General features: G+C 43.2%; 7 protein-coding genes across 8 annotated transcripts; 4 read left to right on the top strand and 3 right to left on the bottom strand.

The window, feature by feature from the left end:
* Positions 1-13,197: 13,197 nt before the first annotated feature.
* Positions 13,198-26,747, top strand: ing4 (inhibitor of growth family, member 4). The gene is made up of 8 exons (XM_063185874.1): positions 13,198-13,256; positions 13,709-13,780; positions 13,885-14,051; positions 19,641-19,758; positions 21,158-21,281; positions 21,688-21,835; positions 24,476-24,537; positions 24,771-26,747. The coding sequence occupies exons 1-8, from the start codon at positions 13,220-13,222 to the stop codon at positions 24,808-24,810; spliced, it is 768 nt and encodes a 255-aa protein (XP_063041944.1). The 5' UTR covers positions 13,198-13,219; the 3' UTR covers positions 24,811-26,747.
* Positions 26,748-28,378: 1,631 nt separating this feature from the next.
* On the top strand, positions 28,379-37,557 carry LOC134436581 (glyceraldehyde-3-phosphate dehydrogenase-like). Its single transcript, XM_063185861.1, has 12 exons — positions 28,379-28,440; positions 28,877-28,923; positions 31,844-31,943; positions 32,452-32,558; positions 32,701-32,791; positions 33,445-33,560; positions 33,733-33,814; positions 34,531-34,682; positions 35,725-35,803; positions 36,144-36,227; positions 36,601-36,698; positions 37,270-37,557. The coding sequence occupies exons 2-12, from the start codon at positions 28,901-28,903 to the stop codon at positions 37,337-37,339; spliced, it is 1,002 nt and encodes a 333-aa protein (XP_063041931.1). The 5' UTR covers positions 28,379-28,440; positions 28,877-28,900; the 3' UTR covers positions 37,340-37,557.
* A 1,997-nt stretch (positions 37,558-39,554) lies between these two features.
* iffo1a (intermediate filament family orphan 1a) lies at positions 39,555-59,742 on the top strand. The gene is made up of 9 exons (XM_063185847.1): positions 39,555-40,576; positions 46,112-46,172; positions 49,832-49,927; positions 53,081-53,221; positions 54,304-54,482; positions 55,999-56,116; positions 56,927-57,019; positions 58,172-58,302; positions 59,197-59,742. Exons 1-9 carry the CDS (start codon positions 39,555-39,557, stop codon positions 59,339-59,341), a joined length of 1,986 nt encoding a protein of 661 aa, XP_063041917.1. The 3' UTR covers positions 59,342-59,742.
* Positions 59,743-66,385: 6,643 nt separating this feature from the next.
* vamp1a (vesicle associated membrane protein 1a) lies at positions 66,386-78,482 on the top strand. The gene is made up of 5 exons (XM_063184933.1): positions 66,386-66,777; positions 68,061-68,172; positions 68,618-68,776; positions 73,441-73,492; positions 76,559-78,482. Coding segments are annotated over exons 1-5 (342 nt in total). The 5' UTR covers positions 66,386-66,775; the 3' UTR covers positions 76,576-78,482.
* Positions 78,483-82,290: 3,808 nt separating this feature from the next.
* LOC134436018 (MAP7 domain-containing protein 1-like) lies at positions 82,291-101,622 on the bottom strand. Its single transcript, XM_063185047.1, has 3 exons — positions 101,471-101,622; positions 97,135-98,281; positions 82,291-84,552 (listed from the first exon to the last, which is right to left on the bottom strand). The coding sequence occupies exons 2-3, from the start codon at positions 98,235-98,237 to the stop codon at positions 83,460-83,462; spliced, it is 2,196 nt and encodes a 731-aa protein (XP_063041117.1). The 5' UTR covers positions 98,238-98,281; positions 101,471-101,622; the 3' UTR covers positions 82,291-83,459.
* Positions 101,623-103,590: 1,968 nt separating this feature from the next.
* Positions 103,591-111,927, bottom strand: LOC134436577 (basic salivary proline-rich protein 3-like). 2 transcript variants are annotated; one of them, XM_063185856.1, is made up of 3 exons: positions 111,833-111,927; positions 104,609-105,570; positions 103,591-104,548 (listed from the first exon to the last, which is right to left on the bottom strand). In XM_063185856.1, exons 2-3 carry the CDS (start codon positions 105,524-105,526, stop codon positions 104,369-104,371), a joined length of 1,098 nt encoding a protein of 365 aa, XP_063041926.1. In that variant the 5' UTR covers positions 105,527-105,570; positions 111,833-111,927; the 3' UTR covers positions 103,591-104,368. The 2 variants fall into 2 exon arrangements, with proteins under 2 accessions (XP_063041926.1, XP_063041925.1); XM_063185855.1 differs by having other exon boundaries at positions 103,591-105,570.
* A 1,618-nt stretch (positions 111,928-113,545) lies between these two features.
* LOC134436578 (basic salivary proline-rich protein 1-like) lies at positions 113,546-118,500 on the bottom strand. The gene is made up of 2 exons (XM_063185857.1): positions 118,413-118,500; positions 113,546-115,511 (listed from the first exon to the last, which is right to left on the bottom strand). Exon 2 carries the CDS (start codon positions 115,465-115,467, stop codon positions 114,328-114,330), a length of 1,140 nt encoding a protein of 379 aa, XP_063041927.1. The 5' UTR covers positions 115,468-115,511; positions 118,413-118,500; the 3' UTR covers positions 113,546-114,327.
* Between the last annotated feature and the right edge of the window lie 10,064 nt (positions 118,501-128,564).

Below are 128,564 nucleotides of genomic sequence, written 5' to 3'. Positions count from 1 at the left end.
GAGAGAGAGAGAGAGAGAGAGAGAGAGAGAGAGAGAGAGAGAGAGGGAGAGGTTGCGTCTGCATACTGTGCAGTGGTATTAGCGGATGGCTGTCTAAACTCACAATTGCCTTGGTTTGACAGAAACCAACTGAAGGCGCATGCTGCTATTTATAGCACCGTGTGTGTGTGTGTGTGTGTGTGTGTGTGCGTGCGTGCGTGTGTGTGTGTGTGTGTGTGTGTGTGTGTGTGTGTGTGTGTGTGTGTGTGTGTGTGTGTGTGTGTGTGTGTGTGTGTGTGTCTGCTTCCATGTGTGAGGGAGAATGGAGGAGACAGATAAAGAATAAGGGGAGGGGAGAGGGAAGAAGAGAGAGGGAGGAGAGAGAGGGAGGAGAGAGGGAGAGAGAGGGAGGGAGAGAGAGAGAGCGAGGTAAACGGTAAATCAGAGCGAGGTTATCACAGGGAGGATGGATGAAGGAAAAGGGAATTGAGGGGCTATCGTATTCTGTCAGAAGAAAGGACGTGTTAAATTGGGTTATCAGAACTCAGCACACTTCCCAACAGTAACACTTGCCTAAGCAGTCTACTCTTAGATACTTCTCCGCTACTGGGCCCAGGTCTTTCGCGTAGTTCTCAAATTTCACTGCATGTTATAGTTTTACGGAACTTTTTCTATCCATGCGACAAATAAAATATACAGGGTGTCCTAAAATGTTTTTAAAAAGCTCATTATTTTAGTTTATTAAAGTCCATTGAATTTTAAATTTAAACGAAAGTGCAATAGAATTTACAGATATCATAGTATGGTTTTGTACCAGCCTGTTCTCGAACTGATGTATAAAGTCAATGCTATAAGAGAATGAACAGAAATGCCAAGAGAATTGTGTGTGACTGGCCTTGTCAACAGTGTCCGGACCAGAGAGTGCATGCCAAGGTTTAGGTCCCCCATACTCAAATAGCGGCCCGCGGGCCATTTGTGGCCCGCGGGGCATCTATTTTTGGCTATTTTTATCATTTTGAAAAAAAATATATATATTTTTTTTTTATTTTTTTTTTGGTCCGAAGGCGCTGTCGGCTCTTATTTTGAAATCGCGCCACAGACGCAATGAAGAAGTGTGCCGTGCTCCGCCCCCTCAGGCAGTTTCTCTCCCTGTTTCTCAGTCACTGCAGGCTCCGGACAGAAGCACCTACGACGGTGGCATTAGAGGTTGTGAGGTAGACTACAAGGGAAGGACTGTTTCAGAGCATGTAAATACATTATTCACAAAGTTCTCTATGCCCCGTTTTTGAAAATAATTGTCCACATTTGATTGCAAACAGTGTGTTAGGACTTCGAATTGGTTTTGCAGTAGCTGTAGCTAGTTGCTAACACAAATGAAGGCAAACTGTTTGAGCTCTGCTGGCAGCTAACTATTGGTAGCCTATTAAAAACGAATTGCTTAATAAACTTTTCACACTTTTAAACAGTCCCCAAATAGTTCGTTTGGAATGCTAAGACCCTGATAAGACTGCAAACAAAGTTATGAGCAACTTGACAATTTATTATTGGCTTTTGCATTCAATCAACATTGCATCAAATGTGCCATTTTCTTGTTGGCAAAACCTGGTGTTCTCCTATCTATGTGTCCTCTTTGTTGGGTCCATCTGATTCTCATTATGCATGTGAGAGCTGCATAAACAAAGTCATAATAAGCAACATTTGTTTGAAAAGTGTTATCTTCAGGCTTATTGGTTTTGTCACTAAGAAGTAAATCTTTATGAATGTAGTCTGCAAATATAGGCTAGCAGATAGTTATGTCATTTTAAACAAAATACTAAAGGGTGGGTGGCAATGAGAGCAAGGCAGGCACCTCACCCCATATCCTGTCACTGGAAACTAAATATCTGCTGTGGGTGTTAGTGCGTGTGTATTGTGCTGACAAAGGACTTAGGCCTATCATTTTTTATTTTTATGTTATTTAATTTTTATTTTATTTTTTTTTATTTAATTTTTTTTTTTGGGGGGGGGGGTCGTGTCGGCCCGGCCCGGCCCTTTATTGGGAGGAATTTTGAAAAACTGGCCCTCTGGGACTTTTAATTGAGTACCCCTGGTTTGGGTGATACCGAACAGGTGGCACCAAAACAATAACAGGATGTCAGTAAACTCTATTACACTTTCAAAATTGCATGAATTTCACCAAATTTAAAGCGATATGACGTGTCTGGTATTTTTTAAAGTCTGTGTAACGCTGTATGACAAAATGTATCATTGGCTAAGTTTACTTGAGACATTTAATTCAGAATGAACTCACTTTAATTCTGAATAAAGTGCAATTCCGCTTTAAAAACATCATATATTGTAAACACGTAACAATTCGGAATTACATGAAACTAACTGGACGGAACTATTTAATTCTAAATTATTAATTCGGAATCAAAAATGTCATGTAAACGTAGCAACTGTGTCCTTCGTCTTCTTTTAACACAGCTACAGGCTATGTGAATGCTAAACAATGATATAAAGGACTTAGATTGTCTTCCTGCCACAGAGTCGGGTGAGGCAGCAGGACAGAAGGGATGCAGGGACAGATCGTGAGTCCACGGGCCCCTGGGCCAGACAACAAGAAAGGCCCCCCTCAATGGTGCCGCTATTCAAAACGACTCAAGGTTTTAGGCCAGGTGTGAGAGTCTATGTTTTCGGGAGTTTGGGGGATTTTCCCCCTGAGCCAATTTGAAAATACAGTTGTTAAAAGTGTGATTTTAATGCAATATGAGAATGCAAATATAGAGGCTAAAGCTTCAGGGCCCCCTTGACTCTTGGGCCCCTGGGCCTGGGCCCAGTAGGCCTGTGCAGCAATCTGTCCCTGAGGGGATGTGATGTCACTCAGTCGTGATGCAGCCTTCAGCATCGATCAGTGCTGCTGTCACTCCCCGTGTCACTCTTATTGTTGCTGAAGTCACGTCAGTCATGAGCGCCTTGGCTCGGAGATACAGTACCTGACTTATGTCCTGTTGTTGCTTGGCTTTGTTTGGTGAAAGGGACAGACAGATACGGCTTGTGTCTGTGTTATGTTCACTGTGGTCAGAAAGAAACAATATTGTGACTAGTAAAAGTATTTTGTATTTCTTTTAGCGCAGAGCCTATGTTATAACCTTACTGTCACCAACTTTGTAATAGCTGTCTTAATCTGTTACTTAAGGCTCTCGGTACTGTCATAGCAATGTTGTTATGTTGTACTTGAGTATTTTCAGCAAATAGTGAATAGGCACGCCGCCGACCCCCAAGAGGCTACAATCTGTACAAACAATATTATAAACGATAAAGACCATCTCTCAAAGGAGCCTCGGATAGGCCTATTTCATTCTATTATGTGGTAGAAGTTTGCATTTGAGTATACAGTATGTTGACTGCATACTAGTATAACAAGAATTCCCTCAACAGGCTTTGAGTAGCATCTACTATACTTGCACGCCTATGAAACAGCAAACATGCTGTATGCTGACATAAACATAAACATAAACACACAGACACACAGAGACACACACAGACACACACACACAAACACACACGCACACCCAATCCCCTGATACTTTCCCAAGGCTATTGAGGGAAACAAACAGCACTCCCTCTCGTCGATGAGAGCGAGAATCGATGCGCTGGCCGCCTCTGTTGCATGCCGCCATGTCTGCCTGTCACAGAGGTGAGAGGATTTGTAAAGAGATCTCGGGAACGCTGCCTCTATACCACCACCTTCCCTCCCCAATTACTACTATCAACATCCCCACCATCAGGGAAGAAGACAGGAAGGTGGACAAATGGGTCAGTTGTCCCGGGCCCACAGAGACAGAGGGAAGGCAAAATTAGGTCCCGATTACATTAAATGCATTCAGAAGGGGCGAACCTTTCAGATGATTTTGTCCAAGGCCCGGTCAAACCTCTCAGCGGCCTCGCCACCATCACCGCCACATTACACTACACTTCAGCAGATGCTTTTATCCAAAGCCACTTAGCACTGTGTAGCCGGGGACATAATGAGCCACATACAATGCGTGAGGAGTACACATGCAAACCAAGGGCAGTGTAGATCGGTAGGGTTATTTTTTTTCTTATTCCTCTACTGCATGGGGTTGCCAAATGGCAACCGTTAACTTTTTCCAGTTTTTCTAGTAGATGGTACACTATAACCTTTTTATTTATACTTATTTGTGATAAGACAGCCTTTTACTTTGAAACCAAAAAAACTTTTCAGGTCACACGATAAAGAAATAAACACAGGAAGTCCTTTTTCATCACCTGGGCCGTGTCTCAAATGCCGTGCACTTGTGCATTTCGGGCACTGTTTTTCAGTGCCTAGGGCCCTCACGCTGAAAATTTCAGTTGAGCCAGTGCACTGAAAGTGCCAGGATGATCCCCTAACAATGGTGGAAAAGGCAGTGCTTGAATGGTGGACACTGCACGCACTAAACGTCGGCCATGTTGACAATGACACAGAGAAAATGTGGCATTCAGTTCAGTAGTAGGGCTGCACGATTATGGAAAAAATCATAATGATTATTTTGTTCAAAATCGTAATCACGATTATTAATCACGATTATTGATTTTTTGCCATTTTTTTTTGAAAATTATATCAAGATGAAATATAACCAAGAAAGAATTATATACGGGATGAGCTAAATGAAATTAATTGTAATAATTATGTAAAGGCAATAGCATGAAACTTAGGTGGACAGATTTCTGTCCAGAAACACCAGCCTGTCAGTATGTTCTGGCTTCAAGGACGCTCTCAAAGGTAGGTCACTATTGCCACGATTAAATCACGAATAAAATCACGACTTCGATTTCCCCATTTTATCATGATGTTCAATTATTTTCGATTAATTGTGCAGCCCTATTCAATAGAAAAGTTTGGCCAACAGTCTCCTAATTATATCCCCGAAACGCGGAGCGTCGGGGATGTAATGGTTTTGCGTGCGCCGCCGCCGCGTCCGCGTCCGCGTCCGCGTCCGCCGCCGTCGCGTAAGGTCTTTCGTGTTAACGCGATAACTTTTGAACGGATGTTTGGATTTGTCCCAGATTTTTTGGGTGAATGCTCTAGGGCAGGTTCATGAACTGATTCGAGTTTGGAGGTCAACACTTTCAAGATGGCTGAATTCAAGATGGCCGAACTTTTGTTTGGTCCATAACTTCTGACCGGGTGGATGGATTTGTCCCAGATTTGGTGTGTGAATGCTCTAGGGTAGGTTCATGAACTGCTTCGAGTTGGGAGGTCAACACTTTCAAGATGGCTGAATTCAAGATGGCCGAATTTTTGTTTGGTCCATAACGTCTGACCGGGTGGATGGATTTGTCCCAGATTTGGTGTGTGAATGCTCTAGTGTAGGTTCATGAACTGATTCGAGTTTGGAGGTCAACACTTTCAAGATGGCTGAATTCAAGATGGCCGAATTATTGTTTGGCCCATAACTACTGACCGGGTGGATGGATTTGTCCCATATTTTGTGTGTGAATGCTCTAGGGTAGGTTCATGAACTGATTCGAGTTTGGAAGACAACACTTTCAAAATGGCGGAATTTTCATTTGGCCCATAACTTCTGACTGGGTGGATTGATTTGCCCGGTAACACCTTATTTTAATGGTTCACCATTTCAGTGAATCTACCATATTAGGTACAGTGTAATAACCAATGTAACAATATTTAATATCATGTAATAGTAGTGTAATACCAGTGTAACAATATGCAATATCAGGTACAGTGTAATAACGAGTGTAATAGTATGCAATACCATATAATATAGTGTAATATCAGTGTAACAATATGCAATACCATGTAATACCACTTACGCACAAACACATGATGTAAGTTAAAAAAATGGCGGTGTAAACTGGTATTACATTGTATTAAATATTGTTACACTGGTTATTACACTGTACCTAATGTGGTATATCCACTGAACCATTAAAACAGTATTACCATTTGCCCCATTTTTTACTTCATTTTCACAATAGTCGTTTGGTTTTAAGCCTATGCACGTCATGTCACGTCTGTATGTATCATATACGTTTACAAAATGGTGGACGGGAGTGGTAGGAATGATGGGGGACTGGAAGCGTCGCGTTTCGGGGATATACCTTAAGCAGTCGAAGGCGACTGCACAGGCAGTCTAGTTCTGTAAGTAATGTTGATGGGACACCAACCTTTTCATGCCAACCAAAGTATTGTATGTGTGATTGTTGTCATTTGGGGTGAAGGACATAGAAATAGAAGCACCAGACGCTGTGCATTGTAAACAGTAGCCAACTCATATTTTGGTGAGCTAATGCCATGCTCAGCCGTCACTTCCAGCGAGGGCACAGTGCATAGCGCTCAATTTTTCCCACAACACTGTGTGCACTGACTGTCAATGCACTGACAAAAGTGCGTAATTTGAGACATAGCCCTACTTTGGCGTGTGGAGGTCATCGCTCAAGGTCTCCATAAACCACGGTATTACCAACATTTCTGCCCAAAATATAAAAACACTATCTGTAATATGTAAACTGTTATTTTTCATCATTAAAACAACTTTAGATGTTAAGATTTTTTTTTGTAAAATGCTAAAATGTTATGGTTGCCATATGGCAACTTCATGCAGTTATGGAACAGCATTTTGGCCATTCACCCCAATCAACCCCTTGCCTGGTTAACACCAGACCTAATCACAAGTGAGATTGTCTTTCAGATCGAAACGATTGTGTAGAACTAAAGGCAGTGTGGGAGTTCCCAGGCTAATCAACCCCATTGGAATGACTTAGAATTAGAGAAGTATGAGGCTATTTTTACAGATATTTCTTATAATTTTTAATTAATCATTTGCACTAATATTTGTAATTTTAGACATGTTTCATTTTTTAAAAAGCATTGTACATGTTTGCAAATAAGGGTAAACAACTTTTTCTGAAGCTTTTATGAAGATGTGTGTACATATCTATGGGCCGAATTGTAGACCATATTTTGCTATTTTACCAAAAATAATTTCACTAAATATTAAAAATATATAAATTAATTTATGTAATTTAATGAGTTTTAACATTTGGAAAGTAATATATTGAAGATTTATCAAGGAAAAGATTTACACAAGATTCCACGACTGCATGAAGTTGCCATATGGCAACCATAAGCTAAAAACTTAAAAATTTAAAAAAAAAATATTAAAAAAAAAATAATATATATATATATATATATATATATATATATATATATATATATATATATATATATATATATATATATATTAAATCTATTATTTAACTCATTTTAACACTAATAAAGCAATGAAACTTTTTTTACATTGTAAATATAATAATTCATGCAGTAGAGGGTGCCTCAGAAGGACCCCCCCCCCCCAAAAAAAAAAAAAAAAAGTTGTGTTATGTGCCAAGTCCATTATCCAAACTCCTGTCCTCCCTTGTGTTTGTGACGTCATGATGACGTCGTAAGACGTCATTGACAAGAGAAATAAAGTTCTCGCACAAGCGCAATTCAAAATTGCTCATTTGCTATTGGGATGTTGAATGGGGAAATGCTTCCCAATAGTTGTCGTGCCTAGATAAAAACGATTGTTTTTCAAGTTCACAAGCGCAAGTGAAGGACAGGAGTTAGATAATGGACTGTACCCCGTGTCCTAGCATTTGAGCACACTTTTATTCAAACTGAGTAAAACACTATAGCCCTGGCCCATCCACAATGCCGGTGGGTCACAAGATGAGGTGACATACTACTACCTTAATCTGAGTCTGGCCAGATGAATAGTTTCCACCTTGCTCCACAAACATTCATCTGGAGCTACGTCATATGGCCTAGTAAACCAGCGCCACCCGCTGGATGCCAATTTTTTTTGCCTGTGAGTGGGTCTGGCCTCGGACGGCCTAACATTTTGAACACATTGCCCTGAATCTGGCAAACCAATCACACTGCAGAGATTTGTTTTGAATCAAAGCAGGCGGGGTTTTGAGGGAGTGACGACGAAGCTCGCAAAGCTGGGAGAGCACATCAACGCGAAAGATATCGCACTGATTGGTCAGAGCGTTGGCCTATAAGCCGAGGCACGGTTTGAAAGACAACGGGTTGTACTCATCAACAATCTTCGAATGTACTATTCGACGGGGCCAGACTAAATTACACATACAATCTCGCATTTAGGCTGGTTTATCAGGCTATACGTCATATGCATAGGTCTGCAAAGGCGTGGTTATATTTTATTTTTTTAAAATTTGTATGTGATTGGGGAAACACTTGTCTGACATTTTAAGGAGGTGCTACTTTAACTACTCAAGGATACGAAAATACAGTTAAAAAATTACACAATCAATGCCAATGACTACGACATTTAAACTTTGACTATGTCTCATCTCTGTAAAATCCCACAATCCTTATTGGTTCTACTGCATTTTGGTTTGGGAGCGGGGCAAATCCAAAGTTTCCTTCAGACCCTCATGTGACTACACTTAGCTGACGCTTTCATCCAAAGCAACAGGGTATTGGCTACAGTCCCTGGGGCAGTGAGAGGGTAGGTGCCTTTCTCAAGGGCACCTCAGCCATGGAGTGTGGTGGTGAGTGGAAGGGTGGGATTCGAACCTGCAACCCTCTGATCTAAAGCCTTTCTCCTTACATGTAACTAGGCCACGGGTGCCCATATCATTATCAGTAACAACCTCAATCTCTCCACTCACCCACACCCAGACACAGACACAGACACAGACACAGACAGACAGACAGACAGACAGACAGACAGACAGACAGACAGACAGACAGACAGACAGACAGACACACACACACACACACAGACACACACACACACACACACACACACACACACACACACACACACACACACACACACACACACACACACACACACACACACACACAGGCATCTTTTTGGCCCCAGAGTCACCACCCAAATCACTGCCACCTTCTGTCTCAGCACCACCCTCCCTCCTCAGCCATTGCTCCTCCTCGTTTTGGAGTAGAGAGAAGGCCAATAAATACATCCTCCTCCATGGCCGTCCTTGTTGCTGCCTCCTCCTCAGTTTCTCCCTACCCCTTCCCCACATCCTGACCCTCTGACTCATCCTGTATTTGTACATGATTCATCGCTGAGGCTTTATGCAGCCATCGCTCCTCATGAGATTCTTTAAGGAGGAGAGCATGAGGGGAATTGGTCTATCTTTCTTAGAGACACACGCTCTCTTTTTTTCACTGTTTCTCTCAGTCTCAGTCTCTCTCTCTCTCACTCTCTCTCTCTCTCACCGTTTCTCTATTCACTCTCTCTGCCTCTCACTGTGCCTTACACCTTCTCTCTCGCTCTCCATCCCTCTTCCTTTCCTTTTCTCATTCTCTTTCTGCCTCTCACTCTCTTTCAGTTATTCACTACCCCCCCCCCCCCCCCACCCCCCCCCCCCCCCCCCCCCCCAATCTCTCTCTCCCCCTCCCTCCCTGCCTCCCTCTCCCGGTTATTCACCCTTTCGATATTGAAGCTTTTGACATTTAAGTTCCCTGAAGCTGTTCTTAACCCTCCTGCAATTTCTGTGGGAAATGTGAAATGTGCTCTCGCCCTTGAACTGTGGCTCTGTGGTATGGAGACAAACTGTTCGTTTACACAAAGCTATGGGAAAATCATTCCACCTCATGTAGAGTCCTGAAGAAGCCAAATAATCACGACATTAGAACCGCTAGTTCATGACGCAAAATGACTGAACATGCTACTCATTTCTTAGACGTATACATAGGTTCTAAAACATTTTTTCCCCTGACTGCGCGAAAATAGCTGCACACAACTCAACCTCTGAAAAAAAATTAGCTCACGTGGTTGGCTGCCAGTGTCTTGCCCCTCCTCACAATACCGTGTTGATAAACACGGTGAACCCATGTATACGTTGGCTATCGTGACTGCAAAGCTCTGTAAGCAATGACTTGGATGCAGAATTTTGTGCAGAGTCACAGGAGGTATTGGTATAACTAGCATGCAATGTACTGCAGGCTAAATGAAGGCAAGCAGGGCTCTTAATTAACACTAGCCAACCGGCCAAATGCTGGTGCGATTTCAGTTTGGCTGGTAGAAAAGACCAACTTACTAGCCACTTTGACCCATTTCGGAGTATGTGTTTGCCCAGTATGTGTTTTGCCTGAGTATGTGTTTCTGAGTATGTGTTTGATCAATATCTACTAGCCATTTTGGCAGGTGATGAAAAAGGTTAATCTAGAGCCCTGAAGGCAAGTATCAAACACAAATGACAACTAAACATAGAGGACAACGGGTGCATTCATCTTCATCTTTTCTTTGGGTGCAGGTAAAAAGAACACCAATACAAACCCAACAGGTGCATTCATCTTCCAGGAATTAAAATGCCTTTTCTTCTTTTAATTTCATCGTGCAAGTAAGAAGGCAAATAAACAGGTAATGAACGTAATAATAAGACTGCGCTCTCTCTGTGTTTGTTGGGTTATTGGAACATGTCCAACCAATTAACGCATTTAGCACTAAGTCATCACCGGTGCACCCCCATAAATTGTCTTCACAGAGCACACAAGAGTGTGCAAGAGTCTGGATGGGACAATTTGAGTGTAACGTAACTAAGCAACTAACAATGCATATCGAAGCACATTCAAAGGCAAGAGGCTTGAACAGCCTGCATCGCCGCACAGGGCAAGAACACAGCAGGGTGCAGGGAGGGAGGTTCATGCAGGCGGGAAATAACAGCTTTTGTTGGAAAGTGGCAGAGGGGGCTTTGACCAGGGCCGGATTAACCCACAGGCTAGATGTGGCTACAGCCTAGGGGGCCCCCACCTGCCAAGGGCCCCCCTGACTGGCAAAAAGTCAAACATGTACAATTACAGAATATGGGATATTTAGAAATGTATCTGTCAAATCTTTCTTATACTCCTCTTCACAGCTGGCAGACATGTTATCCTTAATTCCTAGCTTGTAATTATGAGAATGCCTTTATAATTTTGTCCGGAAATTTGGCCTTCAAGGGGGGCTACAGCAACCTGTAGCCTAGGGGCCCCGGGTCATCTTAACACGGCCCTGGCTGTGGCCTTGAGAAAGCCAGCCGAGCCAGCACTCTAATTTAGACGGAGCGCCCTCTGAACACGGTGAGCTTAAATCAGTCCCGTGTTTGTTGCCCTTGGCTACAATCAATAGTGCGAATGAAGTGAGGTAATTTAGCTGCTTTTTATTTACTTTGTTGATCGTTTACACTATAAAAGACACAACACGGTGGGTCTCCTGAAGGCTGGCCAAAACACATTGTTGTCCAGATGGACTTGGAAATGTATTGGGGGTTAAAGGTTCTCCCTTGAGGATGCGGTTGAACCTTCTGGGGTGAAATGAGCTCTAAATGCATCCACTCATAGATTGCAACAGCGATCTATTGGAGTCTATTGGAGTATATTGGAGTGTGTATGAAAATATGTGTGTATTGTATGTGGATGTCTGGGGATGTTTATGAGTCTATGTGTAAAAATTGTATCTATACTGTATAGCAAATGAGATGTGTACTACAAGATCTAACCTGTTGGAACTGAACAGTCTGATGTGAAAACAAATATCCCTATAGGACAATAAAGAATCTATTCTAATCTATCCACAATACAGAAGGCCCGTCATAGTTTGAGACCCAGCTGTATTTGAATCAATACTTTTTTTGATTCCAGGTTGCCTATCAGTGTGTATCACATTGATCTCTGCTATCCTACACTGCACTTCATGTAGTAGCACTATCATGCAGACTTAATTAAAGACTAAGCAGATAATTATACCGTCTTGGCATGAGGCTCACATCGAGTCTGTGGGTGGAAACTGGAGCAGGAAAAAAGGCTAAACTCTGCCCTCTCTCGTCTTTCACTGGCCAAGGAGATTCAACAGTAGCTAGGGTAGACTTGAAGGAATATAGGCTATTGGGCCACGGACTGTGTGGCAGAGGAGAAAAATGAGCTGCTAAATAAAATACAGAGGCCTACCTGACAGTGCCAACATACCAGAAGCTGTGGAGGGTTGGAGACAGTGGAGGATTTGTGTGGAGCATTTCAGACAAGGGTCAAACATATTGATTTGATTGTAATTCATGAAGTAGTTTGAGCTTTGAAGGAAGTAGAGACACCTCACACATACAAATAAGAGAAATACTTTTAGATTTTGCCAGATTTGGTGACTGTTGGGAGAGTCTATTGTGAGCTATTTTTCTGTGATATGGCATATTAAAAAAATATTATTAAAATGTAATTCATTCATAAATTATAATGATAGTTACCACTGTCTACCACACTTGTAAAATTATGTATACAATAGAAGATTATGTAATGGAGGACTATGTGCTTTCATTTTGAATTCAGTGTAGAAAAAAACAAGTTGATTCCCGCATCTACAAAGAAAGAATGATTAAATACATTCAAATGTATGTTTTAATCTGCCCGTGCAGCTAAAACGCACTCCTTCCCTTAACTTACTGTATAAAATGAAGTAAAACCTCTTACCTCACCAATGCTGTTATGATAAAGCTTGAGTCTCTGGTCTGGTGAGAGGTGCCATCTAAAATTACCATGGAGGCAGATAAGAGGCCATCCAGGCCACCGGTCTGCATTAAGTGGGACAGCCAGGCAGCCAAGCTGGGCAGCAGTTACAGATAGGCCATGCTGCTTCTGAAGGACAAACACAAGCACACAGGTAGCACAAAATAATAATAGCCTAGGCCTACTCGCTCAAACCCAGCAAACATTAGCAACATCCAAAAATGTTATCTCACTGATATTATTCCTGTAGGCTGTGTACATGTACTACAAGTGTACTACAATAGGCCTATAGCATGTTATCTTGAAAGACGGCAGGTGCATTTCTTGACCAATTTATGAGTAGCCTAAGTATGTTTAATTTTAAAAGAGATATTCTGAATCTATGTACAAACAGGGGCCTATAAGGTAATAGTCTATAGTTAGATATGGTCATCTTAAAATGTTACATAGGACAACTCACACTGAAATGTCCACCCTAAAGTTCCTCTGGTGACTCCAGTGTTTTACAAATGTATGAACATGTCGAAAACAGCGTAGCTGAACAAAACCCCTATTTGAATAGAGAACAATTAGGCCCAATATGAAATCAAGCTAGAGCCATTTGACAGAATTGGATTTGGTCAAGCACTAAACTGCACAAAACTTGCTCACCACTGCCCTCTAGTTGAATTTCCGGGTATACCGGAAAAGCCTTTGTTTGTGCTTGTCAAGATGGCGGCGGGAATGTATCTTGAGCACTATCTGGACAGTAAGTATATTGCTGTAACCGGGGTTCAATTACAATAAATTTGCTTCCAAACGTGGTTTACAATGTGTAAAGTACATGGAAGGATAATATTCAGAGGTTTCACTGTTCTAGTTACCTTTTAAATCGTCCCGAAATCAACCAGCTAACACAACAACATTAGCCTGTGTTAGCAGGCCAAAGATGCTTTCATTCTTTGAAGTTGTTTAGATAGGATGGTGATTTAACCAGCGTTTTATAATAATAAGAAACCAGATGCCCTTTCAATAACATTGCTGTAGAGAATACATGAATACAGAGAATACATGTGTTGTAACGTTAGCTTGGCCTGCTGTTCAGACAACAGCGCTAGGTAACGTCAGAGGCTCAGGCTGCAAAAGGCTGGTTATCCAGTTAGAAGCTGGAATGTACCCCATATTTACCAATACCGATACCTATTTTGATTGTGTTTTAAGGCATAGAAAATCTGCCGTTCGAACTGCAAAGGAATTTTCAGCTTATGCGAGATCTGGACCAGCGTACTGAAGGTGAGCTTGCTTTGGTCGTAGATGGTATTATTACATCTACCTTGCCCTTGAATTACAATGTTGCATCTTTGTCATTTTGGTTTAATGTCTTCAATGTTTTCCAGACCTGAAAGGGCAGATTGATTCCTTGGCGAGAGAGTACACTACCAATGCTCGCACACTGTCCCCGGAACAGAAACTATCTCTGCTGCGCCAGATTCAGCAGTCCTATGGCAAATGTAAAGAATTTGGAGATGATAAAGTGCAGCTGGCAATGCAGACCTATGAGATGGTGAGTCTGGAGAAGAAGCTACATCTTACACTGAGTGGTACACCACTTAACTCAGGGGTGGGGAACCATTTTCATTCGAGAGCCGCTTCAAATTTGATTAAGTCCTCCAAGGGCCGTAAGCGGCCCTCGAAACATAGGTTTGCCACCCCTGACTTAACTGAATAGCTGATTGTTCGCAAAATGATGTAGACAGGCATACAGTAACCTATGCTGAGCCAAAACATAAAAAGCCTTTCACTGGTAAACGGCTTCTTCCGCAGACCAGTTGTTCCATCTGACTAACACACACACACACACACACACCAGGGCTCCAGACTAACTTTTTTCACTGGTTGCACTGGTGCGCCTAAACATTTTTTTTAGGTGCACCAGCACAAAATTTAGGTGCACCCAAATGTTTTCACCACCCCATACACACACGCACCTCAGCTTTAAAAAAATAATAATAATTAAAAATAATGACAATAGCAACAATAATAGCAACAATAATAGAATAATACTAATTAGAGGTGCACCGAAAATTCGGCCGCCGAAAATATTCGGCCGAAAACGCAAAAAAAGACACTTTCGGTTTTCGGCCGAAAGCCAATTGAGCGGCCGAATCGGAGGCCGAATAGAAAATGAATTGAAAATGGGCATTAATTAAACTAATTTCAGTTCTACTCTAACATTTGAAGACATCAAATACACATTTATTTTCTTTCCAAAACATGTCAAAACATTTGGATGTGCATTTCTGCCAAAAACACTATTCGAAATTCGATGGCCACTATTGGAATGTTATTCAAAAATCGGGGAAAAAAAAGATGTGCGTTTGCTAACTGAGGGACTCCCACTGTCATCCCTTGAGACGTGTAGCCTAAATTCCGCCGACGTATCATAAAGAGTTCAATACTTATTTACAGTGGCCTTCCATCTACAGCACCAGGGGGGAGCAATAGCTAGAAAATGCTGTCGAGTGTACACCTCTGAACGTCCAGCAGCACGTTCACTGGAAGAGGAGTCTGTGCGTCCGTGACAAGAAATATTTATCATTCCCTCTTACCCTCCTTCCATTCTCGTGGCACGGCAAAGTAAACCCCACTGAACAGCTGTTCGCTAGTTGGGCTGCATTAGAACTAGTTAGCAATTGACATTGTTGACAGAGAGTATCCCGATTCGCACGGCTACAGGGGGTGGCTTTTACAAAGTTTGTTTTACAAATCCGAAGCAACGCCATATGAAACGACCCCCAAATAGTTGCAGATTATAGTGTAGTAAGCCAGATAAAATCGCCTCAGCTAAGAGTGCTCAGCTAGTTTACTTCGCTTGTTAGCTTATCAGTATTAGCGTTAGAGATATTGAAATAACCTGCCATTGTTGACACTGACTGACAGCTACAAGTAGCTTACCTTGCAGAAGTTTACGCTGGCCAAATCAGACGCAAATTGATGTGACATTATTCCCGAACAGTTACAGATGACAGTCCATGTTTACAAAACCATCACCAATTGCAGATTTACAGTGTCAACGATTTATTTATGAATGCCCAATGCCCATTCCCGAAATGCACGAGATGCGTGGCTTCTCCCTGGCTGTGTGTGTGTCGTGTCGGCGGGGGGCGGGACGCTTTCAGACACACTCGCCTTACGAGTTGGAAATGAAAGATGAGCATCGTATCTAGACCTACCAGAGAAATTAGAATACAGGGGAGCTACTGGGTTAATTTAATGTAACCCTGCAGTACTTTTCATTTGTCACTTAACACTGCTAGGGAGGCCAACACAGATTTTTTTTTTACTGGCTGGATTTTTTTTATTCGACAGGACTATTCTAAATTCGAAAGGAAAACGAATACTTGAACATTCGAATATTCGTGCACATCCAATAAACAATTATTTCAGCAATATTCAAAAATAGTGAAAAACCTAGCTTTTGATCACTTTTGACTGAACTGTAATATTCGGTTTCGGTTTCGGTATTCGGCCAAGTGATTAATTATTTTTCGGTTTCGGTTTCGGCCACAAATTTTCATTTCGGTGCACCTCTAATAATAATAATACAATTATTTTTTATTATAAATAATAATAATTATTATTATTATTATTATTATTATTATTATTATTATTATTATTATTCTTTTATTGTTGCTATATTTTAAAAGACCTGGAGCATTTCATGTGCTATAGACTAGTCTTCCAAATGTGCTCCTTATAAAAGACATGACAGTAGGCTACCTAACTAACACATCTTGGCTACAAGCAGTTTGGCTGGTAGAAAAGACCAAATTAGTAGCCTTTTAGTCAGTATGTGTTTGACTAGTAAGATCAACATACCAGCCTTTTCTGCAATAAGGCTACGCACACGGCACAAGCACAGAGTTACAATATGAAGATAGATAGAGGGATGGATGGATGAAACAAACCCTGCTAAAAAATGTCATGATTTTTAAAATCATTAGACACAAATAGCCTAGCTTATGTGTACAGTGGAATCTGAGGTGGGTTTTGTCTATTTCCCCGTTTTGAGCGCTCTCCCTCTGCATAATGATTGTGGTAGGGTATCTTAGCAAGTGCTACGAACAGACACGACAGCACTAGTGCGCTCGCTCGCTCACTCTCTCTCTCTCTCTCTCTCTCTCTCTCTCTCCCTCTCGTGCTGTCTCGAGGTGCATGAACGATGCCTTGCCGACTGATAGGCAGTATGTGGCCTGCCCTAGTCGCTATCAAAAAACTCTCACAGAAGTCCCGACAGACTAGCGCGTCACCTGTTGTTTGGCCAACTCTGCACGCGGCTCAAACGGGCAATTATCCGCAGCCGTCTGCGTTTTTGTGTGGCAATGTTTAATATCCACTCAAGCCATTTCGTTTTTCCCCGTGATTGTGACTCTCGTGTTTAAAATATCCTCACGTCATTTTGCTGTTTTTGCCGTGCTTGTAGCTCTCTCGTCCGTTGCAAAACTCGCCTGGTTGAGAACACAAAACTCGCTGGCACATGTGAACTCGGATAGTTGAGCGAAGTCGAACATTCTATTCTGAAACGTCGGGCTGCCTGTGAGCGAGGAAGGGGGAGAAAGCTACGATAGTTCAGCGGAGTTGAAGGAATGACCGCATCGACACGTTTTATTGTGTGATGATGGGCCACTACTGTAGAATGACTATTCATTTTATGTCCATTAAAACGGTTGTTTGGTAATTGATTTTGTTCTACTGATGGCTGGTCGCACCGGTGCGCCTAAAAATATTTTTTAGGCGCACCATTGAAAAAAATGGGCGCATATGCGACCAAATTGGTCGCACTCTGGAGCCCTGCACACACACACACACACACACTCAGTGTAGTGTGCTAGTAGAGCAATACGGTGTATATATTTGTATTTTTCATTGCTTAGAGCACCCTGTGTGTGCCACCACTCTAGGCATGACCGTAAAAATACAGGGTTCAAGTTACAGCTATTGGTTTAACACGTCATGACAGTTGTCATGTCAGATCGACATGCCACTTGTATAAAATGCCATCTTCGTACGGTAACACATGATGGCACATAATTATTCCATTTATTCTTTGGTGTATCTACATCAGTGTGTAACATTGTGTACTTACACTGTGCAGTTAAACCTATGTCACAGTGTGCATATACATAATGTTGCATCTGGTCACATACAGTTAGGGCCAGAAATATTTGGACAGCAACACAATTATCATCCTTTTCCACCCTATACCCCACCACAATGGATTTGAAATAAAACAAACAAGCTGTGCATTAACTGTAGACTCTCAGCGTTAATGTGAGGGTGTTAAAAACCATATCGCATAAACAGGAATGAAATAGCAACGTTTTTTGTGTATGTTGCCCACTTTTCAAGGGATCAAAAGTAATTGGACAGTAGGCTTCTCAGCTATTTTCCAGTCAGATGTGTGTTACTCCCTTACTATCCCATCATCAAGATGTCAATACAAGGTCTTAGAGTTCATTTGAAGTGTTCAATTTGCATTTCCATATATTTTTACGGAATATCCATGAGATCCAAAGTCCACCTGTCACCATCAGTGATGCAAGCCCTCATAAGGTTGAAAAAAATAAAAACAAACCCATTTGAGAGATGGGGAAACATTGAATATGACTAATTCAAGAGTTCAGAATGTTGGAAAAAAATAAATACCAGAGCAACACTAAATTACCTAGCAGACATGGAAGACAAATGCTTTGGATAACAGACAATATTCTGTATCTGGTGAACAAAACCCCATCTCCCAACAGTTGGCCAGATGTAGAACAGTGTCCAGGTGAACGGTGGATACATGTCCAAGGCAACAATCAAAAAAAAGATCAAGAACATTGAGGAACACTTCACCATAGGAAATACAGAGGGTTTACTAAAAGATGTAAATTATTGATTGCATCAGAAATAGCAATACCAGATTTGGCTTTGCCAAACAACGTCTTAAAAAGACTTTCCAGGTCTTGAGATGCATCCTATGGATAGTGAAGACAAAAATCATCTTGTACAAAGGTAATGGGAAGAAAGGAGTATAGAGGGGGGAAGGAACTGCTCATGATTCAAAGCATACCACCCAATCAGTGAATCATGGTGGTGGTAGTGTCATGGTGTAGGCATGCATATCTGTCAATACAATTATCCCCTTGTATTTATTGATGATGAAGACTACTGACAAAAGCCACAGGATGAATTCTGAAGATTTTCAGGCTATATTATCATGTCATATTAAACCTAATGGTTCTGAACTCATTGGACAATGCTTCACAGTGCAGATGGACAATGACCCAAAGCTTCATCTGAAAGCCACTAAGCCATTTCTACCCCAGAAAAGTGGAATATTATTCAATGGCCCAGTCAATCACCTCACATGAGTACGTTTGAGCAAGCATTTCACTTGCTGGAGGCAAAACTGAAGGGAAAATACCCTAAGAATAAGCAGGAACTGAAGACTGTTGCAATAGAGAGCTCACCATAGCATCACCAGAGATAAAACCCAGTGTCTTTTGATGTCTATGGATTGCAAATTACAGGCTGTAACTGACTGGAAAGTATTTGTAACCAAATAATTAAACATTGAAAGTTTGATGTATAAATACTAAACTGTCCAAATACTTTTGGTCCCTTAAAAATGGGGTGGCACTGATAGAAAATGTCATAATTCCTTCAGAGTTCACTCGATTTGGACGCAAACACCCCCATATTAAAGCTGAAAGTCTGCTGTTAATGTACATCTCGTTTGTTTCATTTCAAATCCATTGGGATGGTGTACAGCACCAAAAAGATGAAAATTGTGCAGATGTCCAAATATTTAAGCTTATGGCCCTAACTGTACTTTGGTGAACTGTAAAAAAATAATAATAATAAGAGAAAGAGAGATTGAAAGCCCAGTTGGGAAACTCCCACTGTCATTGTGGCACAGCACACAGTGTTCACTGCACACAATTAAATTGCATTTATGCCCACCCGTGCAAGGGGGCACCCCCAAATGCCATCACCAAGGGAGCAAAAAGTGTGATGCATTTGACTTTGATGTGTTGTGAATTATAATGTGTTTGTGAGAATGTATCATGAGCTGTGCCATAGGATCTTAATGTATAATTGATAACAGGTGGACAAGCATATTCGCCGCCTGGACACAGACCTGGCCCGCTTCGAGGCCGACCTGAAGGAGAAACAGATTGAGAGCACAGACTACGACTCTACCACCTCCAGCAAAGGAAACAAGAGTGAGTTCCAGTGCATCCATAGTGAATAGCATGTATTAAAGTACAATATTAATAGCAGCGTCTATAGGGCTCTGTATGTTCTAGCGGCAGACTGTTGCAAAGATTTCTATGCAGATGTATTTGATTTTTGCTCCGACGGGATCAACAGGTCTGCGCTATGTTATTCTTTTCAACAACGGTTGGGGCAACAAGAGGATTGTTCAAACTGCCTTCAGTACAAGGAGTAGACTAACGTGTCTTTTACTTTGTCGACGACAGTGAAAGTGTAACATATTCAAGAAATGCTAACCTGTATTTTTGTTTGCACAAGCAGCCACCGGGGTTGTTTGGAACAAGGAAGTGTCTCATTGTCGAGAGCAGATTGCATAAAGTGGAATGTGTCTTTGGAGACACTGTTCAGCTGTCCCAATATAACTTCAGTGTCGTAGCTTGCAAGTACACATGTTGTCTTTGGGTTTATGTAAATACATGGAGCTACAAAGCATGGGAAACTTATTTAATGAATATTACCCAGCATTTTCCTCTGACAAACCGTCGTCCTGGTGAAGGTTAGAACAAGGGAGTAGTTGCTTGTTGTCAAGGGCCAAGTGTCTCTGGTCGAGAGGACCAATCACTGCGGCTGTTGCCACAGTCATCTGCTAAGCTCATCTGTGAACAGTCACATTTTTGGAGGTGCATACCAAGTGTCTGCGAAGTGGGTCGAAATCTCTGCGAGGCTGTCTGCAACACTGCAATTTGGTTTGACAATTTTGTTTCTGAGTATAAACTGGGCTTAATGGAAACAAAGCCACTGAGCATCTGGAATTTGGGATTTATATTGTCAGCAATTATTGGACGGGCATATATACACACGCAGCGTTGAGGCTCAATTTGCGTTTGACATTGAGATGACGGACAGTATTTTTAAAAGCCAGGCAAGCGTGTTTGAATATTTCTTAACCATTACTCGCCAAGTGTGACCTTAGGTACATTCCATTATCCAAACTCCTGTTTGCAACTTGCGCTTTTGGACTCACGCTTCGCTGACCCACCACTTCTGTGGAGAAATGAATAGCACAGCAAATTTTGGGGGAATATTTTTATTATTATTATTGTAATAAAGTGACTATTGACGTAAACTTCTATCATCAATGACGTCTTGCAGCGTCATCAGAAGGCCACAAGCACAATACAAAGAAGGATGGGAGTTTCGTTAATGGAATTTAGACTTTGTCGCCCCCTAGTGTCTTCCAGGGGTCGAAGATAAACATTGTCTTTCAAATGCATGTTCAATGTAATGCTGCAATGTTCAATTGTCAAGACTTTGTGATGCCTATAATAATAACAATAATTAGAACAATAATTATGTAATTACAGCAATAATATTTATCACAACAACACAATTATTTGTAATCCTAAGGTGAGATCCGAGGGCCGAAAGAGAAGAAAGTGGCACGTGGTAGCACCAGGTCGAAGGCGAAGAACTCAGATGATGACTCCAGCCCAAGGAGCGCCCAGAAGAAAGTCAAACTCATGCAGCAGACGTAAGTACAATAACATTATGTAATATATGTAATTTAGCCAATAACAAATTCTATTTGAAACATTCTTAGTTTCCACTTTTTATTAATTTATTTGGTTCTAAGTTAAGTTTGCAACTAAACTAAAGTGTTGGATATTGCAGCCATATTTCAGCTCAGCCTATAACATTGTGAGGAATTGTGAGGGTTTGAACAATTTTAAAGGCAGTGCACTCTCTTGCAGTCTTAGTATTTTGTAGTGTTTCGCTTGTTTTTATTCCTCCTCATCTATGGTATAGTCGATTCTAAAACGACTGTTTTCCACCCACACAGAAATGAATAAATATATATAATCTTCTCTCTCTCTCCCTCTCTCTCTCTCTCTCTCTCTCTCTCTCTCTCTCTCTCTCTCTCTCTCTCTCTCTCTCAGGACGGAGTTTAGCTCTGTGCCCACAGGGACCTTTGGTAACGTGCACCCCTCAGACGTGCTGGACATGCCAGTGGACCCCAACGAGCCCACGTACTGCCTGTGCCACCAGGTGTCTTATGGGGAGATGATCGGCTGTGACAACACCGACGTGAGTTCCAGAGCTCCTGGCTTCATCGTGTCACATTGTGTGCATTCCAATATGCAACCTTGCGTCCTCCACTTGTGCTTGTGGCCTCACCCTGCCTCCTGGCCCCTACTCCGTGGAGAAAACAAATAAGTTTTCCCGCTCTCAGCCTAGCCAAAACTATTTTTGGGGGACTATTCTTCATTCACCATCCAGTTTGCAAATGAGAAAATGACTTACAATTGAGTTTTTGCGAGATATTGAAATATAATGCTGTTGTCGGTGATGTCATCATGACATATTACTTCCTGGTATGAGGCCACAAGCACAGGTGGAGGACGCAAGGTCGCATATTGGAACGCACTGCTTGCTTCATCGTGTGACATTGTGACATCATAATTCGCTTGGAATTAGCTGTGGGCCTGTAGGTAGGGAGTTGGTGTGGGGATTCAAGGGCCGCTGGTTTGAATTTAGGGCTAGGTTTCCGTTTTGTTTAGACCCCTAGTCCATACCATTGCAAAAGAATGTGAGTGGTCTTTTACAATCCATGGCTGAAGTGGCCACCTAACCCCCACATTGCTCAAGGGAATGCACCTGGTGTCTAAAATATCTCCCTTTTGAGAAATTTCATCTTCATTAAAGGGATGTGAAAAGTGTAAAGTAAAAACAGTATTATTACAATAGTAATCATTCATATTTGTGTAATAATATTAACATAAAAGTAGCAACAATAATCGTAATCATTTTAAGCCAGTAAGCTAGCCTACCTTTATTGTCCCTTGCAGTATGTTTGTTTTGACCAAACCGTCAGAAAGGAAACCCAACTTGCGTATAAATATAAAACGGGTACAAAACATCAGAGAGAGAGAGAGACAGAGAGACAGAGAGACATTCTAACACTGGAAAAAAATATGAATACACATTACACACGGGTTAGCACAAAAGGCCACCAGACAACCACACACAAGCACTTACACCGTCAGACGACCAGACCCTTGTGACGGCTACAGGAGGGCTGAGAATTATATCGTGACTAGGGGGGCGCTAGATGTCATCAGATATTGCTTGTGTGTGAGGCCGGCGTATGACTGCTTTCGAGGTGTTGAGGTCATTGAGGTTGGATGTCGGACGGGTAGATCATTTTAGATGCTATGAGTGTATGTGTGTGATTTTTCTTGTTTCTGTCAGGTCCTTTCTGTTGGACTTGGAAACCATGTTGTAGAAGGCAGGGAATGATGGCAGTAATAATAATAATAAAGATAATGACAATAGTCATTTTTAATCAAGCTTATAAAACTGTAGCCTCAGCCTGTCCATACTGCTTGTACAACAGAGTTTTGCATTCAAGCCAGTATGTTCAACCTCTCATTACTTTCCTTGAGAAATTGGGAACCATTTAAAAAAAAAACATGCCCTTGACAGAATCAGAATCAGCCAGTTTTTTGTGTGTCTGCATTTGGCTGGTGTCAGGGGTAAATGTCCACCTCCTAACTTTGTGTATGTATTTATGCTGCTGTAAGGACAGGCCGGGTCATGTACTGGCAGGCAGGGTGTAGTGTCAGGTTTCCTGGGAGCCTATACCAGTCTCTCCCGCAGCCCTGGATCACCCCATCTAGTCACCCATAACCTTACATGCACCAACCTTACATGCACCTTTAGATCCAGATTCTTAATATGGCTGCAAGCCTGCACTTGCCTCCAAAGATGTAACAGCTCCACAATTAGTTCTGGTACTTCCTTTATCATATTTCTGTAAGTCATTGATGCCGGATGCTGTGTAGTGCAACATTGACCTGACCCTAGTGCCTGGAGGCTCATGAAATTAGTTTTTTTTATTAATTTTTTTGTTAGAGCTGAATGAACATGTGAAGAGCTCTTTTCCAAAATGAGATATATCATTTTATAGAATGTTGGGAAAGTGACATTTTTGTATTGGGCATTCCATTGAAATGCATTGCAAAATGCATTTTTATAGAGGTTTTAAAGTATGTTCTCAAAACATTTGGATGGGGAGAATTCACATATAGATGATAGGACCTCTTAGCAGTCAATTCCAATATTAAAATGCAAAAAGTCAAAAATGGTGGATATAGCGTTTTGGAAAAGAACTCTTCATGTGCAAATGCAACATGACGTTCATAACAATTAATTTCACGTTTTTGTGTGCTTCATAGGCTGAGATATTTAGGGTTTTATAGACAGACAGTGCCATCTCCCCAAAAATGGCTTGGGCATGTAGCAGAGGTTTTGGCAGGTGTTTAAGGCATACCGGTAAATGGATTAAGCCCTAAAAGGCCTTTTTTAAAGAATGTAACATAATTTTCAACGCTGTGAAAGGTAAATGTACATAGATGCTTCAGTCGGTCTTCAAGGTAAATACCCACAGATGTGTTTCCAGATCTTAATAGCTTAATGTACAGAACACACTCAAGTTTTCACAAAGCTAGACCTGGTTCTGCTTTGTCACTATGATGAACCAAACAAAACTCCTAGCATTGCTTGATTGACAAACTTTAGTTAATTAATTCCGTTTTTCTGTTCCTAATTTCTTTATTTTCATTTGCTATTGATATGCTGTATGGACCAAAGAGATATTTCAGAAGTAATATGTAATTGGTTAACTCTGAGGTTAACCGTGTGTCTCTTCTCTTCTTGTCTACCCAGTGTTCAATTGAGTGGTTCCACTTTGCTTGTGTGGGACTCACCACCAAACCTCGTGGAAAATGGTAAGTTCAAAGTCATCTTTGTCAATTCCTTCACATGTATTGGTCATACAAAGAAATTGAAATTGGGTTTTTCATTCCATGCATAGACAGTATCGTTTCAGTGCAAAACAAGGCAACAGAGTAGATAGATACTCTAGTATATTAGTAAAGCTGTTTTCTAGTATATTAGTAAAGCTGAATTGTCAGACATTCTCTGATTTATTTATTTATTTAAAAACTTGTCTCCATTCCAGGTACTGTCCACGGTGTTCACAAGAGAGAAAGAAGAAGTGAGCAAGCGAGTGAGTGGCATGGAAGTGAAGGAAGAGATGCGGATAGAGAAGAAAATCAGCAAAATGATGGGGGAGCAAACTTTTTTGTATCTCCTCAAGACACACACACACACACACACACACACACACACACACACACACACACACACACACACACACACACACACACACACACTAAGCATCGAGCTGCTCTCTGCATTGTTTTGGTGCTTTGTCTCCATGTTCCTCTGCTCTCTCCGCTCCCGCTAGAGAAGGGCAGACAGATGTGTAGTTAACGGTTACACGTAGCTTAATTTATATTCCTGGTGTCAGCCATTTTGTTTTAAGGTTTCAAGGGGATTCTTTTTCTCTTTTTTTAGATATTTACTATTATAGATTTTTTTTTGGGTTGGATTTGACAGTTTTATTTTATTAATATTTAGTTTGGTTGAAACTAGACTAATGAGGGGTGCTAGTGACGTCACATCCACCGTATGAAACGGTTTCCATGGGATCCTCGGTGTCCTTATTTTGGATATGCGGTTATTTGGAATCGGGACACTACTGGACTGCTCTGTGATGGTGATCTCCTGTGGGGAGTAGTCCGCACATATACTACACAGGTCCCCAAGTCAAACACGTACACACTTTAAATCGCCGTATCCATTAACATTCATGTAATTTTCAAAGATTAATAGACGCCACTTTTTAATGTCACTTATTCTCAAATTGATGATGGGCATGTCTATGGTATTACGCCTGGAAAAAGTCACAGAAATTAAAGGCAACCATTTGAAATTGAATGCGTAAAAAATACAAGAGAATCGTCTCAGCCGTGACTGGACCAGAATGGATGTCCATTTGAGAGCAGGTGGTCAAAAAACCATAAAATGATGTCTCTAATTTCTATTACACTTTGAAATTGTGGGATTTAAAAAAAAAATCACCTGCAATGGATGTACAATGATCTAACGTGTGTATAACATTTTTGGAAGGCCCTGTATACCACCGCAACCTCTGTAAGTGTATTTATGACTTGACTCAACATGACACAAACATTGTCCGTCAGACCTCTCATCCTGCTCTCCCAGCTGGAGTGAAGAAAAGGGTGTTTACAGAAAGGGCCTTGAACAACTCAAGCTTTACAATTCCTGCTTGTGTAAGCACACAATGATATTCTTTTTATTATTATTATTTCACATTTCATTTTTGTGCTCAATGTGAGAGACACCACATCATCCCATGCACTAACACGGCAAGCATTATATATCTATAGTATTTATGAAGTATATGTTTCGAAAAGAAGTATTTCAAAACCCGTTTGCAAGTAATGAGCGGACAATGGATTCTGTGTGCAAACACACAAGATGAGTGTAGATTTCAGATTGTACAACATAATTTCCAAATGTTTTAATGTTTTCTTATTATTTCACCATTTTGATGTTTACAAAGAAAGGTCAGTAGCGGACATATTTGCATTCGCTTTATAACAAGAGGATAGATGTCTTATGCTAAAATTTCATAGTCAACAGTAGTCCATACTTAGCCTGACTCTCGCTAGACCCTTGTGTGTTTCCGCTCTTGTTCGTGAAGCAAGGCTGAAACCACTCATATTGGCGACTCGGGTTAGTCCATACTGACTAATTCCACTGACCTTAATTTTTTTTTACCAAGTCAAGCCTCTGTTATTGAGAAAAAAAGCTTGCCTTTACCTCTTCTCATGGTATTCTTTTTTTGGAGGAAGGTGCTCCACACTTCTAAGAAGTTCCCTTTTACATGACATGGTGCTTTGATGGACAACAAACGTGTTGTTGAACTAGCAGAATCTGCGTGGAAGTGCTTCATTTTTTCTGTTTAAACTAATGTGTAAAGAGGACTGTACTGATGTTATTGTTTGTTTGTTTTTTGTTTTTTGCTTTTTATGTCTTCCATTACAGTAAACTGAACGATGGAAATGAATCACCAGACTTGAGTTTGAGTGTTTTATTTGTGTTACTAAGTCTATTTTGTGTTGGGTCCACACATCCAATGGCACATGTTGCAGGTGCCAGACAGAAGTGTCAGACAGTTTAAGGGGGTGGGATCTGCACACTGCAAAATAAGCTGAATTTAAGTTAAACAGCAATGTTTCAATCACCCTGGAGCTTCATCAGGCCTGACAAAGATCCAGGGTGATCAAAATGTGGCTGTTTTAATTTAATAAAGAGCCTTTTTCCTTTTGGGGGGCTTATTTCGCTGTATGCAGACCTTATCTGTTTCTAAGTCTATATCCACAGTCAAGTTTTTGGTTGCAAGGAGACTAGGGCTTTAGACTGGGGTAACATCAGCTCAGCCTGGGGTAGGCAGGCAAAAATTGTTCATCTTATTTATCTCATTTTATATCTATTGGTTCATCTGTAAAATTAAACCTAATACAGACAGGCTAAGCACAGTTTGCCCTTTGAGACTAGCTTTGGGTTACAAGGTGGTGTTGGGCGGCAGGCCTACCTGCTTAGCCTATGAATTCCTTTCACACTGTACAGTACAGTGGCTACAGTAGGTCCAGGTCATCTGGTTTAATATCACCAGGCCCACAGATGTTGTGAACATAAAAAGAAGCCTAGTCTTAAAAACATATGTCAGTGTTCAGTTACCACAGCCTTTCTTTATGTAGGCCAATCCTTGATATAAAATGTTAATGTCCAGGTGCAATGAAGATATTTTAATTCCATTCCAAATAACTCAGGAGTTGTTCATTGTGCGCATCATTCAATTGGTTAGTAGTAGTTCCTAACCTGTGTGCACAACTCCGGGCCAATAGTGAAACATGTGACTGACCATAACACACATGTCCAAGTTATTCTAGAAAGTGAACATACTTAACTGCTGGAAAATGTCACAGCCTTTGGCATTATAATGAACCTTCGAAGATGAACGTGCGGTGCATCCTGGCACTGCTGCCGCTGAGGGGTCTGAACTAGGACTGAGAAGGTTATCTGATTTATATTTAGGTTGACCTTTACGTAACCCATGTTGGGGACCTTACTGAATATACAGTACCATAGCACACGACTTCTAAGAGAAGCAGGATGGTGTTGCGATGTCTAGGGAACCGTAGGCCTACTGTCCTCTCCCCTGATTCACATACTCAAGGCCTGTACTTTTGCTGCCTATTCAGTGTTCAGTGCCACACCCCAAAAATATTTATATTTGCACAGTAGATGAACATCACCAACTGAACAAGTTGGCTGATGTCCTGGCGAGGAAACATTGTTTACAGTTTCCAAACAAGGCCTCACGTGCCCTCAAACAACATTCCTAAATGCCTGAGACTTAAGTTTTAATAAACAATTTAAGGCAATCTAGAGATGTACCACTCAGGCAAATAATTCATGAATGCTCACTGTTTTAAACTGGTTTAGAAAAAAAAGCACATTATAACTTGACAACCTGCACTTGTTAAGAATGGTAGCTGCAAAGATGCAAAGAAAAAATGGCAAAGGTTAAAACCGCTGGAGACATTTAGAGGTGTGCGAGTCAATTGCGTCAAGTTTCCCCGACCTTGACATTCTGAAGGGGGCGTGTCTCCCATTGGGACAGGGTATAAATTGGCAGCGGCCCTTCACTAAGTCGCTCTCACTGCACCCAACGGGACAGAGACCCTCTACAGACGGTAAAGCTCAGCTGCCTTCAGAACTAACTTGCCTCTAAAGGAAAATGATTTAGTCTTTTTCATGCGATTGGAATTGAAAAGCCATTGGAATTGTTTTGATTTCAGAATTACTGCAATGCTTGTTCTGCATGCTTAGCTGTAAAACTGAACTGCAACTTTTTTAAAGATATTGAAAATAAAAGTTCTTGCATGAACTTGAACATGATAAATGTAGTCTATTCTGTTAGCTAGCAATGAATTTACTTTGAACTGGAGTTAGTTGGACATTGACTTTCATGAAGAGTTGTTCATACAAAGCAGTAGGCTATGTTTATTTTTTAAAACATTTTTAACTGTGCACATTTGCTGCTCTATCACGTTAAGCCTCATGCTGCAATATTTCATTCAGTGGATGCCATGCAACTAACAAAATTTCTGCTTTCTGTATGGTTTTCAGAAGTCTTGAACTCAACCTGACAACATGGTGAAATTCGGAGTCAATGGGTGAGTGGCATCAAGTTCTTAGAGTATGCTAAATGACTTACTGTAATGGTGGAACCTGTTCCCTTGGCACATGTAGGAGTTGCCTTGGATCTGCAAAGGTCAGGGGTTCAAAGGTCACAAAGGACAGAGCAGAAGGGTGAATTACATAACATTATGCCTAGTACCATAGAAACAGAGGGTCGTGGTGCCTACGTGTGTAACATCACACACATAGTCTCCTCTGTTCTATTCTATGCTCAGAATAGTTACGAGGCCATACCATGAGCACACAGACTCTCTTCAGCTCTTTCTCTCTTATCTTCCTCTCTCTCTCTCTCTTTCTCTTGTGCTTACCTCTCTCTCTCTATGTCACTCTCTCTCTCTCTTACTCATATCTCTCTTCCCCTGCTCTCTCTCTCTCTCTCTCTCTCTCTCTCTCTCTCTCTCTCTCTCTCTCTCTCTCTCTCTCTCTCTCTCTCTCTCTCTCTCTCTCTCTCTCGCACTTGCCTCCTACCTCTCTCCTTCTCTTTCCTACTGCTTTTGTCTCTCACTCTATCCTGTCCCTCAGCTCCCTCTCTCCCCTACTCAGCTGTCGCATTCCTTTATGCCTTCTAACTAATTTTAGAGCGGCAACCTTTCCAGTGAGCGCTTGGGGATCATGAGGTTGTTGCTTGGGCTTTTGTGAACCTGATAGAGAGACAGAGTATCATGCAATGAACTCACCCACACCATCACCACCACCACCACCCCACTTACTACTTGACCTATTGCAATCACATTCATATGAAGGAAAGAAACACAGAAGAGGCAAATGTGTGCTATATCATGCACCACTAGACTTGTTTCATTGTAGGGGAGCTGAATTGGCCAAGAGTAGAAAAACTTTAGCCGTAACATGTCAGCTCACTGCCTCACCAAGGCGTCTGGTTACCCTACATCTTGGTGCAGGAGTGTTTTTTAAAGGAGGGCGGTATCGCCCATAAAATACTACAAATACTATCTAATCCTCCAAATTTTGCTAAGAAGCACTTTTCACACTTGCAACAAGCAGCTGAACCACTAAAATTGATTTGGAGACAGTTGTTTCTTAAAGTCATTCTCTAGTCTGCATTGGCCCTCAGTGCCTTTTTTATCCTGGTAATTTATTCGCAGTCAGTGGTGCTGCCAAGGGGGTGAAAGTTGTAATGATTCTAAGGGTCTGAAACTGATATCAGACCCATAAAAGTTTATTTATTAGATATTTTCATATTTTTTTCTTGCTAAATCTGCTGACCTGGGCCCAAGATTTCTGGTGATGCAGCACTTCACCATATGGTTCCGTCTGGTTGGCAATGCCAACTTGGCATCAGAGCTTTCAGAGCTATAGCATTTGCTCCCCTCCACATAATGGCGTTATTCACGCCTTCTACAGAACACCAGCTGTCTGTCTTCAAGTGTGCGGCTGCAGTTGTTGTCTGATGTACCCGCCATTGGGAGGGGAACAGTTGAACCTCCTGTAATACAGATTGGATGGATGGTGTTTTGCATGCCAAGCAGTTGTTACAGAGTCTGGACAGCGCTGGCATCCAAACCTTGTCCGTTTCCATTATACAGTAATCTTGAGTTGATTTGAAATAGCCTGTATTGAGACAGTCAGAGATCCTAAACTTGCAACTTTGGAAGTTGTATTTCCCCCCACAAATATCCAGGACGACACCCCTTTAGTTTGCCAACTCAATATTATATTTCACTATGCATCCAGTGAGTATTGCAACACTTCTAAGACCCTAGTTTGCCTCTGCACTGTTAGATACAAATGCACTAATTTGGAGGGTAGACAGATTCTGCAAAACAGAAAAGCTGGTCTGCTCTACCACACTATCAAAGAGACTGCTCAACTGAAGCACCAGAGCTGGCAGCGGACATTCACAACTGTTTTATCAGCTGCTGTGTGTGTCAGACACTGCCGTTGGCCTGGCATCGTAGGCCAGAGCCACTTTTGTTCGCCCACGCGCCTGTCACCTGCTGGCACAAGTGGCACAAGAATTAGACAGGCTTGGCCTGGCCCATAGACTTTGGCGTTTAGATGTGGTATGTAGTTATCAGCAGGGTCAGCTGATCATGCAAAGGGTTGGGGGGTGAGGATGACTGGTTGTGGCAAGAGGGCCTGGCATGGGAGGACAGAGGAGACAGAGGGTTCTTTCCATTCACCTAAATCCCATCCTCCCTTGTACTTGTGGCCTCATAGTGACATTGATGACAGAGTTTTTTTATTCAATATCTCACAGTAGTGCAATTCAAAGGTCATTTTTATAAATGCCTGAGCAGACCTGGTGACGCACAGAGGCGAAACGCGCTGTTCGCTCTGAAATTTTTTTTTTTTTAAAAAGTCAAAAAAGTGTGCGGTAAACGTATTGTAAAAGTAGTGTAAAGTACTGAACACTCCTGCGTTTACCAGCACCTAGAAGATGTGCACGGTGAATGTGGAAAAGTCCCCCAAAGGTTATTGTGGCTAGGCTGACAGCAGGAAAACTTAATTGTGTTTTCCATGGAGGCAGGGCGTTAGCGAAGTGCAAGGCCACAAGCACAGATCAAGGAAAGGAGTTAAGATAAATACGGAGCCAAGTTCCTACTGCCTTGTGTGCATTATGTGTGTTCCTCTGCACATTCTCCTGTCCATTTGTTACTTTATGCTGCCCCCTGCTGGCATAAATGGGCAGAGCAGCAATCCGAGAAAAAGCACCTACTCAAAGTACCAATTCTCCAATTCACCATGGCACAAGCAGTACACAGAGGATTGTGGTTGTGTTTGACCAGACATCAAATGCACAATTTGATTGCGCACACTCCTATAGTTGTTCATTGTGTTTGTGTGTAGCATTCCTACAGCCATACTATCTTCACGTGCATGTATCTAACAGGGCGACAACCTTTTTTCAAATGACTCTTTTGTCCCTCTCAGATTTGGCCGTATCGGTCGCCTGGTGACCCGCGTCGCCGTCCTCAGTGGCAAGGCTGAGATCGTGGCCATCAACGACCCATTCGTCGATGTCGAATACATGGTACAGTTGACCTCTTCTTCTTGTCTTCATACCCATTAGCAACATCTATTATTACATTACATTACATTACACTTAGCTGACGCTTTTTCTCCAAAGCGACTTACAGTTATTTACAAGTTATTGGTTATAGTCCCTGGAGCAATGTGTGGTTAGGTGCCTTGCTCGAGGGCGCCTCAGTCGTGGAGTGAGGTTGGGAGTGGAAGGGTGCGGGATACGAACCTGCAAGCCTCAGATTTAAAGCCCAACTCCTTAACTATTAGGCCACAGCTGTCGACTTTTTGCAGATGAAACAAATACCACAGACACTAGTAGCCTACACAGCCTATTTGTCTAAAATGCAAAACGTTGACTGATGGGCCAGTAACATTTGTTTGGTAATGATAGAAATACCTAACATGTGGGTAAGATCAGACTGACCCCATACCATGGTGTTGTATGTGATTCATGTACCATTAACCAAGAACTATCAATAGATAAATAAAAACATTTGTAACCCTCTGTTGGACAGGCTTACATGTTCAAGTATGACTCCACCCATGGCCGTTTCCACGGTGAAGTCAAGGTTGAGGGTGGCAAGCTCGTTATCAACGGCAAAGCCATCTCCGTCTTCGCTGAGTAAGTAACACAGTCTCATCCCCTCATTTACCCGTAACTTTCAGCGATAACAATAAGTGACTAAGGACTAATGACATAAATGACTTTGCTGTTGACAGACTGCTTACTGATTCCTTGTGTGTGTGTGTGTGTGTGCCTGCAGGAGGGACCCAGCCAACATTAAGTGGGGCGATGCTGGTGCCCACTACGTCGTGGAGTCCACCGGTGTTTTCACCACTATTGAGAAGGCATCTGTAAGTGGCACACTCAAACTCACACGCACACACACACACACACACACACACACACACGCACACACACACTCAAACACACACACAGACACACACACCTTTTTTGTGCATGTCATACAAAACCATTTGGACCTTGAAGTAATAGGCATGTACAATCAGGGCGGGATTAAGATTGCCCTCGGCCCCTATGCTACAGGTTGCAATAGGCCCCCCTGCAGAAAAAAGAACAAACAGTGTCATAATTCCGAGCTGTAAATGAAGTCTGCCAGCTATAGGGGGGAGAGTTAAGAGATGATTTGTTTCAATACTGCATCTGAAATTCAGTAAAATTGTTTCACCCCCCCGGCTGGTGGGGGCCCCTAGGCTGTAGCCATATCGAGCCTGGGAAACTCCTACTCCCATTGTCATTGTGACACAGCAATCCACAGCACACAAGTGCACACTTCACACAACAAAATTGCATTCATGTCTCACCCGTGCAAGGGGGCAGCCACCAATGGCGCGCTAAGTGAGCAGTGCGGCGGGATGGTACCATGCTCAGGGCAGATGGGGGAGAGCACTGGTTAATTACTTCCCCCACCAACTTGGTGGATCAGGATTCGAACCGGCAACCTTTGGGCTTCATCCGCTCTCTGCTGTGTCCTTTTTGTTTCTAGTTGCACTTGAAGGGCGGTGCCAAGAGGGTTGTCATCTCTGCTCCCAGTGCCGATGCCCCCATGTTCGTCATGGGCGTCAACCACGAGAAGTTCAACAAGGACATGAAAGTTGTCAGGTAGGTCGCCTTTGACCATTGAGAACAACGCGTTCACAGTGGGTCACACTATTTTCTGACATGGCAAGTGATACTACCATTTTGACATTCCTTTTTGCCTATTTACTGGGAGAAATTCCTTGTCCAATAGCACTTCTGACATTCTGATTTTTGTTTTGTTTTTGTTTTCCAGCAATGCTTCCTGCACCACCAACTGCCTGGCACCCGTTGCCAAGATTCTCCATGACAACTATGGCATCATTGAGGGTCTCATGGTATGCAGATGACTTTCTGTCACACATATTTACAGACTTTCAACTGATAGTGAAACAGATACTGCATCTTACACTGAAGAAGACGTATGTAAAAAAAACCATAGTAGATTCATTTGAAAAGCCAACATGATTCAGCAATATAGAGAGATAGAGAGAGAATAAGTTGCATCTGTTGGGCTATGGAAATCTTCAGGTGCTCATCGGTATCCAAAATGGCAAACTTGAGGTAAAGAGGGAGGGTCCCAGGCACTCTGAAGTCCATGAAAGGTCCTTTATTTAGACATGTACATCAAGTCGCTTGATCTCCATGTCTAAATAAAGGACTTTTAACGGACTTCAGAGTGTCTCGGACCCTCTCTCTTTACCTCAAGTTTCAGCAATAGTTTGGCTTTCATAAGAGAAGAGTCAATCCATAAAGAAGTACATGAACTGGACCTTTTTCATACTGTATAATCACAACCCTCAAGAGTCATCTTTCCTAGGCCACCGATACTCACTGTAGGCACCCTGTCGTTTGTTTGCTGGCCTGGGGTGCATTTCTTGAAACCAAAATTGCTTACTACATTAGCTACTTTGTTGTTTTCAATGCATTTTTCCATTGACAACTACCGAAGTTGCTAACAGGCTAACAACTTCTCTTTTGAGAAATGCACCTACCCCTGTATTATTATTTTACTGACGCTCTGCTTGTCTGCCTTGGTGACCGACCTCCACAGAGCACAGTGCACGCTGTCACCGCCACCCAGAAGACCGTGGACTCTCCCTCTGGCAAGCTGTGGAGGGACGGCCGTGGTGCCAGCCAGAACATCATTCCCGCCTCCACTGGCGCTGCCAAGGCTGTGGGCAAGGTCATCCCCGAGCTGAACGGGTACGTGCCACTGTACCAGATATTCTTTAAGTATATAGAGATATGCCATTGCAATAGGTTGCTATGGGCACCTAACATGACCAGGTTCCGGTCTGCCTAAAGGGACGTGTCATAATACTCCTAGCATTGAATAGAACAGTCCTTAGGTCTGCCTAAAGGGGGATTTCACCCCCTCCCCCTTGCAATAATAGAACCCGGAAACAATGGGCCAATGGAACCTCTCTCTCTCTACTCTCTCTGACTGTACTGCCCAGAACACAAGCACCTGGCTGTACAGGGCTCCTCAAACCATTTTAGCCTGATGACTCATATGTTTACCCTTTGATGCCTGGAGACACACATATACGCTGCATTCAGGCTATTGAAATGTTAGCTTTTTAAATAAAAATATAGATATGTGACAGCTGAATGAACACATTCTAATGCAAGATGAGGGTCTTAGCGTTTAAATGCCACTTAGTGCATATTTTTATGTGCTTCAGAAGCTGAGATATTTAGGTTTTTATAGACTGAGGGCAACTTTCCCAACAAGGGCTTAGGCATTCAGCAGGCGTTTTTTGCAGATGCTTCAGGCATCAATGGGTTAAGAGCAGAACACAGTCGATTTTGCAGTGCTAATTCAACACTTGAACCGTAGACCCAACTGGAAGAGTGTGGAATTAACACTGGGAAATGTATTGTGCACACACTCTCGAGCTTGTGACGCATGCAGGAGCAACAAAAAAAGTTCATTGTTCCAGGCTGACAGCTTAACAAGTGATGTGGACTGTTGTTTTCCTCAAGATTAAGCACTACCATCTTACACAGTGCACCTTTATTTGTTATTATTATTATTATTATTATTATTATTATGCAATGACATGAAGAGACTGATAGGGCAAAGTATTCTTGTTTACATATTTGTCCTTGTCCCACAATAAATCATGAAGAAATAATAATTCAGCAAATGTTGTAGCAAATGTATCCAACATTTGGATGCAATGGAAGGGAATGGAATAGAATAGGCTTATTTATTGTTTTCTTTTTTCTCTCCACATTTTAGAAAGCTCACCGGCATGGCCTTCCGTGTCCCCACTCCCAATGTCTCTGTTGTGGATCTGACAGTCCGTCTTGAGAAGCCCGTAAGTGTACCTTCTCATTCTCTCTCTCTCTCTCTCTCTCTCTCTCTCTCTCTCTCTCTCTCTCTCTCTCTCTCTCTCTCTCTCTCTCTCTCTCTCTCTCTCTTCTCTACACTCTCCTCCATCTCTCTCTTGCTTCTCCCTCCTGAAATGTTTTGATCTTCTCATTCTTGTTCTCTCTCTCTCGTTCTCGTTCTCTCTCTCTCTCTCTCTCTCTCTCTCTCTCTCAACCCACTCACTGCGGTGTATCCTTCACCGTCTTTATTTATTTATTCATTCATTCCATCCCTATATCCATCCATCCATCACCTCATAATCTCTGTCTTCTTACGCTTGAACGCAGGCCAAGTACGATGACATCAAGGCCAAGATGAAGGCAGCTGCTCACGGCCCAATGAAGGGAATCCTTGGATACACAGAGGACCAGGTAACGCTTCACACCACACCCATCATATTGCCCTACCAACCAAGGCAAAGTGCAGTAACGGCATGTTTTGCCAAAATTGAGTTTAGACTGAAAATGGTCTTCATTACATCTCCTTTGTCTTGTGGCAAAGCCTTATGGTCTGAATGTGTCCCGTTTTAGAGATACTGCGATGTAAAATTTCCAGTAACTGCAATATCAAGCCTAATACCAAGGCTTCGAAGGCATATTTCGCAGTTTCAGTCTTGGCGCAGTTACTTCACTTTGCCTTTGTAGGTCATTGTTAGCCACCCGTGAATCCACCTCCCTAACCAGCCACCACGGCTGCCCCTGTTCAACAGCATAGTGTGTAATCTCTCCTGTCCCCTCCCCACAGGTGGTGTCCAGCGACTTCAACAGCGACTACCACTCCTCATACTTTGATGCTGGCGCTGGTATTGCCATCTCTGACCACTTTGTCAAGGTGGTGTCCTGGTAAGTCTACATAAGTACTACATCTTACATTTTAACACACAGCCACACCCGTCACTACCTCGTCACCCAAAAAAATAACTATAATGTGTAGTAGTGTTTTAATTGGGTTTTTACAGCCCTTTCGATGGCCCAACTGTGGTATTTAGTTGTGCTACTTTGCTACTGAGGAGGCTACTTATTTGTGCCTGGTAAAATACATTATAGCTACCTGCTGACTATACTGACTTCTTTCTTGTGAAACGTTATTGATTTTGTGGCAAATTTCAAATTTCTCAAATTTCTCTAAAATCTCAAATTTCCAGAGAGGTAGAAAAGTATCATGACTTTACTTCTACCGCTAAATACTAGGCCCTACTAATAGGCCCTACTTGTTACTAAATAGTTGTTACACAAGTTATCAAACTTATATATTTTTTTACTTCAATTTGTTATTTATTCTTGACTAAATACTTATCTCTGCTCAATTTGTAAAGAATAGGCCTACTTCACCAGAACCACACACTACAGTGCTGCAATATCATTATTGTTTTAATGAATGGCTTACATATTGTTTCTCTGATGTCTTCACCAGGTACGACAATGAGTACGGCTACAGCAACCGTGTTGTGGATCTGATGGTTCACATCCACGCCCACGAGTAAACTGCACCAGCGCCATGACGATAACAAAAGATGATGATGACGATGAAGCTGTTTTCCTGTTGAGAAAGTCTACCGCCTGCTCGTGTGACGCTCTTACTGTGCTACAGTTTGACCTCACATGATGATTCTGTCCTTATCCCGCCTTCTCCGGTTGGCGAGGCGTTCCATCACATGCAATCACATGTTTTTTTTAATAAAACGTTGAATACTCAAAATAATCAGAATGTGTATTGTTTTTTATATTTGTAATAGGGGTTTTCCCCAATGCGATGGTAGTATCAGAATCAAGGAGATTAATCTCCTATGTTGGCTCTCTATTTCTTCTCTGATTTTATTTCATTTTCTAGCAGCATTTACTGAACCTTTAAGTTTGAGGAGACTTTTTTTGTTAAAAAAAGTTTAAGTTTTAGTTTCAAGTGTTAAATGTATGAAGTTATATTTGCTTCTAAATGTAGTCCCAATATAAGGCTCCTAAATCCTAAATGAACTTCTTATTTGTGCAATATTTTGTACAACATAAAGAAAAAAATCTTGGAGGATCCTATTCATCCCAATCATTAACTGATTTATATATTACCATCTGGGAAACTGTATAGAATCCTGAAATCTCACACTACCAGACTCCAAAGTAGTTTCTTCCACCAAGCAGTTAGATTGCTGAACTCATGCTGAAGACATCAACAAGGCACTTTCTTGCACCTTTTCCACCCCCCCCCTCTCTCTCTCTTTTTTCTCTTTTAAATCTTTTTGAGGACACAAAAATACAAAAATTTTTACTCTTTATATACTTCAAACCTATAACAAGACGTAATAAACAAATCTTGAATCTTAAAGGGATCAGTGAATAACCACAGTGAAGTCATGACATTGGATAGGCCTAATTTTAAAAAGTTGCTCTCTTTTTTGTACCACAGTTTGATATGAGCTGTTCCCACACTGACATGCTGTCATTATTTGACATTCAAAGACAACACAATCCTTAATCATCAATAGGTAATGTAGCGCGCATGGCTTTAATAATTACTTATTAGCAGAGGTGGAAAGAGTACAGAAAATGTGTACTCAAGTAAAAGTATCTTTACTTTGCCTAAATTCTACTAAGTACAAGTAAAAGTACCCATCTAAAAATCTACTCAAGTAAAAGTAAAAAGTACTTCACTTAAAATGTAATTTGAGTAAAAAGTACTTAGTTACTTTTAATTAGCTTTCCTCTTGAGAATGTCATGTTTATTTTTCTTGAATATCGTCCTCCATAACCTCTATCTCTTGCTTGGCACCAGCCATCATCCAATACATTGATACAAGATAGTAAAATAGTGGAAATGCTGTGTGCCATCCTGCACAATCTTTCATTTCTGGCGGATTGTGGCATTATTGTGCATGGTATTTTGTCTCTCAGTCATTTTCTTTTTACTCAGTACTCAGGCCAGGTTCCAGTGTAACTGAGTAAAGTACTTGGGTCAAAATGTACTCAAATACAAGTAAAAGTATTAATTTTAAAAAATACTTAAAAAGTACAAAGTATTCATAAAAGCTACTCAAGTACAATATTGAGTAAAAGTAAAAAGTTACTTTTCCACCCCTGATTATTAGTGTATAAGGGTGTCGTCATGATTATTTTACTTCTTGGCGCATCTCTTTCACGGCCGGACTGACGTCAGGCTGATGCCAGGGCTACCGTAACGCTCTGAAAACCTGCGGAAGACATTGCTCATAGCTTTTGGTGTCTTTTTCTTGGCTTTGATTTCACAAAAGTTGTCCGATTATAACACAAATACGGAAGGATAACTGCTTATAGAATGACGACGAACGCGGCACTGCATGCACATTTGCATTTTTGCACTGTCCTAAATTTCTTGGGTGAGTAATACCAGTGAGCTACAGCTGAGCGCCGCAGTCACCTGTCCCGTGTTTATTTGTGCATGTGAGGAACTGTGGCAACACCGCTGTGATCCAAGACCTATATATCGTGCTTTCGGACAGTGGATAAAAAGGTACTTTGCATTTGTATACAGCTCTTTTGTAACGCGCATCTTTTGCCGTATAATTAATCATTGGTGAGGACAGAGGAGGACTGTGCCTGTTGTTGACACCGCTGCTGCTCCAACGGGTGTCACTTTCCAAAGCTAACCAAGTAACGTTAGCTTATTTTGACCTCAGTTACAGATTTAATTTTGTTAGCTTGTTGACAAGCTACACAGATAAATCGGCGTTCATGCCGGATTTCGAGCATTTCAGATTTTCCCACAGAAGAATGAATCCTTTGCTCGGGGAGAGCGTTTATTCGCTCCAGCATCAGCAGCCGAGTCCGTTATCGGGTCTAGAGTCATCGACTCCAGGCATGATGCCCGAGTCATTTTACAGCGCTCATGACTCCAATATCTTCCTGGGCGAGCACCCTGGGATGGCACCGGACAGTCTGCCGACCACAGGGCTCGCGTACTTGCATCTCAACAACAGTCTCCACCGCGCGCCACCACCTGCACCTGCCGCCATGGCTTTGCGTAACGACCTGGGGTCTAACATCAGCGTCTTGAAGACCCTTAACTTGCGCTTCCGCTGCTTTTTGGCTAAAGTTCATGAGCTGGAGCGTCGAAACAAGGCTTTGGAGAAACAGCTCCAACAAGCCCTTGACTCGCAGAACGATGGTCTGGGAAGAAGGCCCTTGACCAGGGATGTCGGCATTCAGACCGGGTTTGTTGGGCCTATTATGAGGCCAGACTTCATCCCTCTTCATAATACAATCAACACCCCCTACTTGTCAGGGAGCTTGCTGTCCCCTTCGCTGAACACAGCAGATGTTTTGGAACCAAACCTCAAACCGAGCTTGGTGGTGTCAAATCCCCCCATCACAGCTACAGACTTAAACTTCAACACCAGCAACACCACCGCCACCACTACCACCACCAATATCACAATCAGCCCACCTACTCCAACTGATCTAGGACCACCCAGGACCATCACCAACACCAATGAGAGGTTCATGAGCACTGGAACCAGCACAACATGCCACAACCCTCCACCACGGTTCCTACCTGGAACCATCTGGTCCTACAATCACGCCCGCAGGCTGTGCCCAGTGACTGGCAAAGAGACTCGAATGGTGGGGCCTGGGATGTCCTGGGGGGCCCATCCTGACGGCGTCGGGGTGCAGGTCGACACAATCTCACCAGAGATCCGTGCACTCTACAACGTGCTGGGCAAAGTCAAGCGGGAGAGAGATGAGTATAAACACAGGTAAAGCGCTGCCTTCTGATAACACTCAAGTGTAATGTTTTTCAACCCCGGGGGCTCTAGAGCTCTAGTCTCTCCAACACCCCCTTAGGGGGTCATTGAGAAGGCTACAGCTGAGAGGGGGAGTGCCCAGTTGCAATTGGGACCCCTTAGTCTGTTTTATTTTTTAATACGTAGCCCCTTAATGTACGCTGCACCTCCAGTGGCACGCTGTAATAAACATTGAAAAGTTAACTACCATAGTACTACAATACTATGACATAGCACAGGGCCTTTAGTATTGCACTACGACTTGGTCATTGCCATTCTGGTAACAGCAGATTTATAATACCATGTCTTAACGGGATAAGAGGCACATTGGCAGGCTTATGATGAGGTCATGGGGGCATTGGGAGGCTTATGATGAGGTCAAGTGGGTGTTAATTAAAAAAAGATTGAGAGCCGCTGCTCTAGTGTAACTCTAGTGTAAACATACCATTTGAAAGACGTTTGTGCACTGCAGACTATTTGGTTGAAGTTGATGGGTTGGTCTTCATTACTGCACTATTGTGCAATAGACTATCGACATCAGAAATCAATAAGTTACAAATCAGATATTAATGTTACAGTACAGGATCGGTCCGTACTGTTTGGCAAGTGTATGGTCAGTTATCACAGTAAAAAAACTAGTGTTAATTCAACACTTACAGAGTACTCTGGGAGAAAATACATACCAGAATGTGTTAAATTGACTCTTTGAGTGTTGAATTAACACTGCATTTCTTATAGATGATGGCATGATCAGCATGATGGCCTGGTATCACTTTCAGTAGGTGACCACAGTTTGTGTAATGAATCCTCAGAAACATTTTTCTACACCACTGTTTACATAGGAAACAGTATGATGATGACCCGAATGCTTGTGGTAAGACGGAGACCATTGAAGAGTCTGGTGTTGGATTTTGTTGTGACAGAGATTTTTTGGGGGATGGTATTTCCTTTTACTTCACCTATTACTTTTGATGGGTTTAGTGGCCTTTTGGTGCAGATGGGCTCATCAGCGATCCAAAAATATGTAAACCTACATTATTGGAACATTCACTATGTTTACATGATGTTTTTAATTCAGAATTAATCATTCAGAATTAAATAGTTCCATCAAGTTTACTTTAATCTTTCCTTTATTTCCGAATTAAGACGTGTTAACATGACGTTTTCAAAGCGAAATTAAGCTTTATTCAGAATTAAATGTCTCATGTAAACGTAGCCATTGACTAGTTGTTATAACAGCTATGACATTTCTGAGTTTTAAGTAACAGATTAAGACTTGGTCATTACCATTTTGGTAACAACAGTTAAAACAGATTCTGGCTCATCAGTGATGCCAAAAGACTCAACTACATCTTCACAACATTGCTGTGATGACATTGCAGAGAGTCTTAAGTACTACATGACATAACATTGCATTACATTTAGCTGACACTTTGATCCAAACAAGCTTCCGAATTCCAAATTTACAGGGTATTTGGTTACAGTCCCTGGGGCAATGTAGGGGTTGTTAGGTGCGTTGATCAAAGGCACCTTAGCCATGAATGGACGTGTAGGGACTAGGGAGAGGTAAGGGTGGGATTCGAACCTGCAACCCTCTGGTCATACGCCCACCTCTGTACAGTCTAGCTACAATATTAGGCCACAGCTGCAACACATTAAGACTTGATTGTTATGGTAACAACAGGCTTATATTAGTAGAAAAGGCTCAGCATGAAAGTGTTAAGCTCAGTGGTTTGTGTTGTAACACCTATGCACAGGCATACAGGAGGCTGCACAGACTATGCCAACAAGCAAGAGTTTCCAACTAGCAAGCACAGCTGCACCGTCCTAAATGTCCAAATCGATGCTGTCTTCTGGATGAGATAAATTATCTCGGGAGTGCGAGAAGTGGCACGGCAAGGCCTCTCTTCCTCTACCCCCTGTCCGTTCACTCCTCCTCACTCCTTTGGCCTCACATGCTCTTCCCCTCATCCGTCCTCTCCTCCTCCGCCCTCCTTTTGTTTTTCTCACATGCTCACATCTTCCACTCCCCTGCCTCTCCTGCCCTGCATCCCTCCCTTCAGCCCTTCCCTCCTCAAGTTCTCCCTCCCTTCTCTCCACCACTCCACTCCTCCTTCCCTCTCTCTCTCCATCCCTCCCTCCTCGTGTTCTCCATCCGTTCCTCATTCCCTCCCCATCCCCTCCCCTTTCCCCATCCCTCTGCTCCCTCCCTCGGCTCCTCTTTTCCTCTCCTCCTTCGTCCCCTCCCTCCTCCTGTTCTTCCTGCTCTCTGCCTCCGGCCCCCTCCCCTCTGTGTTGAGCCTCTGCAATGCAGCACTACTCTGCTCTGCTCTGCTCTGCTCTGCTCTGATGAGAGTTTCTTCGTCTCTTCTCTGTTCCTCCCTGCTCCCCGCCCCCACTACCTCCCCAAGCACACACACAAACACACCTTCTCCATCTCCTACACTTGTTTCACTTGTACACTTATTTCTCCATGTATGCCACCTTCTCTCTCTCTCTCTCTCTCTCTCTCTTTCCTGCTTTGTCTCTGTCTGTCTATCCTGCTTTATACACACATTCTCTCTCTCTCTCTCTCTCTCTCTCTCTCTCTCTCTCTCTGTCTCTCTCTCTCTCTCTCTCTCTCTCTCTCTCTCTCTCTCTCTCTCTCTCTCTCTCTCTCTCTCTCTCTCTCTCCGTCTCCACACGTCTCTCCGCAGTACCAGTCATCACTTTGATTAATGTCTTTGCCCTGATGGGCTGCAGCGGGGATGCACTGTGCTGCTTGTTATGAAGACCTTCATCTCTTCCCTCCCTGACACACTCACACTCTCCGGCTGCTCAGGGGAGATTAAATGTAGTTCACGCTGTTCCCCCAGTTTGTTTGCTAGCCTCACCCACTGGGGAGCTAATGTTAAAAAACAAATTAGACGTTTTATTGCATCCACTGTGTATCTCTGCTGGTGTGTAAATGGGGCTTGTTTTTGTTCATGGCAGGGATGCTGCTACTACTACTACGTACGTACTGGGCCTCTCCTCTCAGTGGCCATTTTGATTAGCAGAGCCTGGACGTTTTTTCGCAGTGCTCTGACTGTCGCGTGTAATTGTGGTGCGTCTCTCAGTACAGGTTTGGGGCAGTTTTGGGCGCTTGCTTACGTAACATTTCTCCTCTTCCCTTCCCATCCCATCCCATCCTCAACCCATCGCTTCGCTGCATCCCTGCAGAGCTTGCGTGCATGTGTAGAGTAGAGTGTGTGAGAGAGGGTGTACATGTGCGCATGCGTGTTTGTGCATAACATGTAGTGTGTGTGTGTGTGTGTGTGTGTGTGTGTGTGTGTGTGTGTGTGTGTGTGTGTGTGTGTGTGTGTGTGTGTGTGTGCGTGTGCGTGTGCGTGTACGCGCGCACGTGTCGTTTTTGGGTTAGATGGAGCTTGTGCAGCACACACGAGAGAACATATCGCAGCACGGGGAGAGAGAACAGAACAGGCATGCAACTCATATGACTTCTGTGCTCTTGAGCTGAAGTTCTTCTCAGTTGTCATGGCAACTGCCTCCTGGCTGCCTTACGAGTATTGTAGAATGGCAGCATCAGTTTCAGGTTTCCGATGTGGTGTTTTTATAATAAAATATTAATAAATGTAAAGCATACACACACATGTACAACAAAATGACAACAAACTGCAAAGATGACCACAGCACAGTTGGCTGAAAACACTGACGTTGCTCTATAAAGCATGCAAGTACCAATTCAGACATCCTTCTAATTTTCATAAATACTGACAGACACCTTAATTTCCTTCTGGATTACAAGTAAAATAAAGAATAATAATGAAAAAAATACTCTGTATGAAGTGAGTAAGAAGTACGTCGTAAGCGGTTGTGGTTCAGATTTAGACATCACACTTCAACTATCCTAGTAATATCAATAAATAATTTCAAAAAAGCACAAACACCTGCAATAAAATAGCAACAAACAAACAAAAGGAATGACCACAGCACACTAGATTGAAAACAAGTGGACGTGGCTCAGAATTTGACATATCCCAATTCCTTATTAATAAATAAAAAGCACAAACATCTACAATAAAATGAGAACAAAGTAAAGAAAGGAATGACCACAGCACGGTAGGTAGGTAGGTTGTGAAACACTTCAGCACTGGGCTGTGTGAAATGTGTTACAGTAGCTGGGCCTACAGTGTGTATGTCGTAAGTGGCTGTGGCTCAGATCTTGACATATCCCAATTCGGACGTCCTTGCAAGACCCACTTATTTCTCCCATGCGGGACAAGCCCATCTAATGGCCTGCACTACAGCACTACAGCAGGGACGGATTATATGATTTCATGGGCCCCTGAGCCAGACAACAAGAAAGCCCACACCACACACCACACACCGCCACCCCCCACCCCCCTCAATGGGTGCTGATAGTTTACAAAACAATTCCGGGTTTTAGGCCAGGTGTTCATAGGAGTCCATGTTGTTGGATATTTTGGGGTTGTACCCTGAGAGAATTTGAGAATACAGTTGTGAAAAGTGTGATTTTCATACAATATGAGAATGAAAATATAGAGGCTAGGCTAGAGCTTCAGGGCCCCCTTGATTCTTGGGGCCCTGGGCCTGGACCCAGTAGGTCCATGCATTTATCTGTCCCTGCGCTTCAGGCTTCAGCAGAGCATCAATAAGAGATTACTGCTTGCCAAGGGAGACGTGGAGGGAAACATATACAGTAGGGGCAAATTATGGCCTGCACGACCGGCTGAAAGGATGCTAGGAGAGTTTGAAAACATTTCCTCTCTGAGTGCTGCTGCGGGTGGTGTGGTGGGCAGGTGCCACAGATACACACTCAGGCCCCAGATGGCAAATCATGATCCCATACACTACAGCATCTTAACCCAGCAGGCCCGAGACACATCCCCTGTTATAAATGAACCATTACCAGAATGTTTAGTTTAGTTTAGTTTATTTGGTTTATTCGACAGGGACCATGTGCAAAGTACATTAATTACAAAAGTAAAGAGATGACCTGCACCCGATTATATTTTAGAAGCTTATTTCCATCCGCAGTCCCTGGGCAGGTGAAGAAACATAAAATGGCAATGACCATTTCTTCATGTATTAGGAAAGGCCCTGTGCACTGTGTGTCATAGTTGTGTAGTACTGCTGTGTTTTCAATGACAATTACAGCGTTCCATTGGTGCTTTTAAGAGGCCATGCTTCATTTGTATTACTGATGCCATACTCAGCACATAGAGAGGGCAAAAGGATGTTGTTCTGTCACACGATAGCAGTAACATTAACAAGTGGATAGACGTCATTTTAGTATATATGTTCATTTGTAATTTCATGTGTCTTGTACGTGAAGGACATTATTCTAATAACAAGAATTTAGAACTCCACTTGCTGTACTGCATATCTGCAAAATTCTCTACATGTTTTCACTTGTGATAGTGATAGTAATTTGTCAGAGTTTTATGTATTGATTTACCATCCTAATTCCTGAAATAGGTGAAGAATGATGCACTTTGTTTGCAGGTGGGAGGAAGAGTACTCTGCGAGAGTGGATCTCCAGGAAAAGGTTGCCGACCTGGAGGAGGTGAGTGTCTTATTGTCTCCAAGGCCAGGGACGTTATTGCTGTGTGCCTGAAATGGCGCATGCAGTCACGTGCGACTGAGTGCACACACTCGCTTCAGGACAATGGGGCACTTTACACGATATTGGAGGTATCATCTAGTGGTTCCCAACCTATGGGTCGGGACCCAACCTATGAGTCGCCAAAGATCCACAGAGGGTCGCGAAGCCTTCTTGATTTTAAAGGGTTTCATTTTAAATACCATAGCACATGTTGAATAAATGGCAAAGCATTTATTTAACTAATATATGCGGAGAAGCAACGAAATGTAAGTGCTTAAACATTTATTCTATATTTGACCATAGGCGAATTGAGGAATAAAATAACTAAAATGAGTTTTCGCAGGAAACAGAGGGTATCATGTGACTCCCTCTTGTGCGGGCGCTCGCGCTCACTTATCTAGGGGGCAGATAGCCAACAGGGCTCTCTCATTAATGTTTTCTACCATTGTTTGACTACCGCAACCTCAACATGAAAGTTCGGAAGATCACCCCTCGTGGTTTTGTCAATATTGCACCGTCCGCACGCGCCTGCGTACCTTGTGTCAGGTGGTCTCCCGCACATGAAATTGGCAGACACATTAATGCGTGAAATTTGCCCGTGCACGTGTATCTATCCTGCATCAAGCATGTCCCAGGCCTAACTTAACTCTGCAGCACATGCAGGGCTTTACGATTTCCACCCATCTGTAGCCTGAAAATGAATACTATTCGATGCAGTGCTTTAGGATTCTTAAACATGCTTTTCGATTTTGTATGACATTGGTTTATGTAAATAAATAGAAATTAAGAAATTCTTAATTATACAGTTCTTACTATACAGTAACATCCGTCAACTAGAGTCTAGTGACATTTAAAGCTGAGTATTTTTTGCGCTGGAAGAGAACATCAAGGGCACTAAAGATCTGCCAGTTTTTAAAGGGACACTGTGAGATTTTTAGTTGTTTATTTCCAGAATTTATGCTGCCCATTCACTAATGTTAACTTTTTCATGAATAATTACCACCACCATCAAATTTTGTATATTCATTATGACTGGAAAATGTGCACTTTTATATACATGAAAAGGGGGATCTTCTCCATGGTCAGCCATTTTGAATTTCCAAAAATAGCTGTTTTTAGCTGCAAAAATGACTCTACTTGGACCATACTAGAAAATATTTCTTTATTACTTAGTAAACTTTCATGTAAAGATCAAATTTGGCAATAGGCAGCCCAGTTTCAATGAGCAGCATAGTTGCAGTACCTTTTTTGAAAATCTCCTGCACAGTGCAGGGTTCCCACACGTCCTGGAAAACCTGGAAATTTAGAGATGTGTTTTCAAGTCCTTGAAAGTCCTGGAAATTCACCAAATATCCTGGAAAAAAAATATTTGTCCTGGATTTTTTTCCCTTCAACTTTTTCCCGATTTTGTTTGTGGTATAATTATTACTCTTCTCCGAGTCTAGACGTGACGATTCAATTTATATCCACCTATTGAATGCATTATTGTCCACACACACACACACACACAGTTTGGTCAGGTTGCCATCTTTGATTGCACTTATACACATTCATATTCTTTGACTCAGTGTTGCCAAAAGTTGCTAGAAGTCGCTAGTTGGCTTGCTGAAAAGTCGCTAGCTGATATCATGGCGTTATATATCTCTCGAAAACCTGCTTACGGTCATAATAGGCCTACAAATAGGCAGTGCTAGCACTTCCTTACAAAAAATTGTACTGCTATCTTTTTTGGAGAGCAGAGCTTTCAGTCTCGCTAGCCACTTTGAAACCTACCGTAGTTTGATCTTTGGTGTGACAAATCACAGTAGTCGCATCACATAGTTGCATGTTTGTATGCAAGAATATTCCAGGGAAAAAGAAACTGGCAACAAAACTGGCTTGCAGAAAGACAGAAACCACTGCCCACAATGGTTGGTGAGCAAAAAAGTCAAAGTCAAGTCTTGTGGAGAATGCATTTAAATCCAAGTACACTAATTTTTGCGATAAGAGAGAGACTATTAAGGTATTAATTTCTGAGATAATGTGACATTAATGTGAGTTTACATTGCACTTTCATTTAATTCCGAATAAACGTTTTGTGGATCAGAAAGCATTTCAATTGAACAGAGGCTGCACGTGCTGGGCTTGCGAAATTTGACATAGGGGTGTGGTCGCCAAGCTCCAGCAGATTCCTACTAGCGGGACAGCTGGTGATCTTCAACCGCAACCCAGGACAAAGAACATAGAATGGATAAGAACGCTTATTCGCAGGAAATTGCATTGGCCACGGTGTAGTACGGGGGCGTAGCCCGGGGACACCATGCGCAGTGGATGCAAGGCCATGATCGATAAAAATTGTGACCCTGGAAACTCCGCAATTTGAATTGCATTGTGGGTGCGAGGAGCTGCTGCTAGTTCCGGCTCGGTCAAAATAGGATGTCCTGTCGTCAATGTTCAGTTTGTGGTTAAATTACAACTGTCATTTAGCCTTAATTACAGATGACACAAATTCACTATGTCCTATGACCTGTTCCACACTCCAGCCCTGGCGGTAGTGGCTTTGCATTTTACCTTGCCGCCAGTACTAAGCAAATAATGTACATTGGATAAGAAGTATCACTTAATAGTAACTGCATTGGGTTAGGTGTAGTCCGAGGACATTGCTTAAAGACACTGTGCTCATGGTCAGTGGGTGCAACGCCATAATGGATAAAATCTGAACTCTGTAACTTCGCAAAATTGGTCAAGAGAGGAGATCCAGTTGTCAGTGTTTAATGTAATCCCTCCTATCACTAGTCTCCTTAGTACTAACTGCAGAAGAAGAAAGTGACTCCCCTTGCGGCCATGCCATACTATGCTCTTATGACGTCTTTGGACGTACCCTCTTCCCTAACACACTGTACTCATTCATTACTGTACAACTCATTTCAACCTTAAAGTCACATTGTCTCTAAAATGCATTGTGTGTCGTTGTGTATGTCCAAATTGTGGGTCCGACGGATTAAATATCCGTCCTGAATTATCCAAAAATAGTCCTGGAAATGTCCTGGAAATATCCTGGAAAATGATTTTTGAAAAAGAGTGGGAACCCTGACAGTGTACCTTTAACAAATATTTTCATATGTAAATAGGAAAATAGTGACATTCAGTCACGTACGTAATTGCATCCTTTCTTAGTTGAAAAAAAGCTATGTTTTCATTTTAGAGCAAGTTAGGTGCTTATTACAATGTACTTAATATAATTTCCCGTGGCTTGTGTGTTTATCCTTGTGTGTGTAGCATCTTATCCTAGTTAACCAGAGTAGAATGCAGAGTGATTGTGCTTGCTACCATGTAGTTAATTAGCATAACTCTCTGTGGCGTGCCATGTACCTTCATCCCTCCCCTGTCCCCTCTGTGTCCCCGTAGGACCAGAGATTCTTTAAGTATATAGAGATATGGTTGCTATGGGCACCTAACATGACCAGGTTCCGGTCTGCCTAAAGGGGCGTGTCATAATACTCCTAGCATTGAATAGAACAGTCCTTGGGTCTGCCTAGGTCTGCCAAAAGGGGATTCCCCCCCCCCCCCTCCCCCTTGAAATAATATAACCCGGAAACAATGGGCCAATGGAACCTCTCTCTCTCTACTCTCTCTGGTAGGACCTGCAGGAGAGCGAGGTGTGTCAAGATGAACTGGCCCTGAGAGTCAAACAGCTGAAGGCTGAGCTGGTGCTCTTCAAAGGCCTGATGAGTAACGTGAGTATATTATTGACCCCTCCGGATTGCCGTAGTGTTAGTCACAGGGTGCGTTCCAATATGTGACCTTGTGTCCTCCACTTGGGCTTGTGGCCTCGCGTTTTGCAGATGGCCCGCCTCCGTGGAGAAAATAATTAAGTTTCCCCGCTGTCAGCCTAGCCAAAGCAATTGTTGGGGGACCATTCTTCATTTACCGTCTTGTTTGAAAATGAGAAAATGACTTTACAATTGAGCTTTTGCGAGATATTGAAATATAATGCTGTTGTCAGTGATGTCATCACAATGTATTACTTCCTGGGACGAGGCCACAAACACAAGTGGAGGACGCAAGGTTGCATATAGGAACGCACCCACAGAGACCTGTGTGTGTCTGTGTCACAAATAGTTGCGGTCTCCTAAACAACAACGGAGCAGAGCAGCCCAGTGATTACAATGTATAGCCACCCCCCACGGTAATCCTCCGGGACTAAAAACAACCGAGCAGGTCATGGCCTGCCAGCTAGGTCAACACGAGAGGCCGGGGGCAGAGGCAGAGCAGTACCACCAGGCAAATTTAGCTCCGCAGCCAGGGCCGGGTTAAGATGTGCCTGGGGCCCCCTAGGCTGCAAGTTGCAAGTTACAAGTTTGCGACAAATTTACATAGACAGGATCATAATTATGAGCTGGGAATTAAGGGTAACATGTCTACCAACTGTACTCAACACGACAGATGAATTCTTCAATATTGCAACTTGTCACAATCCTGCAATTTTTCACTGTTGGCCCACCAGTGGCCCCCGGGCAGGTGGGGACCCCTTGGCTGCAGCCATATCTAGCCTGTGTCTAGCCTGTGTAATCCGGCCCTGTCCTCAGCAGTAGTGCTGGTCTCTTTACAATAGTGTTCCTTAACAGGGGACGCTACAGAAACCGAGGGGGCGTTATGGAAGGAAAGATACAGCTGTGAGGAGGATGGGATGGGGCTGCTCTATTGACATTGGGGGGCATTAGTCCATTTTATTTTTTAATACCAAGGGGGGTATTGGTAGGTGCGTTTGTTCATAAAAGGTTGAGAGCCACTGATCTACAACAAACCAGCTGACTGAGGCTGGATACTGATCTCGTTTGGCGGGCATTCAGGACCTCTGAGACCTTAATAAAGTGGTGTAATAGGATGGCTCACATTTTGGACCTTTAACTTCGAGGCCCAGGCGGATAACAGCATGGGGTGCTATGAGGTGTTCATTACAAAAAAAAAACTTTCACAAGTCTGTCCTTTTTCAGTAATATTTCCTGATGGTAAATTGTGAATAAAATACTTTCATTCTTATTGTGGTAAGATACTACAGGATAGGACACATTTTTTCCTTGGTGTAGTGGGCAGTATTACTACTGTATATTATTATTCACTTTCACAAGCTTGTCTGTGCGATACCAACCGGGGGGGGTGAATGAGACCAGTCATCCATGTGGATGCAGTTGTTGTTGCCTGTGTTGTGTCATTTTTTTCTTCTTTTTAAAAATGTGGACCATGACTCTGGAATGATGATGATGATGATGATGATGATGATGATGATGATGACGACGATGACAATGACAATGACAATGGCAATAACAGTAATGATTTACGGATATCAAGTATCCTTACACTATGTTGCCTAATCAGACCCCTTAGTTCCCAAAGATGACATTATAAAATGACTCACAACAGCTGTTCCACTCTCATCTCCCTATCCTGCCAAGTGTAAGAACAGGAAGGACAACCTTAACCATTGGACCTCTATAATGCAGTGGCAGGACAGGACAGGGCAGGCCAGGCCGTGCCCTCCTAGTGACGCAACACCTTCAGCTTTGCTATTGCTACTAATCAGGCCAAGAGCAAAACAAGTACTTTCTGAGCTCCTGAAAAATCGGGAACTCCTCCCACTTTGTCAGGAAGCTAACAACCATAAAGAAACCAAGGGAGGCTTGTCAACCATGCCGTTTGAGAAATGTTAGTTGTTATGCTCTTGGTCAGACCAAGTCTCGAAGAGATTTGACAGTTTATGATTATCAGGCTAGGACAGGGCAGGATGGGGATGGGATTTTATGTGGCACAGTTTGGCTTTAGCCTAAAGAAGGAGGACCTCAGGGAAATATTGTGCCAGGCAACAGTTGCTTGACTCAGATTCACAATGTGGATCCGGGCAGTGATGGCGAACCTGGATTCATAAAATGCAGTCCAGTACCACATATTTCAAATGACCTGATTTTACCTGTTTACCTGAATACTTCATAAATTGTTAATATGATTGTGAATACGTATATCTATATACTGTGTATGAAAACACTTAGACCTACAATTATTTTACCAACTTATTGAGTACTCCATATATTCCTACAGCACTTCTTCACAGTACATTGTGTAGTGTTAATTCAACACATAGAGAGTATGAATAACTCGTATTTGTTGCATGGAACTCTAAAGAACAGTCTGGAGAGACGGCCAAAAGTTATTCTTCTGTTAGTCCAAAAAAATGGAGGAAAGAGCACATCTTGCTCATCTCTCTACAGATTTGCCATGCTATATTAAAGGTTTTTAATGTTTTTCTCATGGAACTCCAAAGCACATTTGGGAGAGAAGGCCAAAAGTTATTCTTCTACTTGTCCCACAATAGTGTTGACCCTCATTGTAGTCACGTAGCACACTGTTCAACCAGTGGAACGGAGTAATAGTCACTGGAAAAAACTGTACTAATACTACCATAGTACTACTACACCACTATGACAGTGCACAGGGCCTTAATCCATTGATGCCTAAGGCAACTGCAAAAAAGGGTGCTGAATGTCCAAGCCCTTTTTTAAGAAAAGTTGCCCTCTGCCTATAAAAACCCTCAGCCTCTGAAGCACATAAAACATGCATTTAAACGCTAAGACCCTCACCTTGCATTAGAATGTGTTAATTCAGCTCTAACATACCAAGATTTTTAATAAAATTGTCTCAAATCTCATGAGCCTGAATGTTACGTCATGCATCTCCAGGCACCAGGCGCCAGGGCAAATGTTGCGCAACGCAACATCCAGCATCAATGGGTTAAGTAATACTTAATGACTTGGCCATTGCCATTCTGTTAACACAGCAAATTTATAACAGCGTTCCTGTCTTACTGGGTTAACTGAATTTCATGGCTTTCTCAGGACCTGTCTGACTTGGACAGTAAGATCCAGGAGAAGGCCATGAAGGTGGACATGGACATCTGCCGCCGCATCGACATCACAGCGCGCCTGTGTGACGTGGCCCAGCAGAGGAACTGCGAGGACATGATCCAGATCTTCCAGGTAAACACACATACTGACACTTGAGAAGTAGTGGTGGAGACGCGCACTATCACACTGTCGCCTAATGATGCTCTCGGAATCGCCAGAACACGCTGAAGAAGGGCTCTGCCTGAAACGTTTGTGGGCGAATAAACTGAAGAGCGCCGTCCTTCGCTTCCTTCAAACACACATACTGTACATAATAGATCAGAGCTAAATGAACACCTGCCAACCGGCCAAATGTCGGTGAAAAAGAATTCAGTTGAGCTAGTAGAAAAGAAAGCTTCACCAGCCATTTTGATCCATTAGTGAGTGTGTGTTTGACTAGTAATATTAACATCTATTAGCTATGTTGGCTTGTGATGCTCTGTCTTTGATGCTCTTACAGAAAAATGTTTTAACCAGGACATGTCTTGGGTTAAAGCATCACCTAAGTGTTATGTAATGTAATGTGATCTGTGTGTGCACCCCTCATAAAGCATTTGTCAGGGCACAGCTAACAAGTGCATTCACATGAAGTCATTTATCTTAATCCAAAGCTTGTTGTCCATCTCTGTATACGTTTTTGTCTTTGAACACATGCAACACCCTCTAAGTGTGTCTCTTCTTTTTCTCTCACTTGATACACACACACACAATAATGGAGAAAAGGAGGCGCACACAAGGCTTGTGTGAAAAAGTATATTGTATTTGTATTTTGTTTTTATATGTATTTGTATATTGTATTTAACAACAGGAGTCTAAGGTTAACTGGAGACACAGACGAAAGGAGCTAGTCCAGCAGTTGGACTAGTCCGAAATGTCTGTTTCTCCAGTTAACCTCAGACTTCTGTTGTTAAATTTCGTCTACAATACACTTTTTCACACGCGCCTCCTTTTTTCATTATCTCGAGTGATTACTACTTTTTGGGAGTGCACGCACCAAGCAATACACGGGTGTTAAGTGCAGGCACAGACGCCGACCTTTGTTGGTCTTTTGTCATACACACACGCACACACACACACACACACACACACACACACACACACACACACACACACACACACACACACACACACACACACACGTCATGTCATGTCATGTCCTATCCTGTCCTGTGCAGCAGGCGGCCACTCCTCCCTCCACCCTCCGCCGGCCCAGGAAGCAGACGCCGGTCCGAGGCAACGAGGGCGACGAGCCAATCAGCCTCTCCGAGAGCGAGGAGGGCGGGAACAAGGAAGTGGAATCCTGCAGTTCAGCCAATCAGATCAATGAGGAGATGCAGAGGATGCTCAATCAGCTGTAAGCGCTAGTTTATTACAGTGCCGGTTCCGATAACAGTTGCTAAGTCATCAGGCAGCAACCAATTAGGTAAAACGGTTCACCGTTTTTGTCTCTGCAACGAGAACGTAGCCTCTTACTGCAGATGGGGTCGCCGGTGGGCCTATTCATTAGAATAGAATAGAATAGAATATACTTTATTTGTCATGCAAGCATTAAAATTTATCTTTCGTCTCACCATAAAAATATACATGTACATTCACTCCATTAAATCACTCATACTCTAAAAAAAAACATAAATACACATAAAAAAATTGCACATATCCCCTCCCTCCAACCACCCCTCCCAGCACACATACCACATACAGTACAGGTCAGGTACCAGATCCAGTCCCTTGTTGTTGTTATACCAGCCTAGCTTTTCCATTGCTTATTAACCATGGAGATTGCGTTGGGTATGAATGAATGCTTGTAGATGTTTTTCCTTGTAATGTGTGCTCTGTAGCACCCCCCCTGAGGGGAGCAGCTCAAATTCAGGGTTAAGGGGGTGGGTGTTGTCATCCAAAATGTTTTATTTATTTTTTGCTGAAAATACTCAACTACATCATAACAACATTGCTGCTATGACAGTGCCGAGAGCCTTAAGTAACAGATTAAGACATAGCCATTGCAATTTTGGTGACAGTAAGGTTATGACATGGGCTCTGCGCTAAGGGGTTAATTCAATTCTACACATATATTGTATATCAGTAAATAATGGGAGTGAGCAAAAGCATGTTTAAAAAATATTTAAATGCTGTATGCAATGTATGAAATACGTATACTGTAGTTCTAATATTGTAATGTATGAAATGTCTCATATGTATCAAATTATAATATTATAATGGTAGGTTATGCAGCCCTATTTTTAGTGTCTTTAGTGTGTTTTTTTCTATGATGATGGTGCTGGAACTGACTATTGAAGCCCCAAAGGCAAACAGCTGTCGTTTCTTCCTGTGAAAAAAAAGTTTCACACAAAATGGAGCCAGGCCTACTGCAGAGAGGGTTGGCAGCATAATTTGTAGTTTTCCGTTGAAGTCAAGGGTTGTTGTGTGTATGTGTGTGTGTGCGTTTGCGTGTGTGTGTGTGTGTGTGCGCACGCTCAAATATGTGCGTATGTGTGCATATGCGTGCGTATTTTTAATGTGTACTTTATCTGTCTGTGTGTGTTATCTGTTTGTGTGTGTGTGTGTGTGTGTGTGTGTGCGTATGTGCGCACGTGTGTATGTGTGTGTGTGCGTGTGTGCGTATGTGCACGTGTGTGCATGTTTTGTGTGTGTATGTGTGTGTGTATGTAAGCATGATTGATGTGTGTGTGTGTGTGTGTGTGTGTATGTGTACATATTTTGTGTGTGTGTGTGTGTGTGTGTGTGTGTGTGTGTGTGTGTGTGTGTGTGTGTACATATTTTTGTGTGTGTGTGTGTGTGTGTGTGTGTGTGTGTGTGTGTGTGTGTGTGTGTGTGTGTGTGTGTGTGTGTGTGTGTGTGTGTGTCCACAGGAGGGAGTGTGAGTTTGAGGATGACTGCGACAGCCTGGCCTGGGAGGAGACGGAGGAGACCCTGCTCCTGTGGGAAGACTTCCCAGGATGCACTCTGGCCATGGACCCCCAGGGAGAAGTCGTGCCCGCTGTAAGTCATCCCCACCTGCTAACCCCCTTTGCCTTACCATCCGTAAACGTCCTCTCAATTATCATTCCCTACAGCAGTGGTCTTTTCCAACCAGGGGTGCGTGTACCACTAGGGGTATGCAAGCACGCTGCAGGGGGTACGCGGGAAAATGTAGTAATAACAAATGAATGCAATATATTGTCAAATTGGGCTAGATGAAGGGATATAGAGCATGAGTTAGAGGGTACTCCTGAAATGAAAAGGGCATACGAGGCTCTGCCGTGGCCAACCGGTAGGGCACTCGCCTGCCATGCGGCTGACCAGGGTTCGATTCCTGGCCCGGGTCCTTTGCCGACCCCTCCCCGTCTCTCTCCCAATTCGCTTCCTGTCTACCTCTCACACTGTCCTATCAAATAAAGTCGAAAAAGACCAAAAAAATCTTTAAAAAAATAAAGGGGCATATGGGTCGTACGCAACAGAAAAAAGGTTGTGAAACGCTGCCCTACCGTACACTAGTACGAGGGTATGGTAAAAATCTGGCTACCCCTCTTTTGCCATCTTTGCTGGGCATTTGATACCACTCCTGCTGCTCAGTGCTATACTGTACCTACTATTTCATGTTGTATAAATAATGTAATTGTGTAGCTTTATTTTGGCTCTATTTTGCAGCATTTCTCATTTGATTGTACCTCTCCCTTCTCTTGGATTTACTTTTTGTTTTTCACACACATGCAACCATACACACACTCTCTCTCTCTCTCTCCCTCTCACACATCAACACACATACACTGCAACACACACACACACACACACACACAGCAAGAGGAGTCCATTGAGAAGGTGATCACGGATACAGAGTGCCTCTTCAAATCCCGTGAGAAGGAGTACCAGGACACCATCGGCCAGATTGAGGTGTGTTTGTGTGCGCGTGCGTTTGTGCGCTATATTTGTGTTTGTGTGTATGTGCGTGTGTGCATGTATGGGTGTGTGTATGTGTGCGCGCGCGTACATGTACATGTGCTTGTATGTGCGCGTGCATGCCTTAGCAAATGAAATCGAAATAGTGTTGTCATGTGTGTAAGCCAGCATGGCTGGCTACTGTCTTCTCTAGCAAGCTAAATAGAGTGGGCTGTGTAAATATATCAAATTACATTAGATTGAACTTTATTGTCGTTAAACTTGCAATGACTTGTGGTTTAGCAACTAATCAGAAGTGCATGAAGCAGCAAATACAATGTGTACAACACGGCCCTGCCGAGGCCAACCGGTTGGGCACTCGCCTGCCATGCGGCTGATCTGGGTTCAATTCCCGGCCCGGGTCCTTTGTCGACCCCTCCCAATTCGCTTCCTGTCCACCTCACACTTTCCTATCAAATAAACTCGAAAAAGACTAAATTAAACAAAAAAAAGCAAATACAACATGTACAGCACATTAGTATAATGTAGCAGCATATAGCTGGGGACTAGGGGTCTAGGGCTCTTCATCATGAAAGCGATACAATACGCATCTCGATACACATGCCAACGATTCAGTACATTCACGATTCATGAAATTACCAGTGATACAATACAATATGATTATCCTACCTACTGCAATGCAGTGCAATATGGTACGATTCAGTTATAACACCATGCGGTATGATTCGATATGATGCGATGCGATACAGAACAGATTAAAATATGAAATTGGCGTGTGCCTATTACTCTTTAAATACTGGTCCACTGGTAATATTTATTCCATGCGAAGCGGCCTTAAGTGTAATGTAATGTAATGTAATGTAATGTAATGGGAATTTATGCTGCGCTAGCCTTTTTATTGTGATCCTTTTATTATGATCATTTCATGCTGTTACCATACCATTATCAACTACGCAGCTACCATTCTCCTTCCAGGAAGTAATATTGTGACTCCCTCTCTCTGTCTGTCTCTGTCTGTCTTTCTGTCTCTCTCTCTCTCTCGCTCTCTCTGTCTGTCTCTCTCTCTCTCTCTCTCTCTCTCTCTCTCTCTCTCTCTCTCTCTCTCTCTCTCTCTCTCTCTCTCTCTCTCTCTCTCTCTCTGTACAGTTGGAGTTGGCCACTGCTAAGTCAGACATGAATCGTCACCTGCATGAGTACATGGAGATGTGCAGCATGAAGCGCGGCCTGGACGTGCAGATGGAGACCTGCCGCAGGCTCATCTCCCAGAGTGGAGACAGGTACACACACACACGCACGCACACACACACACACACACCTAAGCGCACACGCACACACATACACACACACATACACAAACCTAAACACGCGCACACACACACATGTGTGCGCGCACACACACACAAATATACATACTACTTTAAATACTTTAAATTCTGAATTCTTAACATTTTTCGTAGACATTGGGTACTGTTTAAGTACTACTATCGGTATGCACACACATGCATAAAAAAATCTTACTACTGGCCCTGCCATGGCCTAACGGTAGGGCACTGAGTTACTACACCGGCGACCTGGGTTCAATTCCTGCCCGGGTCATTTGCCATTTGCCACTTCCCCATCTCTCTCTCCCCATTCGTTTCCTGTCCCTCTCTCACTATCCTATCCTAAACAAAGGCATAAAAATCCCTACAAAAATTAAAATCTTAATACTATTGGTATGCATACACACATTATAACACACAGAAGAAATGTCCTCACAGCCAAATGTTCTTAAATGACTTGGATAATTTAAGGTTTTATTGTCATTGTTAAATACAAGATGCTTAGGCAGTGCGCCCTCTATTTCTTTTTTTCTCCCAAATGAAATGAGTCATGCTGATCAGCATCATCGTGGTCGGCAGAGCTTAACGTGCTTCATCGCTCCAAATGGATTTTTTTGATGTAATCATCCCAGCATGAAAGGGAATGTTGGAGGCTTCACTGCCTTTTTTTTTAACAGAATAGAATCCTTGAAACAGTAGGCTGATACCGATTCGCTAGTTCTTCTGTCCTCATCCCCTACTCCAGGAAGTCTTCTCCTACTGGTATTATGTATTTTTGAACAGAACTCCAGGATATCTGCTATGCTGATGCTGATTGGCTGGTTCTTCTGTTATTTTACCCCTCTGCAGGAAGTCGCCACTGCTGATATCAGTAGCAGTGGAAGAGGTGGACGAAGGTGACAAGGACAAACAGAAGCCCGCGCTTCCGGCAGATTGCAGCAGCGACGAGCAGGTGGTCAAAGCTGTGTCTGACGATACCTCTAAGGAGCCCTAACTAACCTTCCTCCTCTTACATTAACCTCATATCAACCCCCAAAACCTCCACGCGTGTTTACAATGACGACCAAAGATCAGAGGTGTCCATCGCGGGTTCAGAAAGTTTAAAGTCTAAAGAGCTAATTGTTTTGACGCACAGGACCTGAATAAAGAATCTTCACATGCATTTAGGAAATGAAAACTCTGCCATGTCTTCCTGCTAACACAGTGGACTTCATTGGAGCTGTTTTCAGGCCAACCAGGGGTGCATTTCTCGAAAGTGTAGTTGCAACTTGGGTAGTTGTCAATGGGAAATTACATTGCAAACAACAAAGTAGCTAATGTATTTAGCAACTATTAGCACCACAGAGTTGTTCTGGTGCCAGTTCCCGCACCAATTGTTCTAGGAACTAAATTGCTTATTATGGGTGAATGGCTCATGATTATTATCATTACCACGAGTGAACTGGAGGAAACCACTGACGTCTACATTGCCGTCATGGTTCGCTAAGAAAAAACAAGTTGCAATTGGTTGTTTAGATTGTGCCATTTCAGATCCTGAATGCTCTGTTTTTGGCATAAACATGCCAGAATAAGTTTGAGATTGGGTGCAGAAGATTGCACCTGCGTGATTCTATGACTGCCTGAAAAAGATATGAGTAAGCTGATTTGACTGGTCTTGAGTGCTCATTACATGGTCACCTAATTAAGAACTGGTTGGATCACGGTTTTGTCAGAGTTTTTACTTCCTGAAGTGATTCTGATATACTGTACCTTGGCTGCATGGTCTCTGTTCCAATCTTGTACTGGGGTACACCCATATCAATATTCAACCTCGATCCCTCTTGCCTTGGACACAGGCCTCCATCTTTGTCCTTGCCCTCATCCTCGTTTCCTTCTAGGAAGCAAGAGACAAAGACAGAGGAAAGGATGGACCTGAGAAATTCAGGCTCTGTTTTTTTTAATTGATACAGTGTCCCTACTCATTAGGATCAGCACATGCAGAACTGGTCGGGTGCATTTATGATTTAACCCCCCAAAAAAATCTAACAAAAGGTTTCTCAATGGTTTATAGAAGTATCAGATGTAGGTATAGGCTGCCATCTTGAAAACTAGTGAAATTTTGGTGAACTTGTAGTATGGTATTAAGCACATCTGATACTTGTGCAAACCACTGAAACTCCCTTTGTTAAAAAATGTTTGGGTTGGTGTATTATATATATAAATGCATAAATGCACTCGACTAAACTGGTTGTATCAAAGTTGTGGCAGGGCTTTTACTTCCTGAAAGGAGATGATAAAGATCCGAAACACTGCTCCCAACAAAGTTAAACGGCACGCCGAGGACTGAGCGTCCGGAAAGTCGTCGTACCATTAAACTTTGTTGGGAGCATAGAACAGTGTTGCGTACCTTCATCACGTCCTTCCAGTTATCTATGTGGTCCAGTACCTGTGTTTCTGATGTGCGCGCATTCTCTGACTTTTTTGCTTTTACTTCCTGAACCCTTTCTGATTGACACCTCTGATTGACGCCTGATTGAGTACATATCAATAGTCCTCCTTCAGCTGCTTCCTCCGACCTTCCTTTCAAAGCCACAAAAAGGTGAGAGGACAAGGATGAGGAAGGGAGGTGAGATACCATCGAGGCGGTTTTGCACGTATCGCTTCATTCCTCCATCCACTTTTGATTCCTTCTCTTTTTCCCCAAAAAAGGAGGAAGGGGGAGAATAGAGGAAAATAGGAATCAAGGACAGAGGACAGAGGAATATGTATTGATAGGTACCCATTGCTTCAGTGGTAAACTGCACCACTGAGTGGCGTCCCGTGTCTCATTATTATCAATGCTTCCCTCTGCTGGAGGAGTGTCGTACTGCCAATACTGAAAAGAGGAAGGAAAAAACATTGATGACACAGTGGCACTTTTGAAAACAACACAAAACAAAAAATAGGGGCTATTTGTACTACTAATAAATAATTACCAAAATGCCAGACATTAAAAAAAGTGTTCAGGGGAACAAAATAATAACTTTTAAATCAGAAGTTATGTAAGCTTATTTTTGTGCACGGTTGATTTTGGAGTCACTCGTAACTGAGAAACATTTTAATGCCAGCAATCGCCTTCATTCAATGAATCTTTAAATTGTCAGTTTGTTGCACAATTACTTATTTAGAAAGGGCAAATGCCAAATGGTCAACACTCTCTCTTATATCCCAACACTGGCTTCATCAGAATCAATATCATAAAAATATCAATAGAAATTGTAGAAAATTAAGTCTCTAAAAACCTATCAACCAAGCCCAAACCTCATGGCGCTATACAAAGGAGAAGATTATACCTGTCACTAGTGTACGTAGGTGTCTTACATATGCATTTCCTTCAACTTAGGGAGATCCAATGATGAGGCCTTACTGAACAGGTGCACATGACATTGCCCCAGCCATTGTAGGATTCCAATAATATCCATTAGTAGGTCTTGGTGTAGGTGGTGTAGATACAAAAAATAGGAGTACTGGTATGTTCTTGCAAGAGCCCTTACCTCAACTCCATCTTTTAGTAGTAAAAGAGGTAGAGATAAATAACAGTATAGCGCAGGTCAGATCTAAGCAGTAGCCTAAGGGCTTCCGCACACTGGCTCCGATAAAGTGCTGAGCACTGCTCAGCTAAAATTCGATTCCATTGTTTTCAATAGAACCACGCACACTGGCGCTGATGTCCGCGGACATTCGCAGATGTCGGATAGCAATTAGAGACAAGTTCTATTTTGTCGGCGCCGCCCATTGACTATCAGTGCAATGTTCGTGTGAAATTGGGTTTGGGGGTCCGAATTCTGTCGGAAAGCAAAAGTGCGCCGCACTTTGTCGGAGCCGGTGTGCAGAAGCCCTAACTCTACTGATACTGTAGAACAGGGGTGGGGAACTTGTGTCTCGAGGGCCGTTGAGACCGTCTTATCTGATTTGAAGTGGCCCCTGAAATGAAGAGGGTTCCCCACCCCTGCAGTAGAATGGTGCTGTTTTCCATTCGCTTTCGGTTTACCAGTACCTTAAATACCGGTAATCAGTCTTCTGTCAAATGCATATTCAGATGTTTTCAGACATATTGCAGTGTTATTCAGACATATACATTGGTATAGGCTTTTCCTTAATGTCTTTGCTACCTTTTTGCTGAAATAAAAAAATGGAGCTTGTGTTGATTCTGATTTTAAAAAATGTTTACAAACTTGCATATCTGGAATCGCACGCACACACACACACACACACACACACACACACACTGCATTTATGCAGGCAAACACGCACACACACACACACGCACGCACGCACGCACGCACGCACGCACACACACACACACACACACACACACACACACACACACACACACACACAGTTCATATCCAGATCTTCAGTGTGTATTGGGTCCAATTGTATAGGTTTGACTCCATTATTGAGTCTAGTAGTTATGCCATCTTATTCTGCATTAATTTAGCTAACAGTATGCTCATTATCAAAACCTTCGTAGACCAATACTCTGCATTTTCTAGTACGCATTTTTTTGTTTTTGATAATGACTCCAAATGTAGTACGCTTATTTTGCCTCTAAGAGGAGATGATGTGTGTACATAATAATATAAAACAAATCTATTAATTTAGCTTACAATAGAATATATAACACGTGTGCATTGTGTGCAAATGAGTGTGAAAAGAAAAAAAAAGATTGAGACAATAAATACATACAATAAAATGTAAATATATAAGACAAGAAGGGCATTTGAATGAGAAGGGAAAGGGGTATGTGCTTCAAAAAAATTGACTACTGTAAAATAGAAATGAAACAGGAAACATTAAGATGAAACTTTTGTAAGAATTCGGTGGGATTTATTTAAACTTTCCAAATGAGTTAAGGTTCCCTCTGACTAACAGTGTAATTTAATCTCAAAAGTGAAATAAGATTATTCTTTTTTCGATGTGTTTATAAATATTGTACTTGTGGCTTAGCTTGGGCACAATCCCTAGTGCTGAACAAAAAAGTAAGGTTTTTTTTTTTTGCACACTCCTTTAGATTGTTTCTTCTTTAAAGTTCTTTTTTTCTTTTGTATTCATTCAATGGCATGATGACATTTTGACATTGCGGTCTTCCTCAGATTCACTTAAAGAAGAAAATACTAAAGGAGTGTGCAAACCTTATTCCAAAAAAATTTTGTAACCAAGAGGGTATTCCAAGAAGGGACGTTAATGACTTACCCAGCTGATTTAAAATATATAGATATATCTAAATTATTTTGGTAAAACTAGGCTGTATGGCACTTCCATTTGGACGTTTTACCTTATGTTCAGGGTGAATATATCTGGGTAAGTGACTTAACTTGATTCTTGGAATACTTACCAAGCAGGCTGGGCAATATGGCTAAACACAACTGACCACCACAGTAGGTTATTCTATTATATCATCTGATATTGACCTCATCACATTTCTTTTCTCTTGATGCCGACAATTCAAAAGCAGGTGTATTGGGCCCAGCCGTGGCTCAATCGGCTGGGCACTCAACTGCTAAATCGGCGACGAGGGTTCGTGCATTGAAATTGGACTTCCTTCATGGCATACATGCTTCCTTTTTCCCCAACTAACATTGGCCTTAGGAAAGACATATGCACATACCTGACATTGGAAATGCTTTTTTTGTCCGAAATGTCCGAAATATCTACTCTGGGGATTTTCAAACTGATGGATTTAATACAGTACGCCCAAGACTGGTCATCACGATGTGTCTGCCTTTTATCCCAATGTCAATTTGCGATCAAATAATTGCCCTTCCTCCTATGTACGTATTACCTGGGTACAATACACATACTGTGGCAGGGGTCCGTTGCTATAAAGCAAGACTGGAGTGGGATTGGGAAAAATGTAAAGCCAGAAACGTTTTGAATGGCTCATAATGTAAATAACATGAAGAGAAGCGTCAGACTGAGATTTCATCCTGTTACCATACTCAACTACGCAGCTACCATTCTCCTCCTTCCATAATGTACAGTAATATTGTGACTCTCTCTCTCTCTCTCTCTCTCTCTCTCTCTCTCTCTCTCTCTCTCTCTCTCCCTCTCTCTCTGTTGATCTCGCTTTGAATATATAGCTGTAAATGACAATACTGAATCAACGTTAAATATAACTCAGAAATGAACCATGGTTGAGTGACACTCAAATGAAAAAGAAAGCAACACTGTTGTGTGTGAATATACTATAGTCCAAAACTGCGGCTGAAGTTGAATGTCTGCCAGAGTATATAAGCTTTACTGGAACCGATCGTCCTCCAGACAAATACAACAGGATTCATGGATTACTGAAGACTTGAGTCTTATGTTTTAGAGTTATTCTGCACTTTGTCTGAGTTAGAGTGTGGGGTGTTTATATGTGAAAGGGATTCAGATGAAAGTTATTGTATAGTGAAGACAGCCCTGACGTTGATGTAATGTAATGGCTTTTCATTTGACATTGGGTACCATCTGTGTGAGTGTGGAACTCTTGTTGATTGCCTTTTTTGTTCTTGTGTTGGGAATAAATGATTTTAAGGAAACAAGACTTTGTCCTGTCCTTTTCTTCAGGTCAGCTTTGGGGGGTCGGGGGCGATGGTCAGCAAGAAGACCTTCATGCTCACAGGTCTAGTCATAGGCCTGACCAACAGGACTTTTAGAATTTTGTTTGTCGGATGATTCACTTCTAAGAGTTCTAGGGTTCAAACCATGTTCATCATTACCTATCAGGGTAAGTGTTTATTTAATTTGCTTTTGCACCCTCAATTGGTTCAACTGCTTCTGCACAAGCAGACAGACATAGATAGATAGATAGATAGATAGATAGATAGATAGATAGATAGATAGATAGATAGATAGATAGATAGATAGATAGATAGATAGATAGATAGATAGATAGATAGATAGATAGATAGATAGATAGATAGATTGATTGATTGATTGATTGATTGATTGATTGATAGATTCATTGATAGATTCATTGATAGATGGATAGATTTTTATAAGTGGGGTCCATTAATTGAGGGAGAGCTATAATATATTGCTCTCCTGCACATGGTTCTGAGCACTAGGTTGAATCTTTTTCTGTTTGTCCCCATCGGATTCGTTTGTGCTGAGCCAAGCTGTCTGCCTCGTTCCCAGCACATCCAGGGACTGGTTAGTCTTTTTCCGAATGAGTTGAAGCTCTCCCCAAGGCTAGAGAGCGAAGCAGAGGATCTTTTTTTTCATCTGGAACCATAGTCAGGCTCAGACCATGTCTGCTGTTCTCCAGCACAGTTGTAGAGCTGTCTGTCTCTTTCTCTCTCGTTTCCAAAAGCTGTCCTGAGCTGACAGTCTCCAAAGGGCTGTGATGGTCTGTGCAGGCAGACTGTTCTTTAGTGCTGATCCCAGCACAGACCTCGCCAACGGGCAAATCTACTGCTGAATGGCTGAATGATTATTGGTGTGGGGGGTGTTGGAAATGCGCTGCATTTAAGTCGAAACTAATGGTGGAATGTAGGGTACATTATGTAATGAATTGTTCCAATACATGTCGTAACTGTGTTGAGAGGTTATCTTGTTTCTCCAAAATATTCCTTCTCCCTCCGAACATAGTTTTCTATTCAATAACCGCATCCTCCTTGCAGGTGTATCCAAATCTATCGCGCGCAATAAACCGTTACGCAGATTTTAGATCTGTTTCCGAGCTTTTTCGGATGTGGAGCAAGCCTCTCGCACTCAGACACAGAAACAGCAGACTCAACACTGTTCAGCACCGCAGTGCCTCTGTCCCGTACACGACTAGCGAGGGAGAGAACCGCACTAGCGCAAAACAAGGGGTTGAGCGGGAGGGGAGGTGCGCGTGCAAGGGAGAGAGAGAGAGAGCGCGCGAGGGCGATAGAGAGAGATTTGAAAATGACTTTCGCGCACTCACTCGTGAGTCAAGTGGGTGTAATAAATCCCCTGGACGTTCTGGCCGCTAGGTTGGGCATGTTCTCTTCGCCGGATCTACGTAACCACTACTTTTTCATTTAGGCTTTACGCAGCCTTTGCAGCTAGAGCAAAAACAGCGCATGAAATCCGTTATTCGATGCTCCTGTCTCAGATATTTACAATAGGATTTTTCCCATCACCGCTGCGCTCATTCTGAGGATTTTTTTCTCAACCGAATCAGACCAAATATTTTTCATCTACGCAGCACTTTGGTGACGCTATTCTGTTCCATAACCGGTGCGTCTTAACCATACTGTCCGTCGGTGTTACCTTCACATAAATACATCCTGCGGAAGAAGTTTACCATCGGAGAGGACCCACCACACATTTCCCTGGGATAATACTCTTCGAGCGACCTCTCTCTCCCCCACCTCTCTCTCTCTCTCTTCCTCTGTCCCTCCCTCCCTCTCTCACGCTCTTTACTGGCGATTCAGACTAATAAGCAGTTGCCGCCGAGATGTGAGTATGCGGATTTTCCCATTTTGCAATGCTATGTCGTTTATCGTGAAAATTGTGGATAGCTGGTCGTTTACTTGTGGTTCTGAGGGTTTGGCTTTCGGTTAAATTGTTGCCATAGCGTTGTTTATGCGGGATTTTACCTCTATGGAGCAAACACTGCATAGCAGATAATTCAGTGTACCTGCGTGTATGCGGTCGAATACGTCGGATTAAAGTATCTGAAAACCGTTGCCTATAAATAGCAAATGAAAGGATGGTTAGTCTCGGGATGTTATCTAATCCTCTCTAGTGAGGTGTGCTACCGATTTTGCTGTTTTAGTGGATGTTTGGGGAGGGTGTTTTGCGCAGCACTTTTTTCGAGGCAAAATGTCTGGATTAATATGTTTGGATGGCTATTCGTATCTGCACTTCAAGAAAATCAGTACGCAGGTTGTTTTCTGCATTAAAAGATTAAGATGCTGCCTGCCTTTTGAGCTCCTTTGACGCAGACGCGTTTTCAGAGGATGGCCGTGTTAAACCTATTGACTTTGTATGTGGGCTAGAGAGATTCTCTGGCCAGCTTTTCCTATGACTCAGAAAAAAAGTCATTCACAGTCGTTTCTGTATGGCATCATAGCCATTGGTGGGGGGTGGGGGGGACAGGCCGTCGTCAGCTAGACCTGTAATCTACGTCACAGCATGGTTGTCTGAGTCAGACCATCTATCAGCCCCCTAGCTGTCTACCAATGGTCCCCTCAAGGGTTAAAAGAAAAAGCTAACCACTCAGCGGATGCTGAACACCCCACCCCCACTCCCCCCTTTCTCAAATAATGCCACCTAGAGTCATCTGGGTTATTTTCACACAGAATATTTCAGAATAACTCAGAATACTTAATGAGGGGAGCGTGACAGAAAGTTGGGGCTGTGCGATGTCTGTGGAGATTTCCAGCTGCTTCTGGAGCATTCGCTGTGTCTGTGCGAAGGCCAAGAAGACGAGGGAAAGGAGGCTGTAATGCAATGCATGCAGGGAAGAGGAAATGAAGGAGAAGGGAGCAGGAAGATGGAGAGAGGGAGAGGGCTGCAGCAATGTTTGCACACCACTCTCGTGCCCACTAAACGAAAGATCTGTTCAGCTCACCGATGATGCTGACTGACTTCATACTACCCTTGAGTCACACTCTTAACACAATTTACCTCCATTTACCCTCTTTCCCTTCATCATCACCCTCAAACCTTATCCCCTCCGTCCCACCCCACACCTCCACGTTCCCTGCCTGCCTGCCTGGTCCTCTTCCACCCCCCAGGTCAGCCCCAGATGCCGGAGCACCTGCAGAGGGGGAGGGGGGAGCACCCGCCGCACCCCCCAACCTGACCAGCAACCGCAGGCTGCAACAGACACAGGCCCAAGTCGATGAGGTAGCCCAACACTTCCATCTCTCTCTCCCCCTACCCCTGGCCAGTCATCCATATCAACACAAAGATGATGGTGGCTTAAACTAGCCATGGCGATGGTGCAATACAGCTGTTGGCAGGCTTTTTGCTCCCCTGTTGCAAGTTTACAGTTGTAGGCCTATGTAGTGTAAAATGGAAAAAAAATCTGTATATGACTGTATTGTTAATGCAGCAAAATGTTTTAGAGCATGCCATACACAGATAGATATGGGTGAACGCACATGTGTATTCAAATACTTTTGGATGTGATCTTGATTTCTTGTCAGTTTAACTAACACATGCTTTTACCCACCCCACCCTTAAAATCACACACACACACACACACACACACACACACACACACACACACACACACACACACACACACACACACACACACACACACACCACACACCCCACAAACCCCCAGGTGGTGGACATCATGCGAGTGAACGTGGACAAGGTGCTGGAGAGGGACCAGAAGCTGTCTGAGCTGGACGACAGGGCAGACGCACTGCAGGCCGGAGCCTCACAGTTCGAGAGCAGCGCCGCCAAGCTGAAGAACAAATACTGGTGGAAGAACATGAAGGTGGGTCCTAATGGTCTCCTTGAGAGAGAGAGAGATGGATGGATGGATGGAGAGGGGGAGGGAGAGATAGAGAGCGATGGATAAGAGAGGGAGAGAGAGTGAATTCTGGTGGAAGAACATGAAGGTGGGTCCTAATAGTCTGCTGGAGAGAGAGAGAGAGAGAGAGAGAGAGAGAGAGAGAGAGATGGATGGATGGATGGATAGATGGAGAGGGGGAGGGAGAGATAGAGAGCGATGGATAAGAGAGGGAGAGAGAGTGAATTTTGGTGGAAGAACATGAAGGTGGGTCCTATAGTCTACTGGAGAGATAGAGCGAGAAAGAGAGAGAGATGGATGGATGGATAGATGGAGAGGGGGAGGGAGAGATAGAGAGCGATGGATAAGAGAGGGAGAGAGAGTGAATTCTGGTGGAAGAACATGAAGGTGGGTCCTACAGTCTACTGGAGAGAGAGAGAGAGCGAGAAAGAGAGAGAGATGGATGGATGGAGAGATGGAGGGAGGGAGAGAGATAGATGGATAACAGAGGGAGAGAGAGGTAGTGAATTCTGGTTGAGGAAAATTAAGGTGGGTCCTCTACTGAAGGGATTTTTAGGACAAGAGATGGATGGATGGAGAGAGAGAGAGAGAGAGAGAGTGCTAGGATGTTTGAGGAGGAATGTGAAGGTGTGCCCTCCACTCTACTGAAGACACTCCATATGGGTTCCTAAGGAGGGCATACACAGCATCATTCCCTAGCGTAGTACCTGCCTGCCCAGTACCATCCCCCACTGTGTATGTCCCTCTTTGTAAGTTGCTTTGGATAGAAGATTCTGCTAAATGAAAATGCAATGTTATGCAATGAGAGAGAGAGATGGAAAGATAGAGAGCAAGAGAGATGAGACAAGGAAACATGAGAACATGAAAAACACAGGTGCATGACTCCATAGTTGGATGCAGTTGCTTCACATACACACACACACACACACACACACACACACACACACACACACACACACACACACACACACACACACACACACACACACACACAGCCAGAGAGGGACAAAGAACGAGAATGTGTGCTGATGTGTCTGAGTCAGACGCTTTGCTTTGTGGGCTGGAAAAGTAGGTGGCCGCAGGGGGGGGAAAGGGGGGTTGGGAGAGGTGTGTGTGTGTGTGTGTGTGTGTGTGTGTGTGTGTGTGTGTGTGTGTGTGTGTGTGTGTGTGTGTGTGTATGGAGGACACGTGTGTGTGTGTGTGTGTGTGTGTGTGTTGCGCGTGTGTGTGTGTGTGTGTGTGTGTGTGTGTGTGTGTGTGTGTGTGTGTGTGTGTGTGTGTGTACACGTGTGTGTGTGTGTGTGTGTGTGTGTGTGTGTGTGTGTGTGTGTGTGTGTGTGTGTACACGTGTGTGTGTGTGTGTGTGTGTGTGTGTGTGTGTGTGTGTGTGTGTGTGTGTGTGTGTGTGTGTGTGTGTGTGTGTGGCTGGAGCTCACCTTGTGGCTGGGGCATTGCATTGTTTGTGAGGGTGAATGTGAGTACAGTGTCTGTGAAGGCAGCTAAGGCCACGGGCACCGCCATGGAACCTAACCACAATGCTGTATTCATTGAATGAACTAACAAACAAAAATCCATCCAGTCACAGCAAGACCAGGGCAAATGGCCGTATATACTCGGTAGCCTATTAGGTGTGTACAAGGAAGGGGGAGAGAGCCCATTTGTCTTGGTTTGAATCTGAGTCGGTTACGATGACGTGTCCTGCACAGTCATCGTCTTTTTCAGTATCATTACGATCAAAGGAAGCCAGTTAAGCTTTTTTCTTCATTTGCGGAACGAGGGAGGGAAGGGAGGTAGAGTTGGACAGGGGAAGAAAGAGAAAGAGAATGTGTGCGTGCGTGCGAGAAGGACAGAGAGAGAGAGAGAGAGAGAAAGAGAGTGAGATGCAGGCAGAGATTGAATTAAAGGGAAGCAATAAGGGAAGAACATGATAGAAAGAAGGAACCTTGTTAGAGTCGAGCAAAGAGAAAATGCTGTTTGTGTCCGTGACTGAGAGAGAGAGAGGAAGACATGAGAGCGAGATGAAGAGAGAGAGAAAGAGAGAGAGAGAGAGATGGGGAGAGAGAAACGGCTCCACAGAGTTCTGTGCATAGACAGAGCCACCATCTTTGTTTTGCTGTCTGTGTTGCTGCGGCAGCACTTTACATATTACATTTTCATTCTTCCGTCCGAGCGCCTGCCAAAGCTTCACCCCTCCTCCTCCCCGCACCCCTCCCACCTCTCCCCCCCCACATCACAGATGGTGGGGGAGCATCGTCCTATCGCAGCTCTCCTTTTGCCAATGGGGGAGGGGGCTCGAGAATCCCAATCTGGATTACAGAGGGCCTGGATTAAATCCCAGCTGTGACTCGTGATGTAACTCCGTTGCTAATCATGCCCTCCTCTTTCCTCTCTCTACATCTCTCATACTCTTCGTCTCTCTCTCTCTCTCTCTCTTTCTCTCTCTATCTCTCTCTTTCGCTCTCTGTTTTGCTCGGCCTGTCTCTTAACCATGAAACCCCCTTCTCACCTCTGTCTGTCCACAAACATAGTCCATTTTACCGATACCCCCCCCCCCCACACACACACACACACACACCTCCACCATACATACACACACGCATGCACGCACGCGCACACAAACACACAGCTTAATCTCATTTGTCTGTCGCCCCACCCATATAGTAGCGTTGCCAATATTGTTTTGCCACTTTACATGTCTTTGAAACTTGTGAAACTTTTTTTTGGTGAACTGCACATCATAGTACATAGAGAGGGTACAGTAGTTTTGTAACGACAGTCTATGTGTGTCCTGTGTGTTGGTCTACACTAGGCTACTATTTCTATCTCAGGGGTGACATTGGCAGGTCTGCAGCAGTGTGTGGTAATCCCACGTTGCCTTCCTGCGGGTGTGATGTTAGGCCACATAGAAAGAACGCCTTAACGGTCACTCATGCACCATAGGGGGGTGCGTGGGTGGGAGCGAGGGGTGCGTGTCTACCAGCTGTCCGTCATTACTCTTAACCACTCCCTCTTCCATGTAGAGGGATAGGATTGTATGTGTGTGAGAGAGAGGCTGCCTGCTACTAGGACAGCACCTGACCTGACATTGTAAAATGACTTTTTCTCAATCACTCGTGCCTGTGTGACTGATGACGTAAGTGCAGGAGACTCGAGTGGATTCTGGGTTTTGGATTATTAAATGTTGCTACCTATTGACTCCACTGATGTGAAAGCACAGTTAGGCACCTCAATAGAATGTGCTATAAATATATATGATGAATTCAGGTAAATTGGGCCACTTTTTTTGCATATAAGCGAATGGCCCAAAGTGGCCAAATTTACCTGAATTCACCATACATACAGAATTTATTTGTACAGAATATATTTTGAATATGTTGATATTATACTTAATGTATTCTGTGTGTATATTTCTATAGCACATTTCATTTTTGGCTAACTGGGTGGCTTGCGTCACACTTGCCTGACAGAGAGATTACTTTACATGTAGAAATACACATTACATTGTCATCATCATCATGGACACTCCATGGCATGTTTACTGGTACCTCACTCACTCACGCAGCCCAAGTGCTGTTGCCGATGCTGTTGCCGTGCCGTTGGCATTACTCACTGGTGTGGCGGGCCAAACGACACAGGAGGGGGGCTGGAGGAAGTGTTGCCAGATTGGGCGGTTGCCCGCCCAATTGGGCTACTTGAGATGGCCGTCTGCGGGTAAAAACTTTGGCCATTTGGCGTTTTTTAAGCAGTTTTGTGCCCATAGAAACCAATACAATTTGTTGAAATTGGGCGGAATTTAGTGTATTTTGTCGGTTTTTGAGAACCTTTTGGGCGGGTTTTGATCAGACAAATCTGGCAACACTGGCTGGAGGCTAGACTAGCCTAGCTACCATAGCTACCATAGCCAGGAACCCTGAAAAGCAAATGACTGTACTGTAATCCCCCTCCGCTCAAGACAATCCCGTCCCGTGCGTTGCAGGCTAAAAGCAGCCCTAGATTAGGGCCCAGCTAGACTAGGATGAAGGAGAGCAGTGAGGTAATCCAGTTACGCTTCACAAGAGGGGCAGAGAGACACCAAATAACACGTGATGATCGATTGCATGGGGAACGTGCAACGCCAATGGAACTCACTGCTCCTTTGAAAGTTCAAAGGGCAAAAGCTCACCCGTAGAAGAGAAGAAAAAAAACCAAATATGTGAAATTTGTAAAGTGATTCATGCTTTATATGGGCAATGCTGTAGAATACAAGTCTTATATGGTACAGCGTAACAATGGCCTATTTCTCATTTTCCTCATATAAAGAGTTGTGTCGCTGTGGAATTTGACTTTTGAGTTTCATATATTTATTTTTGTATGGGCAGACACTGATAGTGCCTCTATCTTGATGTTAGGCTATATGTTATATTTTCTGACGTGCTCTTTTGTCATCAGATTAGGATGAGAATATCTTTATTCGTGAATTCCTCCCAATATCATAAGTATCTGACTTGTTGATGATGCGGTATTAAATAAGAGAGAAATGAGCAGAGAGAGACATGCAAAGATTCAGGTGTTTTTTTCCCACAACAGTTTCTACAATCCAACAGTATACTGAAACTCATATCACATCTCCCTTCTTTTCTTTCCCTCAGATGATGATCATCATGGGAATTATGGGAATCATCCTCCTGGGAGTCCTCTTCAGTGAGTATTACCACTACTACGCACTAAGTACTAAATAAGTACTAAGTAGTATAGTACTAACTTGTACATGAAAAGGAAATAGTGCCCTGCAAAGGCAGGGAGCATCAACTACAGGTAGCCTCTTACGGCAGATGGGCCCATCGACGCCGGGTCTATCGTATTCAATCTTTGCTGAAAACACTCAACTACATCATAGAGACATTCGAGAGTCTTAAGTTTAAACGATTAAGACTTGGACATTACCATTTTGGGTAGATTATAGATTACAGATTATAACAGAGGCTCTGTGCTAAAGGGCTACGTGCAAAAGAGAACCTTGATCATGTATGATCAAAATACTGTCATGCAGACATGTATACTGTGTTATGTATAATGGCACAACTGTTAAATCTACTTCTTCTGCCAAACAACCATTTTTGCCATGTTTGAAATGTTATGACTAATATATATTTTTTGTCACAAATGAACATGTAGGCCTACGCACGCATGCAATTTGAATCTAGAATACTTGGACATTAGGGATGATAGATTTGGACCAGGACTGAATCCTCAATCCTCAAAATAGCCGAGAGGGAAAAAAGACATTGCAAACACTCTGCATTGCAGACCTTAAAAAACAGCATAACAGAGCAGAGCAGCGCAGAGCAGCGCAGAGCAGTGCAAGGCAAAGAGCCAACTGCCAGCTCCACAACTCAGGCCAAAGCATAGCTCAGCCTTATTCAGTACAGAGATAAAAAAAATACTGATTGAATTGGAGTGACTACTACACAGTGCCCACAGGCCAGCAGGACCTGAGCAAGTTCAATGCCAGTGGTGTAGTGTCCGTAGAACGCAGGTATACAGAGTATACCCACTTCTACATTTTAGGGGCTTCAGTATACCCACTTAAAATAGATTGATCCATTATTTACAATAGCATAAATATATACAGTATACCCACTTCAAAAAAATGCTCGAATATGAGTATGCACACTTCAAAAAAGTAGACTACACCTTTGTTAAATGCATAAGGAGTACAGAGAAGAGGCATCAGCCAATGACTGCATGGGTGTGTTCAGGCTGACAGAGAATTGTTCTGTATCCCAATCGAATCTCACGCACATCTAAAGACTTGTTTCGGGTGCAGATGAAAGAAAAGTCAATCCATAGGCAACGAAGAAAACCGCACGCCGTGTGCGTGCGGTTTTCTTCATTGCCTAGAGAACTGTTCTGTGCCAGCACCCAGAATCATCAAGCTTTATTGGCCATGGACACCTCTCCTGGCTATCGGGACTATGAAGTTTGTCTAACCTTTTAGCCTGGCCAAGCTGCAGTGATTTCAAACTTGTTGGAGGAGGGTGCGTTAGCCCGTGTCAAGAAATGCCGGTATGCTTCTGGTTGAGGCAATTAATCGGACCAGTCTTTCCTCTTGGCTTGGCCAGTAATTGAACTAGCCTTAAAACCGTCCCATCGAGCCATCGGAAAGTGCTCAAATTCAATTGGCTCCTGTTTGGGGGCGTGAATTTTCTTGCCACGGTTGTCAACTTGTCCAGACGCACTAGGTAGGAGAATTAAGTGCAGTTTCACAGGAAATATTGTTTGGCCCAGGGTAATGTACGTATATCTACTGTACTGTACATGTGCAAGAAGCAGGGGTGAAAGTGGATGGGTGCGCACAGCTGGTGCGCAGTACCGTTAAAAGAATAGGTTTAATGCTGCTCAAAAACCAACATTTAAAAAAAACAAGTAAGGTCGGATATTTGAGTAAAAAACACATACAATCACCACGCAATGCCATTTGAGACAAGTATCCTCCTATTTAGAGACACCCAAAATAGTCATGCAGTAATATAGATCTGTAGTGCATATGTTTATATTGTTTGTTGTTTGTTTTTGCGGTTGGGGGGGGTGGGGGGTGGGGTAGCACCGGTAAGAAACAAAAACTGCTTTCACCACCTGACAAGAGGCAACATCTGTAGTCACAAGGCAAAGGAGATGTTAGGACTTCCAGCACAGACTGAATGTGACGGGAGCGTACCTATGTTCCCCGGGTCCTGTATTCCCTGGGTCCTATGTTCCCTTCCCCGGTCTTTGTATGGGACCGGGGAACTTAAGGCCCTTTTTCTAAAAAAACGGTTCTATGTTCCCCGCATGCACTGTTTCCGAGTTTTCAAATTGTGCCCTTTCCAAAACCATCTCTAAACCTAATCTGTCAGTAATGCAATGTTTCTGAGTTGTAAATTTGTGCCCTGACCAAAACTATCCCTAAACCTAACCTGTCACAGTTGCAATAACAACCTGCACTTTGCCTTGCAGCAGCAGTCTACTTGGAAGCAGAGGGGTTCTATGTTCCCCGGTAGGAGGGAACATAGGTCACGGGGAACATAGGTCACGGGGAACATAGGACCCGGGGAACATAGGGATGACCCCGAATGTGGCAAAATGTGTCTTTTCTGCCTTTTGTCTTTACGGTATATTTAATTGGTGACAAGAGCCCTTGTTAGTGTTGCCATCTGTCCTAGATTTCCCTGATTGCTTCTGTTTATAATACAAGTTTGGGAACCACTGCTATAAGGTGCTATCCACACGGGAATGTTTTTCTATGCCAATGACAACGTTCCCCTGGCCTAGCCATATGAAATCTTATGAAATCGGCGTTCTGGGTAGCCCAAAACGAGTTTTTTGGATAATGGGTTCCAGAGTGCGAAAATCGAGTAACGCAGGCGTTTGCGTTGCCATTATTCCAGCCGAAACGGATTTGTTTACATCTGCGTCACAGCCACATGGCCAAAAACAGTGATGTATCCTCACAATGACCATTTTGCGCACAACATTAATTCCATGCACAATGGCATCATCAGACAACTGTTTGTGTGGACTGTGGAGGCTCTCTTTCATTTCTACCACGGTCAATATTTTACTAAACTGCCCTGTGTGGTCTAAGTCCTGCTAACAGTCCTGCGTTATTTTCTGGCTGCCAGTGCCCCAGACACAGGAGACCTCTCTAATGATTGATTTGTTTGTATGTGTCTCTCTCTCTCTCTCTCTCTCTCTCTCTCTCTCTCTCTCTCTCTCTCTCTCCTATAGTGTACTTCTACTACTGAGCTGGTCTCTCGGTGGCCGAGCACAAGGTTGACCAGCGGCATCTGATCGACAGCAGAGCCCGACGGAGCCTTGTGCGACGTCCTCTCACCCTCTTCCTCCCAAAGCTCCTCTCCTCCACTCTTGTCTCTCCCTCTCTCCCTCTCCTCCCTCCCATCCCTCCCTCCAAACTCTCACCGATGCCTTCTCATCACAACAAAGCAGCGCGTATGGATGCGGTGCCTCCTCCCACATCTCTCTCTCTCTCTCTATCTCTTCTCTTCCTCTCTCAATCTATGTGACTACTGTAAAAAAAAGAAGAAAACAAAGAAAAAAAGAAAAGAAAACAAAAGAGCCCCTTCCTCTTTCCTCTATATGATTAGTAATGTAGTGCCCAGCCCTACGTTTCTTTTTTTATATTGTTTTTTGTTTTTGTTTTGGAATTTTGTTTTTGATAGAGGAAGTTGGTGTAGAGGTTTGTTTTAGAAAAGGGAATGCCATGTGGATCTCTATGTACAGCTGTAGATTCATAGTTGTCCCCTCTCGAAAGTTACGTGTTGTAAGAAGAAGGCATGCCATTGGCTCCTGTGTGTATACCTGGCCCAATCCCGTGAGAGAGGGGGAGGGTACAATATAATGACCAGAGCAAACAGACAGAGCCTGGGTGATAGAGTGGTGAGCGAGATGACTCGAGAATCATTCAGGATGTCATTAGCCAAAGCATACTTCTGAGTGCAAGTAGAAATGCTCCTGATCCTGCCCCGGGAGCCTGAGCAAAATTGATTTAGTCACAGAGAAAACAACAGGGAAAAAAAACAGTTCAAAAGTTTTAACTGGTTGTCAGTTGAAGTGTTATCACATGATACCAAATTTGCATCCCTTTCTCATTTGAGAGTCAGGAAAATAAGAGAGGTACGCTAAATGACAGGTGGGCTAGATGGGAGAAATGGTGACTGACGTCATTCTGTTTAGATGAGACTTGACACTTTTTGGGGCATAAAAACAAGAAAGGTTTCAGACATGTACCACTACTACTCGTAGTTCGTAATCATTTTAGTGTTTAGATTGTCTCATTCAATAAATGATGGCTTGGACACACACTCTTAAAAACATATTCCAAGTATTGAAAGGGCATCCCCAGTGTATTATTCCATGGCCACAGTTTCCAGGTATCCTCCTGCCTACCAGTCATTAAAATGATGGGCATTGGTTACAGATAGAGTCTCTTGTTTTGAATCTTTATGAAAAGTAGCATTCTAGCTTCAGGTGTCTGTGTACGTGTGTTTAATTTGTAATGTACAGTGTACAGGGCGAAAAGATAGGTTTGGATGTTGGGCAAAATAGCACTGCGTGCCATAGAGAGTCGTCCCTTTTCGATTGCGTGTTGTTCAGGACCTAACCAATGAGTCTTAACTGACCCTCAGAGTGTTCCCTCTCTCCCATCAATACTTGGATTTGGGGTGGCACCCAACGTGTGTGTGTGTGTGTGTCTGTGCTCTGTATGTGTGTTTGTGAGTTTGTTTGTGTGTGTGTGTGTGTGTCCGTGAAGCTTGCAAAAGGCGACTCTCTATCACACACATTCCCTTTTTGCCTCGCTTAATTGTTCCACACCGAAGTCCACAACTTATGCAAATAACTTATTGTTCGGTTAACATTAACAGATGTTATCTGCAAAATATGTTTTTGTGAACAAAAATGCACGTTCAACAAAGTCAATTTTAAAGAGATGGGAAAAATGCAAAATGTGATGAGAACATGCTGAAGTTATATGAATATTGCACTCTTAACGGGTTGTCACCATGCAATGTGCGACTGAAAAGCCAATAAGAACACGGATCAGTTTCGGCTTGAAAGATTCTTCTGAGAAAGCTGCTAAATTGTGGTTCTTTAAAAAGCATGTCTGTTTGCATATCATTCTAATAAAGTGGTAAACGTGTTTGTGTGTGACTTTGGCTGTTGTGAAAACTCCTTTCCAAGTCTTTTTTTTAATGATTCATGGTGTGAATTTAGTCACAGTAGGTATTCTAAGTCACCTAGGGCCAGTTTTTCAAATTCCCTTCAGTGACGGGGCCGAACATAGAATCTGTATAACTGTGAGCAGCATGGTGTCAGAGGTTAGGGTGCAAAACAAGCTGATAGCTTTCCAGACAGAACAGATATTTGCTTATAGTAGAGTCCATGTGCACAACCACTGTCCAGGTGCTGGTGATGTGCAGTAAAAGTAATCCAAGTCAAGGAAGGATGAATCACCGCACACTGGTATTCTTTGCTGGTAGTTTAATTGGTGAGCAACGCGCTTAGCTGTTGCTTCATCAGGTTCACTCTGACATTACGCATGTCACCCATAGGTGACCTGGTCAAATGACCTCACCCACTTTCAACCACTCCACCCATTTCAGTGCTAGACAACACCCAATGCTGGTCTAGGCTTGCATATTACCACATTCTACCATTTCAATTCCTGTACAATTCTTATACATTTACCTGATAAATATGCTCACATTCCTATATCTAGTATATCCATATCCACATAGACTTTATACAATGCATATCACTCCTCAGATAGGCCTACAGGCTCTGGCCATTAATAGATAACAACACAATACCAAAGTGCAAAAGTGCTCATCCCAATGTGCTAAAATTACAGTGTGTATAATCAAGGTCCTTTCTCAAAAAATATATTAATGTCCATCATGTCCATTCGCTTCTCTATTCCTTAGCAGCATTAGGATGATCTGTTTATGACACTGTTTAGATAGGATTTAACTCTCATGTGAATACATAGTAGAGATATCCCCAACCTGAAGTGTTAGTGAACACACATTATGCACGGCCACAGATAGCACACATATTTGTTTTCATTTTGTTCTGACCTTATGAGGTGCCAGAACCTTGCCATCCAAGGGCCGCATTATGCCCCAGGGCCTCCATTTGAATAACCCTGCAGTAGTTCAATGGGTTTTGTTCTGAAGGCTAAAACAATAATAATTCCACCAACAAAGAAACAGTTTACTCGAACAGTACATGGATATTGTTTTAAAGCATCAGTTTAGGCCTCCCATTTACACAAGTTTTTAAAATCCCTTTTAAAACTCATTAAAAAAAATCCATTCAGGGGACTAAGACACTGATTACTGTATGTTGATATTTCTGAGAAAGGCATTGGCTTTGGCCTCTCATTTATACAAAATCAGTTTTAGAATGAGCATGTCAAAACTCATTTAGGGGGCGAAAACGCACCTGTCACAATGGAGTCTTTCTTTTTATCCACATGTCATGTTCACACTTAAAACAAACAAACAAAAAATCACATTTAAAACCATCTGCATACGTGTAATCAGCACCTCAAGCCATTTTAGCCTAAGGCAGTGTTTCCCAACCTTTTTTGTCCTGCGTACCCCCTAAGCCATTTTGTCATATGATGAGTACCCCCTCGCCCTCATTCATGCTCTATTCCTCTATCCCAATGTGACTACAATCAATATATTTGCTATTATTACATCTTTCTGCGTACCCCCTGATGTGTGCTTGCGTACCCCCAGTGGTACACGTACCCCTGGTTGGGAAACACTGGCCTAAGGCACCTGCAAAAACGTCTGCTGAATGCCTAAACCCTTTTTGAGAAAAGGTGCCCTCTGCCTAAATATGCCTCCGAAGCAAAATAAAACATGAAATAAAATGCAAAAAGGGAAAAATCCAGGCAACTCCAGGTGGAAAAAGAGGAAGTCCATTAAAAAGCCTTTATTGTAATAGGGCTAAAACATGATTAAAAAAGCCAACATGTTTCGACCGCACTGGTCTTCATCAGGGCTTTGTCATCAGGACAAGGAGCAAGGCCTCACCTATAAGGTGACACAAGGGTCATGTGACCCCAAAGTAAACACCCACCACCCTTCCCAATGCATACTTGAACACCTACTACATAGACCATCACAACTATGAAATAAAATGCATTTAAAAGATAGGACCCTCGTTTTGCATTAGAATGTGTTCATGAAGCTCAAGGTCAAACAGCGTATATGCAGCATCAGGCTAAAATGGGTTAAATGCACTTGTCACAATGGAGTTTTCATTTTTATCCACATCGTGTGTATACGTAATCAGATTTTTTAAATGATCTGCATCTTAAAATGTTGGCATAGTTGTAATCAGGGCCTTAGAAAGTCATTTGAAAACACCTCATAGCTGACCTAACTGGAATTAGCCTGAGATATTGGATAGGCTATTAAAAAAAAACTCTACACACACCCCTGTTCAAAAGCTGGGTTCTCATGATGTAACAAAACAGCCAGCCCAGCCACAAAAAGACAGGACAAACAATTTCATAACTTTTTCCAAATATAAACTATAACCTCTACAATGTGATAGGAAAACAAACTCAAACCTCTAAAGGGAAAATATAGAACACTTGAAAATGTACTGTGTTGCATAAAAATGCACATACGTACTTTAATGAATACTTTGTTTCAGCACATTTCGCTTTTATTACAGCACTTAGTCTTTTTGGGTGGTAGGAGTCTATCAGTGTGGGACATCTGGCACCAGGGCCCGATGAACGCACAGGCTGCATATAGCTGCAGCCTAGGGAGCCACCTGCCAGGGGGGTCCCGATTGGCCAGAAGTCAAAATTTGCATCATATCCATGTACTTGCACATGTACATGATACATGTAATCCTGAATTCCTTCTTTTTTGTGTGTCATTTAAGTTATTTTGTCACGAAATTTGCCTTTCAGGGGAGCCTCACAGCAACCTGTAGCCTACTGGCCTTCCCTATTCCCTAAGGTCCCAGTGGCAGTGAATGATAGAGTAACAACCCACAATCTGGATCCAGGATTTTTTTTGTAAATTACACTATATTATAGGCTAGGCATAGTATTTGATTCCACAGCGTGTAGATATTATGGCATCAGTGACCCCATGTCCTTAGCGAAGTTTTGCACTCCTTTCCAAATTCAACTCGACCAAGGTTGAAGTTTTTTCTTTTTTTATACAAAATTCCAAAATGTAAGTGCTTATGTTTGGCGCACAAACACTGCACATCACCCAAATAAGACCATACCACTGTGCTTTAGGGTTATTTTTCTTCAGCTGGAACTAGGACTTAAGAAGGGAATTGTGAACAGCTCCAAATACCAGTCAGTGTTGGCACAAAACCTTCGTCCTCCTGTTAGAAAGTTGAACCTCATCTTTCAGAACAACAATAAATAATCAACAAAGGAATGGTTTCATCAGAATAAGATTGAGGTTTTGGAACGGCCCAGCCAGAGTTCAAATCAAACGTCTGTGGGGTGATCAAAGAGGCATATGCAGAGGAGATGCCCCCACAATCTGTCAGATATGGAGCACTTTGGCAAAAAAGGAATGGGATGTGCCAGTTGTGCCACACTGATAGACTCCTATCCAACAGGACTGAGTACTATAATAGAAGCTGAATGTGCTGCAACAAGGTATGCATTTTTATGCAACCATGTTAATTATGGTTTTTTTTTTTTTATTATTCTTTCCCATTTGAAGTTTTAAATTTTAATTGTATTGTGGGGGTGGGGGTGGGGGTTGACTTTATTTGACTTTATTTACAGTTTTTTTTTAGGCCTACATCACGACTTCATCATAAGCCAGCCAACCCCCTTAGTATTAAAAAATAAAATTGCCCAAAGCCCCCCAATGGCAACTAAGCACCACTCCCTCTAAACTGTATCCTCCTTGTGTATGTGTAAACAGACAAAAACAAGCTTGTGTTAAACACAGAAATATACTTTATTCATTTGAAGGGGCTATAACACTAAATGACACATACACTATGTTGTTATAGAAATTAAACATGCTAGTCAAAATAAGAGTTAAACTTAACACATTCTTAGAGGTGAGAACCATTTAGTTGGACGTAATTTATCTACAAAACAGCACGCACACCAGTGTTGAACACTGCACCAATAGACCTACCACTAGAGGGAACTAAAACACATCTTATTAAGCCAATGACATTTCATTCTCTTGCAACACTGACCAGCAATTTCTTGAGATTAGTGAGAAGACAATATAATCCATTGAAGTAAACTTAGTTGTACACTTTTTGTTTTACAGAAAATAATTTCGAGTGTCAGGGCAAAGCACAAAATCGTTTTTCATTTTCCTTGAAATGCTCAGCTGGTCGTTTCCAAAATACTGTTTTTTTAATCGCTTCCCTTTACAATGCAACCTTACAAGCACTTACAAACAAGCTTTAAAAAAATATAGGCCAACGCTAGCTTGAACAACAAAGAATATCAAATAAAACTTTTTTTAAAAGAATTGACAAACAAAAACAGCATAAAAGGGGGTACATGTTTTCACATAAAATGAGTCAACTGCTACTCAACATCTTCCTTCTTAAATGTATCACAGTTCATATCTTTAAGTTTTTGAGGACCATTTCTTTCTCCTTTTAAATATAAAATAAATCTTGTTACTGGGATTTTCAAAACATTCACAAACACAGTACCCGTCAGCAAAGCTGACAGAAACTGAGAGGTGCTGTAGCTTACGTTTTGCGCAACACTTTTGGCACACTTAATTCCTATTCTGTCTATTCTGGCTTTTGGTGTTGGATTTAAATTTCTTGAATGTCAACTTGTCATCACACATGTCTAAATACAAGTTAATGTAATGGAGATTGTATATCTTGTTCTCTGGAGTAAACCTACATTATAATTGCTTGCAAAGGGGATGGTCATCGTGATCAGGTCAATACAATCTGTCTGCATTAGAGTATAGGACATAAGCTGCTGCAGGTTATGCACTGACATTTGAGGACAATATAACAAACATAAGATATACAGTTGAACTTGATTTGACTTTTAACAAAAAAAAATGTTGGCAAAGTCAACTCTTCTAGGCTTTTTTCTCTCCTCTTTCAACCCCCAAGCTCATTTCTTCCTCTTTGAGCCGCTTTTCCTGCCTGCTGCTGGTGGTGTTGCCTCCACAACCTCAGCCTCCACAACCTCAGCCTCAGCCTCCACAGCTTCAGCCTCAGCCTCCACAGCTTCAGCCTCCCCAACCTCAGCCCCACCCTCCTCACCACCCCCAGCCCCAAGTTCTGCCTCATCGTCCTCCACAGGTGCCAACTCTGTGTCCCCATTGGCTGCTGCGGTTGCTTGTCCCGCCTCCACTTCCTGCTCCTCTTCTAGTTCTATTTCCACACCGTCTTCTACAGACTTCCCCAATGCGAGCCTCTTCTTCTTTCCAAAGGACCCTGATGGCCTGCCCCTTTTCCTGCCCGACTTGGGTTTCTCTACCTTAGGTGTCTTGCTGCCTGGTGGCCTGCCTCTCTTTCTCGGAGGCGAAGAGCCATCTGCGTCTTGCTTCTGCCTCTTCTGGATTTTGCCACTTCCGGGTGGCCGGCCCCTCTTGCGTGGCACTGCCCCTACAGGAAGAGGAGTCGTGTGAGTCTTCTTATGGCTGAAATTCGTCCCGCGGCGTTTGTTCGGCGAGCCGGGTGGCCTACCCCGTCCTCTTTTAACCTCCGACCCTTCTGCGGTTGTTGTCGTCGTTGGTGAACGCATGACGGTGGCAGGCTTTGAGGCACGACTGGGGGACTGGGGATACTTGCGTGGGCGCCCAGGGCGCCCCGGCTTGCCCTTCTTCTTTTTGGCGAGCCCTACGGGATGGATGCGCGGCCTACCGAGGGGCTTCGACTTACGGCGCTTGTTCTTCCGCTCCCGGATCTCGACCTCCTCCGGGGACAGCGGAGTCTTCCTCGGCCGACCAGGGAGCTTCTTCTTGGGTCGCCCGGGCTGACGCGACTTCTTGGTGGGAGTGGAGGCGCTGAACAGCTCGACCACCTTGGGCACCCGGGTGATGGTCCTGGGAAACAAGTTGAAATTGGTCTTGTTGGGCGAGCCTTTGGGGCGACCTCTTCCGCGTTTGGCGGGCGGGCTGCCATTGGCCAAAGCCGCTTCCCCGGCTTCCTCCGCAGTCATCTCCGCTCCGCTAGCAGGGTTAGACGACGTGGCCCCTCTACTGCACACAAAACACATGGATTACATGCCACACTGTTGATGTTCATATGAAAGTAAGGTAAGTGTAAGCTTACCCATTAAGCCCATGCACCCGTTAAGCCCACTTTCAACTTTGAGGTCAATTTGAAGAAAGGGAAAAGGTGGATTTTGTTGTTCATCACCATATCCAATTAAAGGGTTTAGTAACTGACAAAATGTTTTTTATTGCAAACAAATCACATTTTTATCGTAGAGTTATCCCAGACCTAGTGAATCCAGTCTCAGGACTACTGACAAGAAGTCGCCTCAAAACTTTGCTGTTTTGGGACACGTCAGAAATCATAGAATTTCAGCTAGTTTCAGTCAAATGTTTTGAAGAAACCTTCATATTTAGTGAACTAAGAGGTAAATGTAATGCAGGGATTAAAGCAAAAAAAAGTAATCTGACTGAACTTTTTTACCGGTTAGGCACCCGATCGAGTATCACTCCGTAACCCTACGAAAACCAATGTAGCCAGGCTCTGCCCTCATGACGAAACATACATGCAAGGAATGGTGCCAGAGCCAGCGGCATAGGCAGACGGGGCAGTCGCCTAGAGCAGAATAGGCCTGTCTTGAGGGCGCCAGTAATACCAAAAAGTGCCACAAAATCAGAACTTCAACCAACATAAATCTTTACACTTCACATGAACAATGAATATTCACTATACACTCAGTAGACCTATATAGACTCAGTATGAGTGTACCTGTAGGTACTAGATCAGATGTGCTCAATCAGATGTAAGCCTACAATGCTATGTTTACAGATGCCAATTTCTAAATACAAAAAAAGGAAAGAGGGCGGGCAGGCCTAGGCCGCTCACCAGATTGACTAGAACTGGCCGAGAATGGAGGGATAATGGATACTATATCAGACTGCAAAGATTGAACTGAAATTTGGGGCAGGTTTTGGTTATTTCCTCTTATTTCTACCCAATGTTTATGAATTGTTCACAACATCGTGCAGAATGGATTCACAATGAATGCTGCTTCAAAATGGTAGCTGATCTCACAGAATTATTGACTTGGAATTGCAATGTGTTGATACAGTGAGTGATCCCATTATGGGTTTTTTTGTTGTAGTAGTAGGCTATATTTTGTCTTTCACATTAGAATGGGCAAACACTGTTCTGGTGAAAGCACTGGTGCGCATTGCTTGCAGTTGTATTTCTGACATTTAAAAAGCCCTGATCATAGCAATCAGAGGGAGAAAACTAGCTTTAATTATTTGTATGTTTTTCACCCTTCGGCCTTTTTCAGTATTCATCCTGTTACAAATAACTTGTTGACGTTTATAAACAGGGTGCGGTATGTCTACCTCTGTGTTCTACCGTTTTGAAAACTACTGGCTACTTTTTTGCTTCTCGATGTGCGGTGCCAAGCACACGCTTACCATTGATTTAAAAAACGTCCCCGATTCTTCCTATGCGCACGTGTTCTACAAGCCGACAGGACGCAGCAGACACGACAGTCACAGACCTATCGTTTACAAAGGTAACACACTTTCCCAAGCTTGTCGCGCAGCTTTCCACTCGAATCAAGGCAAATCACCCACCCATCAGTCCTGAGTGCGCAGTGCGCAAATAGGCTAACTGAACTCAAACGAAACGCATAGTCCGAGAAGATGGGCACAGACGTTGAGCCACTCAAAAACAAGCGCACACACAACTGTTGCTGCTGCACACTATTCCAGTTAGCAGAAATAGCGTCACACAGTAACCAGCCTTGAAAGTGAAACAAACGTCGAAACGGCATTTATCGACCATGAGTCCACCCATCAGAACACTGCTTCCCAGAACAAGACGTGGCATAAATTGGCTCTGCCAGGGATAGCCTATCCGTGACCCAAATGCAACCCATTTTTAACTTATTTCTTGAATATATATATCGGCAACAACAAAGTTAATCTGCTATGAGTACAGATGAGACTGTGAATTATCCGTTGTCAAAAAGACAACTAGCTCTACACGCAGCCAGTCAAACGCGCTAAACTTAGAGGATGAAACGCATGGTAGGCTATCCTAGTTAGCTGCCATAGTCGTCCCATTGGGGCTATGACTAATGCTAGTAAGAGTCACAATGCTTAAAAGGCAAACCCTTAATGAAAAGGACATCATACGCAGTCGAAGTAAACTATTCATTTTTTTTTTTTCTAAATATCTGCTACGGCAGGTGCAAGGAAACGTCACTGCACTTTATACATTGTATTACAATTATTTTCTTTTCTGCCATCAGCAACAATTTTGGCTATTTATTTTTTTTATCTCTCGCGTTGCGCTGCCACAGAATTGTTGACCGCTCGTGTACTTTTTTTTGGAACACGGAAGAACAGGGGATGACCCAAAACTAGGCTACTGATGAGTGAATGTTGTATCACACCGCCAATGGTGGAGTGTATAGCCTAACTACATCCGTAGGCCTACACCAAACACACCTCTCGTCCCCTTCTCATGACCAGGAGTGCTCTCGATTTGAGTTCAGTTGGAAAGTAAAAATTGTAAATTAATTGACATAAATTATACGGACGGAAATCCGTCCAAACTAAAATCCAGTTGACGGAATTCCGTCGTAGCAACGGAAAACTTTAATCCCTGTGTAATGATTTGTATATATATGCAGTGTTTTGCTAAAAGATTTGCTAAATCTTACATTTTGGAAGAATATTTTTGTCTGAAACCATTTATGCCATGTAGGCTACACTTTTTTAATTCATCTGACACACCTCACCAGGTATTTTGATAGAGAAATAACGATATGAGCTAATTTGGAACACAAGTGGTAAGCTTACCCTTTAAGCCCACTCAGACTTTCAACTTTTCTACTAAAAATTCTTCATATTGTACTTTGAAATATTCATCGACTCAGTGATAAACATTGAGAAGAGAGGAAAATCTTACTATTTAGCTTAACAAATCATTTCACACAAAATTATGTGAAGATGATTGAAAAATAAAGAAATTTAGATTTTGGTGGGCTTATTGGGTACGCTTTGTTCTAGAACACACTGAACAGGCTACAGTACAACAAAACTGCATACAACTGCTTCTAGTTTTTAATTCCAGAAAACAAAAGCAGAAGTCAATAAATGTAGGCTACAAATTGTAGCCTACTCTTGTTATTGTTACGCCATCTATTCGGGAGGCCAGGAGATTGATTCAGAGTTGATCATTCTAAAGCAGTGATTCTCAAAGTGTGGTCCGGGGACCACTGGTGGTCCGCAACACAGCTCAGGTGGTCCGCAAAGGGATTTCTACTTTTCCAAGACAAGCTAGCAGAAGGCTGTATTTGTAACATTATTACAAAGCCAAACATGTCTGAAGTCATATTTTCACCACAATAAGACAGGCTTGCAAATGTGAATAAAAAGTAAGTGATCTGCATCAAAATTAATGTGTTGCAATAGTAATAGTGTTGAAATAGTACCAGTCAACTGTCAATTCAGTTGATAGATGGTCCCTGAACATTTTTGGGGTGACAAAGTGGTCCTCTGTCTGAAAAAGTTTGAGAATCACTGTTCTAAAGCCTAGTCATACTCTGTCCGTCTGCTGCAGCTGAGGTACAGAAACCAGCAATAGCGGCCCCTTTGGCAGTGCTGCAACGACCATGGCGTTGCCATATGGCAACAAATTCTTTTTTTTATTTTTATTTTTTTTGTTTTTTTAAATAGAACATTAATGGGACATTAATTTTGAAATATTTATCAGTTTGATGACATTAACTAATTAGGAAATCCTGCTTTCCCATCCCTTTCATGTGGATGCACCACACTGTGAAGGTCAGGTCAAATTGGGAATCTACATAGTTAGTTATCAAACTTCAAGACATCTTTTCATCATAATTTTCATTTTTCATCATTTAATCCAAATATTAAGTTATACTTGTCTTGCTCTGTAAAAGGCAAAAATGTATTTGTTGCCATATGGCAACAACATGCAACAGTGACACTCCTTCTATACATGCATCCCAATGGGCTCCCATTGACTTACATAGAGACACTCTAATTTGCACTTATTATATAATTTTAACTTGAAAACATTACATTTCTTAACATCATGCTATTTGTATACTTTAATGCATAAGTTACCGGTATATTATATAATATTAACAAAGAAATTAATTTCTTCAACAGAAAATGTAGTTTCTGTTATGGGAGAGGGATATTTTTCAACAAGTGTTTTTCTGAAGGTATTGTAACTTCAATCAGCAAAAAATCTTCATTTTCACTCTTAGAACATGCATCCCAGTCCATTTATGATAGGAGAATGGCAAATATAACTCTTCCTTTAGAAAAAACCAAGGTTGAGCTAGTGGCAAGTGATGAGGAACGAGAGTTGACATCACATTGACTTGTCAAACAAGTCAATTGTAGCCGTGTGTCTCCTATCAGGGGTATATAAATGGCTTTTTAGTGTGTTATTTAGTGTGTCATATTTCTGTTAAAGTATGAATACAACTAAATGTATTTTACTTAAAATATTCTATATTGCACATTTTAACATTATAATGTTTATAATGTTTAGAATTTCCTTCAATAAGAGCATGTTTTTGAAAGAAAATTGATTTCAAGGCATGTCACGTTTTGAAAGACAATAGACAGACCTAATGGCCATTCACACATAGGGGCCTAGTAGTAGCCAGCCAAATCAATAATTACAAACTGTTAGCTAGTTGACTAGCCAACTGAAACTTAATTATACTACTGACAAAGATGCTTCTTTGCTACTAATTTAAAAAGTTGTGTCGTAATTAGACATAAATGGTAGAATACAACATTCTTTCTTTATTCAGGGTTTACAGTCCAGGTGGTTAAAATGCCAAACAAAAGCTGTTTTGAAATACTATACATTTAATGGCCATATTAGCAAATAGCCAGCCTAGCAAATGTCAGCCAAAGCCATTCAAACTCAATAGGATATTACTGAACCCTATTTTTAAAGAGCTAGCTATACCACACAACAAACGAACAACATCCTTGTCATGAAGGCCTTATATGGATATTTTTTAATTAATTCTTTGGGAGTTGTAGGATACTATTGACATAGTTTAACACAGTTTCTCTTCTCCATGTCAAGTAACTCCAGTGATTTCGTGCCAAGTCAGCCGTCATGTTTTTCCTTTAACTTTTTCAAATCTCCTTCCGCGGTAGGGTAGAACAACAGATCTCCATTGACTAATCAGGGCCAAGTACTCTCCGCAGTCCGCACTGCTTCTAGCGCATCAACCAATCACAGTCCAAGAGCATGGCAGCAGCTCACAGACATTTCAGCCTAGGAGAACCATGTGTGAATCGCTGCTAGGGGTAGTTTCAGCTCTGCAGAGGGGGGGGCGTGGTGGCTATTTTCTGCACCTAAACCACAGCTGAGGTGCCACTGTGAACTAGGATTTACACAGCACTTAAGGTATGCTTTAGGGCTGCATGATATATCGAAAATGTATCGATATCGCGATATCACAGTTTGCAATACACGTATCGCAAAAGTTGGTTATATCGTGATACCTACTTTTTAATTTTTAATAACAGTCAATTTGGTGATTGGGTTAAAAAAGGTATTAAAAAGGTTAACATTTTAAGTTGTTGCTGTATATTAGCCATGTTTTTTTCTGAATAAAACTAATGTTGGAAATGAAACATTGCTCTCAATTGTTTCATACATGATAAAGTGGAGAATGGCAAGTAGAGAGGGGAAAATATATGTATATATTAAATATCGCGAGTAATATCGATATCGCGAAATACAGTCATGTTTTCGTGTATCGCATATTTTTCTAATATCGTGTAGCCCTATGCTTCTCCCAGACTGAATTGTCCGCGAGCTGCCGGTATGCTCTTGGACAGTAAAAGACTATCAATGACTCAATGCACTAGACTAGCGGCAGTACGGAGAGAACTGTGCCCTGATTGGTCAGCTGTGTTTCCACCACCCTACCGCGGAGATTTGAAAAAGGAAAGATAAACCAAAGAACATCCATAACAAGAAACGAAACTCTGGTATTAGTACTATACATTACATTTTAGTTGGCTAGCTGACCAACATTTATTGTAGATGTGACGGAGGTCATCTTGCACCTGTTCACCCCCCTCGGGGATCGAACGTGCGACCTCGTCAACTACAACGGTTCGGCAATGGGAGACACAGTACGATACCGCTGGGCCAAGAGACTAGTCTCTCGGCCCAACGGCACGAGACTGTATGAGGCTATCGGAGGGAGGTTTACCAACATTCCACGCCAACTCTGTGCTAGTTAGCCTCCGTTACACTCTCCCCCTTAAACCTCACTCCCATCCCGGGTCATACGGCACCACTGTGACGGAGGTCATCTTGCACCTGTTCACCCCCCTCGGGGATCGAACGTGCGACCTCGTCAACTACAACGGTTCGGCAATGGGAGACACAGTACGATACCGCTGGGCCAAGAGACTAGTCTCTCGGCCCAACGGCACGAGACTGTATGAGGCTATCGGAGGGAGGTTTACCAACGTTCCACGCCAACTCTGTGCTAGTTAGCCTCCGTTACATAGATCTATGCTTATCAAAGGCTGATTTGGCTAGTTCCCTGCAGCTGCTAGGCCAAGTCTGTCTATTGTATTTTAAAGCCGCTTCTGTTTGGCATTTTGTCACCCGGACTTTAAAACTTGGATAAAGAAAGAAAGTTGTATGCGATCATTTATTTCTAATTATGCCACGACTTTTTAAATTAGTAGCAAAGAAGTCTCTTTGTTAATAACGTTTTGGGCATAGAGGTAGAACATTAGACTAGATGTGACCCCGCCCCCCCTTTACACAGCAATCCGTGGCAGCCATTTTTTTAGGTAGACATGAGAAAAGTGTGTTCCATTATTCGCCCTCTGTACTGTGTACCTTGTTTAAGTGCACTTAAGTACCCTCTCCACCCTCTGCGATTCACGAGGCAAGTACATTCCGATTCCCGTTCTGTCTGATACAAATTTCACTTGAGACAGTGCACTGAAAGTGCCAGGATGATCCCCCAACAATGGCGGAAAAATGCAGTGCTTGAATGATGGACACTGCACGCACTAAACAACGGCCATGTTGACAATGACACGGAGGAAATGTGGCATTCAGTTCAGTAGAAGAGTTTGGTCAAGTCTCCTAATTCTGTAAGTAATGTTGATGGGACACCAACCTTTTCATGCCAACCAAAGTATTGTATGTGTGATTGTTCTCCTTTGGGGTGAAGGACATGGAAATACAAGCACCAGACGCTGTGCATTGTAAACAGTAGCCAACTCGTATTTTGGCGAGCTAATACTCAGCCGTCACTTCCAGCGAGGGCACAATGCATAGTGCTCAAAATTTTCCACGACACTATGCACTAAAGACCTCTGTGCATTGAGTGCACTGACAAAAGTGCGTCATTTGAGACACAGCCTATGAGTATTGGAACACACCAATGGAAATGAATGAATGTCAGAAAATGGCTTAATAATGTGAAAATGTCGATCAACACACTATACAAGGACAATAGTTGAATAGGTGTTGCTAAATATCTACATAAACAATATAATTTGATTTTTAAATGCATTTTATCAACTCATGGGATTTAAGTAGATATTTAGCCTGACTTTTCAAATCTGGTCGTTGATTAATGTGTTAATTCATATTCACACAGTTTTGGTGTTTCTTTTGTTGTTTCTTTTTTTTCTTTCTTTTTTTACAGAGGTGGGCGTGTATGGTTTTGGGTGTCTATGTGGCTTATCAACTGGCTTCTTTGAGTTCTCGGTGGGGGAAAAACAGTCATGCCTTTAGTCCTCTATTTGCAGGGCTGACCACTTCGAACTATGAGAGCCTACACTCCGATTAAAGCAGCTCTACGTCTAATAATCGCGACTAGTATTTACCTCAACTTGGTGCTGCAGGACAAAAGAGGCCTTACGGGCATCCACGCACCCTTGCCAGGCAGCATCTGTGATGATCCAGCGGCAAAGCTGCAGCGCTGACATGGCGGGAGCCATTGTAGGGAAGCTTACCAGATAAACAAACAACAATGCTGTGCAGAAAGCTCAATGTCGCTGAACATGGTATTGGAAGAACAAGTCCTAACTTTTGCCATCCGTTTTCGCATATAGCGACAGGGCCGCATTCAAATATTACAATTCACGTCTTCTACCTAATTGGCTGTCCTGCATGGTTAACCATCACAACATGCGTGCAACCAGCTAACGCTAGCTGTGCAACTTGCTACTGAAAGTTCAATGAGTTCATACAGTTTGTATCGAAATGCAGAATTACCTGTATCACACCAGCTTATTTGTTCCTTTATGGACTGTTTTCTCCAAATCGTGCGGTGGGAAAATAATGGCGCCCTCACTTTTCAATATTTGAATTGGCTGTGACCAGCTTGCAGCGGGCTCTTCTTTGCTTTGCTTCTGTTGAATTTACACAGATTCAATACTTCCGCTTCCGGGTCTCCTTGTTTAGTGTTTACGGGTATTTCTCAAAACCTAGTGCAGTAGTGCACTTCCAAGTGTATCAGCCTAATTAATCACGCCCAGTGATTGGATACTCTTTATTAGTCATACCCAGTGATTGGATATTCCGTAGAGTTCATCAAAGAGTATCCAATCACTGGGCGTGACTATTAGGCAGATACACTTGGAAGTGCACTGCACTAGGTTTCGAGAAACACCCATTATTTGAATGAGGAGAAGCTTCACTCTGATTGGTTCCCATTGTAGTCACAGTTCCACCTGGCTTCCACTAGATGGCGAACGCGGGCAAGTGGAAACAGCTGCTCTGAGTGGAAAGTGAAACAGAGTGGAAAAGGTATGGAATGGAAAATTCACCCCTTAGGGCTAAATCAAATGCTAAAAAAAATTCTAGGCCTAAGTCTACTGCAATTTCTAGTCACAAATCTCATACATAAAACATTCCTGGTAAGAACTATGGCTCGGCTGGTGTTATATAATAGGCTGTAGGCCTATGTCCATTTTTTCAGGTGTTTTGTTTTCCCAGCAGGGCAGAAAATTTGACCTAATGTTTAGTCTATGGATTTGGCCTCATAAAGTGAGCTTTGTGAGCAAGTAGCCTATATAATGATCTACTGACGCAACATTTCTAGCTTCAAACTGAATATTAAAATTTCAGGGCAAAAAAAATATAGGCCTACAACGAGAACAAAAATATGATTGTAAACTCCATTGACACCCATTCATTTTTCACTTGTCTGTGGGTTGGGGTGGGACTGGGAGCGTGTCTGTGTTCCCACAGACCCTTTTAACATTTTTAGGCCCATTGGTCCCACAGCTTATACCTGCTGGCCTATGTTCCCATTTCTAATAACTATTTAGGCCTAGGCCCCATGTCGGGGAGAGAGGCATGTTCTCTTCATTTACTTGGAAATGTGGGAACATGGAGTTGTGGATAGGGCCTATATTTGAATAGTAACTTAAAAATGTGGGAACATGGAACAGCAAGAATAAGCTATGGGACCAATGGGCTGTGGGAACATACAGCTGACCGCCGGTTGGGAGGAGCTAGTTGTAGCCAGGAGGCCTAGTTCCATCAGCGAACCCCCTCTGTGGGTGTTTATCACCAGCAGCAACATGTATCGGCCACAATGTATCTCTGGAGAAAGAAGACGGCTCTCTCTCTGATGTTTAGTTCAAAGAGGGGGGGGGGGGCTGAGGTAGGCTAGTACCCACAGCAAGGACACATTACAATATTAATTAAATCACATGGCATAGCCTATTGCAAACGTCTGAGAAAAGCAGGGCCTATGCTATTAGGCCTGGTCATTTGAAATAATGATAATAATAAATCAATCATCATAATAATAGTAATAATAACAATAATTCATATCCCCACCTCTTCTACACTACACTCGCCTATTTTTTTTATTATTATTATTTATTCTATTTTGGTCTGGGGTCAATGATTCCCTTCAATTAATAGGTTCTTCTTTCCCAATTCGGGAAAAGATCCCTAATCTTGTACCGTTTTTGACCCGACACTTACAGCTCCAGGCCTTTTTATTAGAATACCATGAAAAAGTTGATTTATTTCCATAATTCCATCAATAATGTTAAACTGTCATGGATTGTAGATTCATGGCCCAGTTTTTTGACTATTCCAATCATTAATTTTTTTCTTTTTATATACGTTGGCCTTCCAGCTCAAAAAACCCATGAATTGTGGAATTCACATTATTAGAATATTGTTATAAAATCTCATTTTTCTTCATCAAAATTCGGGTCACATTAAATCAGTTGACATTTGGTACTTTCTACATAACATGCAATGGTCAATACTTGGTTAGGACATTCTCTGTCTTCATAATGGCCATGATGTGTTTAACATTGAAGTCAATGGCAAAAACAGTGCATGGGAGTTATGGAAGCCCAGATATCCTTGATACTTTGCTGTCAGCTGTTCTTGTTTGTTGACCTGGTGCCCCACACTTCACTCTTCAATATACCCTGTAGATTTCCATGCCACGTTTTGGTGTTAACTCACCAGTTTAATTCTAACTCAACAGAAATAAAATCCCATTCATTTTCAATGGGGGTTCATTTCTGGTTATTTAGAATTAAACTGGTGAGTTAGCACCAAAACGTGGCATGGAAATCTATAGGGTATATTGAAGAGTGAAGTGTAGGGTACCAGGTCAACAAACAAGAACAGCTGACAGCAAAGCATCAAGGATATCTGGGCTTCCATAACTCCCATGCACTGTTTTTGCCATTGACTTCAATGTTAAACGCATCATGGCCATTATGAAGACAGAGAATGTCCTAACCAAGTATTGACCATTGCATGTTATGTAGAAAGTACCAAATTTCAACTGATTTAATGTGACCCGAATTTTGATGAAGAAAAATGAGATTTTATAACAATATTCTAATAATGTGAATTCCACAATTCATGGGTTTTTTGAGCTGGAAGGCCAACGTATATAAAAAGAAAAAAAATAATGATTGGAATAGTTAAAAAACTGGGCCATGAATCTACAATCCATGACAGTTTAACATTATTGATGGAATTATGGAAATAAATCAACTTTTTCATGGTATTCTAATAAAAAGGCCTGGAGCTGTAAATGCCAGCTCTCTTTTTATTACAAGATGGAGGAGGTGTAAGACCATTTTAAGTCTAAACACCATTTTGACTAAATATACTGCACTTTGATTTTGCAGAGGTAGCCTATAGTAGGGGGACTTTTTGTCCATCTATTGTACGCCTGCTGTAGATAAGCAGATACATTTAACAGTCCACTGTGCAGGAAAAGGTACTGCAACTATGCTGCTCATTGGAACTGGGTTGCCTATTGCCAAATTTGATCTTTTTACGGAAGTTTACAAAGTAATAAACTAATATTTTCTAGTATGGCCCAAGTACCGTCATTTTTGCAGCTAAAAATGTCTATTTCTGGAAATTCAAAATGGTGGACCATGGAAATATAAATAGAAATTAAACATGCTAGTCAGAATAAGAGTTACACTTAACAACACATTCTTAGAGGTGAGAACCATTTAGTTGGACGTAATTTAACTACAAAACAGCACATACACCAGTGTTGAACACTGCACCAATAGAGCTACCACTAGAGGGAACTAAAACACATCTTTATGAAAATCTAGATATTAAGCCAATGACATTTCATTCTCTAGCCACACTGACCTGCAATTCCTTGAGATTAGTGAGAAGACAATAATTCATTGAAGTAAACTTAGTTGTACATTTTTTGTTTTAAAGAAAATATTGAGCCTTTCAAGTGTGCGGGCAAAGCACATAATCGTTTTTCTTTTTCATGGAAATGCTCAGCTGGTCGGTTAGAAAAAAACAGTTTTTTTATTGTTTCCCTTTACAATGGGACTTGCAACCTTACAAGCACTTACAAACAAGCTTTAAAAATATATAGGCCAACGCTAGCTTGAACAACAAAGATCAAATAAAACTTAAAAAAAGAATTGACAAACAACAACAAAGCATAAAAAGGGGTACTTGTTTTCACATGAAATGAGTCAACTGAAACTCAACATCTTCCTTCTTAAATGTATCATAGTTCATATCTGTACGTTTTTGAGGACCACCTCCTTCTCCTTTTAAATATAAAATAAACCTTGTTACTGGGATTTTCAAAACATTCACAAACTCAGTGCCTGTCAGCAAGCTGACAGAAACTTAGAGGTGCTGTAGCTTACATTCCGCACAACAATTTTGGCAATGTCATATTTGTGGGCGGACACACCACTTATATTTTCACCACACACGGAGGCATGCTTTTGGTGTTGGATTTACATTTCTTGAGTTGAGTTAATGGAGATTTTATATCTTGTTCTCTGGAGTAAACCTACATTATAATTGGATGGTCCTACAATATAAGGGGATGGTCATCGTGATCAGGTAAATAAAATGCAGTGCTGCTCAACATCTGTCTGCATTAGAGTATAGGACATAAGCTGCTGCAGGTTATGCACTGACATTTGAGGACAATATAACAAACATAAGATATACAGTTGAACTTGATTTGACTTAACAAAAAAAATGTTGGCAAAGTCAACACTTCTAGGCTTTTTTCCCCCTCCTCTTTCAACCCCACAGCTCATTTCTTCCTCTTTGAGCGGCTTTTCCTGCCTGCTGCTGGTGTTGCCTCCACAGTCACCGCCTCCACAGTCACCGCCTCCACAGCCATAGCCTGCTCAGCCTCCACAGCCACAGCCTGCTCAGCCTCCACAGCCATAGCCTGCTCAGCCTCCACAGCCACAGCCTGCTCAGCCTCCACAGCCACAGCCTGCTCAGCCTCCACAGCCTGCTCAGCCTCCACAGCCACAGCCTGCTCAGCCACAGCTTCATCCTGCACAGCTTCAGCCTCAGCCTCCACAGCTTCAGCCTCAGCCTCCACAGCTTCAGCCTCCACAGCTTCAGCCTCCACAGCTTCAGCCTCAGCCTCCACAGCTTCCACGCCGTCTTCTACAGACTTCTCAAATGCGAGCCTCTTCTTCGATGGCCGGCCCCTTTTCCTGCCCGACTTGGGTTTCTCTACCTCAGGAGTCTTGCTGCCTGGTGGCCTGCCTCTCTTTCTCGGAGGCGAAGAGACATCTGCGTCTTGCTGCTGCTGCATCTTCTGGAGATAGCCACTTCCGGGTGGCCGGCCCCTCTTGCGTGGCACTGCCCCTACAGGACGAGGAGTCGTGTGAGTCTTCTTATGGCTTAATTTCGTCCCACGGGGTTTGTTCAGCCAGAGTGGCCTACCCGGTCGTCTTTTAACCTCCGACCCTTCTGCTGTTGTTGTCGTTGGTGAACGCATGACGGTGGCACGACTGGGGGACTGGGGATACTTGCGTGGGCGTCCCGGCTTGCCCTTCTTCTTTTTGGCGAGCCCTACGGGGTGGATGCGCGGCCTCCCGAGGGGCTTCCACTTGCGGTACTTGTTCTTCCGCTCCCGGATCTCGACCTCCTCCGGGGACAGCGGAGTCTTCCTCGGCCGACCACGGGGCCTCTTCTTCGGTCGCCCGGTCGGACGCGACTTCTTGGTGGGAGTGGAGGCTGCGCTGGACAGCAGGACCTCCTTGGGCACCCGGGGGATGGTCCTGGTAAGCAAGTTGAGATTGGTCTCGTTGGGCTTGCCTTTGGGGCGACCTCTTCCACGTTTGGCGGGCGGGCTGCCATTGGCCAAAGCCGCTTCCCCGGCTTCCTCTGCAGTCATCTCCGCTCAGGTAGCAGGACAGCTGGTTAGACGACGTGGCCCCTCTACGGCACACAAAACACATGGATTACATGACACACTGTTGATGTTCATATGAAAGTAAGGTAAGTGTACCCATTAAGCAGTTAAGCAGAAAGTAGTTCTATAACACACTGAACAGTTACTGTACACTGAACAAGCTACAGTACAACAAAACTGCATACAACTGCTTCTAGTTTTTAATTCCAGAAAACAAAAGCAGAAGCCAATGTTTGTAGGCTACCCCCTTGGTAGCGCTGCAAACGACCCCTTAACCCTATTGCATGGCGTTGCCATATGGCAACAAATTCGTTTTTTAAATAAAGGATGGCGCATAAAAAGTTGCTTGAAAAGAGAAAAAAAACTTTTCTTCACCAAGGCACTCCAAAAAGTATAGTTAAAAATTATGACATAACCATTAAGGACTTTAAAATTGCCCAAGCGTAGCGGCAGTTGAGCCTTCTTCAGGGCATAGTGATACTGACACAGTGAAGCCTTTTGTTAGACAAACATTTCACCTGTTGACTAGTTGATTGCCCACAATTAGTGCACCTCCCCCATCACATACTTAAGTGTAGCTAAGACCCACCCCTCAAACAGGTCCTTGAAAACAATTACAAAAAATAGCAGATCCAGTATATTAAACATTTCAAAAAGTAGATATATACTACTGAGTAAAATAGCAGTGGTAAAATACAAAAAAACACATTGCTACAAAAAAGGTCTGTCTATTTCCTCATTAAGACTTGGATGCTCCATTGCCTTGAAGCTCCAGATCCAAAAGGTTTCTCTCTGTAGCAACCGTTTCAATCTAACCCCACCCCGTACAGTTTTCTTGATCACTTCAATCCCCTGTACTTTTAAAAATGATGGGTCACTCTTGCTTTATGCATTGCACTGTCCACCAATGCTGGGGAGTAACCCCTTTCACAGAATCTTGTTTATAATCTTTGGCCTGGGTCTGAAAGACTGAATCACTGCTGCATATCCGTTTAAGGCGTTGAAATTGTCCAAAAGGAATGTTGTTTTTGAGTGAGTTGGCATGGAAGCTGTCAGATCTGTGTAAGGTGTTCCTATCTGTGCTTTTCCTACAGATAGTGGTTTGCAAAGACCCACTATCATCAATGGAAATTGATAGATCCAAAACATGTATAGACATCATTGAGTATTCAATTGAGAGTTTGATGTTCTCATTGGTTGAATTTAAATACTTATGAAAGTCCAACAGCTCACTCTCACTGCCTGACCATATTAAATAAATATCATCAATGAAGCGACAATATAACATGCCCTTGTCCGAAAACACATTATTTTGTTGGTTGTACACAAATGTGTCTTCCCAGTAGCCCCCCCCCTCCTCCAAAAAAGGTTTGCATAATTAGGTGCAAAACATGCACCCGGTATTAGTATACAGAGAGGCTACGTCTAAGGTCACCAAGTAGCAGCCTGTGGCATTTGTAGGACAATAGTTGAAATGTGTTGCTAAATATCTACATAATAAATATAATTTGATTTAAAATGTATTTTATCAACTCATAGGATTTAAGTAGATATTTAGCCTGAGATTTCAAATATGGTCTTTGATTAATGTGCTTCATATTCATACAGTTTTAGTCTTAAACAGATGTGGGCGTGTATGGTTTTGGGTGTCTATGTGGCGAATCAACTATTACTTCCTTGAGTTGTCGGCCGGGGAAAAACAGACATGCCATTTGTCCTGCATTTGCAGGGCTGACCACTTCGAACTATGAGAGCCTACACCCCGATTAAAGCAGCTCTATCGGTAGGGACCATTGACAGTAAATAGAATGGACGCCAAATCAACGCTATTTGCCATTCAACGCTTTGAAGCCAGATTTGGGAACATTCCAACTTACATTCCACCTTAGCAACGCCAAACGCAGGTGCTGATTGGACAACAGCAAGACTTCTAACGGTCAATCAAACCATGTTCTGATGCTCATTGGTCAATTTAACTTTTAATATCTCTCTAAAATAAAACATCACCACAAAAAAATCACCACCCTGGTAAGTTGGAGAGCAAGGGGACCTACTAGTTGAGCGAAAAATGATCCCCCTGGAGTGGCATTTAAGGGAGATACAGGGTTTTATGTCTCTCATAGGAATGAATGGGATTTGGCCATTTTTTGGTCTTTTTGGGTCCAACCTTGGCTCCAACTTGGCTTCAACAATGAAATAGAATTTTGGCCTCCATTCTATTTACTCTCAATGGTAGCGACACATAGGAGGCGAAGCAAGGCGAAGCGAAGAGAGGCGAAATTCAACCGTCATCAGGTCGTCGCGGCGAATCAAATGGAATGGAACAGTTATGTTGTTGATTTGATTGGGCCGTGGCAGGCGAATTCGCTCCTCATTTGCATAACATTAAACTTTCTTTAATAATTTCGCTTCGCTTCGCTCCTGTTCGGTTGCTGTCGCTTGCCATCGCTTGCCTTCGCCTCACCATCGCTTGCCTTCGCCTCTCTCATAGGAATGAATGGCAAAGTTCGCAAATTCGCGTGTATGTGTCCCTACCGTAAGTCTACTATTTACCTCAACTTGGTGCTGCAGGACAAAAGGGGCCTTACGGGCATCCACGCACCTTGACAGGCAGCATCTGTGATGATCCAGCGGCAAAGCTGCACAGCGCTGACATGGCGGGAGCCATTGTAGGGCAGCTTACCAGATATAAACAAACAACAATGCTGTGCAGAAAGCTCAATTGATGTCGATGAACATGGTATTGGAAGAACAAGTCCTAACTTTTGCCATCCGTTTTTGCACACAGCGACAGAGCAGCATTCAAATATTACAATTCACGTCTTCTACCGAATTGGCTGTCCTGCATGGTTAACCAACAAAACATGCGCATTATTAACCTGGCTCTCACGATGGTGAAAGCCAGGCTAGCGCATTATATGGCAGCTTACCCAAAGTTCTTCCTCTTACCTAAACCGTCTCTGGCTTACCAGCTTACCAAACAAACAACAATACTGTGCAGAAAGCTCAATGTCGCTGAACATGGTATTGGTAGAACACGTCCTAACTTTTGCCATCCGTTTTCGCATACAGCGACAGGGCCGCATTCAAATATTACAATTCACGTTAGAACTAACCAACAGAACATGCGTGCAATCAGCTAACGCTAGCTGTGCAACTTAGCTTGCTACTGAAAGTTCAATGAGTTTACAGTTTGTATCGAAATGCAGAATTACCTGTATCACACACAGTTCTTTTATGGACTGTTCCAAGTCGTGCGTTGGGAAAATAATGGCGCCCTCACTTCTCAATATTTGAATTGGCTGTGACCAGCTTGCAGCGGGCTCTTCTTTGCTTTGCTTCTGTCGGTTGAATCAGAGAAACTGGAATATTGTACGAGAACGGTCACTAGCTGGTGGCCAGGAGTGGCACTGCAGCTACAGGCCACTTTATTAGAATAGCATGAAAAGTTTATTTATTTCCATAATTCCATCAATAATATTAAACTGTCATGGATTATAGATTCATGGTCCAGTTTTTTTTTAACTATTCTAATCATTCAATTGTTTATTTTTGCACATGTTGGGCTTCCAGCTCAAAAAAACATGAATTGGGGAATTCACATCATTAGAATAGGCCTACTGTGATAAAATCACAATTTTCTTCAGCAAAATTCAGGTCACATCAAATCAGTTGAAATTTGGTACTATCTACATATCATGCAACGTTCAATAGGCCTACTTGGTTGGTACTCTCTCTGTCTTTAACTGCCATGATGCGTTTAACATTGAAGTCAATGGCAGAAACAGTACATGAGAGTTATGGAAGCCCAGATATCCTTGATGCTTTGCTGTCAGCTGTTCTTGTTTGTTGACCTGGTGACCCACCCTTCACTCTTCAATATACACTGTAGATTTCCATGCCACGTTTTGGTGTTAACTCACCAGTTTAATTCTAACTCAACAGAAATAAAACCCCATTCTTTTTGAATGGGGTTTCATTTCTGGTTATTTAGAATTAAACTGGTGAGTTAGCGCCAAAACGTGGCATGGAAATCTATAGGGTATATTGAAGAGTGAAGTGTGGGGTACCAGGTCAACAAACAAGAACAGCTGACAGCAAAGCATCAAGGATATCTGGGCTTCCTTAACTCCCATGCACTGTTTTTGCCATTGACTTCAATGTTAAACGCATCATGGCCATTATGAAGAGAGAATGTCCTAACCAAGTATTGACCATTGCATGTTATGTAGAAAGTACCAAATTTCAACTGATTTAATGTGACCCGAATTTTGATGAAGAAAAATGTGATTTTATAACAATATTCTAATAATGCGAATTCCCCAATTCATGGGTTTTTTGAGCTGGAAGGCCAACGTATATAAAAAGAAAAAAAAATAATGATTGGAATAGTTAAAAAACTGGGCCATGAATCTACAATCCATGACAGTTTAACATTATTGATGGAATTATGGAAATAAATCAACTTTTTCATGGTATTCTAATAAAAAGGCCTGGAGCTGTAAATGCCATCTCTCGCCAAGACTCTCTTTTTATTACAAGATGGAGGAGGTGTAAGACTAACCTGATTTACATCATCTGGCTGCGTTCGGCTACGTCACGCGGGGGCGTTCCCATGCCTCACTACCAGCATATCAGATGGTAAGAATCAGGTAAGTGTAAGACCATTTTAAGTCTAAACGCCATTTTGACTAAATATACTGCACTTTGATTTTGCAGAGGTAGCCTATAGTAGGGAGACTTTTTGTCCATCTATTGTACGCCTGCTGTAGATAAGCAGATACATTTAAAGGTGCACTGTGCAGGAAAAGGTACTGCAACTATGTTGTTCATTGGAACTGGGTTGCCTATTGCCAAATTTGATCTTTTTACGGAAGTTTACAAAGTAATAAACTAATATTTTCTAGTATGGCCCAAGTACCGTCATTTTTGCAGCTAAAAATGTCTATTTCTGGAAATTCAAAATGGCGGACCATGGAAATATAAATAGAAATTAAACATGCTAGTCAAAATAAGAGTTACACTTAACAACACATTCTTAGAGGTGAGAACCATTTAGTTGGACGTAATTTAACTACAAAACAGCATATACACCAGTGTTGAACACTGCACCAATAGAGCTACCACTAGAGGGAACTAAAACACATCTTATAAAGCCAATGACATTTCATTCTCTAGCCATACTGACCTGCAATTCCTTGAGATTAGTGAGAAGACAATAATTCATTGAAGTAAACTTGGTTGTACATTTTTTGTTTTAAAGAAAATATTGAGCCTTTCAAGTGTGCGGGCAAAGCACATAATCGTTTTTCTTTTTCATGGAAATGCTCAGCTGGTCGGTTAGAAAAAAACTGTTTTTTTATTGTTTCCCTTTACAATGGGACTTGCAACCTTACAAGCACTTACAAACAAGCTTTAAAAATATATAGGCCAACGCTAGCTTGAACAACAAAGATCAAATAAAACTTAAAAAAAGAATTGACTAACAAAAAACAAAGCATAAAAAGGGGTACTTATTTTCACATGAAATGAGTCAACTGCAACTCAACATCTTCCTTCTTAAATGTATCATAGTTCATATCTGTACGTTTTTGAGGACCACTTCCTTCTCCTTTTAAATATAAAATAAACCTTGTTACTGGGATTTTCAAAACATTCACAAACTCAGTGCCTGTCAGCAAGCTGACAGAAACTTAGAGGTGCTGTAGCTTACATTTCGCACAACAATTTTGGCAATGTCATAATTGTGGGCGGACACACCACTTATATTTTCACCACACACGGAGGCATGCTTTTGGTGTTGGATTTAAATTTCTTGAGTTGAGTTAATGGAGATTTTATATCTTGTTCTCTGGAGTAAACCTACATTATAATTGGATGGTCCTACAATATAAGGGGATGGTCATCGTGATCAGGTAAATAAAATGCAGTGCTGCTCAACATCTGTCTGCATTAGAGTATAGGACATAAGCTGCTGCAGGTTATGCACTGACATTTGAGGACAATATAACAAACATAAGATATACAGTTGAACTTGATTTGACTTAACAAAAAAAATGTTGGCAAAGTCAACACTTCTAGGCTTTTTCCCCCTCCTCTTTCAACCCCACAGCTCATTTCTTCCTCTTTGAGCGGCTTTTCCTGCCTGCTGCTGGTGTTGCCTCCACAGCCACAGCCTCCACAGTCACCGCCTCCACAGCCACCGCCTCCACAGCCACAGCCTGCTCAGCCACAGCTTCATCCTGCACAGCTTCAGCCTCAGCCTCCACAGCTTCAGCCTCCACAGCTTCAGCCTCCACAGCTTCAGCCTCCACAGCTTCAGCCTCCACAGCTTCAGCCTCCACAGCTTCAGCCTCAGCCTCCACAGCCCCACCCTCCTCACCACCCCCAGCCCCAAGTTCTGCCTCATCGTCCTCCACAGATGCCAACTCTGTGTCCCCATTGGCTTCTGCGGCTGCTTGTCCCGCCTCCACTTCCTGCTCCTCTTCTAGTTCTGCTTCCACACCGTCTTCTACAGACTTCTCAAATGCGAGCCTCTTCTTTCCAAAGGTGCCTGATGGCCGGCCCCTTTTCCTGCCCGACTTGGGTTTCTCTACCTCAGGAGTCTTGCTGCCTGGTGGCCTGCCTCTCTTTCTCGGAGGCGAAGAGACATCTGCGTCTTGCTGCTGCTGCATCTTCTGGAGATAGCCACTTCCGGGTGGCCGGCCCCTCTTGCGTGGCACTGCCCCTACAGGACGAGGAGTCGTGTGAGTCTTCTTATGGCTTAATTTCGTCCCACGGCGTTTGTTCAGCCAGAGTGGCCTACCCGGTCGTCTTTTAACCTCCGACCCTTCTGCTGTTGTTGTCGTTGGTGAACGCATGACGGTGGCAGGCTTTGAGGCACGACTGGGGGACTGGGGATACTTGCGTGGGCGTCCCGGCTTGCCCTTCTTCTTTTTGGCGAGCTCTACGGGGTGGATGCGCGGCCTCCCGAGGGGCTTCCACTTGCGGTGCTTGTTCTTCCGCTCCCGGATCTCGACCTCCTCCGGGGACAGCGGAGTCTTCCTCGGCCGACCAGGGGGCCTCTTCTTCGGTCGCCCGGTCGGACGCGACTTCTTGGTGGGAGTGGAGCCTGCGCTGAACAGCTGGACCACCTTGGGCACCCGGGGGATGGTCCCGGTAAGCAAGTTGAGATTGGTCTCGTTGGGCTTGCCTTTGGGGCGACCTCTTCCACGTTTGGCGGGCGGGCTGCCATTGGCCAAAGCCGCTTCCCCGGCTTCCTCTGCAGTCATCTCCGCTCAGGTAGCAGGACAGCTGGTTAGACGACGTGGCCCCTCTACGGCACACAAAACACATGGATTACATGCCACACTGTTGATGTTCATATGAAAGTAAGGTAAGTGTACCCATTAAGCAGTTAAGCAGAAAGTAGTTATATAACACACTGAACAGTTACTGTACACTGAACAAGCTACAGTACAACAAAACTGCATACAACTGCTTCTAGTTTTTAATTCCAGAAAACAAAAGCAGAAGCCAATGTTTGTAGGCTACCAATTACAGCGACCCCCTTGGTAGCGCTGCAACGACCCCTTAACCCTATTGCATGGCGTTGCCATATGGCAACAAATTCTTTTTTTGAGTTTTTTAAATAAAGGATGACGCATAAAAAGTTGCTTGAAAAGAGAAAAAAAAACTTTTCTTCACCAAGGCACTCCAAAAAGTATAGTTAAAAATTATGACATGTCCATTAAGGACTTTAAAATTGCCCACGCGTAGCGGCAGTTGAGCCTTCTTCAGGGCATAGTGATACTGACACAGTGAAGCCTTTTGTTAGACAAACATTTCACCTGTTGACTAGTTGATTGCCCACAATTAGTGCACCTCCCCCATCACATACTTAAGTGCAGCTAAGATCCACCCCCTCAAACAGGTCCTTGAAAACAATTACAAAAAATAGCAGATCCAGTATATTAAACATTTCAAAAAGTAGATATATACTGAGTAAAATAGCAGTGGTAAAATACAAAAAAACACATTGCTACAAAAAAGGTCTGGCTATTTCCTCATTAAGACCTGGATGCTCCATTGCCTTGAAGCTCCAGATCCAAAAGGTTTCACTTTGTAGCAACCTTTTCAATCTATCCCCACCAGAGGCACTCCTTGAGTACAAGGGAGGCGCCGCCTCCTGTCCAAAATCACGGAGAATAGTAGGCCTATGTAAACTAATGCTTTACACGACTTAATAACATTGCTATTTCAGACCCAGCTCCATAGAAAATGCATGTGCTCAACTTAGAGATGAAACCAATCTGTAATACGATCCCGAGGCTCGCACGAGTTTTTTTCCGCTCAAGACAACGCAAGCGAGTCGAGTCTCAATGGACTTCAATGGCATGTGGGATTGTATGCTTTTTCAATGGAAAAATGCTAAACGGTCATTGGCTATTGCCGTGAAATTTTTTTGATTTTGAGACTGAGCCTCACTGGGAGTGAATGGAGAAGAGAGAGGAGGGGGGAGGGACCGGAGACTGGAGCTCCGACTTGTGATTGGGTGAACCCCGTGTCAGTAGGCTACAGTAGTTGATTTCATTTCGAAATGCGGATATGTTATTAATTTGACTGAGAAGTTTCGTCGTGGTAACCAGTGGGGAAGCTATTCATTGCGGTGTACTCCAGTTTTGTGTACATATTCTTGTAAACCTAGTGTTGCGAATAAAGTCTTAATAGTGGCACGTCCTTATCCTTTTTAATCTCCCAATTCAAAAGTTGAAGTTGCCTACTTTTCGTTAGGGCTAGCTTGCAAGAAAGCTAGAGAGCTATGCAAAATGCCAAGCATTGTGGATTAAATTCTGGCGAATTCCAGTCGTCCTTATGAGGAGAAAATGAATATCAAGGAGCAGAGCAGAGCACTGCCTAATATTGACTTGGTGAAAAAGGTAGGGAAGAACAACCGTTTCTTTTGAGCTTTCGTGGTGTGGTGTCCAGTGTTAATTTCGTGACGAAATATTTTCGTCATAAATATTCGTAACGATTGTGTTTCCCCCTGACGACAATACAACGATGACGAAAAAAAACAGCATGCGTTTGTACGAAAAATATAACGATATTGATTAATATTTTCGTCAAAAAAATAAAAATGTGACTACAATACCACCCGAGACGAAAACCAATAGGAAGCATTTTTGTTAATATGTCACTGAAACATTGGAAAAGAATTGCCTGCTATTTCGCAAGGCGCGACCCTCATCTGCTTCGCGTCTCCTCCCTCCTCCCCTCCCTCACACACACACACGCAGCAGGCACAGTGACAGGCAGTGGCCGTGACCCTTTTTTAACAGCAGTAGCCTACTTTTCAGTGCAATCCTGGCTGGAAAAAATATTGTTGCCCATTTATCCATGAGGAAGAAGTTTAAGCAGTCATGAAATAGGTGGTGGTGCTGTCGCACAGTAGCAAACATCTTTCTCTGCATTTTTGATCTTTTTTCAATGTTCGCTAATGTTTGTAGGCTAATTTAAGGGTCTATGCGTAGGTAAAAGCCTTCTGATAAGAATCACTTTAGTGCCGATCGCAAAGGATTGGGGATGAAACAAGCAGGTAATGGCAGACGCCATATCATTGGATAACTTTTCAAGCGCTATACTTTTCGGGTAGGAAGTTGGCGCAGAGGTGCCTGCTGCAGCATGATGAATGAAGTTCACGTCACAATGTCTGAGCTGGGACCATAAAAAGCCCGGGCACGTTGTGCAAGAAAAGGCAGAAAGCGACTACATCAGCCTGTTAAAACACCGGGGAATGCACTGAATGCTAGTCCAGGCTGATAACAAATGCGCAATAGAGACAGAGCACAAGAGAACCACTGACGCACTCGCACACAAATCGCAGAATGCTGTTCATGTCAGCAAACAGGAAAACGTGCGCAATAAGCATTAGAAAACACCCAAACTGCATGTCATCAAAACATGCAGAATTGCTTTAGAACTAATGTATTTGCGTAGCACACATAACCAGCTAACCAGCTGTCAGTGCTGCCGTCCGAACCTAGTATGCTACAAAGCAAAGTTCCGTACCTCTCATAAAACCGTCTCTGTAGAAAGCCACAATACACAGAACGGTAACCAAAATACTTTAGGAAATATGACACCAGAAGCAAAGTACCCTATAATATTTGCCACGGCGGGCTCAGTGATGAATGAAACAGCTTAGCCTACCTGTACTGCTACCATCCGATGCCTTCTTCCTAGCCCACATGACAACTGGATTTTGGCTACGATTGAAACTTGTCACTTTCGCCATCAGCGACGCCACGACATAGGCTATGTGTTATTCCAAGTGGGAAATGGAGAGCTGTCTTTGCTAACTAGAACTACTAGACTTAAATTTGCGGGCTATGTCTGACTGGAGGTAGCCGCTCAAGTTAGAATTCCGCTGATGGAACTAGAACTTGTTACTGTATCTTTTTTTCAGGAGCGCGCGAGTTTTACGCACAGAAGCAAAAAGCAGGCTATCTGCCTTTGTAAATTAATGGTGCCCAATGAAGTCTCTGCTCTTTAATTTGCTTCATGCTGCTTCTTCTCATATAATATGTTGCATTGTCACAACATTCATAGAAGACACAATAGGCGTAATATTTATTTATTTAAAAAAAAACTTCCTCCACTGGTTAAGGTACCCACAGTGCGTACGGCCGTACGGCTCCAGGCGTCCTTGCCTGCATGCACCTACTGTACCCCGCGACGCTCTTGATTACTGGTATACCCACAAGTAGGCTATTTTTTCATAACGTGCAGTCCCGTTTTCCCCCGAAGACGTTCTAAAATATCGACAGAGATTTATGAGTGTCGCGGCCATGATTTTTTTACACATTGGACGCACTGGCTTATAAGACGCTCTGGCAGTTTTTTTTTTTTACAATATTTTCTTATTAGCCTACAATATGTTATTTTAATCATTGATTTCCCCAAATGGTAGGCCCTATTTTAGTTTGACAATTTTATAGAGAAGTGTAGACAAGAGGAAATAATGTAATAGCCTATTTTAGTCGACTAAAATTAATTTAGATTTCGTCGACTAAAATTGTATGAATTTTAGTCGACTAAAACTAGACTAAAACAAAAATGATTTAGATGACTAAATTGTGACTAAAACTAAAATTACATTTTCGTCAAGAGACTAAAACTAAAACTAAATTAAAAATTCCTGTCAAAATTAACACTGGTGGTGTCTGACCAACTGGTTAACTGCCAAGTCCCGTGAGTGGCGAGTCCTTGTTTCCTACTGTGTTGGCAATGTCTGGTAAATAATTAAAGATTTTGCGACCTCTAGTGGTAAGTTAAGCCGTGCACCCAGCAATGAACAAAGACAACGAAGGCAAACTCAATCACATCACAATATGGAGGAGGTAGGCCTAATGATAATAATAATAATAATAATAATAAAAAATGTCCCTATGAATAGGCTACAAGGGGGATAATGATTAATGATTAACAAATTTGCTTCAACAAGAGTCCTTTAGTGTGTGAGGCCATATGTGGCTCAGGACCAATGTAAGATGTGTGTCAAAATTGACCCCCCCTAGCCCCACCCCACCCCCCCACCCCTTTTCTTTTGCGTTCTGGACATATTGTAATTGAACAGCCTCCCCTGTTTGACAGACTACCAGCCGCCACTGATCCCCACCCCGTACAGTTTTCTTGATCACTTCAATCCCCTGTACTTTTAAAAATGATGGGTCACTCCTGCTTTATGCATTGCACTGTCCACCAATGCTGGGGAGTAACCCCTTTCACAGAATCTTGTTTATAATCTTTGGCCTGGGTCTGAAAGACTGAATCACTGCTGCATATCCGTTTAAGGCGTTGAAATTGTCCAAAAGGAATGTTGTTTTTGAGTGAGTTGGCATGGAAGCTGTCAGATCTGTGTAAGGTGTTCCTATCTGTGCTTTTCCTACAGATAGTGGTTTGCAAAGACCCACTATCATCAATGGAAATTGATAGATCCAAAACATGTATAGACATCATTGAGTATTCAATTGAGAGTTTGATGTTCTCATTGGTTGCATTTAAATACTTATGAAAGTCCAACAGCTCACTCTCACTGCCTGAACATATTAAATAAATATCATCAATGAAGCGACAATAGAACATGCCCTTGTCCGAAAACACATTATTTTGTTGGTTGTACACAAATGTGTCTTCCCAGTAGCCCCCCCCCCCCCCCCAAAAAAAAAACTTTGCATAATTAGGTGCAATACATGCACCCATTGCTGTGCCTTTCCGCTACCTGTAGAAAGAGTTCTGAAAAATGAATACATTGTTGTGCAGAGTCCATTTTGTCAAAGACAATAAAAATTCATTTGGTGGTGTGGTATCAGAACGTAAGGATAAATAATGTTGGAAGGCCTCCAAGCCTCCCTGATGGTCAGTATTAGTATACAGAGAGGCTACGTCTAAGGTCACCATGTAGCAGCCTGTGGCATTTGTAGGACAATAGTTGAAATGTGTTGCTAAATATCTACATAATACATATAATTTGATTTAAAATGTATTTTATCGACTCAGAGGATTTAAGTAGATATTTAGCCTGAGATTTCAAATATCGTCACCTTCTTAAAATAATCGCCTAAGTCATTTTTTGGCCAAGTTCACGTTTCCGCCTAACTCATGTCCTCCCCCATTCTGAGGGAGTTTTTGTGTTCCTTGACAAACCTGGAAAAAAATGACTTAGGCGATTATTTTAAGAAGGTGACGATATGGTCTTTGATTGTGCTTCATATCCATACAGTTTTAGTCTTAAACAGAGGTGGGCGTGTATGGTTTTGGGTGTCTATGTGGCGAATCAACTATAGTTTCCTTGAGTTCTCGGAGGGGGAAAAACAGACATGCCCTTTGTCCTGCATTTGCAGGGCTGACGACTTCGAACTAGCCTACACCCCGATTAAAGCAGCTCTACATCTACTATTTACCTCAACTTGGTGCTGCAGGACAAAAGGGGCCTTACGGGCATCCACGCACCTTGCCAGGCAGCATCTGTGATGATCCAACGGCAAAGCTGCACAGCGCTGACATGGCGGGAGCCAGGGTAGCTTACCAGATGTAAACAAACAACAATGCTGTGCAGAAAGCTCAATGTCGCTGAACATGGTATTGGAAGAACAAGTCCTAACTTTTGCCATCCGTTTTTGCACACAGCGACAGAGCAGCATTGAATTATTACAATTCACGTCTTCTACCTAATTGGCTGTCCTGCATGGTTAACCAACACAACACGCGCATTATAGGGCAGCTTACCCAAAGTTCTTCCTCTTACGTAAACAGTCTCTGGCTTACCAGCTTACCAAACAAACAACAATGCTGTGCAGAAAGCTCAATGTCGCTGAACATGGTATTGGTAGAACACGTCCTAACTTTTGCCATCCGTTTTCGCATACAGCGACAGGGCCGCATTCAAATATTACAATTCACGTCTTCTACCTAATTGGCTCTCCTGCATGGTTAACCAACAAAACATGCGTGCAATCAGCTAACGCTAGCTGTGCAACTTAGCTTGCTACTGAAAGTTCAATGAGTTTACAGTTTGTATCGAAATGCAGAATTACCTGTATCACACCAGCTTATTTGTTCTTTTATGGACTGTTCCAAGTCGTGCGTTGGGAAAATAATGGCGCCCTCACTTCTCAATATTTGAATTGGCTGTGACAAAGAAAATGGAATCTTGTACAAGAACGACCACTGGCTGGTGTGGCCAGGAGTGGCACTGCAGCTATATCATCCAGCCAAGTAAATAATGAATGGGTGCCAATGGGGCTGTACGCTTCTCATAGAACTATCTGCCCGTGTGATTTTTTCCCTGGAAATAATGAAGTCGCGTTCGATAGATATGAGTAAGTGAAAGCATTTGCCGGCACGTTTGCATCTTGTCAAGTGTTAGATTCGTGAAAATGACCCTTATTTCAACTATAGCAATGACATAACACGTGACAATCGACTTTACGGCACTACGCCATTTGTTTTGTAGTTTTAAGTCTGACTTCAGATGTCGATGTGTTTAAAGTTATGTTAGGATTGTTGCGGACACCTGTTATTTATTGCATTTAAGGTGGTGGAAAAGAGGCATGTGTACATGGGGTAAAGGAAATGACTGCGCTCATCCTTAAGAATTTGGGCACCTTCAATTAACATGTTGGACGGCGGTGGGGGGTTTTGAGGTGTGTGACCGTAGATGTCTCTGCTAGGATCAGTCAGAGTACGTCTCTCGTCAGCTCTGGTCGTGAATAGTCGCAGAGATTCCTCAGCCAGCAGGTATTAGCCGAATGCTAGCGTGTTGCAGGACAAAACTAACACGTCTTTGGGAGAACAAAGCCATGTCAGGAACCTTTAACTTCACTTCTAATACAACTTCCATGATAAGGTACAGAATGTGCACACACCTTTACAAACCAGAGAACAGAACCGTCACAAATCCCTGCTGAGCCATTTAGCCCAATAGGCTCCCATTCATCTTTTACTTGGCTGCGTTCGCCAACGGGGCTATATGGGAGCCAATGAGAGACGCCTATCTCATAGCTTAGAGAATTTCTGGCTGTCACCAGCTTGCAGCGGGCTCTTCTTTGCTTTGCTTCTGTCGGTTGAATCAGAGAAACTGGAATATTGTACGAGAACGGTCACTAGCTGGTGGGCAGGAGTGGCACTGCAGCTACAGGCCACTTTATTAGAATAGCATGAAAAGTTGATTTATTTCCATAATTCCATCAATAATATTAAACTGTCATGGATTATAGATTCATGGTCCAGTTTTTTAACTATTCTAATCATTCAATTGTTTATTTTTGCACATGTTGGGCTTCCAGCTCAAAAAAACATGAATTGGGGAATTCACATCATTAGAATAGGCCTACTGTGATAAAATCACAATTTTCTTCAGCAAAATTCAGGTCACATCAAATCAGTTGAAATGTGGTACTATCTACATATCATGCAACGTTCAATAGGCCTACTTGGTTGGTACTCTCTCTGTCTTTAACTGCCATGATGCGTTTAACATTGAAGTCAATGGCAGAAACAGTACATGAGAGTTATGGAAGCCCAGATATCCTTGATGCTTTGCTGTCAGCTGTTCTTGTTTGTTGACCTGGTGACCCACCCTTCACTCTTCAATATACACTGTAGATTTCCATGCCACGTTTTGGTGCTAACTCACCAGTTTAATTCTAACTCAACAGAAATAAAACCCCATTCTTTTTGAATACATAACAAAAAATTAAATTAAATTGCACATAATCGTTTTTCTTTTTCATGGAAATGCTCAGCTGGTCGGTTAGAAAAAAACAGTTTTTTTATTGTTTCCCTTTACAATGGGACTTGCAACCTTACAAGCACTTACAAACAAGCTTTCAAAATATATAGGCCAACGCTAGCTTGAACAACAAAGAAGATCAAATAAAACTTAAAAAAAGAATTGACAAACAAAAAACAAAGCATAAAAAGGGGTACTTGTTTTCACATGAAATGAGTCAACTGCAACTCAACATCTTCCTTCTTAAATGTATCATAGTTCATATCTGTACGTTTTTGAGGACCACTTCCTTCTCCTTTTAAATATAAAATAAATCTTGTTACTGGGATTTTCAAAACATTCACAAACTCAGTGCCTGTCAGCAAGCTGACAGAAACTTAGAGGTGCTGTAGCTTACATTTCGCACAACAATTTTGGCAATGTCATATTTGTGGGCGGACACACCACTTATATTTTCACCACACACGGAGGCATGCTTTTGGTGTTGGATTTAAATTTCTTGAGTTGAGTTAATGGAGATTTTATATCTTGTTCTAGGGAGTAAACCTACATTATAATTGGATGGTCCTACAATATAAGGGGATGGTCATCGTGATCAGGTAAATAAAATGCAGTGCTGCTCAACATCTGTCTGCATTAGAGTATAGGACATAAGCTGCTGCAGGTTATGCACTGACATTTGAGGACAATATAACAAACATAAAATATACAGTTGAATTTGATTTGACTTAACAAAAAAAATGTTGGTAAAGTCAACTCTTCTAGGCTTTTTTCCCCCTCCTCTTTCAACCCCACAGCTCATTTCTTCCTCTTTGAGCGGCTTTTCCTGCCTGCTGCTGGTGTTGCCTCCACAGCCACAGCCTCCACAGTCACCGCCTCCACAGCCACAGCCTCCACAGCCACAGTCTGCTCAGCCACAGCTTCAGCCTGCACAGCTTCAGCCTGCACAGCCTCAGCCTGCACAGCCTCAGCCTCCACAGCTTCAGCCTCAGCCTCCACATCCTCAGCCTCCACAGCTTCAGCCTCCCCAACCTCAGCCCCACCCTCCTCATCACCCCCAGCCACAAGTTCCGCCTCATCGTCCTCCACAGATGCCAACTCTGTGTCATTGGCTGCTGCGGCTGCTTGTCCCGCCTCCACTTCCTGCTCCTCTTCTAGTTCTGCTTCCACACCGTCTTCTACAGACTTCTCAAATGCGAGCCTCTTCTTTCCAAAGGTGCCTGATGGCCGGCCCCTTTTCCTGCCCGACTTGGGTTTCTCTACCTCAGGAGTCTTGCTGCCTGGTGGCCTGCCTCTCTTTCTCGGAGGCGAAGAGACATCTGCGTCTTGCTGCTGCTGCATCTTCTGGAGATAGCCACTTCCGGGTGGCCGGCCCCTCTTGCGTGGACGTCCTACAGGACGAGGAGTCGTGTGGGTCTTCTTGCGGTTGAAATTCGTCCCGCGGTGTTTGTTCAGCTTGCCGAGTGGCCTACCCGGTCGTCTTTTAACCTCCGACCCTTCTGCTGTTGTTGTCGTTGGTGAACGCATGACGGTGGCAGGCTTTGAGGCACGACTGGGGGACTGGGGATACTTGCGTGGGCGTCCCGGCTTGCCCTTCTTCTTTTTGGCGAGCTCTACGGGATGGATGCGCGGCCTCCCGAGGGGCTTCCACTTGCGGTACTTGTTCTTCCGCTCCCGGATCTCGACCTCCTCCGGGAACAGCGGAGTCTTCCTCGGCCGACCAGGGGGCCTCTTCTTCGGTCGCCCGGTCGGACGCGACTTCTTGGTGGGAGTGGAGCCTGCGCTGAACAGCTGGACCACCTTGGGCACCCGGGGGATGGTCCTGGTAAGCAAGTTGAGATTGGTCTCGTTGGGCTTGCCTTTGGGGCGACCTCTTCCACGTTCGGCGGGCGGGCTGCCATTGGCCAAAGCCGCTTCCCCGGCTTCCTCTGCAGTCATCTCCGCTCAGGTAGCAGGACAGCTGGTTAGACGACGTGGCCCCTCTACTGCACACAAAACACATGGATTACATGCCACACTGTTGATGTTCATATGAAAGTAAGGTAAGTGTACCCATTAAGCAGTTAAGCAGAAAGTAGTTCTATAACACACTGAACAGTTACTGTACACTGAACAAGCTACAGTACAACAAAACTGCATACAACTGCTTCTAGTTTTTAATTCCAGAAAACAAAAGCAGAAGCCAATGTTTGTAGGCTACCAATTATAGCGACCCCCTTGGTAGCGCTGCAACGACCCCTTAACCCTATTGCATGGCGTTGCCATATGGCAACAAATTCTTTTTTTGAGTTTTTTAAATAAAGGATGACGCATAAAAAGTTGCTTGAAAAGAGAAGGCACTCCAAAAAGTATAGTTAAAAATTATGACATGTCCATTAAGGACTTTAAAATTGCCCACGCGTAGCGGCAGTTGAGCCTTCTTCAGGGCATAGCGATACTGACACAGTGAAGCCAAAGAAAGTGGATGTAACCAAGAAGCGTCATTTTGTTTCCTTTCCGGTATCCACTTTATGTCGGGTGAACGCCCCTTTAGGAGACCTTCGGTTAGGAGACCTTCGGAGTCCTGAGGTTGAGAATCAATAAAGTCCCCTTAGCGCTGTAGATGGCGGTAGTGCACGTCTCGCACAAACACCTCAAAAAGAGAAGAAGAAGTAGGGGACAGCGCCCCCTTAGGAGACCCAACTTCAGCACACGCTTTTGCTTTGAGTGGGCGTGGTTTGTGATATCTTTGTTTGATTCAGTATTTTTGGCGAAGCCTTTCTTCAGACAAACATTTCACCTGTTGACTAGTTGATTGCCCACAATTAGTGCACCTCCCCCATCACATACTTAAGTGTAGCTAAGACCCACCCCCTCAAACAGGTCCTTGAAAACAATTACAAAACATAGCAGATCCAGTATATTAAACATTTCAAAAATTAGATATATACTGAGTAAAATAGCAGTGGTAAAATACAAAAAAACACATTGCTACAAAAAAGGTCTGTCTATTTCCTCATTAAGACCTGGATGCTCCATTGCCTTGAAGCTCCAGATCCAAAAGGTTTCACTCTGTAGCAACCTTTTCAATCTATCCCCACCCCGTACAGTTTTCTTGATCACTTCAATCCCCTGTACTTTTAAAAATGATGGGTCACTCCTGCTTTATGCATTGCACTGTCCACCAATGCTGGGGAGTAACCCCTTTCACAGAATCTTGTTTATAATCTTTGGCCTGGGTCTGAAAGACTGAATCACTGCTGCATATCCGTTTAAGGCGTTGAAATTGTCCAAAAGGAATGTTGTTTTTGAGTGAGTTGACATGGAAGCTGTCAGATCTGTGTAAGGTGTTCCTATCTGTGCTTTTCCTACAGATAGTGGTTTGCAAAGACCCACTATCATCAATGGAAATTGATAGATCCAAATGTATAGACATCATTGAGTATTCAATTGAGAGTTTGATGTTCTCATTGGTTGAATTTAAATACTTATGAAAGTCCAACAGCTCACTCTCACTGCCTGACCATATTAAATAAATATCATCAATGAAGCGACAATAGAACATGACCTTGTCCAAAAACACATTATTTTGTTGGTTGTACACAAATGTGTCTTCCCAGTAGCCCTCCCCCCCCAAAAAAGGTTTGCATAATTAGGTGCAAAACATGCACCCATTGCTGTGCCTTTCCGCTGCCTGTAGAAAGAGTTCTGAAAAATGAATACATTGTTGTGCAGAGTCCATTTTGTCAAAGACAATTAAAATTCATTTGGTGGTGTGGTATCAGAACGTAAGGATAAATAATGTTGGAAGGCCTCCAAGCCTCCCTGATGGTCAGTATTAGTATACAGAGAGGCTACGTCTAAGGTCACCATGTAGCAGCCTGTGGCATTTGTAGGACAATAGTTGAAATGTGTTGCTAAATATCTACATAATAAATATAATTTGATTTAAATTGTATTTTATCAACTCATAGGATTTAAGTAGATATTTAGCCTGAGATTTCAAATATGGTCTTTGATTAATGTGCTTCATATTCATACAGTTTTAGTCTTAAACAGATGTGGGCGTGTATAGTTTTGGGTGTCTATGTGGCGAATCAACTATATAGCTTCCTTGAGTTCTCGGAGGGGGAAAAACGACATGCCATTTGTCCTGCATTTGCAGGGCTGACCACTTCGAACTATACGAGAGCCTACACCCCGATTAAAGCAGCTCTACGTCTACTATTTACCTCAACTTGGTGCTGCAGGACAAAAGGGGCCTTACGGGCATCCACGCACCTTGCCAGGCAGCATCTGTGATGATCCAGCGGCAAAGCTGCACAGCGCTGACATGGCGGGAGCCATTGTAGGGCAGCTTACCAGATATAAACAAACAACAATGCTGTGCAGAAAGCTCAATTCATGTCGTTGAACATGGTATTGGAAGAACAAGTCCTAACTTTTGCCATCCGTTTTTGCACACAGCGACAGAGCAGCATTCAAATATTACAATTCACGTCTTCTACCTAATTGGCTGTTCTGCATGGTTAACCAACACAACATGCGCATTATTAACCTGGCTCTCACGATGGTGAAAGCCAGGTTAGCGCATTATAGGGCAGCTTACCCAAAGTTCTTCCTCTTACCTAAACCGTCTCTGGCTTACCAGCTTACCAAACAAACAACAATACTGTGCAGAAAGCTCAATGTCGCTGAACATGGTTTTGGTAGAACACGTCCTAACTTTTGCCATCCGTTTTCGCATACAGCGACAGGGCCGCATTCAAATATTACAATTCACGTCTTCTACCTAATTGGCTAACCAACACAACATGCGTGCAATCAGCTAACGCTAGCTGTGCAACTTAGCTTGCTACTGAAAGTTCAATGAGTTTACAGTTTGTATCGAGATGCAGAATTACCTGTATCACACCAGCTTATTTGTTCTTTTATGGACTGTTCCAAGTCGTGCGTTCGTTGGGAAAATATAGCGCCCTCATTTCTCGAAGCGGGCTCTTCTTTGCTTTGCTTCTGTCGGTTGAATCAGAGAAACTGGAATATTGTACGAGAACGGTCACTAGCTGGTGGCCAGGAGTGGCACTGCAGCTACAGCTACAGGCCACTTTATTAGAATAGCATGAAAAGTTTATTTATTTCCATAATTCCATCAATAATATTAAACTGTCATGGATTATAGATTCATGGTCCAGTTTTTTAACTATTCTAATCATTCAATTGTTTATTTTTGCATATGTTGGGCTTCCAGCTAAAAAAAAAACATGAATTGGGGAATTCGCATCATTAGAATACTGTGATAAAATCACAATTTTCTTCAGCAAAATTCAGGTCACATCAAATCAGTTGAAATTTGGTACTATCTACATATCATGCAACGTTCAATAGGCCTACTTGGTTGGTACTCTCTCTGTCTTTAACTGCCATGATGCGTTTAACATTGAAGTCAATGGCAGAAACAGTACATGAGAGTAAGGAGTATGGAAGCCCAGTTCTGTTTCACTCAAGAAAGGCTGCCAGACGGCTAGCCCAGGGGGCTGGAATATAATCCGCGCATGCGCGAGTTCTGAGGTACCTATATCGAAACTTCATCACGTGTGTGCCGCGCTACTGTACACAGTATATAAGTCTCAGCACGGCATACTTCGTCCTCTTTAATCCCTCACGCGATCTGATAAGGTACGAATTGATACTGGTAACGAGGTGCCTACTGGCAGTTAGCTGTCCGAGAGCTGGTGACTACTGTTGCCCCTCTCCAGGCTATCGTTATCAGGCTATTATCCCCACCTTATTAAAAGTGTGCTATCGCCGCTTATAGATTAACGGTGGCTTCTCCCTGTAGCTTGTGCTTTCGCATGTGAAGCTACTCTTGTGGAATCCCCGAGGCGCATATCCACCTGAAATTCAACTTGAGGTAAGTAATCTGTTGTTGTGGTTTGCTCTAGGGAGGAAAGAGATTACAGAGACATCTCTCTAGCTATATCTCTAATGTTGCTACGGGCACCTTTCGGCGCCGTTCAGTAGCTCACTGTGATTCTATTGTGGGATCTCTCCTGCAGGACGGCCGCGACTCTTCCTCTGTCGAGGAAGTTACTCGCTGGGCTCGTGGTTCCGCAGTGGAATAATTATCCTGTGTAACAAACTGCCGCCACTCTCCCTCTATCGAAGGAGTTGCTTGCGTGCATGTTATACTCCAGCTGCCTCATCTGACGTGATCTCGTGCTGCGCAACTCTCGGTACCAACAATCTCATTCTCGGTACCGGTGAGAGATCAACGCTGGTACCAGACTCGGTACCGAAGGTGATTAGTGCTGCTACTGGAGTGTGAGACCCTTAGTACCCATCTCTTGCACCTCTGCTGGAACCATATCTGGTACCAGGCAGTAACAGTGCTATCAGGTTCATGCCTAAAGTCAAGGTGTGACTGAAATAATAATAATAACTAACTAATGAAGAAATAATAATAATAATATTTAAAAAAAAAATAAAAAAAAATGCCTGGATTCCACAGCTGTACTAATTGCAACAGTAGAATGCCAGTGGAGGATGGTCATACACTGTGTGTGACATGTCTGGGCCCTGAGCACGCACTAGCTTCAAGGGCAGACCCTACCGGATGTCCGAGCTGTCTCCCCTTCTCAGTACGTACTCTACTGAGTAGGGTGCATAGGGCTACGGGAGATAAAACACCATCCTCCCAGGCGTCCACGGAGTCGGGTTCAATACCAGCTACTCAACCCTCTCCTCAGCGACCGGCTACGGACAAACAGCCTGATCCACCTGCTACAGGCAAGAGAAGCCGAAAGCGGAAACACGAGACCTATGATGTTCTAGCAAATACAATGGAGTCTCTGGAGAAGGAAATGTCGTCCTTGGCATCTGGCCAACAGTGGATGATGCAGCAACTGGCTGAGCGCCAGACAGCCCCACTGAGACCTGGGCACCAGGCAGCCTCATTAGGGCCCGAGCACCAGGCTACCCCGTAAGGCACCGAGCGCCAGGCGTCCCCTTCAGTGCAGCCTGCAAGGGAGTCACCACAGCAGCTGTCTCCACAGGGTGCTGATGATAGGCTGGAGCTGCTGTCAGTGCACGCATCCGATAACCTTGATGCTGGATACATGGATGGCTTAACATCTCCCCATCATTCTGATTTGAGCTCAGACCATGGCTCTTCCCTCCTATCTACTTCAAACGAAACACCCGGCGCCTTCTCTGGTGAGGAATTCCTCGCACTCATGTCTAGGGCTGCTAAACGTCTCGATGTGGAGATGCCTGCAATACCTGACGCCCAGCCGTCTCGGTTTGATAGAAGGAGGGAGGCTGCAAACAAGCCAAGCACCCTCCCTGCCCTCCCGGACTTTGTCAAGGAAATGACGACTATGTGGGAGCACCCAGAGGCGGCTACCCCTACTCTGCGACAGTGGGCACAGTTTGCCAACATCCATGGGGCGGATAAGGTTGGTTTTGGCGGCTATCCCGCGATGGATGACTCTATTGCTGCTCTCGTCCTCCCTCCTACGGCTCTTGTGGGGAAGGACCCTACATGCCCGAACAAACAGTGTCGCACCACTGATAAATGGCTGAAAAAGTCGTTCTACAATGCGTCCTTTGGGGCTCGCCTTATGAACACAACATCTATACTCACGTTGTACCAGATGGAGCTTATTGAAGACCTCTCAGCCGCCCCTGCTCAGGAACTAGTGGTGGAATTGAAAAAGGTCTCTGAAATCCTTGTGCACCTCGCGAAAGGTGCAGCACACTCTAGTGGGAGATCCATTGCTTCACTGTGGATGGCACGGAGGCACCTGTGGCTAGCTCAATCGAAGCTGCCCGAACAGGACAGGAGCAGGCTCATGAAGCTACCTCTTACCCCTGGCGTTACCTTTGGACCTGGAGCCGCTGACATGCTCCGCCGAGCCAAGGAGTCTAGGGAGTCAAAGAAGGAATGGGAGCAGCTGTTGCCAAGGCCCCCTCCACCCAAACGGCATCGGCCTGATAGGGGCTATGCAGGTGGCCCCAGTGTGCCCTTCTCAAAGAGTCGCCCCAACATGCAGGGGCATGGACAAAGACAGATGGCACATGCCCCCCCCTTTGCAAGCCGCCATCCTGGGAACCCTGCTAGGCCTTATAGGCCTCGGCAGCGTGATGGCCACAGACCTCGTGCCACCCCTTCTGCCGCCCCGCAGCCTTCTTCCTGACATTCAGGTGACTCTGCCGCATGCTTTCTCCCACACCCAATTGGAGGTGTGGGAAACGTGTTCTCCCAGTTCTTGGGTTGTTTCAACAATAAAGTTTGGTTACCGACTACAGTTCAGACGCCGCCCACCCATGTTCAAGGGTGTTCTTGTTTCTCATCAGCCAGACCCAGGGCGGCAGCTGGCCTTACAAGAGGAGATAAATACTCTGTTAAGGAAAGGAGCAATAAGGGAGTTAGGTCACAACGAACGGTGGAGTGGCTTTTATTCGAGCTACTTCCTGGTCCCGAAACGAGATGGTGGATTCCGCCCAATACTGGACCTAAGGCCACTAAACCAGTACTTACGCCCGTTGCACTTCAAAATGCTATCTCTGACCCAAATCTTTCAATCGATTCAAGACGGGGATTGGTTCACGAGTATAGACCTCAGAGATGCCTATTTCCACATTGCAGTCCACCCTGCTCATCGCCAGTTTCTCCGATTTGCGTTGGAGGACAGAACTTTCGAGTTCAATGTCCTTCCCTTCGGCCTGTCCCTATCACCACGCACATTCACAAAATGCATGGACACAGCCTTGAGCCCGCTGCGTCAGAGGGGCGTCAGAGTTCTCAATTATTTAGACGACTGGTTAATATGTTCCCCATCGAGTCTGCAGGCAGGGCGGGACACAGCAATGGTGATGGAACACTTGCAAACGTTGGGCCTGTCTCTCAATTCAGAGAAGAGCCAAATATCTCCCTCACAGCAAATCATCTTTCTCGGAGTGAAACTGAACTCGATGACGATGGTGGCATGTCTCTCGGATCAGAGGGCTATCGCCCTGCAACAATGCCTGTCACAGTTCATGGGACGGAGAGATGTTCTTGCTCGCCAGTGTCAGAGGTTGCTGGGCCTCATGGCCGCTGCATCCCAGGTGGTACGCCTCGGCCTTCTGCATATGAGGCCGGTGCAAAAGTGGTACCTGTCCAAGAGGCTTCATCCAGTACTGGACAGGGGCAAATCTGTCCCTCTGCCACCTGTGTGCCTACGAGCCCTCCAATGGTGGGCCATACCCCAGAATCTGTGCAGAGGTGTACGACTAGGCAGAATCTACCGGCGCGAAGTTCTGACCACAGACGCGTCGCTGTCAGGCTGGGGGGCAGTTTGGAACGGTGTAGGAGCCAGAGGAGTGTGGCGCCCGCCTTGGACAACTGCCCACATAAATGTTCTCGAGCTGAGAACAATATATCTTGCCCTCCGCCACTTCTTGCCGGTACTCCGGAACAAGAATGTCTTAATTCGAACAGACAACATGTCGGCAATAGTGTATGTGAATCGCCAGGGGGGCCTGAGGTCCCAGGCGTTACACAACATGGCCCGGGAACTCCTCCTCTGGGCGGACACTCGACTTTGCTCGATCAGAGCAGTGCACCTGCCAGGCACTCTGAACACAGCAGCAGACCTGCTGTCCAGGGGCAAGCCACACCCGAGAGAATGGCGTTTGCACCCGGAAACGGTGCATCTAATCTGGGTTCGTTTTGGGAAGGCACGCGTCGATCTTTTCGCCTCAAGGGAGTCGACCCACTGTCCACTCTGGTTTTCCTTAAACCAAGACGATGCACCACTGGGAGTGGACGCCCTAGCACACAGATGGCTGTGTACGACTTCCCTCCTCTGTCCATGATTCCTGCTGTACTGGAGAAAACCAGGAAGGAGAACCTGAGAGTCCTCTTGGTGGCTCCTTTTCGCCCCCAGGCGCCATGGTTTGCAGAGATTCAGACCCTCCTCTCGGACACCCCGTGGCAACTCCCGTTGCGGAAGGATCTGTTGTCGCAGGCAAAGGGAGAGTTGTGGCACCCGACACCAGCCGTCCTGAATCTGTGGGTCTGGCCATTGAGAGGGACACCCTCCTTGCTCGGGGGTTGTCATTCTCAGTTACAAGGACCTTGCAGTGTGCTAGAGCCCCTTCGACAAGAGCCCTGTACTCTTATAGATGGGAGGCCTTCAAGGCATGGTGCGAACAGCGGCATGAGTGCCCCCGGTCCTGCCCTCTAGCTTCAGTCCTGGAATTCTTACAAGAGAAACTTGACCAGGGCAAGTCCCCTTCGACGCTGAAGGTTTTTCTCTCTGCAATATCTGCCTGCCATGAGAGAGTAGATGGCAAAACACTTGGAGCTAACCCTCTGTCTGTCCATTTCATGAGGGGAGCTCGAAGACTGCGCCCTAGGAGGCTTCCATCTGTGCCGCCATGGCAGCTCCACATTGTCCTCGATGCTCTGACGAAGCCCCCATTCGAGCCCATTGGGAGTATCGACCTAAAATGGCTGTCTCAGAAGGTGATTTTTCTCCTCGCCATAACCTCAGCCAAGCGTATTGGTGAGCTACATGCGCTGTCCATTCATCCTGACTGCTTCCATGTCCAACCAGAAGGCACCGGTGTGGTCCTACGCCCAAATACAGCCTTTATGCCGAAGATTCTTTCGACACAGAATCTCAACCAGGCGATCGTGTTGGACTCCTACCGGCCTCCTCACTCTGAGCCAGAAAGGAACGCAGCACTTTCTACTCTGTGCCCTGTGCGCGCCCTCCTGTGCTATGTGGAGCGGACGAAAGACATAAGAGTGACGGACCAGCTCTTTGTCGGCCATGGTGCTGGGCGGATAGGTAAGGCTCTTTCCAAGCAGAGGCTATCTCACTGGGTGGTGGACACCATAAAGCAGGCCTACCAGCTTTCTGGACTCTCGCCTCCAGTAGCGACTGTGGCGCATTCTACAAGGGGCATTTCCACCTCTTGGGCGCTCCTGAAGGGAGTCCCTTTACAAGAAGTTTGCCGGGCGGCCTGCTGGGCTTCGCCGTCAACCTTCACAAGGTTCTACAACCTCAACATGTTATCTCCCACGTCCTTTGGAATTCGGTTCTAAGCTCGTGACATTGTCACATATTGGACTGTGTTCACTTGAAGTTCTGTTAACCAGTCACTCCAGCCCTGTTGGCATGTGGACAGTCAATAAAGATTTTTGACTTCAATGCATTGTCCAGTGTCTTTATTCAATTGTCGTATGGTTGTCCGCCGCGACGTTTGGGCATACATATTCCAGCCCCCTGGGCTAGCCGTCTGGCAGCCTTTCTTGAGTGAAACAGAACGTTGGGTTACGGATGTAACCTTGGTTCTGTGAAGGAAAGAAAGGCTGCCAGACTTCGTCGTCGCTCTGGACTTCGCGTTCAGGATTTTTATGAGGACGAAGTATGCCGCGCTGAGACTTATATACTGTGTACAGTAGCGCGGCACACACGTGATGAAGTTTTGATATAGGTACCTCAGAACTCGCGCATGCGCGGATTATATTCCAGCCCCCTGGGCTAGCCGTCTGGCAGCCTTTCTTTCCTTCACAGAACCAAGGTTACATCCGTAACCAAACGATATCCTTGATGCTTTGCTGTCAGCTGTTCTTGTTTGTTGACCTGGTGACCCACCCTTCACTCTTCAATATACCCTGTAGATTTCCATGCCACGTTTTGGTGTTAACTCACCAGTTTAATTCTAACTTACCAGAAATAAAACCCCATTCATTTTCAATGGGGGTTCATTTCTGGTGATTTAGAATTGACCGCCTACACAAAAAAGGTAATAGGCTAATACATTGATTAAAAATCATTCAGTCATTTTTGACCGAAACACCATGAATGTAACAAGTTGATGTAGGCCTATATTCCACAATTCTTTAGGAATTTCATTATATTTCATTTTGACCATTTTAATGGGTTAGCTGTAGCCTGGCTCTCGCGAGACCCCTAGTGCTTCGTGCATCTTCGTTACACTTCGTGAGCTCGCACAGGGGTCTGGTTCAGCCTTGTCGAGCCTGAAGTCCTCGAGTAGAAAATAAACGTGCCCCGACCATTGGATAATGTCAATGAGCCCGCCTCTATGCCTAGATCCAATCATCGTGGAGTGAGGTGTTGAGGGGTATGACGTAGCATCTTGCGCGACAACACTGTAGTGCTGCTAGCACACCCCACAGTCAGTGGCTAACACAACAACTGCGGCCTGCATGCTGTATGAACTCAGCGATTTCAAGTGTTATCAAAACTACCAAGCATTCATTCTTTGAAAGAGGAACATAAAACAAGGAATTAGTTGGTGGCAAGAACGTTCTCGCTCTTCTTCCAATCAAGTCTCAAGTCTCAAGTCAAGTTTATTGTCAATTTCTTTACATGCACTGGTCATACAAAGAATTTGAAATTGCGTTTCTTGCTCTCCCATGCAGACATAGACTAATCTAGGTAAGGACATAGACAGTATAGACATAGACAGTACTCATACATGGATATAGACAGTATGGACGTAGACATTGCTCATACAGACATTTAAAGTGCAAGACTGGACAACAGAAGACTTGTAGAGAACATACATTAAGAGGAGGTATTTTGTTGTGATCCACTGAAGGAGAATGAGCAGGTCTACAGCGCAGCGATGTTCAGTCCTCAACTGTTTACAAGACCAACTTTAAGTGGGGATTTTAGTCGAGAGGTCTATGCCACATATAAATGGTGAGTGAAAACCTCTTGGTTGTTTCTAACGTGTTTTTGATGTGTGTGAAACTGACTGACATGGTAGGCTACAACTGTGAATGCACAAGCCTCATTTCCAGACCTCGCATGCTATGGTGACTGAGTGCTGTTGATCATAATATTATGCCAAGCACATTCAGACCAATTTGTTTATGCTAAGCTCGTGTTAAATTAAATGTACTATCCCCCGTGATCGCTGTCAATGCAGCATGTCCCAAAACGTCGGCATGTGAGAGATGGAATGTTTATTTCACGACGACATTCTGACTTCAAACTCACCATGATGGCTTCCCCACAGATCTATACAGTCCCAAGAAAAAGTTTGTGCACCCTTTGAAATTTCTTACCTTTCTGTTAAAATTGGTCATAAAACATGTTCTGATCTTCCCGGAAATCACAAGAAGGAACAACCAGAGTCTGCTTTAACTAATTCAACCCAAACATTTACAAGTTATCATATTTTCATTGGCCATAAGATGTAAACATTCACAGAACAGCAAGGCATAAGTAAGTACACCCTAGCATTCAATAGGTATTAACCCTAAGTTAGTCGCAATAACCTCAACCAGATGTTTCCTGTAGTTGCAGATCAGATTAACAAAACAATCTGGATGTATCTGGTGTCCCTCTTCTTTAGAAAATGCCTCTCGTCAGCAAGGTTTGTGGGATGTCAGGAGTGCATAGCTTTCTTGACTTCATGCCATATAATCTCAATTGTTTTTTGTCAGGGCTTTGACTGGGCTATTCCAGAATGTGGATTTCATTATTATGAAGCCATTCTAAAGTTGATTTGCTTCTAAAGTATGGGTTGTTGTCACATTTCAGCACCCATACTCTTGTGTGCTTCAACGGTGTGACAGACAGATCTCACTTTTTTTGTAAAAAATCTCGATAAACTTCTGAGTTCATTGTTCCACTGATAATAGCAAACAGAAAAGGGCCTGAGGCAGGAAGGTAGCCGCATATAATGATGCTCCCGCCACCATACTCAAAGGTGGAGATGATGTTTTGGTGAAGGTGTGGTTCTCCAGTTCTCCTCCAAACATGACATTGTGTGTTCCCCTGAACAATTCAACTTTGGTTTCAACGTTGGTCTACAGAATATTTTGCAGTAATTCTATAAAGCATATAAATGCTTTTTCGCAAACCTCAAAGGTGCAGCAATATTTTTTTGGTCAGAAACCCCATTAATTTTAGATTGGCAGAATGAATCCCATTTTTAGCTATTCTTGGTTACATCTCCTCTTCTGAGTATGGTGGCGGGAGCATCATTATATGCGGCTTCCTTGTTGTCTCAGGTCCTTGACAGTTTGCTATTATCAGTGGAACAATGAACTCAAATTTATTGTGATATTTTACAGAAAAAACGTGAGGAAGTCTGTCACACAGTTGAAGCACACAAGAGTATGGGTCCTGAAATGTGACAACAACCCATACTTTAGAAGCAAATCGACTTTAGAATGGCTTCATAATAATGAAATACACATTCTGAAATAGCCCAGTCAAAGCCCTGACAAAAAACAATTGAGATTATATGGCATGAAGTCAAGAAAGCTATGCACTCCAGATATCCCACAAACCTTGCTGACGAGAGGCAGTTCTCTAAAGAAGAGGGAGACAAGATACAAACAGATTGTTTTGTTAATCTGATCTGCAACTACAGGACAAGTCTGGTTGATGATATTTCAACTAACTGAGGGTTAAAACCTACTTAATGCAAGGGTGTACTTACTTATGCCCTGCTCTCCTGTGAATGTTATGGCCTTATGACCAATAAAAATATGATAACATGTAAATGTTTGGGTGGAATTAATTAAAGCAGACTCTGATTGTTCCTTCTTGAGATTTCCGGGAAGATCAGACCATGTTTTATGATCAATTTTGACAGAAATGTAAGAAATTTCAAAGGGTGTACAAACTTTTTCCTGGGACTGTACATATTGATATAGGTCTGTGGGCTTCCCCTTTTCACTTCTTGCCCTAGTTGTTAACCTGTTTCGATGGTAAAGACTAAACTAATCACAGATTTTGCATGGTTAAGAGACCCACTTCGCGTGGAAACAGAATTAACACAAGAGGGTACTGGAATAAAAACAGGCTGTGAGGCCTGTCACTCACCAGCTACTGGCAAGGACCCCAACTCTCCCTTTCTGTCAGCAGTAAATTTAAAACTAAGTAATAGTAGCCTACTGCTGTTCAGGTCTGAGCCTTAAATAGGTATGAATTAAAATGCAGATACTAGGCCTATAGAGTCTTTAGAATTACAGTTGCCTTGTTTGCAGATTCTATTTTAACATTATGTGTGTCGTTTTC

The sequence above is a fragment of the Engraulis encrasicolus genome, chromosome 20, assembly GCF_034702125.1.
Source record: "Engraulis encrasicolus isolate BLACKSEA-1 chromosome 20, IST_EnEncr_1.0, whole genome shotgun sequence".
Taxonomy (NCBI): Eukaryota; Metazoa; Chordata; class Actinopteri; order Clupeiformes; family Engraulidae; genus Engraulis; species Engraulis encrasicolus.
This window is presented reverse-complemented; position numbering and strand designations above follow the sequence as displayed.

Coding starts and splice junctions, on each gene's coding strand:
- ing4 (XM_063185874.1), top strand. CDS start 13,220: ATGGCGGCGGGAATGTATCTTGAGCACTATCTGGACA. Junction 13,781..13,884: donor TCTGGACCAGCGTACTGAAG/GTGAGCTTGCTT, acceptor AATGTTTTCCAG/ACCTGAAAGGGCAGATTGAT. Junction 24,538..24,770: donor ACCAAACCTCGTGGAAAATG/GTAAGTTCAAAG, acceptor TCTCCATTCCAG/GTACTGTCCACGGTGTTCAC.
- LOC134436581 (XM_063185861.1), top strand. CDS start 28,901: ATGGTGAAATTCGGAGTCAATGG. Junction 28,924..31,843: donor GTGAAATTCGGAGTCAATGG/GTGAGTGGCATC, acceptor TGTCCCTCTCAG/ATTTGGCCGTATCGGTCGCC. Junction 33,815..34,530: donor GCATCATTGAGGGTCTCATG/GTATGCAGATGA, acceptor CGACCTCCACAG/AGCACAGTGCACGCTGTCAC.
- iffo1a (XM_063185847.1), top strand. CDS start 39,555: ATGCCGGATTTCGAGCATTTCAGATTTTCCCACAGAAGAATGAATCCT. Junction 40,577..46,111: donor AGAGATGAGTATAAACACAG/GTAAAGCGCTGC, acceptor CTTTGTTTGCAG/GTGGGAGGAAGAGTACTCTG. Junction 56,117..56,926: donor CCATGGACCCCCAGGGAGAA/GTCGTGCCCGCT, acceptor ACACACACACAG/CAAGAGGAGTCCATTGAGAA.
- vamp1a (XM_063184933.1), top strand. Junction 68,173..68,617: donor CACAGGCCCAAGTCGATGAG/GTAGCCCAACAC, acceptor ACAAACCCCCAG/GTGGTGGACATCATGCGAGT. Junction 68,777..73,440: donor ACTGGTGGAAGAACATGAAG/GTGGGTCCTAAT, acceptor TCTTTCCCTCAG/ATGATGATCATCATGGGAAT.
- LOC134436018 (XM_063185047.1), bottom strand. CDS start 98,237: ATGACTGCAGAGGAAGCCGGGGAAGCGGCTTTGGCCAATGGCAGCCCG. Junction 84,553..97,134: donor CGCTCAAAGAGGAAGAAATG/AGCTGTGGGGTT, acceptor TTTTGTGTGCAG/TAGAGGGGCCACGTCGTCTA.
- LOC134436577 (XM_063185855.1), bottom strand. CDS start 105,526: ATGACTGCAGAGGAAGCCGGGGAAGCGGCTTTGGCCAATGGCAGCCCG.
- LOC134436578 (XM_063185857.1), bottom strand. CDS start 115,467: ATGACTGCAGAGGAAGCCGGGGAAGCGGCTTTGGCCAATGGCAGCCCG.